The sequence below is a fragment of the Asterias rubens genome, chromosome 22 (assembly GCF_902459465.1).
Source record: "Asterias rubens chromosome 22, eAstRub1.3, whole genome shotgun sequence".
NCBI classification, from domain to species: domain Eukaryota; kingdom Metazoa; phylum Echinodermata; class Asteroidea; order Forcipulatida; family Asteriidae; genus Asterias; species Asterias rubens.
In genome coordinates, this window is record NC_047083.1 from 8,851,579 (window position 1) to 8,991,781 (window position 140,203).

General features: G+C 39.3%; 12 protein-coding genes and 2 long non-coding RNA genes across 20 annotated transcripts in view; 8 read left to right on the forward strand and 6 right to left on the reverse strand.

Annotated features, from left to right (window-relative positions):
• Nucleotides 1-1,027: 1,027 nt before the first annotated feature.
• On the reverse strand, nt 1,028-11,901 carry LOC117305483 (leucine-rich repeat-containing protein 56-like). Of its 2 annotated transcripts, none has more exons than XM_033790366.1 (14): nt 11,819-11,901; nt 10,844-11,031; nt 8,658-8,795; nt 7,882-7,966; nt 7,262-7,419; nt 6,402-6,484; nt 5,503-5,617; nt 5,058-5,250; nt 4,244-4,417; nt 3,833-3,945; nt 3,427-3,575; nt 2,538-2,821; nt 1,956-2,175; nt 1,028-1,496 (listed from the first exon to the last, which is right to left on the reverse strand). In XM_033790366.1, exons 3-14 carry the CDS (start codon nt 8,766-8,768, stop codon nt 1,286-1,288), a joined length of 1,896 nt encoding a protein of 631 aa, XP_033646257.1. In that variant the 5' UTR covers nt 8,769-8,795; nt 10,844-11,031; nt 11,819-11,901; the 3' UTR covers nt 1,028-1,285. The 2 variants fall into 2 exon arrangements, with proteins under 2 accessions (XP_033646257.1, XP_033646256.1); XM_033790365.1 differs by having other exon boundaries at nt 7,882-7,969.
• Nucleotides 11,902-11,995: 94 nt separating this feature from the next.
• On the forward strand, nt 11,996-17,747 carry LOC117305372 (hsp70-binding protein 1-like). Of its 2 annotated transcripts, none has more exons than XM_033790242.1 (7): nt 11,996-12,178; nt 12,905-13,078; nt 13,925-14,105; nt 14,890-15,111; nt 15,583-15,738; nt 16,433-16,641; nt 16,996-17,747. In XM_033790242.1, exons 2-7 carry the CDS (start codon nt 12,914-12,916, stop codon nt 17,074-17,076), a joined length of 1,014 nt encoding a protein of 337 aa, XP_033646133.1. In that variant the 5' UTR covers nt 11,996-12,178; nt 12,905-12,913; the 3' UTR covers nt 17,077-17,747. The 2 variants fall into 2 exon arrangements, with proteins under 2 accessions (XP_033646133.1, XP_033646134.1); XM_033790243.1 differs by having other exon boundaries at nt 12,911-13,078.
• Nucleotides 17,748-41,735: 23,988 nt separating this feature from the next.
• Nucleotides 41,736-52,399, forward strand: LOC117305339 (arylsulfatase B-like). Its single transcript, XM_033790200.1, has 11 exons — nt 41,736-41,904; nt 42,812-42,984; nt 43,261-43,420; nt 44,167-44,279; nt 45,323-45,433; nt 46,618-46,740; nt 47,697-47,823; nt 48,265-48,622; nt 49,834-49,985; nt 50,923-51,126; nt 52,092-52,399. The coding sequence occupies exons 2-11, from the start codon at nt 42,880-42,882 to the stop codon at nt 52,256-52,258; spliced, it is 1,620 nt and encodes a 539-aa protein (XP_033646091.1). The 5' UTR covers nt 41,736-41,904; nt 42,812-42,879; the 3' UTR covers nt 52,259-52,399.
• A 1,986-nt stretch (nt 52,400-54,385) lies between these two features.
• LOC117305318 (thioredoxin domain-containing protein plp1-like) lies at nt 54,386-57,808 on the forward strand. The gene is made up of 6 exons (XM_033790179.1): nt 54,386-54,457; nt 55,400-55,524; nt 55,870-55,984; nt 56,816-56,949; nt 57,334-57,410; nt 57,615-57,808. Exons 1-6 carry the CDS (start codon nt 54,386-54,388, stop codon nt 57,719-57,721), a joined length of 630 nt encoding a protein of 209 aa, XP_033646070.1. The 3' UTR covers nt 57,722-57,808.
• A 3,053-nt stretch (nt 57,809-60,861) lies between these two features.
• On the forward strand, nt 60,862-62,630 carry LOC117304981. The gene is made up of 3 exons (XR_004520638.1): nt 60,862-61,026; nt 61,820-61,973; nt 62,479-62,630. It is a non-coding gene; the product is annotated as an uncharacterized LOC117304981 (long non-coding RNA).
• Nucleotides 62,631-76,522: 13,892 nt separating this feature from the next.
• On the reverse strand, nt 76,523-79,817 carry LOC117305263. Its single transcript, XR_004520659.1, has 3 exons — nt 79,778-79,817; nt 78,140-78,288; nt 76,523-76,599 (listed from the first exon to the last, which is right to left on the reverse strand). It is a non-coding gene; the product is annotated as an uncharacterized LOC117305263 (long non-coding RNA).
• Nucleotides 79,818-81,824: 2,007 nt separating this feature from the next.
• On the reverse strand, nt 81,825-86,819 carry LOC117305353. Its single transcript, XM_033790220.1, has 5 exons — nt 85,496-86,819; nt 84,785-84,965; nt 84,496-84,678; nt 83,715-83,857; nt 81,825-82,503 (listed from the first exon to the last, which is right to left on the reverse strand). The coding sequence occupies exons 1-5, from the start codon at nt 86,812-86,814 to the stop codon at nt 82,422-82,424; spliced, it is 1,908 nt and encodes a 635-aa protein (XP_033646111.1). The 5' UTR covers nt 86,815-86,819; the 3' UTR covers nt 81,825-82,421.
• Nucleotides 86,820-89,816: 2,997 nt separating this feature from the next.
• Nucleotides 89,817-97,491, reverse strand: LOC117305371 (protein ILRUN-like). The gene is made up of 6 exons (XM_033790241.1): nt 97,196-97,491; nt 95,587-95,747; nt 94,527-94,724; nt 93,933-94,010; nt 92,670-92,791; nt 89,817-91,419 (listed from the first exon to the last, which is right to left on the reverse strand). Exons 1-6 carry the CDS (start codon nt 97,348-97,350, stop codon nt 91,219-91,221), a joined length of 915 nt encoding a protein of 304 aa, XP_033646132.1. The 5' UTR covers nt 97,351-97,491; the 3' UTR covers nt 89,817-91,218.
• A 170-nt stretch (nt 97,492-97,661) lies between these two features.
• LOC117305484 (reticulon-4-interacting protein 1, mitochondrial-like) lies at nt 97,662-99,163 on the forward strand. The gene has a single exon (XM_033790367.1). It carries the CDS (start codon nt 97,799-97,801, stop codon nt 99,080-99,082), a length of 1,284 nt encoding a protein of 427 aa, XP_033646258.1. The 5' UTR covers nt 97,662-97,798; the 3' UTR covers nt 99,083-99,163.
• A 2,472-nt stretch (nt 99,164-101,635) lies between these two features.
• LOC117305206 (WD repeat domain phosphoinositide-interacting protein 4-like) lies at nt 101,636-108,886 on the reverse strand. The gene is made up of 10 exons (XM_033790023.1): nt 108,806-108,886; nt 107,415-107,532; nt 106,830-106,904; nt 106,314-106,382; nt 105,572-105,695; nt 104,965-105,059; nt 103,951-104,153; nt 103,194-103,279; nt 102,874-102,975; nt 101,636-101,946 (listed from the first exon to the last, which is right to left on the reverse strand). Exons 2-10 carry the CDS (start codon nt 107,458-107,460, stop codon nt 101,718-101,720), a joined length of 1,029 nt encoding a protein of 342 aa, XP_033645914.1. The 5' UTR covers nt 107,461-107,532; nt 108,806-108,886; the 3' UTR covers nt 101,636-101,717.
• Nucleotides 108,887-109,107: 221 nt separating this feature from the next.
• On the forward strand, nt 109,108-117,064 carry LOC117305350 (phosphatidylserine synthase 2-like). Of its 3 annotated transcripts, none has more exons than XM_033790217.1 (11): nt 109,108-109,229; nt 110,134-110,356; nt 110,970-111,071; nt 111,421-111,571; nt 111,899-112,036; nt 112,486-112,536; nt 112,899-113,012; nt 113,558-113,676; nt 113,990-114,104; nt 114,666-114,811; nt 115,290-117,064. In XM_033790217.1, the coding sequence occupies exons 2-11, from the start codon at nt 110,241-110,243 to the stop codon at nt 115,657-115,659; spliced, it is 1,422 nt and encodes a 473-aa protein (XP_033646108.1). In that variant the 5' UTR covers nt 109,108-109,229; nt 110,134-110,240; the 3' UTR covers nt 115,660-117,064. The 3 variants fall into 3 exon arrangements, with proteins under 3 accessions (XP_033646108.1, XP_033646109.1, XP_033646110.1); XM_033790218.1 differs by having other exon boundaries at nt 109,108-109,225; XM_033790219.1 differs by lacking the exon at nt 109,108-109,229 and having other exon boundaries at nt 110,261-110,337.
• Nucleotides 117,065-118,940: 1,876 nt separating this feature from the next.
• Nucleotides 118,941-125,128, forward strand: LOC117305293 (NEDD8-conjugating enzyme Ubc12-like). Of its 2 annotated transcripts, XR_004520661.1 has the most exons (7): nt 118,941-119,206; nt 120,177-120,271; nt 120,859-120,897; nt 121,143-121,246; nt 122,600-122,663; nt 123,236-123,633; nt 123,708-125,128. XR_004520661.1 is itself a non-coding variant. In XM_033790140.1 (6 exons), the coding sequence occupies exons 1-6, from the start codon at nt 119,095-119,097 to the stop codon at nt 123,377-123,379; spliced, it is 558 nt and encodes a 185-aa protein (XP_033646031.1). In that variant the 5' UTR covers nt 118,941-119,094; the 3' UTR covers nt 123,380-125,128. The 2 variants fall into 2 exon arrangements, 1 of the variants encoding a protein (XP_033646031.1); XM_033790140.1 differs by having other exon boundaries at nt 123,236-125,128.
• Nucleotides 125,129-127,729: 2,601 nt separating this feature from the next.
• Nucleotides 127,730-130,120, reverse strand: LOC117305157 (40S ribosomal protein S16). Its single transcript, XM_033789948.1, has 5 exons — nt 130,074-130,120; nt 129,889-129,946; nt 129,034-129,135; nt 128,440-128,584; nt 127,730-128,131 (listed from the first exon to the last, which is right to left on the reverse strand). The coding sequence occupies exons 2-5, from the start codon at nt 129,940-129,942 to the stop codon at nt 127,986-127,988; spliced, it is 447 nt and encodes a 148-aa protein (XP_033645839.1). The 5' UTR covers nt 129,943-129,946; nt 130,074-130,120; the 3' UTR covers nt 127,730-127,985.
• A 245-nt stretch (nt 130,121-130,365) lies between these two features.
• LOC117305452 (thymidylate synthase-like) overlaps nt 130,366-140,203 on the forward strand; it is a 10,954-nt gene continuing 1,116 nt past the window's right edge. Inside the window, exons 1-5 of one of the 2 annotated variants that reach the window (XM_033790321.1) lie at nt 130,366-130,499; nt 131,631-131,902; nt 138,323-138,502; nt 138,872-139,042; nt 140,029-140,129. In XM_033790321.1, the coding sequence (XP_033646212.1) occupies nt 131,668-131,902; nt 138,323-138,502; nt 138,872-139,042; nt 140,029-140,129 (687 nt within the window). In that variant the 5' untranslated portion in view covers nt 130,366-130,499; nt 131,631-131,667. The remainder of the gene's footprint in view (nt 130,500-131,630; nt 131,903-138,322; nt 138,503-138,871; nt 139,043-140,028; nt 140,130-140,203) is intronic. The other variant, XM_033790320.1, reaches the window with a different exon arrangement.

The window sequence follows — 140,203 nt, forward strand, 5'->3', positions numbered from 1 at the left end:
AAACGATACTAACCATGACCAGGCATCAATTGTATAAGTTGAATGTCACATGTATTCTTGTCTTGAGAATTCTTTCAATATAATATGTAATTAAATTCACTTACACGGCCCTCCATTATAGTAATAAATAGTAATTTTATTACATGACATTTCATTTATTATATACAAATATTTGTTTGTAAACATGGACGGTAAAAAAAGAACAAACAAAAGCAACACCCTTTTGTCCAGTCACACATGTCTTTATATAGTGAACAAATAGTACACCAAAGAATATTGCTTTATTTGATTCGGCACAAGAACGGAAAATGTCATAGAATGTTCTCTGGAAAAATAATTTAAAAAAAATTGTTATTGGAGCTATGTCCTCACAATACAACTTTTCTTTTTTGGACGGATTTCATGGAAGCTAGAAATTTTCCTTATTTTGTAACATGCAATGGACGGTGTGTTTATTTGTTATAGCTGCTAAATAAAGCAAGACCCAATTTCATGGAGCTGCTTAAGCTGCTTAAAGTAGCTAAGCATACAAAAGTATGCTTACAAGAATAAGGTTACCAGCCAAACTACAATGTCACAAGTACAATTTATGACTGGTATCCTGCTCATTTCTGCTTAGCAGAAAATTGTTAACCAATATTTTCTGCTTGGGCCCTGACTATTATTTTGAATGACCATTAATTTCATCAAAAAGTTCATCAAAATAAAAACAGTGAACCCCTTCACAATAATCTAAGCTAAATAGGATGGATGACTTAAGATTTTCAGATGTAATTGATCATAAATATGTAGTACATTATGTCATATGTAGGTTTTCATTCATAACCAGGTTGACCTTACAACCAGGTTTACATTCATAACTAATCTGACCTTAAAACCAGGTTTCCATTTGTAACTCTATTGTCCTTAATAATTTTGCTTTTACCCTTAAACCTATGTGTGTTAGCACTGAATACTCAGTACTTTCCCCAATTCTGTGAAAACAAAAATCACAGGCATATTACTTGGGATTCGAACCCACGACCCTTGCCATTCTAGAGCAGTGTCTTACCAACTAGACCACCAAGATTGCCCGGTAGCTAGAGGCAGTTTTAGTCCTTACAATAAGGTTTTACACTCGTAACCGGGTTGACCTCAAACCAGGTTTACATTCATAACCAGATTGACCTTACAACCAGGTTTACATTCATAACCAGATTGACCTTACAATCAGGTTTTCATTCATAAAAAGATTTACACCAAACCTGCTCTCTACTTTTAAATTAGATTTTGTTTTCTCTTGCACTCATGATGAATAATCGTAAGAATTGAATCTGGGTTCTCTCCGGGGTAACACTAGAGGGCGCTGTACCTGCATGGCAGCTTTCGCAGTGGACGGCCTCGCGAGGCGTGAGAGACGCTGGGCGAGGTTCGGGGGCGTGTTGATTGATGAACGGATGATTGGTTGGTGACGATCGATGATCTTAGGTTCTGGCCTGTCACTTTGTGCACTGAGTCTGTTAGGAGCAAAAGACAAAAAGGTTAAGAATTTGTTTGTATCAAGTGGTTAGACTGGAAGACTTGCAATCACAAGGTTGTGGGTTCGAATGCCGAACTGAAACATTGAGAACAGTTAAGAACTCACTCAGCGGTAGTGAAGTTAATAACGATCCTCTTTATTAGCTACAGTAGTACATGAAGTCCCAGCTGATTTTCTACCTTTTGCCCAGGTAGTAGTTAAAAAGCACGTCAGTTCTGAGAAATCTCAAGAAATCCCAGTATCTTCACCGCGGTAGTAGAATATAAAGCAAGACAGTTTTCTTAAGAACAAAATCTACCTGGCAAGTAGACACACACATGGTGTTACCGCAAACCAAAATATTGATATCTCACCATGCAATGCTTCAAATCCCATACAAATAAGATAATTGTTGGTAATTTCTCTGAAAATTTGCAATAAAAGTTTTTGTACATACTTGAACTTTCTGCTTCCAATGACTGGACCAGAAAATGGTCTGGTGTCCATGGAGAGCACTGGGGGTGGGGAGTATGGCGTGGTAGCTGGACTCGTCTGTCCTGAATCGCTAAAATCCATCATATCATCATCTTGAGATAGACTAAGCTGGTGGAGACGTTGCTCCGTGCCAACCGATTCCTCAAAGGATTGGGCTCGGACTTTCCTCGATCGAAAATCATCTAGAAAGTATAGAGAGAGTTTTTGGGTTGAGCAAACACAAAAATTGACTTGAACCTGCAAGTCCAATTAATTAACATCGTTCTACAGTCACAAAGCGGAATTTGCTAAGATGAGCAGGATACCAGTCACAGATGATACATGTAGAATGGTATTTTGGCTGGTAACCTTATTCTGGTAAGCATAATTTCGTTGTGCTTAGCTACTTTTTTTAACCTAAGCACCTCTATGAAATTGGGCACTGATCTACATTATCTAGCCCTATGTTGGCGGTCTCCCTATTTTGTCAATATGTTTGCTCAGGGAGTGCCAGCCAGAAGTTCATGTTAAAAATCTGCGTAGCAAACTGAAACAAATGACTTACTGGCTGTCCTAGGCCTTGATGCGCCTTTACTTCTGGGCACTTTGGGCATCTTCGGTGACGCTGATCTCGGTGGGGTCGGCTGATGATCGAAACCTCCCGACGCCAAAGACTCTGGATAGTCCGACGTTGGCGAGGGCGTTGTTTCGATGCCGTAGTCTTCATCGTACGGATTGTTGTTGATGAGATAATCTCTGTATCCGCTTGCCTCATCATCTTCTTCAATGTCTTCATGATGAATCTTTAAAACTTGAGGCTCGGCATCTTTCAACCGAGAGCTGATTTTTCTTTAGACAGGGATGAGAAATTTCTGATTTACTTATCTGAAGTTGAGACTTTCCACATCTTGTCCTGCCTCTTGAAAAATTGTAGCTGTTTTTTCCTTCGTAAATTAAAAAAGCCCTGCTCTCTTATTACCAACTTATTTTTGGGTGAGCATACTGTTTTCAAAAGCTCCATGGAATCTTTAACGCCAAGGAATTACTGAAATGTTTTTCATGGACCCATCTCAAGACTTGATGACACACGTATGATGTCACTCTTTCCTCTTTAAACATTACAGTGGTACACAGCTTTTAGAACACCTAGATCAATGCTTGTGCGTGTGCGTACTACACGTCACTAAGCAATCTTTGCTTACACAGCTAGCGCAGAAATTTAGTCTTGCACAATAAGCGGCGAATGTTGATCGTTAGCACAGAATTCGTTGGTAAGCAGCGCGATTAAGTTGGGCACAGAGTTGAGTTTGATGCTCTAAACTATTCGGCAATGACAACTAAACAGCTCTTTAGGTGGATTTAAAAAACAGTATGTATATTAGTCTGGCCCCTTCTCTGTGTTAAACACATCATTACTTGGGATCACTACTTTGTATACAGGGCACAAGACTTACTCTTCATGCTGTTTCTTCCACTCCAAGAGCTCAGCGAAGATGTCCTCTTTACTCATCCCGTCATCGTCATCCTCCGTGGCGTACGTATGCTCAGGCTGATGCTTGAACATTGAGAATAAACTTGGGGCTTGGTTTGGGATAACAACCTCCTACAAAAATCAAAGGATACATTTAAATACACTTTTCAAAAACAAACAGTGGCTTGAATATAACATCCTTTTCATCTGACAACTTACACCTGTTATTTCCATGTAATTCCTTTTCTAGGGGACTTCATTGGATCATGCACAAATCAGAAGGGCTGCTGTCTACCCCAGGCAGATTAACTGCTTTATCGGTCCAAAGGCAATGATTTGGGTCATTCAAATGTTGGTGATGAGGTCATGTAGATTGTTAGGGGTCATACCTTGGTATTTTTCCGTCTGTTTCTCAGAGCTCGGACTGGATTGCCACATATCACTCCTCCGGATCCATGAGTTAAATCACTGGAATCTTCCTGCGTCGGGTGTATATCCGAACCTTAAAAGAAATACATTACAGTATTTATTTTTGCCAATCCCTTGGCTGTCACTTCCCAGTAAAAATTAAAAGTGGCCCCAAAGAAAACAAATTCATAAAAAAAACAAAAAAATAAAATAAAACATAAAAAAATAATCTCCAATATCTGAGTAATTAAGAAGCGAGACAACATAAGTTGATGAGTAATTAAGAAGTGAGACAACATAAGTTGATGAGTAATTAAGAAGTGAGACAACATAAGTTGATGAGTAATTAAGAAGTGAGACAACATAAGTTGACATAACTTGATAAATCTTACCTCCCGTATCAGGTCGCTCGGCCATTGCCGTGCCTGGTCTCCTGCCTGACGAGGTACTGGGCCTGTTCCCCATGCTACTCCCCGGCCGCCCACCTGCCCTAGAGGAGCCGGGGCGAGCAGAGCCTGGACGTCGGCCAGACGCTGACGAGGGTCTCCCTGTGCTTGGCCTAGCATCTATAAAAAAATAAAATAAAAAAATTGCTTATTACAAAATGTCTCCTTTGTTGTACAGCCATAATGACCAATTTATGTCTGAATTCTAAGCTTGCCATCACCATTCCTTGCTTGCAGTGCAAGCGTCAAATTTGAGCGCTAGCTGTGTAAGCGAAGACTGGTTGTTAACATAGAGTACGCATGCGCACAAGCAAAAAACTCCCAGCGCACCGGTACCTGTGAAATACGCGTTATGTAAGAGCGGATATCTCTAGACAATTTTGTTTGTCACAACAATGTAAGCTTGGTGTAATTTTGGCTGGTAAGCTGTTTCTACTCGGCAATACATTGCTGTGCTTACCAGGGCCCAATTTCATAGAGCTGCTAAGCAGTGAAAATTTGCTTAGCATGAAATTTCTTCCTTGATAAAAACAGGTTTACCAACCAAGTTTTCATTTGTTGCATATTGCTTGTTACTGGTATTTAGCTGTTGTTTGCTTTTCCTGAAAATCATGTGGAAATTTGGTTGGTAATCGTGTGTTTATCAAGGCAAAAATTTCATGCTAAGCAAATTTTGGTGCTAAGCAGCTCTATGAAATTGGGCCCTGGCTTTATGAAATTGGACCCAGGTGGGTAACTAACAACATTCATGACCTCTTACCTTCGACCTCTAAACTCTCAGTTGACCCCTGGTCCTTTATAGCCTCATTCACCAGCAGCCATTCCATACTGAGGTTGGGGAAGGCGCCACCGAGGCTGGACGGTACAACAGACAACGGTTCATCATCTAGAATCTTGAGCTGGGGAATCGCTTTTGAAATTGTCGCTCTGTAATCAAACAATCCTTCTTTCTCCTAAAGAAAAGAAATATTCACAAATATTCATGTTTCAAAACAGGTTCATAATAGATGGAAATCTGCATCAGGGATAAAGAATTTTTGTTTGTTATTTTAACCCATATACACCAATGTGTGTTAGCACTGTATACTCAAAACAATTACATAATTACTCGGGTGGGATCGATTGTTCGGGGGTGATTCTATTTTATCTAAAATTTTGAAATCCATCTTATACAATCAAAATTGTGTTATGATAACTAGCCTGACCTTATCGTAGCCAACAGAGGGCGCTAGACACACAGGGTTTCCCTCCAGCGTCAGTGTACTCAGCTTAGGACACAGGCTTAAGAATTCAACTTGTGACATGTCGTCTATGTTGTTTCTGCAGAAGTAAAAACAAAGAGAAAATCATTAGGGAGAGGCTCAAAAGTCAGAACAGTAGCATTTTAGATGGATTGAACCACACTTTTGAGATGCAGTGGACACTATTGGTAATTACTCAAAATAATTATCATCACAAAACCTTTCTTGATTACCAGTAATTGGGGGAGGTTGATAGTATAAAACATTGTGAGAAACGGCTCCCTCTGAAGTGAAGAGTAGTTTCCGAGAACGAAGTAATTTTCCACGAATTTGATTTCGAGACCTCATAGTTTAGAACTTGAGGTCTTGAAATCAACCATCTAAACGCACACAACTTTGTGTGACAAGGATGTTTTTTCTTTCACTATTATCTCGCAAATTCGACAAGCGATTGAGCTAAAATTTTCACAGGTTTGTTATTTTATGCATATGTTGAGATACACCAACTGTGTAGACTAGTCTTTGACAATTACCAATAGTGTCCACTGCCTTTAATCTACAGAAAACCCATTCAGAGAAGATTAGCATAGATTCTTAAAAAAAAGGAGGAAAATTAATAAATTAACAAAAATACACAACTATTCTGATTTAAGGTTTTTCTGTTATTTTTTTAACTTTTGAAACCAACAATTTAACAGGTCAATAAGTTATTTGTGCTACTCAAAACAAAAAGTATACTGTTAGTTTGGATTTCAACAACGGATTTAAATGTTTTCCCACCAAGCCCGAGTTTGTTTGTTGCCTGAGACTGTTGAAAACAACAACAAAATGCCAACCCCTTATAGGTCTAGAAACAGACTCACCCCTCAATGTCCAGTAACTGCAAGTTCTCCAGCATACTGCACGGACTAAGGTCCGAAATGTCGTTATATGCTAGGTACAGCTCCTAAACGTGGGGGATAAAAAACTGTGTTAGAATTCGGTCTGTGTGTAGTGAAAGAGTTAAAGTTTTCACCAATGAGTCAGAGTCCGAGTTTCAAGTCACGAAGGTTGAGTACAAGTCTAATGTTCAGATGGTCGAGTTATCATTAGTGTGACTCAAGTAGGATTGAAGAAGAAAAAAATGAAGGAAAAAAAAAAAAAAAAAAAAAAGGCCTGATACTTCACGGAGGCAACAAAGGCGGTTTCCTCCCTGCCCCCTGGTCATTGCCTTGGTGCCCTTGAAATGCTGACAGTAGAAATGTGCAACTTTCTCAAAGGGAGCCCTTTACAAAGGAGAAAATATCTTTGTACCCCTGCCCTGAAGCATACAGGTATGGGATTTGAAGCTTTGCATGGTGGAAACATAATTAGGTGAGATTTGCAGTAACACCATGTGTAAATCTCTACTGTGTATTGTTGGTTTCTGAAGACAACCACCATTTTATCTGCACCAACACATTTTCACATGGTGTTACCGCAAACCGCACTTTAATTGTATGTGACTCAAGTTAGAGTAAGAGTCACAAGTCAAACTGATCAGTGTCAATGCATGGAATTTGATGGGTAAGACTTGTACTCCTTTATCATGGTGCGACCATCTTGATTTTCTCCCATTCAAATCAATGTAACCAAACCGAGGCTGGAAGGAAAAAATAGTCTGGTTCCTTTTTGTACCATGAATTTTAGCATTCATTAGTGTTATTGGATACAAGGAACAGAACCAAAATGGTGGCAGCTTTACCTGTAAGGAGGACATTGACCCCATGCCATCCAGGTCACACAAACAGCATCTGGACAACCATAGAACTCGTAGGTTCTCTAACGACGTCCCTAGATCACGAACTGTAGCGATTATACTGTTGCTTAGCTTCAGATGCTTCAGGTTGCGCACCATTGTCCCTGTAGGTGTAATGCATAGTTGTTGTGATTGGAAATCGATTATAGGTTGTACATGAGTTGATTGTAAAGACATTAGACAATCCACTATTGATATTTTCCATACGATTCATTGTTGGGCAGGAATGTGTTAATTGTTCCCTTTTGCAATACAGACAGATAGAAACATTCCACAATACTTGCTCTAACAAAACTCATAATGCCTGGTGGGGCCTGGTTGTGGTTAACACCAAAAACCATCTTTCTTGCTCCTCGTTTGTATCGTTTTTTTCTCAAGTTGACTTTTTTTTCAATTTGCTGTGTATTGCTAAAGCCACTTGGATCTTGTGTTATTGTATTTTTGTAACTTTAACTTTTAAAAACCAGGGTGTCCAAATACACACAGACAAACCTCTGGCTAACACTTGTTGGAAAGTTAAAACTAAAAAATCAAACAAACACCAAACAAAGAAACAAACTACTCACCAAAGTTACCCAGACTCGTTTCCGTGGTGTCGACCCTCATTTCTAAGAATTTGACCTCATCGAGTTCATCCACACCAGTCATTTCCTTCTGTAATTCAAGACAAAAAATACAAATAAATTCACTGAGAGGGTATTGATCTGATTTGACAGTAAGGGTAGCCTGAATAATCTGACATCACACTCTGAGGCTTGTAAAAAAAAGCCAGATACCGGCCTTGAGCGCAAACAATTGTTAAGCAATGTTATCTGCTTAAAAGAGCACAACCGGTATTGTAGAGGTCATAGTCGAGTTGTGAAGAGTATCGAATTCAAGTCCTGGTCGTCATTAGTAATCGAAGTGTGTCCTTAAGCAAGATAACTTTTAATTGCTTCTCTTTACCCTGGGGTATAAATGGGTACCTGCGAGGGCATTGTGTATGAAAAAGCATTTGGAGCGCAATGGTAGCCTAGGTTGTATACTGGAGCTGAGGAAGATTAAAGGAATGTTATTTGCCAAATGACCAGCCGTTGATTTCACCAAACTCATCCCAACTTAGGATTAATCTTAGGTCGAGTTAAGTTTACTATCTGAAGGCGTATGACTCATTGAACCCATCCTAAGTTAGGACGGGTTACTCGTCCAAACTCGAGCTGGGATTAATCTTGCGTTTCGTGAAATCGGCCGCAGGGCACTAACACGACTAATGTAAAGCCCATTGAGATGGTTATTGTGAAATGCCCTCTATAAGAACTAGTTATTAGTGCTATGAAATTGGGTTCATGGATCTTCAAGTTACCATTTTTGCTGCTGACAAGTAATCCTCCAGAAGGAACTCTGTATCCTCTACCGGAATGGGCTCTGGGTTGACATCCACGCTGCCGAAATTAGTGATGTGTACAGACGCCATGGTGGACCTCAAGGCTGGCTGAATGTACTAAACAATGTAAAAAAACAAAAAACGAAAAAGTTTTTAAAATTTGGTTACGTCAAGGTGTTTCAAAGTTCAACGTACAAGGTAACCCTTTTTTTAAGATTTGAATTGTAATCAATCAATGTAATTGTTTTTGATGACTTGTATTTTTGGGGTTGGTTGGTTTGGCTAAAAAACTTACTTTATATCAACTTTACAAAAGTACCAAACTTTCTCACTGTCTGAAATGCTGCCACATAAAATACCGAGAACAATTGTTCCCAATACTCAATTTCTGGATGACCCTAAAAAACACCCTTAATTATTGCACAAATCTGTGTGCTTTCAGATGCCTAATAAAAGGCTTGATTGAGAAATTACCTCTTTAAAGAACCGTTTTATTATTATTATTATTCATTTGACCTCACAATAATTTACACATACTATCAACAGCTCTCCATTGCTGGTAACCAAGTAAGGTTTTATGCAAACAATTATTTTGAGTAATTACCAAAAGTGTCCAGTGCTTTTGTCACAGCTAGGCCCATAAAAGTTGATTGAAGTTGTTATTTTGTTTTTGTCTGTGTCCACTAAACTGAAGAAGGGCCATGATTTGCTACTGTAACTAGTAATGCAAGTTTCTACTGCTGGGAGTTGCTACTGTACAATATCTACTGCAAGTGCTACTGTGCAGCAACTGCTTTGTTGTGAATAGTTTTTGCAGTTGACCAAGTGCTACTGTGCAGTAGCTACTTTGTTGTAGTTACTTTGTTGTACATAGTTTGGGCAGGTGTGCAAGTGCTACTGTGCAGCAGCAGTACTTGTAATATAAGTACAAAGGCATTGTTAGGGTCCAGCTTTCTTGTTCTGTGGGGCGTTGTCCCTCAGGAATGTCTTGGGATTGTCACTGGTGTACATGAGTGAACCAAGTGGTAGTTGGGATATGAAGTGGAGAAAGTGAAACTAGGTGCAGACCACCAGTTTTTGAAGTCAGTGGGGTGAGATGTGTGCAGTATAGATATAGGCACATGGCAGCCAGAGTACACCCTTGCATGCTGTGGCACAGACGTATTTGATATGGTGAGGCAAGGCGGAGAGCTGAGCTCAGGCAAATTGTAAGTTCTTGCAATGTTTACGGAGAAACCCTTTGGATTGTTGTAGTGTGCTTCATTACATATAAAGAAATTCAAAGCATTTTTGACAGGATTTGTTGATTCAAAAGCAGAGAAAATAATGCAGTTTGAAAAATTTCCTTGATTTATTGGAAAGCATGCCAATAAGATGTAGCTTAACTTTGAAGCCCTTACTCTTGTACAATTTGGTATTATATTCAATTATTATATATGGCCCTACAATAGAAATGTATTACTTATTGATTAATCAAAGTTAATTGGAATCAGCAAATCACTAAATTGAGATTTGGTTTGACTGATTTTTTAGAGCAGAACTTAGAGAATTTTGAGAGCTGAAATGACTGAATTTTGAGGATTGAATTTATTGAATTTTGAGATGTAAATTCTGTGGTTGGAATGGTGGCCACTAAAAATACCTCATAGTATCAGAGGAATTGTTTTGTAAACAAAATGTAATATAATCTTGATTGGCTTCTGTCCTTATTTATTTTTGCAGCATTTATTTTCTTTCTCTGTTGCAGCCAGAACCCTAAATAGGTTGGTTGCGACAGCATTTAAGACTGATTGCAATTAAGAATAATCTTAGCTCTTTGGTTTGAAATCAAGTTGTGTTATAGAGCTAGCAATCGCGACGATATGTGTGAAATGTCATGAATGCGAATTGTGGGCCGATATGTGTGAATTGCAGGATGGACCGATACGCACGAATTGCGAATCGATGTGCGCAGATCGTGGCAGAAAAAAAGGGCCTGTGCTTCATTTCTGAACGGGCAATGGCAGGGCATTTTCTCCTTGTAAAGGGCACACTATGAAATTATAAAATTCTACTGGGGCATTTCAAGGGCACCAAGGCAACGACCAGGGGGGCCTTCGTTGCCTCCATGAAGTATCAGGCCTGGAAAATAATAAAATTTTGTATAAATTTGGTTGCATCTTTACCTCAGTCTATGTGACAAAATTACTGACAGCCGTCCGTCGGTGGAAATATATTCATACTTCTCCCTTGAGAAAAGACTAGTTCCCAGATCTTCTTGGCTGGTTACTACATGACTCTGGTCTTGTGTCAAGTCTGCATAAATCTGAATTGGATTAAAAGGTTGTCCCGACACTTGGACTTGGATAATGATCTGCAAAGAAAGTTAATAGTAAAATATTAATATTATTGTTTTTAGTGGTAGACTATAATTTCATGTGGCCCGTCGACGATTAAGAGCACCGGACTCAAGCTCTGCTGATTCGCTACATACATGTTAATTTTTATAAAAGCAGACAAATAGTTTTGAGAATTTCAAGTTTACAACAGTCAACACAATTATTATTTTTTGTTAAGATGAAATTCTAAATGAATGGAATTTCAATTACATTTACAAATACTGTACAAATAGGCTATACTTTTTACTACCCTAAAAAGGGCATTTATAATTTATGACTTTTGGTGCATCTTAATAAGCACTTGATATTTTAAACATCGTGAGAAAAATAATTGCTTTGTAAAAATTTAATTAAATCAAGGCAGCCAAGGGGAATGCTTTTTATTTTCATTATTTTTGTTTAAAAATTTCAAAACTAAATTATAAAAAATTGCCTCTCCTCAGCCTTTGGTATGGAATGAACTTTAACTTGAAGGAGTTTTAAAAAGCCATTCTAGAGAACTAACTTAAAGCGATTTCTAAAACAATGCAACACGATTTTAAAAAAACAAATCTTATTCTATCTACATGTACATGTAGATTTTCCGGATGCTCGTTGACACTACACAAAAAAAAGCGTTGCCAAGAACGCTTTCCGATAACTGGACTTCAACTTCTGAAGAAAACACATTCGATGAAAGTCAAATACAAAGTTTAACAGCTATTGCAAGATACAGAAATGATTGTTACATATTCCAGAACATAATTTTTCATTACAACTTACCTTGAAATGTTTTTAGAAGTGATAAATTTGACGTTTTGATAGCTGACTGTTTTCATAAAATCGCCAGTATGTGTGAGTGGCTGGATTTATGATGATTGAGGGCGCTGTTTATTTTTTAAGTGGGGAAAAGACTCGCCCACAGTCCTTTCATTTCTAGGATCTGACGCATAAAAACAGGTTCAAAGTTCAGCAGCCAACACACACATGCGTAAAAAACAAGACATCTTTCTGGAAGATTCTGACTCAGTCCTATTCCATTTAAAGCCCTCGTCATGATTTCTTTTCTCTCTACTGGTAACTGAAGGAAGTGTTACTTATTACTGACAGTTTTTGGATTCGGCAGATATTTAGAATAAGAAGGTGAGTGGTTTTACTTATTTTTAATACTTCTTATTTGTTTTAATAAATATCATTTCATACATAACAATTAATTGATTGTGAAAGAAAAATATTCATGCACTAACCTAAAGTATGGTAAAGTTGTTTGTTGTGATTATTTTACTATCACTATGATAAAACTTTAAATAAGAATTAAAGTAGAGTTTTTATTAGAAATAATGAATTGTTTACCCACTCACGACGTCCAACAGATGAACAGTAAAATGTGGTGTTAATTACGTTACAAACCAGTATTAATTTTTATGTTGAACTTGATTGAACGTGGGCATGCGCATGTGTTAATATAAACTCTGTAGTTGGAAAACTAAGCAGAAGTTATTTCACCCGGTAACTGGGGCCAATCTGTGCATTTAATTTGTATATATAACTAAAAATAAAATTAATTAATGTTTTATTTACAATTATATTAAATTAGCCTAAAAAATCTTGTAAATGTAATAAACAGCTTAATTCTTGATTAATAAACATAAATTAACTATTATTTAGTCATTTATTATTTTAGTTATTTTACTTATTAATTTAAATTAGTTTTGACAGCTTTCATTGTACGTAAAACAACCGAACAAAGATATAATATTTTTAAAAGGAGTAGGGTACACAAACTGCACTGCGCCACCCAAATCTCCTAATTTTATGGTACAAAGCGGAAATTTTGTCTGAACTCTCCACATTTTCTATTCATTCAAGAAACAGGAAATGGCAAGCTCAGGTGAAAACAAGGATGGTAGTTCATCGTCGACTCAACGTAGATACCCAAATTCCATGGAAGGCGTCTTGCAAATGGCCATCGCCAACACGCCCACCGAGGAGGCAGCGAGTGGAGACTCACAAAGAACAGAACCAACCCCTCTTGATCCGGAGGTAACAAATCTTTACGTTCATGGGTGCAGCTGTCGATTTCACCAAACTCTTCCTAACTTAGGATTAATCTTAGGAGTTAAGACGAGTCCCAGCCTTGCACTGTAACATGTAAACCTTAAGATTAACTCTAAAGTTAGGAAAAGTTACTGGTCTTAACTCGAGATAGGATTAATCTTAGCATTTCATAATATTGGCTGCAAGTCATAGGATGTGTCGTGTACTTTGCGTGGGCCACTAGCATGACTAGTGTCGTAGTCGCGACTATTGATTGCTTAGTCGAGTCTCGCCTACTGTTCTTCAACTACTTAGTTAATCGTGTCGCCACGACTACTACAAACATAGTTGTGACTACCAAAAATTGTTGTGACCTCTTGGTGAACAAATTGTGTGAACAAAGTATTCACAACAGCACAATCTACTTCTGAAACATAATCAGACATCCTTCAATCATTTTAGCTTGAATTTTACTATAATATTACGCCTGCGACAAATATTTATTTATTTACTTACTTATTTATTTAGTTATTTATTTATTCCATCTAATGATAAGTATTGTTTGAAGCTTTGCATGGTGTGGAGAAATAAGTAGAAACTAGAAATAAATAGTAAACTTGCGGGTACAACCATGTTTAAATCTCCTAGGGTGAGTGTTGGCTCTAAAAAGAACCGGTTGGGTCTTGATGTTTCGATCAGTATACTCTGCTCGTTATCACTATTTATTTATAGTTTCTTCTTACAGCTCGATTGGATTGCTCTCTCTTCTTTCTTTTTTTTCAAGAAGTTTTTCAATTCCTAGGGTAGCCATTGCTCAAAATTTTTAATTTGTTATTCTTGATTATCTTCCAGAGGAAGGAGTTTCTTGAGAAGGTGTTCGCGGAAATGTACAAAGATGAGGTCAAAGAGATGAAATCGCTTTTGGAGGTGGTGAGACTCAAGATGGACTCGGAACTTGAGGAGGATGAGGAGAACGTAGAAGAGGCTCTGGAGAACCTTAAAGACCTCAGCGATACAATCGATAATGCACAAGGTTAGAGTTTCCATTATTCTCAATTGGAGATTTTCAGACAGTAGGGGGCAGTAGACAATGTTTTTTGGACACTAGGAGCAAGTTTAGTGCGCACATTTGGTTGACTACACATGTTAGCATGAAACAGACAATCAGGGACACACAAGAAAACCATGGTCATGAGGCTGGTTTCAATTGGTCGACCACAGTGGTCAACAAATGGTCAACCAGCCTGGGTTTGAGTCAAAACGGTCAACCTTTAGTTAACCATAGTGCACACTGGAAATTGCTCCAGATGGTAGCATCTGAGTAAATGTGACCCGCTCTGTCGTACTGAGTAAATTTCATTTTTGAGTTTATCATAATAATCCCAACAAGCAAATCTCAACATTTTAAATAAAATAAAAATCAAGATCATACGACCTTCCTGTCTGTAAGACTGCTGGGTCAGGTCGGGTCCTTTTCATGGCTCTGCTTACCATAAGCAAAGAATCGATCTTCAGAAGCAGGGAACTTCATGCTTACGCCAAGCGTAATTCACGGGTTAGCAGGGAATTTTTGCTTTAATACATAGTTACATGTAGTGCAGAATTGTGGCGCTTGCTCACTGAGGGGAGAATGGTGATCATAAGCGCAGAATTCGCGGTAAGCAGAGCCATGAAATCAGGCCCTGATGATTTGGTACTTGTTCTTGCCCCCCTCCCCAAGTGAGAATGAAAACATTTGAACAAAATCTCCCCAAATTATGCTTTTTCCTTCCAAGATGCGTTGTTTCATAACCAGGTCTCTTCTGTCCTTTTCACAGACTTCCACAAAGTCGGTGGCACACAACTCCTCCCCCAGCTAATGGACCATCCCAGGTCAGAGGTCAGATCGAGAACGTTTGACTTGATAGCCAACCTGGTCCAGAATGTTCCACTCAACCAAAAGGTGATGCTGGAAATGGGAGGGATTGAGAAAATGCTGGATGCGGTGGACAAAGACTCCTCTCCTACTGTTAGGGTGAAGGCCCTTTATGCTTTATCATGTAAGAGTTTATAATTACATTGTTTTTGCAAAAAGCTAGTAAGAATTTTGTCTAAGCTTTACCATTAAAGTTGATTTTGTTTCCTCGAGCACTGGACTCAAGCATTGGGCCCAATTTCATAAAGCTGTACCGGTAAGCCAATTTGTTTGCTTACTGTAGCAGAAAAATGTGCATAAACATATTTCACCATGATTTTTAAGTAAGCAGAACATTTCTAGACGCACGTGCACATTCACCATCAATTTTTTACTTTGTTACATCGCCACTCATGCATTTACCATTGCTCACGGTATACAGCTTTATGAAGAAATAGAAATTCTGCTAAGGGACGCTCCGTAAGCACAAAACGCTGCTTACATGTTTTATGAAATTTGGCCCTTGTGGTTTTGATCAGCAAAGTGTTGGTTATAAGTTATTATTATAATATCTTTATTATAAAAAACACTATTATTATTGTTATTTCTTTATTAGGTTTAGCCAGGGATCACGAAGACTGTCAGAGGGTTTTCGTTGAGAAGGACGGCTTCTCCGTTTTAATGCGTGCCATGCAGAGCGACGTGGAGAAACTACAAATCAAGTCGGCATTCATGCTCCAAGCTTTCTTCCAAATGCCGACAGATTTCAAAGGTAGGACACAAAATTATCAGTCTGATTAGAGTTTGAAACAATAGAATCCCCCCCCCGCTCCGCGGCAATGTGTGTTCTCTTAAAATTAAAATCGTTCCGAATTTACGCAAAACATGAAACATGTCGACACCCATGGTGGCTTCAAAACGCAGAGCAAGTTAGCGCTCTAGTCAATATATATAGCTCTATGTGTGTCCCCCACTGTCCCCCTTTCAGTTGTCTACTATTCATCTAATAAATGGCTTAATATAGTATCAAGAGGTGATTCCCTGTAGTCTTTGTTCAAGTCACAAAACAATTACCTTCGTTCATCGACATAGTGATTCCCCTTATTTTTTTTTCAAGTCATTCTTCCAGTGCCTTCGTTATTCAACTCATTGGCTTGAATTAAATTCCCTTGTTTTTTTTTTCAAGTCACAATACTTTTTGCCTCCTTTTGTCAAGTCAATGGTTTCCTCTAGTTTTGTTTCAAGCCACTTACTAATTGCCTTCATTTGTCAGCTCAGTGGCTTCCTCTAGTCTCTTCTCAATTCACTTACTGGTTGCCTTTTTTTTCTTTTTTTTTTTTAGCCAAATGGTTTTGTCTAGCCTTTTGTCAAGTCACCTTACTTAATTGTTTCTTTTGTCAGCTCATTGGTTTCCTCTAGTCTTTTTTTCAAATCACTTATCCCTTTTCTCAATGTTGTTATTGCAGAAACTTTGTTTAAAATGGGAATGGTGCACCAGCTCATTGGTTTGCTCCAGTTGGAGCACACGCCAACTCACGAGTATTTTATGTCAGCCTTGCTCAACCTCATTTTGGACCACCAAGGCTGTATCAACGACTGCAAACAGCCAGACCTCCGCTTCAAGGAATTTCTTACGGCTAGGGAAGAATTACTGAAAGGGAAACCCGAATACGAGGTTAGATTTTGTTATTTTTAAATTAAAAGTTGTGTGCTTTCAGATGCTTGATTTCCAGACCTAATTCTGAGGTCTCAAAATCAACTTGAAATATTTCAGTGAGAAGTTGCTGCTTTCTCAAATACTTGTTACTTTAGAGGGAGCTTTTTCTCACAATGTTTTATACTATCAACAGCTCTCCGTTACTCGTTACCAAGTAAGGTTTTATGCTAACAATTATTTTGAGTGTACTAATAGTGTCCACTGCCTTTAAAGAAAACACGACCTTGCTATGACTTGCATTTACACTTTGATGTTTTTGACAAAGGGCAGGTTGATTTATTTTCCTCTTTTTTTCTTCTTTTTGTTTAACAGGAAGAACACTCATACTGTCAGCAGCTAATGAAAGTGTGTTTCAATGGTAACCATGGCATCCAAACTACTATTGACAGATGACAGTTGACAACTCAAAGAAAAAACACCAGTACTTTGAGTGAAATGTGGGAAATATTAAATGATCCCATATGAAACAACTATGTTTTTTTAATGTTTTTTATTTTTTTATTTTGAGGATCTTTGCTGATCATTGATTATTTTTCAGGAGGAATTTAACCATTCTCTGAAATTTCCTATTGCAACATGTGTGCAAAGTTGTGTTTGCAGGAAAAGATGATGTTAGAAAAACACTGTAAAAGTTACTTATATTAAGTACACAGTCAACCCTCATACTGTGTGACCATTCAATATCACCCACTGTGGTTTTGTATGATAGATGAACCATAACTTGCTCTATGGGTGAACTACGCCAGCCTGGAATAATGATATCGTGTGGTGAATGTAACAACACAGTACACAGTCAATCTTCCTACTTTGTGACCATTTACTATCACCCCCTGTGGTTTATTATGATAGATGAACTATGCTAGCCTGTAAAATGATATCATGTGGGTTAATGCGTCGGCACAGTACACAGTCAATGTGTTAAACTTTTACATCTAGGCTTGATTTTTATTTCGAGAAAATAATTTCTTTTGTAAACTCATTTATTGTTGGACAATAGTTTAAGATTGGAGGGTGTTATTGTTGTACAGTTGAATTTATGAAAATAAAGAAAACTTTTAAAAATACTTCAAAAATTGTGTTTTGTTACTTATTTGAATGCTTATGTTTTTTTGTAAACGAGTTAAATATAGAATTTTCAGCAACGAAAATATCTCAATTTTGGGATGATTTTAATTAGCATAAAATAGCCGTCGCAAACCAGATATTTTTGCATAAAAAATAGTCGTTGAGTGAAGCATGTCTCTCGGCAGTAAATAGCCGTCGATATATACAAGTTGTATGCAGAAAACGGCCATCGAAAATCATGATTTTAACTAGCACAAAATAGCCGTCGCAAACCAGTTACTTTTGCATAAAATAGTCTTTGAGTGAAGCATGTCTCTAAGCAGTAAATAGCCGTCGATATATACAAACTGTATGCAGAAAACGGCCGTCGAAAAATTATGTTACCAAGTTCTACAGTGCCCGTTAAGGATTTAGTTTTTTAAGTGGACTTGTGTGGTGACAACGCTAGTGTTTAGTATCAAGTCTACGAAATATAGGCACCTGCGGTCGATTTCACAAAACTCTTCCTAACTTAAGACTACTATTCGGGACTAAGGACGAGTCCCAAGACCCTAAAATTAATCCTAAGTTAGGACGAGTGACTCGTCCTAACTCGAGATAAGACGAGTCATAACTCTTTGTGAAATCGACCCCAGCCTCCTGAGCCGAGGTGTGTAGACTTGGTTCGAAGTCTGTCGATACACTATTATCAAAGTAGCGCCCTCTTGTGGATTAACCTCTCGTCATAGTGGGGGAGTTTTCCGTGGCTGATAAAATAACAACGATCTCCTCTGACTTGAAATCATGATAATAGCCCTTCTCACACTTGTGAATACTGGTCATCCTTTTCACACTTTGATCGCTTTATCCCTCGATCTGCCACGGCAAAAATGCTGTTGAGAGGCTGTTGAAATCGTTACTGAGTAACCCCGCTTACTTGAGCTTATCGCTATTAGGAAGTGTGCAAGTCGCAATAAACCTTTTAAAATCGGATGCAGGGACATGCCAGGATGACTAAGGTACAAACTGCATCTCTCTAGCATTTTTACTTCCAGAGTTATTCCAGAGCATTGCTGAAAGTTTTTAATTTTCCGGGCCTATTTTTGAGTGACTATTATTTTTGGTTGGAATCCTTACTGCGCCGTGTGTTTGTATACGTTGTATACACGCACAGTGTACGTCAATTTCTAATGGGTGCCTGCTCACTCCGTCGCTTCTAGCCCCGCCTTAAACATCGTTAGAGCATTAAGTTTTGTACGAGAGGAAAGCCCTTGAACATGGCAATCCTGTGGTGGTAAAATTTTGAAGATTGAGCATGATACTGGGATCGAAATTACCCGTTGTGGATTTTGTTTTTCTATCCGACAGCTCTGTGCAGAAAACTCCCACAGTGGAGGTTGTTGAAATCGTTTCTAAGCAACCCAGCTTACTTGAGCTTTTTGCTATCAAGAAGTGTGCCAGTCGCACTAAACCTTTAAAAAATGGACGCAGGAACATGCCAGGATGACTAAGGTAAACTGCATCTCCCTAGCATTTGTTGTTCCAGAGTTATTCCAAAGCGTTGCTGAAAGTTTTTAATTGTCCGGGCCTATTTTTTGAATGACCCCTTTATTGTTGGTTGGAATCCCGACTGCGCCGTGTCTTTGTATACGTTGTATACACGCACAGTGTACGTCAATTTCTAATGGGTGCCTGCTCGCGCCGTCGCATCTGGCCCCGCCTTAAAAATCGTCAGAGCATTAAGTTTTGTACGAGAGGAAAGCCCTTGAACATGGCAATCCTGTGGTGGTAAAATTTTGAAGATTTTGAAGCTTGAGCATGATACTGGGATCGAAATTACCCATTGTACATTGTGTTTTTCTCTCCGACAGCTCTGTGCACAAAACTCCCATAGTGGAGGTTGGTGAATCGTTTCAGAGCAACCCCGCTTACTTGAGCTTTTTTTCTACCAAGAAGTGTGCAAGTCGCCCTAAACCTTTAACAAATGGATGCAGGGACATGCCACGATGACTAAGGTACAAACTGCATCTCTCTGGCTTTTTTAGTTCCAGAGTTATTCCAGAGCATTGCTGAAAGTTTTTAATTGTCCGGGCCTATTTTTTGAATGACTATTAGTTTTGGTTGGGTTCCCTGACTGCGCCGTGTGTTTGTGTACATTGTATACACGCACAGTGTACGTCAATTTCTAATGGGTGCCTGCTCACGCCGTCGCATCTAGCCCCGCCTTAAAAATCGTCAGAGCATTATGTTTTGTACGAGAGGAAAGCCCTTGAACATGGCAATCCTCTGGTGGTAAAATTTTGAAGATTGAGCATGATATGGGATCGAAATTACCCGGTTTACATTTTGTTTTTTTCTCCGACAGCTCTGTGCACAAAACTCCCATAGTGGAGGTTGTTGAAATCGTTTCTGAGCCACCCCGCTTACTTGAGCTTTTTCTATCAAGAAGTGTGCAAGTCGCCCTAAACCTTTAACAAATGGATGCAGGGACATGCCACGATGACTAAGGTACAAACTGCATCTCTCTGGCTTTTTTAGTTCCAGAGTTATTCCAGAGCATTGCTGAAAGTTTTTAATTGTCCGGGCCTATTTTTTGAATGACTATTATTTTTGGTTGGGTTCCCTGACTGCGCCGTGTGTTTGTGTACATTGTATACACGCACAGTGTACGTCAATTTCTAATGGGTGCCTGCTCACGCCGTCGCATCTAGCCCCGCCTTAAAAATCGTCAGAGCATTATGTTTTGTACGAGAGGAAAGCCCTTGAACATGGCAATCCTCTGGTGGTAAAATTTTGAAGATTGAGCATGATATGGGATCGAAATTACCCGGTTTACATTTTGTTTTTTTCTCCGACAGCTCTGTGCACAAAACTCCCATAGTGAAGGTTGTTGAAATCGTTTCTGAGCCACCCCGCTTACTTGAGCTTTTTTCTATCAAGAAGTGTGCAAGTCGCCCTAAACCTTTAACAAATGGATGCAGGGACATGCCACGATGACTAAGGTACAAACTGCATCTCTCTGGCTTTTTTAGTTCCAGAGTTATTCCAGAGCATTGCTGAAAGTTTTTAATTGTCCGGGCCTATTTTTTGAATGACTATTATTTTTGGTTGGGTTCCCTGACTGCGCCGTGTGTTTGTGTACATTGTATACACGCACAGTGTACGTCAATTTCTAATGGGTGCCTGCTCACGCCGTCGCATCTAGCCCCGCCTTAAAAATCGTCAGAGCATTAAGTTTTGTACGAGAGGAAAGCCCTTGAACATGGCAATCCTGTGGTGGTAAAATTTTGAAGATTTTGAAGCTTGAGCATGATACTGGGACCGAAATTACCCATTGTACATTTTGTTTTTCTCTCCGACAGCTCTGTGCACAAAACTCCCATAGTGGAGGTTGTTGAAATCGTTTCTGAGCAACCCCGCTTACTTGAGCTTTTTTCTATCAAGAAGTGTGCAAGTCGCCCTAAACCTTTAACAAATGGATGCAGGGACATGCCACGATGACTAAGGTACAAACTGCATCTCTCTGGCTTTTTTAGTTCCAGAGTTATTCCAGAGCATTGCTGAAAGTTTTTAATTGTCCGGGCCTATTTTTTGAATGACTATTATTTTTGGTTGGGTTCCCTGACTGCGCCGTGTGTTTGTGTACATTGTATACACGCACAGTGTACGTCAATTTCTAATGGGTGCCTGCTCACGCCGTCGCATCTAGCCCCGCCTTAAAAATCGTCAGAGCATTATGTTTTGTACGAGAGGAAAGCCCTTGAACATGGCAATCCTCTGGTGGTAAAATTTTGAAGATTGAGCATGATATGGGATCGAAATTACCCGGTTTACATTTTGTTTTTTTCTCCGACAGCTCTGTGCACAAAACTCCCATAGTGGAGGTTGTTGAAATCGTTTCTGAGCCACCCCGCTTACTTGAGCTTTTTCCTATCAAGAAGTGTGCAAGTCGCCCTAAACCTTTAACAAATGGATGCAGGGACATGCCACGATGACTAAGGTACAAACTGCATCTCTGTGGCATTTTTAGTTCCAGAGTTATTCCAGAGCATTGCTGAAAGTTTTTAATTGTCCGGGCCTATTTTTGAATGACTATTATTTTTGGTTGGGTTCCCTGACTGCGCCGTGTGTTTGTGTACATTGTATACACGCACAGTGTACGTCAATTTCTAATGGGTGCCTGCTCACGCCGTCGCATCTAGCCCCGCCTTAAAAATCGTCAGAGCATTATGTTTTGTACGAGAGGAAAGCCCTTGAACATGGCAATCCTGTGGTGGTAAAATTTTGAAGATTGAGCATGATATGGGATCGAAATTACCCGGTTTACATTTTGTTTTTTCTCCGACAGCTCTGTGCACAAAACTCCCATAGTGGAGGTTGTTGAAATCGTTTCTGAGCAACCCCGCTTACTTGAGCTTTTTCCTATCAAGAAGTGTGCAAGTCGCCCTAAACCTTTAACAAATGGATGCAGGGACATGCCACGATGACTAAGGTACAAACTGCATCTCTCTGGCTTTTTTAGTTCCAGAGTTATTCCAGAGCATTGCTGAAAGTTTTTAATTGTCCGGGCCTATTTTTTGAATGACTATTATTTTTGGTTGGGTTCCCTGACTGCGCCGTGTGTTTGTGTACATTGTATACACGCACAGTGTACGTCAATTTCTAATGGGTGCCTGCTCACGCCGTCGCATCTAGCCCCGCCTTAAAAATCGTCAGAGCATTATGTTTTGTACGAGAGGAAAGCCCTTGAACATGGCAATCCTCTGGTGGTAAAATTTTGAAGATTGAGCATGATATGGGATCGAAATTACCCGGTTTACATTTTGTTTTTTTCTCCGACAGCTCTGTGCACAAAACTCCCATAGTGGAGGTTGTTGAAATCGTTTCTGAGCCACCCCGCTTACTTGAGCTTTTTCCTATCAAGAAGTGTGCAAGTCGCCCTAAACCTTTAACAAATGGATGCAGGGACATGCCACGATGACTAAGGTACAAACTGCATCTCTCTGGCATTTTTAGTTCCAGAGTTATTCCAGAGCATTGCTGAAAGTTTTTAATTGTCCGGGCCTATTTTTTGAATGACTATTAGTTTTGGTTGGGTTCCCTGACTGCGCCGTGTGTTTGTGTACATTGTATACACGCACAGTGTACGTCAATTTCTAATGGGTGCCTGCTCACGCCGTCGCATCTAGCCCCGCCTTAAAAATCGTCAGAGCATTATGTTTTGTACGAGAGGAAAGCCCTTGAACATGGCAATCCTCTGGTGGTAAAATTTTGAAGATTGAGCATGATATGGGATCGAAATTACCCGGTTTACATTTTGTTTTTTTCTCCGACAGCTCTGTGCACAAAACTCCCATAGTGGAGGTTGTTGAAATCGTTTCTGAGCAACCCCGCTTACTTGAGCTTTTTCCTATCAAGAAGTGTGCAAGTCGCCCTAAACCTTTAACAAATGGATGCAGGGACATGCCACGATGACTAAGGTACAAACTGCATCTCTGTGGCTTTTTTAGTTCCAGAGTTATTCCAGAGCATTGCTGAAAGTTTTTAATTGTCCGGGCCTATTTTTGAATGACTATTATTTTTGGTTGGGTTCCCTGACTGCGCCGTGTGTTTGTGTACATTGTATACACGCACAGTGTACGTCAATTTCTAATGGGTGCCTGCTCACGCCGTCGCATCTAGCCCCGCCTTAAAAATCGTCAGAGCATTATGTTTTGTACGAGAGGAAAGCCCTTAAACATGGCAATCCTGTGGTGGTAAAATTTTGAAGATTGAGCATGATATGGGATCGAAATTACCCGGTTTACATTTTGTTTTTTTCTCCGACAGCTCTGTGCACAAAACTCCCATAGTGGAGGTTGTTGAAATCGTTTCTGAGCAACCCCGCTTACTTGAGCTTTTTTCTATCAAGAAGTGTGCAAGTCGCCCTAAACCTTTAACAAATGGATGCAGGGACATGCCACGATGACTAAGGTACAAACTGCATCTCTGCTGGCTTTTTAGTTCCAGAGTTATTCCAGAGCATTGCTGAAAGTTTTTAATTGTCCGGGCCTATTTTTGAATGACTATTATTTTTGGTTGGGTTCCCTGACTGCGCCGTGTGTTTGTGTACATTGTATACACGCACAGTGTACGTCAATTTCTAATGGGTGCCTGCTCACGCCGTCGCATCTAGCCCCGCCTTAAAAATCGTCAGAGCATTAAGTTTTGTACGAGAGGAAAGCCCTTGAACATGGCAATCCTGTGGTGGTAAAATTTTGAAGATTTTGAAGCTTGAGCATGATACTGGGACCGAAATTACCCATTGTACATTTTGTTTTTCTCTCCGACAGCTCTGTGCACAAAACTCCCATAGTGAAGGTTGTTGAAATCGTTTCTGAGCAACCCCGCTTACTTGAGCTTTTTTCTATCAAGAAGTGTGCAAGTCGCCCTAAACCTTTAACAAATGGATGCAGGGACATGCCACGATGACTAAGGTACAAACTGCATCTCTCTGGCTTTTTTAGTTCCAGAGTTATTCCAGAGCATTGCTGAAAGTTTTTAATTGTCCGGGCCTATTTTTGAATGACTATTATTTTTGGTTGGGTTCCCTGACTGCGCCGTGTGTTTGTGTACATTGTATACACGCACAGTGTACGTCAATTTCTAATGGGTGCCTGCTCACGCCGTCGCATCTAGCCCCGCCTTAAAAATCGTCAGAGCATTAAGTTTTGTACGAGAGGAAAGCCCTTAAACATGGCAATCCTCTGGTGGTAAAATTTTGAAGATTGAGCATGATATGGGATCGAAATTACCCGGTTTACATTTTGTTTTTTTCTCCGACAGCTCTGTGCACAAAACTCCCATAGTGGAGGTTGTTGAAATCGTTTCTGAGCAACCCCGCTTACTTGAGCTTTTTTCTATCAAGAAGTGTGCAAGTCGCCCTAAACCTTTAACAAATGGATGCAGGGACATGCCACGATGACTAAGGTACAAACTGCATCTCTCTGGCTTTTTTAGTTCCAGAGTTATTCCAGAGCATTGCTGAAAGTTTTTAATTGTCCGGGCCTATTTTTTGAATGACTATTATTTTTGGTTGGGTTCCCTGACTGCGCCGTGTGTTTGTGTACATTGTATACACGCACAGTGTACGTCAATTTCTAATGGGTGCCTGCTCACGCCGTCGCATCTAGCCCCGCCTTAAAAATCGTCAGAGCATTAAGTTTTGTACGAGAGGAAAGCCCTTGAACATGGCAATCCTGTGGTGGTAAAATTTTGAAGCTTGAGCATGATACTGGGATCGAAATTACCCATTGTACATTTTGTTTTTCTCTCCGACAGCTCTGTGCACAAAACTCCCATAGTGAAGGTTGTTGAAATCGTTTCTGAGCAACCCCGCTTAATTGAGCTTTTTTCTATCAAGAAGTGTGCAAGTCGCCCTAAACCTTTAACAAATGGATGCAGGGACATGCCACGGATGACTAAGGTACAAACTGCATCTCTCTGGCTTTTTTAGTTCCAGAGTTATTCCAGAGCATTGCTGAAAGTTTTTAATTGTCCGGGCCTATTTTTGAATGACTATTATTTTTGGTTGGGTTCCCTGACTGCGCCGTGTGTTTGTGTACATTGTATACACGCACAGTGTACGTCAATTTCTAATGGGTGCCTGCTCACGCCGTCGCATCTAGCCCCGCCTTAAAAATCGTCAGAGCATTAAGTTTTGTACGAGAGGAAAGCCCTTGAACATGGCAATCCTCTGGTGGTAAAATTTTGAAGATTGAGCATGATATGGGATCGAAATTACCCGGTTTACATTTTGTTTTTTTCTCCGACAGCTCTGTGCACAAAACTCCCATAGTGGAGGTTGTTGAAATCGTTTCTGAGCAACCCCGCTTACTTGAGCTTTTTTCTATCAAGAAGTGTGCAAGTCGCCCTAAACCTTTAACAAATGGATGCAGGGACATGCCACGATGACTAAGGTACAAACTGCATCTCTGTGGCATTTTTAGTTCCAGAGTTATTCCAGAGCATTGCTGAAAGTTTTTAATTGTCCGGGCCTATATTTTGAATGACTATTATTTTTGGTTGGGTTCCCTGACTGCGCCGTGTGTTTGTGTACATTGTATACACGCACAGTGTACGTCAATTTCTAATGGGTGCCTGCTCACGCCGTCGCATCTAGCCCCGCCTTAAAAATCGTCAGAGCATTAAGTTTTGTACGAGAGGAAAGCCCTTGAACATGGCAATCCTGTGGTGGTAAAATTTTGAAGCTTGAGCATGATACTGGGACCGAAATTACCCATTGTACATTTTGTTTTTCTCTCCGACAGCTCTGTGCACAAAACTCCCATAGTGGAGGTTGTTGAAATCGTTTCTGAGCAACCCCGCTTACTTGAGCTTTTTTCTATCAAGAAGTGTGCAAGTCGCCCTAAACCTTTAACAAATGGATGCAGGGACATGCCACGATGACTAAGGTACAAACTGCATCTCTCTGGCTTTTTTAGTTCCAGAGTTATTCCAGAGCATTGCTGAAAGTTTTTAATTGTCCGGGCCTATTTTTTGAATGACTATTATTTTTGGTTGGGTTCCCTGACTGCGCCGTGTGTTTGTGTACATTGTATACACGCACAGTGTACGTCAATTTCTAATGGGTGCCTGCTCACGCCGTCGCATCTAGCCCCGCCTTAAAAATCGTCAGAGCATTAAGTTTTGTACGAGAGGAAAGCCCTTGAACATGGCAATCCTCTGGTGGTAAAATTTTGAAGATTGAGCATGATATGGGATCGAAATTACCCGGTTTACATTTTGTTTTTTTCTCCGACAGCTCTGTGCACAAAACTCCCATAGTGGAGGTTGTTGAAATCGTTTCTGAGCAACCCCGCTTACTTGAGCTTTTTTCTATCAAGAAGTGTGCAAGTCGCCCTAAACCTTTAACAAATGGATGCAGGGACATGCCACGATGACTAAGGTACAAACTGCATCTCTCTGGCTTTTTTAGTTCCAGAGTTATTCCAGAGCATTGCTGAAAGTTTTTAATTGTCCGGGCCTATTTTTTGAATGACTATTATTTTTGGTTGGGTTCCCTGACTGCGCCGTGTGTTTGTGTACATTGTATACACGCACAGTGTACGTCAATTTCTAATGGGTGCCTGCTCACGCCGTCGCATCTAGCCCCGCCTTAAAAATCGTCAGAGCATTAAGTTTTGTACGAGAGGAAAGCCCTTGAACATGGCAATCCTCTGGTGGTAAAATTTTGAAGATTGAGCATGATATGGGATCGAAATTACCCGGTTTACATTTTGTTTTTTTCTCCGACAGCTCTGTGCACAAAACTCCCATAGTGGAGGTTGTTGAAATCGTTTCTGAGCAACCCCGCTTACTTGAGCTTTTTTCTATCAAGAAGTGTGCAAGTCGCCCTAAACCTTTAACAAATGGATGCAGGGACATGCCACGATGACTAAGGTACAAACTGCATCTCTGTGGCATTTTTAGTTCCAGAGTTATTCCAGAGCATTGCTGAAAGTTTTTAATTGTCCGGGCCTATATTTTGAATGACTATTATTTTTGGTTGGGTTCCCTGACTGCGCCGTGTGTTTGTGTACATTGTATACACGCACAGTGTACGTCAATTTCTAATGGGTGCCTGCTCACGCCGTCGCATCTAGCCCCGCCTTAAAAATCGTCAGAGCATTAAGTTTTGTACGAGAGGAAAGCCCTTGAACATGGCAATCCTGTGGTGGTAAAATTTTGAAGATTGAGCATGATATGGGATCGAAATTACCCGGTTTACATTTTGTTTTTTTCTCCGACAGCTCTGTGCACAAAACTCCCATAGTGGAGGTTGTTGAAATCGTTTCTGAGCAACCCCGCTTACTTGAGCTTTTTTCTATCAAGAAGTGTGCAAGTCGCCCTAAACCTTTAACAAATGGATGCAGGGACATGCCACGATGACTAAGGTACAAACTGCATCTCTCTGGCTTTTTTAGTTCCAGAGTTATTCCAGAGCATTGCTGAAAGTTTTTAATTGTCCGGGCCTATTTTTTGAATGACTATTATTTTTGGTTGGGTTCCCTGACTGCGCCGTGTGTTTGTGTACATTGTATACACGCACAGTGTACGTCAATTTCTAATGGGTGCCTGCTCACGCCGTCGCATCTAGCCCCGCCTTAAAAATCGTCAGAGCATTAAGTTTTGTACGAGAGGAAAGCCCTTGAACATGGCAATCCTGTGGTGGTAAAATTTTGAAGATTGAGCATGATATGGGATCGAAATTACCCGGTTTACATTTTGTTTTTTTTCTCCGACAGCTCTGTGCACAAAACTCCCATAGTGGAGGTTGTTGAAATCGTTTCTGAGCAACCCCGCTTACTTGAGCTTTTTTCTATCAAGAAGTGTGCAAGTCGCCCTAAACCTTTAACAAATGGATGCAGGGACATGCCACGATGACTAAGGTACAAACTGCATCTCTGTGGCATTTTTAGTTCCAGAGTTATTCCAGAGCATTGCTGAAAGTTTTTAATTGTCCGGGCCTATTTTTTGAATGACTATTATTTTTGGTTGGGTTCCCTGACTGCGCCGTGTGTTTGTGTACATTGTATACACGCACAGTGTACGTCAATTTCTAATGGGTGCCTGCTCACGCCGTCGCATCTAGCCCCGCCTTAAAAATCGTCAGAGCATTAAGTTTTGTACGAGAGGAAAGCCCTTGAACATGGCAATCCTCTGGTGGTAAAATTTTGAAGATTGAGCATGATATGGGATCGAAATTACCCGGTTTACATTTTGTTTTTTCTCCGACAGCTCTGTGCACAAAACTCCCATAGTGGAGGTTGTTGAAATCGTTTCTGAGCAACCCCGCTTACTTGAGCTTTTTCTATCAAGAAGTGTGCAAGTCGCCCTAAACCTTTAACAAATGGATGCAGGGACATGCCACGATGACTAAGGTACAAACTGCATCTCTCTGGCATTTTTAGTTCCAGAGTTATTCCAGAGCATTGCTGAAAGTTTTTAATTGTCCGGGCCTATTTTTTGAATGACTATTATTTTTGGTTGGGTTCCCTGACTGCGCCGTGTGTTTGTGTACATTGTATACACGCACAGTGTACGTCAATTTCTAATGGGTGCCTGCTCACGCCGTCGCATCTAGCCCCGCCTTAAAAATCGTCAGAGCATTAAGTTTTGTACGAGAGGAAAGCCCTTGAACATGGCAATCCTCTGGTGGTAAAATTTTGAAGATTGAGCATGATATGGGATCGAAATTACCCGGTTTACATTTTGTTTTTTTCTCCGACAGCTCTGTGCACAAAACTCCCATAGTGGAGGTTGTTGAAATCGTTTCTGAGCAACCCCGCTTACTTGAGCTTTTTTCTATCAAGAAGTGTGCAAGTCGCCCTAAACCTTTAACAAATGGATGCAGGGACATGCCACGATGACTAAGGTACAAACTGCATCTCTGTGGCATTTTTAGTTCCAGAGTTATTCCAGAGCATTGCTGAAAGTTTTTAATTGTCCGGGCCTATTTTTTGAATGACTATTATTTTTGGTTGGGTTCCCTGACTGCGCCGTGTGTTTGTGTACATTGTATACACGCACAGTGTACGTCAATTTCTAATGGGTGCCTGCTCACGCCGTCGCATCTAGCCCCGCCTTAAAAATCGTCAGAGCATTAAGTTTTGTACGAGAGGAAAGCCCTTAAACATGGCAATCCTCTGGTGGTAAAATTTTGAAGATTGAGCATGATATGGGATCGAAATTACCCGGTTTACATTTTGTTTTTTTCTCCGACAGCTCTGTGCACAAAACTCCCATAGTGGAGGTTGTTGAAATCGTTTCTGAGCAACCCCGCTTACTTGAGCTTTTTTCTATCAAGAAGTGTGCAAGTCGCCCTAAACCTTTAACAAATGGATGCAGGGACATGCCACGATGACTAAGGTACAAACTGCATCTCTCTGGATTTTTTAGTTCCAGAGTTATTCCAGAGCATTGCTGAAAGTTTTTAATTGTCCGGGCCTATTTTTGAATGACTATTATTTTTGGTTGGGTTCCCTGACTGCGCCGTGTGTTTGTGTACATTGTATACACGCACAGTGTACGTCAATTTCTAATGGGTGCCTGCTCACGCCGTCGCATCTAGCCCCGCCTTAAAAATCGTCAGAGCATTAAGTTTTGTACGAGAGGAAAGCCCTTGAACATGGCAATCCTGTGGTGGTAAAATTTTGAAGATTGAGCATGATACTGGGATCGAAATTACCCATTGTACATTTTGTTTTTCTCTCCGACAGCTCTGTGCACAAAACTCCCATAGTGGAGGTTGTTGAAATCGTTTCTGAGCAACCCCGCTTACTTGAGCTTTTTTCTATCAAGAAGTGTGCAAGTCGCCCTAAACCTTTAACAAATGGATGCAGGGACATGCCACGATGACTAAGGTACAAACTGCATCTCTCTGGCTTTTTAGTTCCAGAGTTATTCCAGAGCATTGCTGAAAGTTTTTAATTGTCCGGGCCTATTTTTTGAATGACTATTAGTTTTGGTTGGGTTCCCTGACTGCGCCGTGTGTTTGTGTACATTGTATACACGCACAGTGTACGTCAATTTCTAATGGGTGCCTGCTCACGCCGTCGCATCTAGCCCCGCCTTAAAAATCGTCAGAGCATTAAGTTTTGTACGAGAGGAAAGCCCTTGAACATGGCAATCCTCTGGTGGTAAAATTTTGAAGATTGAGCATGATATGGGATCGAAATTACCCGGTTTACATTTTGTTTTTTTCTCCGACAGCTCTGTGCACAAAACTCCCATAGTGGAGGTTGTTGAAATCGTTTCTGAGCAACCCCGCTTACTTGAGCTTTTTCTATCAAGAAGTGTGCAAGTCGCCCTAAACCTTCAAAAAATGGATGCAGGGACATGCCACGATGACTAAGGTACAAACTGCATCTCTGTGGCATTTTTAGTTCCAGAGTTATTCCAGAGCATTGCTGAAAGTTTTTAATTGTCCGGGCCTATTTTTTGAATGACTATTATTTTTGGTTGGGTTCCCTGACTGCGCCGTGTGTTTGTGTACATTGTATACACGCACAGTGTACGTCAATTTCTAATGGGTGCCTGCTCACGCCGTCGCATCTAGCCCCGCCTTAAAAATCGTCAGAGCATTAAGTTTTGTACGAGAGGAAAGCCCTTGAACATGGCAATCCTCTGGTGGTAAAATTTTGAAGATTGAGCATGATATGGGATCGAAATTACCCGGTTTACATTTTGTTTTTTTTCTCCGACAGCTCTGTGCACAAAACTCCCATAGTGGAGGTTGTTGAAATCGTTTCTGAGCAACCCCGCTTACTTGAGCTTTTTTCTATCAAGAAGTGTGCAAGTCGCCCTAAACCTTTAACAAATGGATGCAGGGACATGCCACGATGACTAAGGTACAAACTGCATCTCTCTGGCTTTTTTAGTTCCAGAGTTATTCCAGAGCATTGCTGAAAGTTTTTAATTGTCCGGGCCTATTTTTTGAATGACTATTATTTTTGGTTGGGTTCCCTGACTGCGCCGTGTGTTTGTGTACATTGTATACACGCACAGTGTACGTCAATTTCTAATGGGTGCCTGCTCACGCCGTCGCATCTAGCCCCGCCTTAAAAATCGTCAGAGCATTAAGTTTTGTACGAGAGGAAAGCCCTTGAACATGGCAATCCTGTGGTGGTAAAATTTTGAAGATTGAGCATGATACTGGGACCGAAATTACCCATTGTACATTTTGTTTTTCTCTCCGACAGCTCTGTGCACAAAACTCCCATAGTGGAGGTTGTTGAAATCGTTTCTGAGCAACCCCGCTTACTTGAGCTTTTTTCTATCAAGAAGTGTGCAAGTCGCCCTAAACCTTTAACAAATGGATGCAGGGACATGCCACGATGACTAAGGTACAAACTGCATCTCTCTGGCTTTTTTAGTTCCAGAGTTATTCCAGAGCATTGCTGAAAGTTTTTAATTGTCCGGGCCTATTTTTTGAATGACTATTATTTTTGGTTGGGTTCCCTGACTGCGCCGTGTGTTTGTGTACATTGTATACACGCACAGTGTACGTCAATTTCTAATGGGTGCCTGCTCACGCCGTCGCATCTAGCCCCGCCTTAAAAATCGTCAGAGCATTAAGTTTTGTACGAGAGGAAAGCCCTTGAACATGGCAATCCTGTGGTGGTAAAATTTTGAAGATTTGAAGCTTGAGCATGATACTGGGATCGAAATTACCCGGTGTACATTTTGTTTTTCTCTCCGACAGCTCTGTGCACAAAACTCCCATAGTGGAGGTTGTTGAAATCGTTTCTGAGCAACCCCGCTTACTTGAGCTTTTTTCTATCAAGAAGTGTGCAAGTCGCCCTAAACCTTTAACAAATGGATGCAGGGACATGCCACAATGACTAAGGTACAAACTGCATCTCTCTGGCTTTTTTAGTTCCAGAGTTATTCCAGAGCATTGCTGAAAGTTTTTAATTGTCCGGGCCTATTTTTTGAATGACTATTAGTTTTGGTTGGGTTCCCTGACTGCGCCGTGTGTTTGTGTACATTGTATACACGCACAGTGTACGTCAATTTCTAATGGGTGCCTGCTCACGCCGTCGCATCTAGCCCCGCCTTAAAAATCGTCAGAGCATTAAGTTTTGTACGAGAGGAAAGCCCTTGAACATGGCAATCCTGTGGTGGTAAAATTTTGAAGATTGAGCATGATACTGGGATCGAAATTACCCAGTTGTACATTTTGTTTTTCCTCTCCGACAGCTCTGTGCACAAAACTCCCATAGTGGAGGTTGTTGAAATCGTTTCTGAGCAACCCCGCTTACTTGAGCTTTTTTCTATCAAGAAGTGTGCAAGTCGCCCTAAACCTTTAACAAATGGATGCAGGGACATGCCACGATGACTAAGGTACAAACTGCATCTCTCTGGCTTTTTTAGTTCCAGAGTTATTCCAGAGCATTGCTGAAAGTTTTTAATTGTCCGGGCCTATTTTTTGAATGACTATTATTTTTGGTTGGGTTCCCTGACTGCGCCGTGTGTTTGTGTACATTGTATACACGCACAGTGTACGTCAATTTCTAATGGGTGCCTGCTCACGCCGTCGCATCTAGCCCCGCCTTAAAAATCGTCAGAGCATTAAGTTTTGTACGAGAGGAAAGCCCTTGAACATGGCAATCCTGTGGTGGTAAAATTTTGAAGATTGAGCATGATACTGGGATCGAAATTACCCGTTGTACATTTTGTTTTTCTCTCCGACAGCTCTGTGCACAAAACTCCCATAGTGGAGGTTGTTGAAATCGTTTCTGAGCAACCCCGCTTACTTGAGCTTTTTTCTATCAAGAAGTGTGCAAGTCGCCCTAAACCTTTAACAAATGGATGCAGGGACATGCCACGATGACTAAGGTACAAACTGCATCTCTCTGGCTTTTTAGTTCCAGAGTTATTCCAGAGCATTGCTGAAAGTTTTTAATTGTCCGGGCCTATTTTTGAATGACTATTATTTTTGGTTGGGTTCCCTGACTGCGCCGTGTGTTTGTGTACATTGTATACACGCACAGTGTACGTCAATTTCTAATGGGTGCCTGCTCACGCCGTCGCATCTAGCCCCGCCTTAAAAATCGTCAGAGCATTAAGTTTTGTACGAGAGGAAAGCCCTTGAACATGGCAATCCTGTGGTGGTAAAATTTTGAAGATTGAAGCTTGAGCATGATACTGGGATCGAAATTACCCGTTGTACATTTTGTTTTTCTCTCCGACAGCTCTGTGCACAAAACTCCCATAGTGGAGGTTGTTGAAATCGTTTCTGAGCAACCCCGCTTACTTGAGCTTTTTTCTATCAAGAAGTGTGCAAGTCGCCCTAAACCTTTAACAAATGGATGCAGGGACATGCCACGATGACTAAGGTACAAACTGCATCTCTCTGGCTTTTTAGTTCCAGAGTTATTCCAGAGCATTGCTGAAAGTTTTTAATTGTCCGGGCCTATTTTTTGAATGACTATTATTTTTGGTTGGGTTCCCTGACTGCGCCGTGTGTTTGTGTACATTGTATACACGCACAGTGTACGTCAATTTCTAATGGGTGCCTGCTCACGCCGTCGCATCTAGCCCCGCCTTAAAAATCGTCAGAGCATTAAGTTTTGTACGAGAGGAAAGCCCTTGAACATGGCAATCCCGTGGTGGTAAAATTTTGAAGATTGAGCATGATACTGGGATCGAAATTACCCGTTGTACATTTTGTTTTTCTCTCCGACAGCTCTGTGCACAAAACTCCCATAGTGGAGGTTGTTGAAATCGTTTCTGAGCAACCCCGCCTACTTGAGCTTTTTTCTATCAAGAAGTGTGCAAGTCGCCCTAAACCTTTAACAAATGGATGCAGGGACATGCCACGATGACTAAGGTACAAACTGCATCTCTCTGGCTTTTTAGTTCCAGAGTTATTCCAGAGCATTGCTGAAAGTTTTTAATTGTCCGGGCCTATTTTTGAATGACTATTATTTTTGGTTGGGTTCCCTGACTGCGCCGTGTGTTTGTGTACATTGTATACACGCACAGTGTACGTCAATTTCTAATGGGTGCCTGCTCACGCCGTCGCATCTAGCCCCGCCTTAAAAATCGTCAGAGCATTAAGTTTTGTACGAGAGGAAAGCCCTTGAACATGGCAATCCTGTGGTGGTAAAATTTTGAAGATTTGAGCTTGAGCATGATACTGGGATCGAAATTACCCATTGTACATTTTGTTTTTCTCTCCGACAGCTCTGTGCACAAAACTCCCATAGTGGAGGTTGTTGAAATCGTTTCTGAGCAACCCCGCTTACTTGAGCTTTTTTCTATCAAGAAGTGTGCAAGTCGCCCTAAACCTTTAACAAATGGATGCAGGGACATGCCACGATGACTAAGGTACAAACTGCATCTCTCTGGCTTTTTAGTTCCAGAGTTATTCCAGAGCATTGCTGAAAGTTTTTAATTGTCCGGGCCTATTTTTTGAATGACTATTATTTTTGGTTGGGTTCCCTGACTGCGCCGTGTGTTTGTGTACATTGTATACACGCACAGTGTACGTCAATTTCTAATGGGTGCCTGCTCACGCCGTTGCATCTAGCCCCGCCTTAAAAATCGTCAGAGCATTAAGTTTTGTACGAGAGGAAAGCCCTTGAACATGGCAATCCTCTGGTGGTAAAATTTTGAAGATTGAGCATGATATGGGATCGAAATTACCCGGTTTACATTTTGTTTTTTTCTCCGACAGCTCTGTGCACAAAACTCCCATAGTGGAGGTTGTTGAAATCGTTTCTGAGCAACCCCGCTTACTTGAGCTTTTTTCTATCAAGAAGTGTGCAAGTCGCCCTAAACCTTTAACAAATGGATGCAGGGACATGCCACGATGACTAAGGTACAAACTGCATCTCTCTGGCTTTTTAGTTCCAGAGTTATTCCAGAGCATTGCTGAAAGTTTTTAATTGTCCGGGCCTATTTTTTGAATGACTATTATTTTTGGTTGGGTTCCCTGACTGCGCCGTGTGTTTGTGTACATTGTATACACGCACAGTGTACGTCAATTTCTAATGGGTGCCTGCTCACGCCGTCGCATCTAGCCCGCCTTAAAAATCGTCAGAGCATTAAGTTTTGTACGAGAGGAAAGCCCTTGAACATGGCAATCCTGTGGTGGTAAAATTTTGAAGATTGAGCATGATACTGGGATCGAAATTACCCAGTTGTACATTTTGTTTTTTCTCCGACAGCTCTGTGCACAAAACTCCCATAGTGGAGGTTGTTGAAATCGTTTCTGAGCAACCCCGCTTACTTGAGCTTTTTTCTATCAAGAAGTGTGCAAGTCGCCCTAAACCTTTAACAAATGGATGCAGGGACATGCCACGATGACTAAGGTACAAACTGCATCTCTCTGGCTTTTTTAGTTCCAGAGTTATTCCAGAGCATTGCTGAAAGTTTTTAATTGTCCGGGCCTATTTTTGAATGACTATTATTTTTGGTTGGGTTCCCTGACTGCGCCGTGTGTTTGTGTACATTGTATACACGCACAGTGTACGTCAATTTCTAATGGGTGCCTGCTCACGCCGTCGCATCTAGCCCCGCCTTAAAAATCGTCAGAGCATTAAGTTTTGTACGAGAGGAAAGCCCTTGAACATGGCAATCCTCTGGTGGTAAAATTTTGAAGATTGAGCATGATACTGGGATCGAAATTACCCGGTTTACATTTTGTTTTTTTTCTCCGACTGCTCTGTGCACAAAACTCCCATAGTGGAGGTTGTTGAAATCGTTTCTGAGCAACCCCGCTTACTTGAGCTTTTTTCTATCAAGAAGTGTGCAAGTCGCCCTAAACCTTTAACAAATGGATGCAGGGACATGCCACGATGACTAAGGTACAAACTGCATCTCTCTGGCTTTTTTAGTTCCAGAGTTATTCCAGAGCATTGCTGAAAGTTTTTAATTGTCCGGGCCTATTTTTGAATGACTATTAGTTTTGGTTGGGTTCCCTGACTGCGCCGTGTGTTTGTGTACATTGTATACACGCACAGTGTACGTCAATTTCTAATGGGTGCCTGCTCACGCCGTCGCATCTAGCCCCGCCTTAAAAATCGTCAGAGCATTAAGTTTTGTACGAGAGGAAAGCCCTTGAACATGGCAATCCTCTGGTGGTAAAATTTTGAAGATTGAGCATGATATGGGATCGAAATTACCCGGTTTACATTTTGTTTTTTTCTCCGACAGCTCTGTGCACAAAACTCCCATAGTGGAGGTTGTTGAAATCGTTTCTGAGCAACCCCGCTTACTTGAGCTTTTTTCTATCAAGAAGTGTGCAAGTCGCCCTAAACCTTTAACAAATGGATGCAGGGACATGCCACGATGACTAAGGTACAAACTGCATCTCTCTGGCTTTTTAGTTCCAGAGTTATTCCAGAGCATTGCTGAAAGTTTTTAATTGTCCGGGCCTATTTTTGAATGACTATTATTTTTGGTTGGGTTCCCTGACTGCGCCGTGTGTTTGTGTACATTGTATACACGCACAGTGTACGTCAATTTCTAATGGGTGCCTGCTCACGCCGTCGCATCTAGCCCCGCCTTAAAAATCGTCAGAGCATTATGTTTTGTACGAGAGGAAAGCCCTTGAACATGGCAATCCTGTGGTGGTAAAATTTTGAAGATTGAGCATGATACTGGGACCGAAATTACCCATTGTACATTTTGTTTTTCTCTCCGACAGCTCTGTGCACAAAACTCCCATAGTGGAGGTTGTTGAAATCGTTTCTGAGCAACCCCGCTTACTTGAGCTTTTTTCTATCAAGAAGTGTGCAAGTCGCCCTAAACCTTTAACAAATGGATGCAGGGACATGCCACGATGACTAAGGTACAAACTGCATCTCTCTGGCTTTTTTAGTTCCAGAGTTATTCCAGAGCATTGCTGAAAGTTTTTAATTGTCCGGGCCTATTTTTTGAATGACTATTATTTTTGGTTGGGTTCCCTGACTGCGCCGTGTGTTTGTGTACATTGTATACACGCACAGTGTACGTCAATTTCTAATGGGTGCCTGCTCACGCCGTCGCATCTAGCCCCGCCTTAAAAATCGTCAGAGCATTAAGTTTTGTACGAGAGGAAAGCCCTTGAACATGGCAATCCTCTGGTGGTAAAATTTTGAAGATTGAGCATGATATGGGATCGAAATTACCCGGTTTACATTTTGTTTTTTTCTCCGACAGCTCTGTGCACAAAACTCCCATAGTGGAGGTTGTTGAAATCGTTTCTGAGCAACCCCGCTTACTTGAGCTTTTTTCTATCAAGAAGTGTGCAAGTCGCCCTAAACCTTTAACAAATGGATGCAGGGACATGCCACGATGACTAAGGTACAAACTGCATCTCTCTGGCTTTTTAGTTCCAGAGTTATTCCAGAGCATTGCTGAAAGTTTTTAATTGTCCGGGCCTATTTTTGAATGACTATTATTTTTGGTTGGGTTCCCTGACTGCGCCGTGTGTTTGTGTACATTGTATACACGCACAGTGTACGTCAATTTCTAATGGGTGCCTGCTCACGCCGTCGCATCTAGCCCCGCCTTAAAAATCGTCAGAGCATTAAGTTTTGTACGAGAGGAAAGCCCTTGAACATGGCAATCCTGTGGTGGTAAAATTTTGAAGATTGAGCATGATACTGGGATCGAAATTACCCAGTTGTACATTTTGTTTTTTCTCTCCGACAGCTCTGTGCACAAAACTCCCATAGTGGAGGTTGTTGAAATCGTTTCTGAGCAACCCCGCTTACTTGAGCTTTTTTCTATCAAGAAGTGTGCAAGTCGCCCTAAACCTTTAACAAATGGATGCAGGGACATGCCACGATGACTAAGGTACAAACTGCATCTCTTTGGCTTTTTTAGTTCCAGAGTTATTCCAGAGCATTGCTGAAAGTTTTTAATTGTCTGGGCCTAATTTTTGAATGACTATTATTTTTGGTTGGGTTCCCTGACTGCGCCGTGTGTTTGTGTACATTGTATACACGCACAGTGTACGTCAATTTCTAATGGGTGCCTGCTCACGCCGTCGCATCTAGCCCCGCCTTAAAAATCGTCAGAGCATTAAGTTTTGTACGAGAGGAAAGCCCTTGAACATGGCAATCCTCTGGTGGTAAAATTTTGAAGATTGAGCATGATACTGGGATCGAAATTACCCATTGTACATTTTGTTTTTCTCTCCGACAGCTCTGTGCACAAAACTCCCATAGTGGAGGTTGTTGAAATCGTTTCTGAGCAACCCCGCTTACTTGAGCTTTTTTCTATCAAGAAGTGTGCAAGTCGCCCTAAACCTTTAACAAATGGATGCAGGGACATGCCACGATGACTAAGGTACAAACTGCATCTCTCTGGCTTTTTTAGTTCCAGAGTTATTCCAGAGCATTGCTGAAAGTTTTTAATTGTCCGGGCCTATTTTTTGAATGACTATTATTTTTGGTTGGGTTCCCTGACTGCGCCGTGTGTTTGTGTACATTGTATACACGCACAGTGTACGTCAATTTCTAATGGGTGCCTGCTCACGCCGTCGCATCTAGCCCCGCCTTAAAAATCGTCAGAGCATTAAGTTTTGTACGAGAGGAAAGCCCTTGAACATGGCAATCCTGTGGTGGTAAAATTTTGAAGATTGAGCATGATACTGGGATCGAAATTACCCGGTTTACATTTTGTTTTTTCTCCGACAGCTCTGTGCACAAAACTCCCATAGTGGAGGTTGTTGAAATCGTTTCTGAGCAACCCCGCTTACTTGAGCTTTTTTCTATCAAGAAGTGTGCAAGTCGCCCTAAACCTTTAACAAATGGATGCAGGGACATGCCACGATGACTAAGGTACAAACTGCATCTCTCTGGCTTTTTTAGTTCCAGAGTTATTCCAGAGCATTGCTGAAAGTTTTTAATTGTCCGGGCCTATTTTTTGAATGACTATTAGTTTTGGTTGGGTTCCCTGACTGCGCCGTGTGTTTGTGTACATTGTATACACGCACAGTGTACGTCAATTTCTAATGGGTGCCTGCTCACGCCGTCGCATCTAGCCCCGCCTTAAAAATCGTCAGAGCATTAAGTTTTGTACGAGAGGAAAGCCCTTGAACATGGCAATCCTCTGGTGGTAAAATTTTGAAGATTGAGCATGATATGGGATCGAAATTACCCGGTTTACATTTTGTTTTTTTCTCCGACAGCTCTGTGCACAAAACTCCCATAGTGAAGGTTGTTAAAATCGTTTCTGAGCAACCCCGCTTACTTGAGCTTTTTCTATCAAGAAGTGTGCAAGTCGCCCTAAACCTTTAACAAATGGATGCAGGGACATGCCACGATGACTAAGGTACAAACTGCATCTCTCTGGCTTTTTTAGTTCCAGAGTTATTCCAGAGCATTGCTGAAAGTTTTTAATTGTCCGGGCCAGTTTTTGAATGACCATTATTTTTGGTACGGTTCCCTGACTGCGCCGTGTGTTTGTGTACATTGTATACACGCACAGTGTACGTCAATTTCTAATGGGTGCCTGCTCACGCCGTCGCATCTAGCCCCGCCTTAAAAATCGTCAGAGCATTAAGTTTTGTACGAGAGGAAAGCCCTTGAACATGGCAATCCTCTGGTGGTAAAATTTTGAAGATTGAGCATGATATGGGATCGAAATTACCCGGTTTACATTTTGTTTTTTCTCTCCGACAGCTCTGTGCACAAAACTCCCATAGTGGAGGTTGTTGAAATCGTTTCTGAGCAACCCCGCTTACTTGAGCTTTTTTCTATCAAGAAGTGTGCAAGTCGCCCTAAACCTTTAACAAATGGATGCAGGGACATGCCACGATGACTAAGGTACAAACTGCATCTCTCTGGCTTTTTTAGTTCCAGAGTTATTCCAGAGCATTGCTGAAAGTTTTTAATTGTCCGGGCCTATTTTTTGAATGACTATTATTTTTGGTTGGGTTCCCTGACTGCGCCGTGTGTTTGTGTACATTGTATACACGCACAGTGTACGTCAATTTCTAATGGGTGCCTGCTCACGCCGTCGCATCTAGCCCCGCCTTAAAAATCGTCAGAGCATTAAGTTTTGTACGAGAGGAAAGCCCTTGAACATGGCAATCCTGTGGTGGTAAAATGTTGAAGATTGAGCATGATACTGGGATCGAAATTACCCGTTGTACATTTTGTTTTTCTCTCCGACAGCTCTGTGCACAAAACTCCCTTAGTGTTGAAATCGTTTCTGAGCAACCCCGCCTACTTGAGCTTTTTTCTATCAAGAAGTGTGCAAGTCGCCCTAAACCTTTAAAAAATGGACGCAGGAACATGCCAGGATGACCAAGGTACAAACTGCATCTCCCTATCATGCACTACATGTCCCAAATTTGTGGGGTGTGTCGGGTCTACTCCCTGGCCTCTAGCGTCGCTCATGGCACTAATTTTTGTACGAGAGGAAAGCCCTTGAACATGTCCATCCAATGGTGCTAAACTTGTTTAGATTGGGCAATGATTTTGGGTGAAATTGACCCGTTGTTCTTTTGATTTTCTCTGTGCACAAAAATCCCGTAGGGAGGCTTGTTGAGTTCGTTTCGGAGCACAGCCGCCTACTTTTAATTTTCGGTATCAAGAAGTCTGGAAGCCGCTCTAAAACTTTGAATTTTGAATTCAGGGACATGCCAGGATGACGCAGGTACAAACTGCGTCTCTCTATCGTTTTAAGTTCCAGAATGATTCAAAAGCATAGCTGAAAGTTTGTATAAGTCCGGGCTTTTTTTTCAACGCATATATTTGTTTTCTCCAATAATCACCACATGCCGTGTGTATCATGCATTAAATTTCCCAAATTTATGGGGTATGTCGGGTCTACTCCCTGGCCTCTAGCGTCGCTTTGAAAATCCCATAGCACTATTTTTTGTACGAGAGGAAAGCCCTTGAAATTGTCCATCCAATGGTGCTAAACTTGTTTAGATTGGGCAATGATTTTGGGTGAAATTGACCCGTTATACTTTTGATTTTCTCTGTGCACAAAAATCCCGTAGGGAGGCTTGTTGAGTTCGTTTCGGAGCACAGCCGCCTACTTTTAATTTTCGGTATCAAGAAGTCTGGAAGCCGCTCTAAAACTTTGAAATTTGAATTTAGGGACATGGCAGGATGACGCAGGTACAAACTGTGTCTCTTTATCGTTTTTAGTTCCAGAATGATTCAAAAGCATAGCTGAAAGTTTTTATAAGGCCGGGCTTTTTTTTCAACGCATATATTTGTTTTCTCCAATAATCACCACATGCCGTATGTATCATGCATTAATTGTCCCAAATGTATGGGGTGTGTCGGGTCTACTCCCATAGTGGAGGTTGTTGAAATCGTTTCTAAGCATTCCCGCTTACTTGAGCTTTTTGCTATCAAAATCCGATCAGGCTATTTGGCGCCTTAGCCTGAACGTCTGACGTCATTCTTCGAGGCTCGTGAATAACGGCAGCAACCTGTCTTTATCCTTGCGGAAGATCACGCGCCCTATCTATAAACTCGCAATCTAAATGACGAAGAAAGATCACAAGAGGGCGCTGTTTGTAGTGGATATCAGAGCCGGCATGATCAAAGACTTGCTGCAACTTGGAACCCGCAGCGACTTTCCCATCCACCACAACCAGGCCCTGGGCCAATAATAATGTGCATGCTAGCTAGCTTCCGTCCGTCTAATTTCTGATGTTCAACTTCAACTTGCAAGGTAAAGCTTCAGATTTGTTTTTTTTTGAGTAAGAACGGAGGTTATAATAGGCAAGATTCGTTGACATGATAATGATGATACCATACCAATACCATGCATGGACTCTTGGATTTTTGGAGCTATAAAAATTTTTTTTTATACATAGCTCCATGATGATACCATCACAAAGTAGTACGTAGTACTTAGTAGAATTAAAAAAACCTTTTTGGGTTAGTGTTTGACTTTTGAGCTTTGTTGGTTCTGTCGTAAACAACAGAAAAATTCCCTTCTATTGGCTGCGAATAGCAAGAATTTGTTTTTATGTCCTCCATCATTTTTAATTACTAAGTTACAACATCATCATGGAGGTAGAAATACACTGCGCTGGTGACGCATGCAAAATAATTATGTCCTCTTTGCAATACTTTCCGGAGGACATTATTGCATTATGCAACAATCATAAAAATATGTCCGCTGGCATGGACGGTATTGCAAACTGCAATCATGTCCGCCCGGACGCTTCTGCATAATGTAGTTGTGTTTGCCGGACACATTTGCATATGCAGTTGTGTCCGCCCCGTGCAAAACCGTCCTTGCAGTAAATTAAACCATGGAGGTAGAAACGCCCTTGGTCGACAGAAGTTCCAGAACACTTTTTACAAGCTAACTATGTCAGTGCATAACTATGTCAGTGCATGAATGACATGGGAATGTTCGGCCGTTGGGTATTCGCTGCAATTATAATACGTGAATATTCATGCTGCATATACGTATGTAGGTTAAGTGCATGCAAGCTCGCTTACGCGCGCACTCACATATACAGTCAGGTAGGCCTACATGTCTATCGGACGTTTTTGCACAGCCCCGGACACGATTGCATAATATTTAATAATCCTCTGTTATCACTGTGAACTCATGATTATTTTAGGTTTAGTCTCAAAGTAGCCTACATGAGTAAGCTGAGTTGCTCCACCATCTGACCATTATTAAATCAAGATGAAGACTCGCCTCATCTGCATCCTGCTCTCCTCCTTCATCCAGCTGGCAATCTCCATCAAACCTCCACATCCGCACATTGTTCTTATTGTTGCTGATGACTTGGTGAGACAAATTTCGTTTTTTGTTTTCTTTTCATTTGTTTAATTTAAAGGGACTACAGAATTGTTTTTTGCTAACAAAACAGTTGCTGGCAGTGCTAGCACTTAATGAATCATGTTATAGTTTGCGAGTGACATCAGAGGTCACATCGTCTATAGATCCAAACTACATACATAAAGACCAGCTGTGACTTTTTATGTGTTCTAAATTTGCATTACATTACTTTTCTCAAAGATTGACGCTTGTTTACATTGTTTATCTCTCACTCTCTTCTCACAGGGCTGGAACGATGTGAGTTTTCATGGATCCACACAGATCCCCACGCCAAATATTGATAAATTAGCAAACGATGGAGTTATTCTGCATAACTATTATGTAATGCCGCTATGTACGCCTACGAGGTCAGCTCTATTGACAGGCAGACATCCCATACATCTTGGTAATTTTGCTGCATAAGTGCAGAAAAACCCATATTTTTATAGACACTGGACAGTATTGGTAATTGTCAAAGACCAGTCTTCTCACTTGGTGTATCTCAACATATGCACAAAATAACAAACCTGTGAAAATTTGAGCTCAATTGTTTGTCGAAGTTGCGAGATAATAATGAAAGAAAAACACCCTTGTCACACGAGGTTGTGTGCTTTCAGATGATTGATTTTGAGACCTCAAAATCTAATTCTGAGCTCTCGGAAGTCAAGTTTGTGGAAAATTACTTCTTTCTTGAAAACTACGTTACTTCAGAGGGAGCCGCTTCTCACAATGTTTTATACTACCAACTGCTCCCCATTACTCATTACCAAGTAAGGTTTTATGCAAATAATTATTTTTAGTAATTACCAATAGTGTCCACTGCCTTTAATTGGTGTTTGAAGCTTTCATGGTGTGAAAAAAAAAGAATTCTACAAAATAGTTAACTTGCGGGTACACTTTAACCATGTATTTATTCTCTTTTCTGAAAAGAGACCGGTTTTCACGGGACTTTCTTGACTAAATACTGCAGGCTTTGCCTAGACGTGATTTTCCTCTTGTTTTTTTTATTGCATGCCCATTGTTGTTTTTTCCAGTCATTCTTTGAGCGCTTTGCAACCTTAATAAAATGCGCGTTATAGATGGTGTTATAATTTTTATTTATTATTTATTAAAGATATAACAATAACACTTTCTTGAACCCTTTTCTTGAAGGATTGCAACACCGTACCATAGCTGGGGCTCAGCCTTACGGTCTCGGCCTTAATGAGACATTGATATCTCAACTACTTAAACAACAGGACTACCAGACACACATTGTCGGAAAGGTAACATACAAATATCTAAAGACTTTAACCAAGCCAATCCTAAACCCTTCAAAATCCAACTGCATGGTTTGTTTGATTCTGTTGGACTGACTGTAAACTGTAAGAGCAATTGGGCTTAAAGGCAGTGGACACTCTTGGTAATTGTCAAAGACTAGCCTTCACAGTTGGTGTATCTCAACATACACATAAAAAAACAAAGCTGTGAAAATTTGAGCTCAATTGTTCATCGAACTTGTGAGATAATAATGAAAGAAGAAAACACCCTTGTCACACGAAGTTGTGTGCTTTTAGATGGTTGATTTCGAGACCTCAAGTTCTGAATCTGAGGTCTTGACATCAAATTCATGGAAAATTACTGCTTTCTCGAAAATTTAGGCACATCAGAGGGAGCCGTTTCTCACAATGCTTTATACCATCAACCTCTCCACATTACTCGTCACCAAGAAAGGTTTTATGCTAATAATTATTTTGGGTAATTACCAATAGTGTCCACTGCCTTTAATCACAGTTCAACTTTTGAGTTGTGAGACTGTAGTAAACTGTTTATGCTTTATGGGATAAGCAGCCAATTTCAAAACTCTAGGATTAATCCTATCTCGAGTTAGGACAAGTAACTTGTGCTAATGTGTCCTTACGTCTATGGTTACGTAATTGAACTCATCCTAAGTCCCAAGATCAATCTTAAAGTAAGGAAGAGTTTGGTGAAATCGACAGCTGGCATGCCACCATGATGGGTGCTTTCTATTAGTTTTCCTGGGTCGACCCAGGTCTTACCCCAGTGTACTCGAATAGCTTTGACGTCGTTCGCAGGGCTCACCCGGGTCCAGCCCCCAAGTGCCCCTGCTTGTGGAGTGGGTCACTTGGGGCTGATCAAGAAGGCATGATGACACAACAGAAACATTTCTCAACACTCAATGGCCACCATTTTAATCGAAAAGCGACGCACTTTCAGGAACTTTGACAAACATTTTAACCCTTCAAAACAGCAATTTTGTTACGTTCGTCTAAGAAAATGTCTTTTCTCTGTTTTGTTTTTTCCCCAGTGGCATCTAGGGTTCTTCGCTGATGAGTACCTGCCATTAAATCGAGGGTTCGACAGTCACCTTGGCTACCTGCTTGGTCATGAGGACTATTGGAATCATATAGCGGCAGATGTAAGTAAAAATGTTCCACTCAATCTATATAATCTGCCCAGCTATAGTTGGGAGCAGCCAAGCTATAGTTGGGAGCAGCCAACTATAGTTGGGTCAGCCCAGCTATAGTTGGGAGCAGCCCAGCTATAGTTGGGAGCAGCCTAACTACAGTTGGGAGCAGCCCAGCTATAGTTGGGAGCAGCCCAGCTACAGGTGGGTCAGCCCAGCTATAGTTGGGTCAGCCCAGCTATAGTTGGGAGCAGCCCAGCTATAGTTGGGAGCAGCCTTACTACAGTTGGGAGCAGCCCAGCTTTAGTTGGGAGCAGCCCAGCTATAGTTGGATCAGCCAAACTATAGTTGGGTCAGCCCAGCTTTAGTTGGGAGCAGACCAGCTAGAGTTTGGAGCAGCCCAACTACAGTTAGGAGCAGCCCAGCTATAGTTGGGAGCAGCCCAACTACAGTTGGGAGCAGCCCAGCTATAGTTTGGAGGAGCCCAGCTATAGTTGGGTCAGCCTAGCTATAGTTTGGAGCAGCCCAACTACAGTTGGGAGCAGCCCAACTATAGTTGGCAGCAGCCTATCTATAGTTGGGAGCAGCCCAACTATAGTTAGGAGCAGCCCAGTTAAAGTTGGGTCAGCCCAGCTATAGTTTGGAGCAGCCCAACTACAGTTTGGGTCAGGGCTAGCTACAGTTGGGAGCAGCCCAGCTATAGTTGGGAGAAGCCACCACAGTTGGGCAATAGACAGGTACCAGTCAACTTGGGACCGAGTTGACTTGGGACAGAGTTGACTTGGGACCGAGTTGACTTGGGACCGAGTTGACTTGGGACCGAGTTGACTGGGACCGAGTTGACTCTTAAGGCCCGGTCCCACTGCAGCGATAACGAGAACGATAATGATCACGACGCAAAGAGAACGTGTTCTATTGGTTGAATTGTTTTACGCAGAATACGCACACGCTTATTCAACCAATAGAATGCATTCTCTTGGCGTCGTTATCGTTATTGTTCTCGTTATCGCTGCAGTGGGATCGGGCCTTTACGCCCTCAAACAAAGATATTGACAAAACAGGGAGACCACTATTACACAGGGCTAGATAGATAATTAGTTGGTAGAGCGCCGGCATGTAATCCGGAGGTCATAGATTTATGAGTAAAACTTAAATGAAATAATAAAAGTAATAATAATAAATCTCTCAATACGTAGGAATATGAAGGCTTTGATTTCCAGCGAGACAGTCACATCTACACGCCGGTCTTTGGTCAGTACTCCACAGAAATCTTTACCAGAGAAGTTCAGAGCATTATCACCAATCATGATCCATCCCAGGTAAGTCTTCAATTTGTTCTATATCTCCTGACAGTTAGGGGGCGAGACATGTGTTCCTCCCATTATCCCCCCCCCCTTCCAAGGTGCCCCGAAAGAAGGAAATGCAGTCAACTCAGGGAGACCCATTCCCACTACCCTAGTCCTGTATCTGAGGTGATGTTGAGAGTCTGTAAAACCTCTGAATTTTAAAAAACCAGGGGTTTTATGTTTTTACTGCCTTGACCAACTCCTTGTTGCTTATTAATTTTGGTTTACCCTTATACTGATGTGTGATAGCACTGTATACTCGGTGCTTACCGGAGTAAACAAAATCACGGGCATATAAGCGGGTGGCATTCAAACCCACGACCTTTGCAATTCTACAGCAATTTCTTACCAACTGGTAGACCACCGAGATTGCCCGGTAGCTAGAAGCAGTGCCTGTGATTTTATTCCCAGAATTCAGGAAAGCACCGAGTATACACATGGAGGAAAAATGTCCCTTCACGGTACACAGTGCTAAAACACAAATTGGTGAAAGGGTAAACACCAAAATTATTATTGTTTATGGTTTGTTAAAGACACTTGACACTATTGGTAATTGTCAAAGACCAGTCTTCTCACTTGGTGTATCTCAACACATGCATAAAATAACAAACCTGTGAAAATTTGAGCTCAATCGGTCGTTGCAAGATAATAATTAAAGGAAAAAAAAACCTTGTCTCACGAAGTTGTGTGCTTACAGATGCTTGATTTCGAGACCTCAAATTCTGAATCTGAGGTCTCGAAATCAAATTCGTGGAAAATAACTTCTTTCTGGAAAACTACATTACTTCAGAGGGAGCCGTTTCCAGTCTCAGACTGTTTTATACCATCAACCTCTCCTCATAACTCATTACCAGGAAAGATTTTGTGCTAAAAATTATTTTGAGTTATTACCAATAGTGTCCACTGCCTTTAAACTTTTGTCAATATAGTCTTTGTTCCTGTACTTGGCACATCAAGCAGTGCATGCCGGCAATAGGAACAACTCCATGGAGGCCCCAGACTACTATGTGAAACGCTTCCCAAATATCCAGGACAAGAAGAGACAGATATTCGCTGGTGAGTAGTCTGGGTACAAGACCTTCCCGAGCCAAATTTCATAGAGCTGCTTTAAGCAGAAAGTCTTGCTCAACAATTGTCTGCTAAGCAAAAACGAGCTGGATACCAGTCACAAACTGTACATGTGCCATGTTACTTTGGCTGGTAGCCTTATTCAGGTGAGCATGATTTAGTTGTGCTTAGTTAATCTTCGTGCTTAAAGACACTGGACACCTTTGGTAATTGACAAAGACCAGTCTTTCCACTTGGTGTATCTCAACATATGCATAAAACAAAACACCTGTGAAAATTTGAACTTCATTGGTCTTCAAAGTTGCGGGAGAATAATGGAAGAAAAAACACCCTTGTCGCATCAGATGCTTAAAATGCTGAGTGATTACCAAGCGATAACCTTCCCTTTTATGGTGTTTTGGGTTGGTTTTTTTTCGTGGTTTTTTTCAGGTATGGTTTCAGCTTTAGACGACTCCATTGGAAACATCACGAAACATCTTGTCCAATCCGGACTCTACGAAAACACTGTCATTATCTTTACTACGGACAATGGGGGCGCCGGTGAGGGTTACGACCAAAGCGTCGGTTGCAACTGGCCACTGAGGGGCATGAAGTCCACCCCGTGGGAGGGCGGAGTCAGGGGGGTGGGCTTCGTTAATAGCCCACTGCTGGAGAAGCCGAGGCGTATCTCACGTGATTTGATGCACGTCTCTGATTGGTTCCCAACCATGTATAGAATTGCTGGTGGAAACGTCAGCGCTTTGGCGACCAAAATCTACGGCATGGATATGTGGGACACTGTTTCGAGGTAAATTTATTTTATAGAAAATTTTAAGGGGAAAAATAAAAATTAGTATTTGGTTTGCGGTAACACCATGTGTGTATCTACTTGCCAGGTAAATTATGTTCTTTTGAGAACCACTAGGCCACAGAGCTAGCATGAAATTTCTTCCTTCATAAAAACAGGATTATCGACTAAATTTTCATTTGTTGCATATTGCTTATTACTGGCATTCAGAGCTGTTGTTCGCTTATCCTGAAAACCACGTGGAAATTTGGCTGTTTACCCTGTTTTTATCGAGGAAGAAATTTCATGCTTAGCAAACTTTTGTGCTAAGCAGCTCTAAGAAATTGGGCCCTGGGTGGCTAGAGGCAGGGCGAATCCCATGTGGTAGTAGTGGGTAACAGTTTACAGCTATCTCAACAGCTATCACAAACAAACTGCCTCCAAATTATTCTGGGAATAAAACGTCTCGACAGGGTTACCAACACCACTTTGTACAACATCAGGTGTATTAACTCAGACCATCCAAAAACAACAACTCAGATGGGTCGGACACATCCTACGGAAACCCACCAACGAGCCACTCAACATCTACGCTCTGTACTCCCCATTGCATGGCCAATGGAAACAAGGTCGTCGGCGCCTGCTGTAGCCTACCCTGAGTACATTGGAAGATTAGTCTCCCCGGATTTTCTGCTCTCCCCGCATGAGATTCGGAAAATAGCATAAGACAGGAAAGAATCGGAAAAAGCTTGTGTCCGCCTGCTGTGCAGCCGACTGATGATGATGATGATTAACAGTTTACACAGGATTCGGAACTGCCTCTAGCCACCAGGGGCCAATTTCATAGCGCTGCTAAGCACAAAAATTTGCTTAGCATGAAATTTTTGCCTCGATAAAAACGGAATTACCAACCAAATTTCCACATGGTTTTGAGGATAAACAAACAACAGTTGAATACAAGTAACAAGCAATATGCAAAAAATTGAAATATGGTTGGTAATCCTGTTTTTATCGAGGAAGAAATTTCATGCTAAGCAAATTTGTGCGCTTAGCAGCGCTATGAAATTGGGCCCAGTCTAGCTCTGTGGTCTAGTGGTGTGCCTGTGGTTATCACAGAACTCAGGAAAATAGCGAGTAATAATACACATTTATGTAAGGGTAAAAACAATTTATTTCAGGTAATTTTTTTTTTTTTTTTTCAATTTGTTGTTCATTTATTCTAAAATCCACAGAGGAGAGACGTGTCCAAGAAACGAGATACTTCATAACATTGATCCCATTGAGAAATACGCAGCGTTGCGTGTCGGAGACTACAAGCTCGTCATCGGTGACAGCGACGGTGGAGTTTGGGACGGTTGGTTCCCACCAGTCGGAACATCAGCAGGTAAGGCCTTCTCCATAGTACCAGCTACAGCTATGGCTAACATTAGATTTCTGTGTTGTTATGCGTTGAAGTGTAAGACTTCCTTAGCAACAAGCAACAATGAAGCCGTAGCTGTAGCTGTAGCCGCTTGGGACGGTTGGTTCCCACCAGTCGGAACATAAGCAGGTAAGGCCTTGTCCAAAGTACCGACCACAGCTACGGCTATGGCTAGATTTCTTGGTGTAGTGCGTTGAAGTGTAGGACTTCCTTAGCAACATCCTCAGCAACATACGTAGCCATAACTGTTTCCGTAACTGTAGCCATAGCTGTAGCCCTTTGGGACGGTTGGTTCCCACCAGTAGGAACATCAGCAGGTAAGGTCTTGCCCAAAGTACCGACTGCAGCTACGGCTATAGCTAGATTTCTTGGTGTAGTGCGTTGAAGTATAGGACTTCCTTAGCAACATCCTTACCAACATATGTAGCCGTGGCTGTAGCCGTCAATTCAGATACTGTGATTTAGAGTGACATAATCGTGATATTTGATGATGTCACTCTTAATCAAATATTACGAAAATGCTACTCTAAGTTACAGTATTTGAATTGGTGTTTAAGTCATCGGAGTAGGGGTTTGATTCCTGGTCATGACACTTGTGTCCATGGGCAAGATGCTTCACTGTCAGAGCTTCTCTTTACCCAGGGGTATAAATGGGTACCTGTGAGGGCAAAGATGGTATTTGTGATTGGTTGTTTACTGCGCTACATACTTGGCAGCACAGGCTGTATACTCCCGAAGGAGCTCGCTGAGGTGGTTTAAATAAAATGGCCCAGGTGACCAGGCCCAAGGGGTTAGAATCTTAAAGCACCGCGAGTGCCACTGACTGACAGACCTGAGCGCTTTATAAGAAGCCATTGAACCTACTTTATTTATAATGTTTTGTTTCTTTGTTTTTTGACAGGCAAACTCAGTGCTTCACAGTATGAGAAGACTTTATCCGAGAAGGCGCCTCACCCTACGCCTCACGCCAGAGATTCTTCAGTCGTTACTTGCCCACCAATCCCGTTGAATGCTTCTACAAGCTGCCAGCCATTTAAAGATCCTTGTCTTTTTAACATCAATCAAGACCCCTGTGAGTTCTACAATATCGCTGATCAAAACCCTGGTAAGTAGAGCGCCCCCTTAAACGATTTGGGGACTTTCGGTAAACAGTATTGTCCAAGGCCCACACTTCGTGTATCACAACTTCTATATAAAATAACAAACCTGTGAAAGTTTAGGCTAAATCGGTCATCGGAGTCGGGAGAAAATAATGGGAAAACCCACCCTTGTTTCCGCACGTTTCGCCATGTCATGACATGTGTTTAAAATAAATCCGTAATTCTCGATATCGAGAATTGATATTGTTTGAATGTTTTTTCAAAAAGTAAAGCATTTCATGGAATAATATTTCAAGAGAAGTCTTTCACCATTACCTTCTGTAAACCCTGTAAGTTATTTGTAAATCTGTGAACTTTTAATTTTTTTTTCTGTACCGAAAGTGTCCAATGGACACTATTGGTAATTGTCAAAGACCAGTATTCTCACTTGGTATTCCAACATATGCACAAAATAACAAATCTGGATAAATTTCGGCTCAACTGGTCATCGAAGTTGCGAGATAATAATGGAAGAAAAAAACCTCCTTGTTCCACAACTTTGTGTGCTTTCAGATGGCTAAGAAAGGCCTCAAGCTTAAAGCCTTTCTCAGTGAGAAATAACCTCTTTCTCAAAAGCTTTGTTACTTCAGAGGGAGTTCTTTCTCACAATGTTTTATACTATCAAACAGCTCTCCCTTGCTTGTTATCAAATGAGTTTTTAGGCTAATATTTTGAGTAATTACCAAACGTGTCCACTGGAACACTTAGCCCACCGTACATTTGCAAAAGAACCTGGACTCTCTGCTTGTAAATGGATTATCTTTGAGACTGCCTGGAGGTGGTTGCCTGTGAATTGCCTAGTGTGACATGGTCCTTTAGAAGTATATCACACAAACATAGCAATTTGAGATGGCAACTTTAAAAAACTTTTGAACACGTAAAAATTCTCTTGAAAAATTCTTGAATTCCTTTGTTTTCTTCTTCTTTCCAGATATTTTGGGTGAGCTTCTTAAGCGATTACAACAGTTAAATGCAACCGCCGTTCCACCGTTAAACAAAGACTTGATGCCAGACCCTAGAGGGGACCCAAGATTACACAATGGCAACTGGGTACCGTGGGTAACGCTAACAGATAAGGGTCAAGTCAAGAGAGTATGACGTTATAGATCTAGTTTTAGATGAGGCTCACCACCGTGACTCGTCGCTCGGTCCAGCAAGATCCAGGAGTATTATTTTTGGTTTTACCCTTAAATACTCAGTACTTTTCCAAGTTTTGTGAACAAAATCACAGACATATTATTCGTGTGAAATTCGAACCCACGACTTGTGAAATTCTAGAGCAGTGTCTTACCTGCTCGGTAGCTGGAGGCAGTTTGAATCCTATGTTTTAGCAGTGGTTACTGTAGAGTTGTTATACCGCCCTCTATTGATTATAGTTGCTTAGTTTCTATTCCAATCCAAGAATGTCTGACCAAGACAATAAACAAATCATGAAGCGTAGAAATCAGTCTGTCTAGTACCACAGTTACAATGGTTACTGAAGGATTAAATAGATAATATTAATTTTGGCTTTTGCCATATACACCAATGTGTGTTAGTACTTTAGGCCGAAACTCAGTACTTTACAGAGTTCTATGACAGGCATATTATATTGAATTAATCAGGTGGAATTCGAACCCACGATTTGTGCAGCAGTCATCCATTTAATAGATATTAATTTTGGCTTTACCAATATACACCGATGTGTGTTAGCACTGTATAGTCACTACTTCCCCGGGCTCTGTGAAATATCACAGGCATGTTACTCGGGTGAGATTCAAACCCACGACCCTTGCAATTCTAGAGCAGTGTCTTACCAACTAGACTACCGAGGGTGCCCGGTAGCTATAGGCAGTTCCAATCCTATGTTTTAGCAACGGTTACCACAATTTCATAGATAATATTAATTTTGGCTTTACCCATATACGTACACCGAGATGTAATAGCACTGGCGGCTGATACTCAGTACTTCCAGAGTTCTGTGAAAAAAATCACAGGCATACTGAGGTGGAATTCGAACCCACGACTTGTGCAATTCTAGAGCAGTGTCTTACCAACTAGACCACTGAGATTGCCCGGTAGCTAGAGGCAGTTTGAATCCTATATTTAATAGATGTTAAATTTGCAAAATATATTTTGATTGCTAATTTGCAACAGTGGTCTAGTCTTATTTGTTGTTATGGAGAGGTTGGATTTTGTTTTTATTTTCTTTGGGCAAGTGTAAATAATTATTTGTTAAACTGTTTATGAGTGGATGTTGGCTTCGGGATGTCAAATTAGAATTGGTGTTAAAGTTATGGCTGTCTCAGAAAGGGCTGATGGCTTTGGCTGTGTTAAGGATGTTGCTAAGGGTCGTGATATATAGCCAGAGCCGCAACTGCTAATTTGGATGAAGCCTAAATATATTTTTATACAGTTTTCTATCTTCATATAAAATCTTAATTTTTTTTAATATATTTTTGTGATCTTTATATAATTGAAAGTGGGTTGAGTCTTTTGAAATAAATATAACTGTTATCCCTTAAATTAAATTCATTGTACTTGTGTTTATTTTTTTATATTGTTCTTTCCTTGTGCTTTTCTGCTGTTTGATTGGTCGATACTGATTATATATTTTGGAAGTTTTAACATGCCTTACATTTTCACTTAAAGGCACTGGGCACTATTGGTAATTACTCAAAACTTACTTGCGTGACAAGCAATTGAGAGCTGTTGATGGTATAAAACATTGTGAGAAACGGCTCCCTCTGAAGTAACTATTTTTGTTGAGAAATGTGGTCACTTTCTCATTCAAATACTAAAAGACTTTAGCTCAACAATTTTGTTTACAGTGGTGTTATATGTTAGTTGTCACGCTTTGATAAAACTTTTGTGTCAATATATCTGACATTTTTCTCAACACAAAGAGACCTGAGTGTGGCAGTGTATTTCAGAATAGAGCTTTCGATCATTTTGGACCTCATTCCTTCTTGAAGTATACAGGAATAACAAAATGTTAAGTCGAATTACAGTTGTGTAAAGTTTCAGGCAGTACTTTTAAAGTTCTTGCAGAAGAATAGGTGAGGGGCTATGGGGTTGATTTGCCAAATTTTCAACAGATAAAATTAAGAAAGGACATTAATATCTAATTTGGGATGGCGTTTGCCCCCCCCCCCCACCTCGCCCGATCGCCCCGCCCCCAACATGAGCCGCCGCTATTTCTGACAGCGCCCTCTGTTGACGGGTTTCTTAATTAATTGAAACAAAATGGCGTACGTAGAAACGTCTTCAACGCAACAAGCAGCGGAGATTTTGGAAGATGAAACGTTAGCAGAAGAGGTAAGTGTGTCTACATACCGAATGAGGGAGAGAAGAGATGTGATTGATAATAGAGGAGTTGAAGGTTGACCTTAAAACGGCCTTATTTACTGAGCAGAATGATGGTAATATTCGGCATACGTAGAATTAATAATGGGCGCAAACTTCAATCAATCCTCGCGCAAACTTCAAACTCTGCTGAGCGCGCAAACTCGATGAACCGGTTTAAGTTTAAGCCTGCGCACTGAATATTCAACTCAAGTTCCAATCTTTGCGCAAATTTGTTGCTGTCAAAAAGGTTTTTTTTCTTCCGGCTTTTGCAGGGAAAAGTTTCCGTATGGCTGGCGCCACCACTTTTTCATTCGATATGAAATAATATAGCATCTAATTTACCTCAATGACAATGAGATATCCCTTTTTGTTTGTAAAAAAAGGTGAAAAAGTGGTGGCGCCATACGGAAAGTTATCCATCGTTTCCACACAAAAAATGGAGACCGCTATCAATCATATCCACGAATGTGGAGGTGAAAGCAGGACGAACCTCGTAGTTCTAGAAGAAGTTGGGTTTAATCCTGAATTTGTCCTTTTTGTTGAACCCGCGTGCCTGAATAAACCGCGCGCGCCACATTTGTTTGATACATTTTTTCTAGTAAAACGAGAAAAACAAATTTGACAATTCGTTTGAAATACAAAATCCATCCCCATTCCCATGTTTGTTTCTAGTCTAGTGGTGAAAATTTACCGTACCAACAATGTTATTGTTAGTATCTCAAACTGTATATTTTGGTGTCAAATTCATTTAACGACCCCAGTACACCCTTTTCGTGAAGAGAAGGGGTTCTGCCGTTGTGTCTGGCAGTCCAACCATCTTCAATCATGAAGGCTGCACTAGAAAGGAAGACGAAGAGAGAGTAAAACTAAACATTCCTTATAGTAATACAGCATTTTTGTTTTTGCCATCAGGAACTATTGGACGAGCTTGAAAATGAAGAAATCCCCGCCCACATCAGAGAGGCAAGGATGGGTGAGCTGAAAAGCGAACTCCAACGGATGAACGAACATCAGCGTAAAGGATACGGTGCTTACAGGTACACATTTTTAACACTATGTGTCTCCACCAACTTTGTTGGGCTGAGGAGAGTAGTTTTTGAGGAAGGAGTAGGAACATAATTTTTTGTTTCAGGGGAAGAAAATAATATTAGCATGCACAACGTATTTACGCGACTCTCCTGAAAACATTGCTCTGTGATTTTTCACTTAATTCTCAAACACTTTCAATTATTGAAGCTGAAACTTCTATAGGTAAATTATATTACATACATCTTCATTCACAGTGAGTATGGATTCATGTCATGGGCATAAACTTGATGTACAAAAGGTATCAAAACCCTTTCAACATATCTATATTTATTTTACTATCTTTTTTTTCACAGTGAGCTGAAAAAAGAGAAGGAGTTACTAGATTTGACGACACAAGAGAACAAAGTCATCATTCACTTCTTCCATTCAGATTTCAAACTTTGTGCGGTCATTGATAAACATCTAAAGGTGAGATTCCAACTATGTTGAGAAATAACTTTAAAATGTAAATTTCTTTTCATTCTTCGTAGCCTTGGTGTCATGGCCAAGCGGTTAAAGGAACACGTTGCCTTGGATGGTCGAGTTGGTCTTTGAAAAGCGTTTGTAACCGTCTGTTGTAAAATGCATGTGGGTAGAAAGATGTTGTAAAAGTAGAATACGATGATTCACACAAACATGCCTCGAAATTGCACGGTTTTCCTTTTATCTCGTCGACTAACACGGTCGGCCATTTATGGCAGTCAAACTTTTGACCCCCATAAATGGCCGACTGTGTTAGGTCGCACAGTAAAAGGAAAACCACGCAAACTTGTGTGGATCATTGTATTCTACTTTTAAAACATCTTTCCAACCATATCCTTTTTTTTTTTTAACAGTTACAAACGCTTTTTATGGACCAACTCGTCCGATCCAATGCAACGTGTTCCTTTAAGAGCATCGAATTCAAGTTCTGGCGTTTAATTCATCAGAGTGTGGGTTCAAATCCTTTTTGTGACACATGTGTCCTTGAGCAAGATGCTTTACTATAATTGCTTCTATCCACCCAAGGGTATAAATGGGTACCTGCGAGGGTAGAGGTTGATATTGTGAATGAAAAAGCCTTTGGAGCGCCACGGCAGCTCGGGTTGTGTACTCCCCAGTGAGCTGAGAAAGATTAAAGGAATGTTATTAGCCCAATGACCAGGGCAACAGTAAAGTGCATTGAGACGGTTATTGTGAAATGCGCTTTGTAAGAACTAGCTATTATCATTAATTATGAAATATTAATTCATTGACTGTCTTCTTGTTATTTCCGGTCAGGTTTTAGCCGAGAAACATTTTGGAACTAAATTTGCCCGTATCAGTGTCACTGTTGCTCAGTTCTGTGTCCAGAAGTTGCACATCAAAGTTCTACCTGCCGTTTTAATCTTCATAGACGCAAAGGAGAAAGACAGGTACGGCCATTTCGTTTTTCATTTTTCCTAAGGGCACAAAGGGTTCACCCGCTAAACAAACTCCCATAGCATACAGTACAAAATGCTTAATATTAAAAATACACGAAAAATACTTGGAAGTCTTACAACTTTTTACAGTAAAGGGAAATTGTTCATGGACTAAAATCTTATGCTGATGTCTCAAAATCAAATTCAAATATTTTACTGAGAAATTATTTATTTCTCAAAAACTACGCTACTTCAGAGGGAGCCGTTTCTCACAATGTTTTATACTACCAACCTCTCCCCATTACCAAGTAAGGTTTGATGCTTATAACTATTTTGAGTAATTACCAATAGTGTCCACTGCCTTTAACGAATGATGTTTGTTTTTTATCCCTTCAGGATTGTTGGCTTTGAGGACTTGGGAAATCAAAACGACTTCAGGACAGAAGTGCTTGAGAAGAGACTAGCCAAGAGTGGTCAGTAGTTTATAAATACCGCTTTTTAATTTTTCCAGTGAGAAATACATTCACAACATCTTAGACCCTTTTAAAACCATGGCTTTGGCTCCAGATTTGGAATTTGTCATTGTCACCTGAAATTGTCATTGTCACTTGAACATGTCATTGTCATTTATCTCCGATACAATTTTGAAATCATTGTCATTTTGTCTGCTTGTACAGGTGTTATACAACTTTTCAATGCACCAATTGAGCCATTTGAGAAGAAGACATTGCTAGGCTACGAGAGACGGAAGCCGGACGAAGAAAGCGATGACGATGATTACTGAGGACTTAAAGGCATAGCAGCCGATTTCATGAAATGCTAGGATTAATCCTATCTCGAGTTAAGGCCTGGGGTGGATTTCACAAAGATAGTCCTAACTTAGGACTTGTCCTAGGCAATGCTAAGAGATAGGACTGGTCCTAAATTACGATGAGTTACTGGTCCTAACTTAGGACCAGTCCTATCTCTTAGCATTGCCTAGGACAAGTCCTAAGTTAGGACTACCTATGTGAAATCCACCCCAGGGCCCAATTTCATAAAGCCTGTACGCACACAATTTTGCTTAGCATGAATTTTATTCCTTGTTAAAAACAGGATTACCAACCAAATTTCCATTTGTTACATATTGCTTGTTACTGGTACCGTATTTAATGTTGCTTGCTTATCCTGAAAATCACGTGGAAATTGGTTGGTAATCCTGTTTTTATCAAGAAAGAAATTTCATGCTAAGCACATTTTGGTGCTTACAGGTTTTATGAAACTGGGCCCAGGTCATACAGGCCCCGATAAAGTGAACGAAAATGCACGCCCTCGATTGGTTTAAATGATCCACACAGAATCAACCACGCTCATTCAACCAATCGAGGGCGTGCATTTTTAATGCTCTCGTTTTTGCTCTCGTTATCGGGGCATGTGTGACCGGGCCTTGAGGACGAGTAAACCATCCTAACTTAGGATGGGTTCAATGCCTCCTCTCGTCTATGGTTAGCAACTAAACTTGACCTTAGTCCTAAGATTAATACTAAGGTAGGAAGAGTTTGGTGAAATTAACTGCTGGACACCTTTGGTAATTGTCAGTTGGTGTATCCCAACCATAAAAAAAACAAATCTTTGACTCAATTGGTCATCAAAGTTGCAAGAAAACAATGAAAGAAAAAACACCCTTGTTGCACAAATTTGAATGCTATCTGATGCCCAATAAAAGCCTTCAGGCCTGAAGTATTTTATTGTCTGAGTGAGAAATAACCCCTTTCTCTGTAATCTAAAGTAACTGGCAAGGCAGCCATAGAAGAAAAACAAACTAAGGACAAGGGAACAAAACAATATGTACGCTTTTTTGACAATTATCAGCCAATGGCAGGGCTAGGCTTTTTTGACCCCAGTGTGAGGTCATTTGTGGGGTCACATGCAACAGGTTCTTTTGTTTACCCCTGGTTAGCCAAAAATATGTCATACATGTACCTGTAGAGTCAGACAAGATGGCAAATAAATGTTAATGTAAAATTTGAAGTTCTAAACAATTTTACTGTAAAATCAAGCCCTTACACTGAAAGATAAAGTTTGTGTATACTCCTTTTGTTTTTTCGTTGTTTAAATTGGTTTGTATATATATTTAAGTTAAATATTGCAGTGACTTTTCCTTTTTTTTTTTTTTTTTTTTTTATTATTATTAAGAAAACCAAAAATGAAACTTTCACTTGAAAAGTTAATGGAGTGCTTAACACACTGGACACCTTTTGTAATTTTAGTGTTTTCTCACTTGGGGTATCTCAACAAATGCATGGAATAAACCTGTGAATATTTGGTCATCAAAGTTTCAAGAGAAGACTGAAAGGAAAATATCTTTGCTCACTTAACGATACAAACGGAAATTAGTTTTATTTATTTCTCATCAATATGATATTTCATACAGAAATATTTCATAAGAAAGTTTCATGTAAATCTGCGATCTTAGACAATTTTACAAATTCTGTTATGTACACAGAAACAATTCAACAGGCGCGGATTTACACGCTGGACACTAAGGCCATAACCCCTGGTATTGGCCTAGGTGTCCATTCAAAAGTTTCCAATTGACATTTCCTAAATTTTCCAATGAATTGGAAGTGCCCTTTGCAAAATAAAAATGGCCTTGCCCGTCCTTTTAAAGATGAAAAATCATGTCTGATACAAAGTGGAGGTTATCAATAAGTCGACAGTTTCGCTCACTAAGATTATATTATTTTTTGTACAAGGTGAATCAAAAAGAAGTTGACCGAGATTTATTTTTTAAAAACAAAACAACTGACACTCAAAACCCCAGTGAGTCAAAAAGAAGTTGACTGCGATTTATGATTTAAAAACAAACAACTGACACTAAAACCCCGAGTGATGCATATATTAAACAGGCATGTTGTCCTGCTTATCTGGAAAAAGGGGGAAAATTGATAATTCCTAAGAGAACTTGTGCATGCCTGATTCATCGAAAGCCCTCATGTTGCTTGACTGAATCTAATCATCTGAGAGTGTAGCAACAAATTCATTCATTTGTTTTGTCAAGTATTCCGTGGACGCTTGCAAAAGTAAGTAGCTTAATTAAAATATACTTAACTGCTCTTAAGATAGATAAATTTCTTTCATTTGTTTTCTTCTCATAAGCAGGAGAGGATGCTTGCGTGTCAATTTTTTGAAAAAAATATAACCAACCCCGATCAACTTCTTTTTGACTCGCCCTGTTGTATGAATTTTCTTTAATAATTTTTATATTCATGTTGATTATAACTTGTTTTTTTAGAATTACAATTTTTTGTTGACATTAACTACTTTTGCATAATAAAAGAAAAAAGGATTCATGAATGAAGAATACAAAAGGAATTTCTGTTATTTAAATAAACTACTCCATTCTGGATCTTTAAAAACTTGTAGCAATTTGATTGTTTTATGATTGTTTTTATTGCAGTTTGGTTGACAATATTATCGGCTCAAAAATTAAATAAAAACATCATTATGAGCGCTCTATCAGCACCTTTTTAATAAAAAAAATTACACTTCCAAAATTGAAAATAATAACATTATTTTCGGTAATAGGGGTTGTAGTTCTATGGCCCTTTTCCAAGCCACGGCTTCGACTTTTGATTCGGCTTGAGGCTTCTCTCTCTCGTCTGAAGCCCTGAGCGTGTATACGCAAAACACGCGCAATATTATTGTCAAATCAACCGGCGGGGCCAAGCTAGCCTGACCCGAATCCAAAGCCGAAGCCGTCGTTTCGAAAAGAGCCTACGATAAAATGTAAATAGCGCCCTCGTTTGAGAAGTTACATAATAGTAGTATGGCCCCTAAGCTATTTTTAATACGTAGGTATTGGTATGAAGAACCACGCACGAAATAGCAAACGAATAGGAACTAGACTGCTGGTTGGGAAATTTGACTTCTGCAACAAAAAATGCGTTTGTTGTGTTTTACTGATTGGGAAGATTTTTTAGATCAATATTCTGTCAGCTGTCAGTCTTCTGCGAATGCAATTGTCACCATCGGAATTAACATCAAATCACAGTGAACAGCCAGCCGGAGTATTACTGCCAATATCAGGCAGACCACTCGGCATTTTGAGTAAGTTTTGTATGATTGAATGAGCCGCCAAAAGGCGCAATACAACCCTGTCTGTTTACATACTGTGAGAGTGTCACTCATTGTCAGTCTGTCTGTCGATTGCGTAATTGAAATGATTGAATATGAATGATTGATGTTGATGTTCTTTCTCTAAGTTCTTGTGCTTAAATTTCCGCATACATCATGCTAATGTAATACAGAGTCATGACTGTCGATTGTTGCCACTGTCACTGCAGCAGTGCAGGACTGACGAGTGACGGCACCCAGAAGATCGTGCCCCCCCCCCCCCCTAAAAAAAAAAAAATAATAATAATAATAATAATAATAATAATAAAATAAAACACACACACACAGCGAAATGTGTGAAAATTTCGCCTGGCTATCAGTAGGCATATCAGTAGTTTTTAGGCCTATTTTGTTTGCTTTAAATATTTCAAATATTTTTGTTGTTGTTGGTATACCGTACCTGGCTACATTGAAATTTCCTCTTTGTTTAAAGTCATTTAATTAAAGTTTATTTAAAGCTATTGATCTTTGTATTTTTGAACAATTTCACTGTGTGAATATATTTCTCGTACAATGATAACCGTTTTCTTATCTTATTTCTTGCTTGTAATCATGCATTTTTAAATAATTTGATTTTGTGAATATTTGTTGGTATATAATAACTTGTCTTCTTTCTTCATTCATGCTTGATGTTGTGTTTTTGAATAATTTCACTGTGTGAATATTTTTGTTGTATACTAATAACTGCTTTTCTTCCCTTATTTCTTGTTTCAATTGTTCCCCTAAGCATGGGAGGAGGAAACCTGGTAGACCAGCAATAACTTACACTGACATTCTCAAAATAGACACATGACTTGAATCAGAAGATTTCAAGTCAGCAATGGGGGACAGAAAGGCTTGGGGAACCATCGTGATTCGAGGACACCACTCGACTTAAGCAAGTAAGTAAGTTTATACAATCATGTATTTGTTAAATAATTTTATTTTGTAAAGATTGTTCTCGATAATAATAACTTTCTTCTTCCCATAATTTCTTGCTAATGTTGTGTTTTTGAGTAATTTCACTGTGTGAATATTTTTCTTGTTTAATAATAACAACCGTTTTTCTTTTCTTATTTCTTGCTTATATCATCTTGCATTTTTAAATAATTTGATTTTGTGAATATTATTTTGTATAATATACAATCTTGTGTTTTTAAATAATTTCACTGTGTGAATATTTTTTGGTATAATAACAACTGTTTTCTTCCCTTATTTATTGCTTATAAAATCATGTATTATAAATAATTTGATTTTGTGAATATTTTTTTGTATTTAATAACTTGTCTTCTTTCCTCATTCATGTTTGATCTTGTGTTTTTGAATAATTTCACTGTGTGAATATTTTTGTTGTATACTAATAACTGCTTTTCTTTCCTTATTTCTTGTTTCAATTGTTCCCCTAAGTATGGGAGGAGGAAACCTGGTAGACCAGCAATAACTTACTGACATTCTCAAAATAGACACGGGACTTGAATCAGAAGATTTCAAGTCAGCAATGGGGGACAGAAAGGCTTGGGGAACCATCGTGATTCGAGGACATCACTCGACTTAAGCAAGTAAGTAAGTTTATACAATCATATATTTGTTAAATAATTTTATTTTGTAAAGATTGTTCTCGATAATAATAACTTTCTTCTTCCCATAATTTCTTGCTAATGTTGTGTTTTTGAGTAATTTCATTGTGTGAATATTTTTCTTGTTTAATAATAACAACCGTTTTTTTTTCTTATTTCTTGCTTATATCATCTTGCATTTTTAAATAATTTGATTTTGTGAATATTATTTTGTATAATATACAATCTTGTGTTTTTAAATAATTTCACTGTGTGAATATTTTTTTTGTATAATAACAACTGTTTTCTTCCCTTATTTATTGCTTATAAAATCATGTATTTTTAAATAATTTGATTTTGTGAATATTTTTTTGTATTTAATAACTTGTCTTCTTTCCTCATTCATGTTTGATCTTGTGTTTTTGAATAATTTCACTGTGTGAATATTTTTGTTGTATAATAATAATAACTATTTTTCTTCCCTTATTTATTGTTTCAATATTGTTCTGTGGTCCCCTAAGCATGGGAGGAGGAAACCTGGTAGACCGGCAATTACTTATACTGACATTCTCAAAATCGACACAGGACTTGAATCAGCAGATTTCACGTCAGCAATGGGGGACAGAAAGGCTTGGTGAACCATCGTGATTTGAGGACATCACTCGACTTTTAAAGCAAGTAAGCATTTCTTGTTTATATAATCACGTATTATTTTGTTAAATAATTCAATTTTGTAAAGTTTTTTTTTGTATAATATTAAATAATAACTTTCTTCTTCCCATAATTTCTTGCTAATCTTGTAATTTTGAATAATTTCACTGTGTGAATAATTTTCTTGTATAATAATAACAACCGTTTTCTTCCATTATTTCGTGCATGTGTTTTAAATAATTTAATTGTGTGATTATTTATTTCATGTATAAATAATTATAACTTTCTTCTTCCCATATTTCTTGCTAATCTTTGTATTTTTGAACAATTTCACTGTGTGAATATTTTTCTTGTATAATAATAACCGTTTTTCTTTTCTTATTTCTTGCTTATATCATCTTGCATTTTGAAAGAATGTGATTTTGTGAATATTTTTTTGTATAATATACAATCTTGTGTTTTTGAATAATTTCACTGTATGAATATTTTTGTTGTATAATAACAACTGTTTTCTTCCCTTATTTATTGCTTATAAAATCATGTATTTTTAAATAATTTGATTTTGTGAATAATTTTTTGTATTTATAAGAACTTGCCTTCTTCCCTCATTCATGCTTGATGTTGTGTTTCTGAATAATTTCACTGTGTGAATATTTTTGTTGTATACTAATAACTGCTTTTCTTCCCTTATTTTTTGTTTCAATATTGTTCTGTGGACCCCTAAGCATGGGAGGAGGAAACCTGGTAGACCGGCACTAACTTACACTGACATTCTCAAAAAGGACACGGGACTTGAATCAGCAGATTTCAAGTCAGCAATGGGGGACAGAAAGGCTTGGGGAACCATCGTGATTCGAGGACATTACTCAACTTGAGCAAGTAAGTAAGCATTTCTTGTTCATACAATCACGTACTTGTTAAATAATTTCATTTTGTAAAGATTTTTCTTTTACAATAATAACTTTCTTCTTCCAATAATTTCTTGCTAATCTTTGTATTTTTGAACAATTTCACTTTTTGAATATTTTTCTTGTACTATAATAACCGTTTTCTTCCCTTATTTCTTGCTCATAAAATTATGTATTTTTGAATAATTTTATTTTGTGAATATTTTTGTTGCATAATAATAACCTGCCTTATTCCCTTATTTCTTGCTTAACTTGTATTTATAAATAATATCTGTGAATGTTTTTGTTGTATATTAACAACTGTTTTTCCCTTATTTCCTGCTTTTAAAATCATGTATTTTCAAATAATTTGATTTTGTGAATATTTTTGTTAGAGGTGTACCCAAATAAATTGTATATCTTTAAAATTCTTCTTTAAAAATCCTTCCTACTATCTTTTTATCATTTGCACTTGGTGGATAATAATTGCAAAACAAAAAAGGCCTTGCCCTCTCAAAGTTGAAAATCAAAACCTGAGTTAATACCAAACTATTTTATTTCTCTGCAAATGTCAATCGCAACAACAGCTAAGATCATAGAGATGGCCGCTGTAATAAAACAAGCGATTTTCCTGGAGGAAAAAACCTCCTTCGATGTGGAGCAGAAACTTACCAGACTCCAGGTAGGAATTATAACTCTACACTAACTTTTGATACTCACACAAATTGTTGTTTTGCAGTATTTTTGTGTTGAATAATATCAACTGAAAACCTTGTACACATTCGGTCAAAAAACAATAAGTTTAAAATATTGAAATCGCAGGTTTGATACATAAATCGCGATGCCTTTCTTGCATTAACAACAAACAATTTCCAAATCTAGAAAGTCACTGTCCCAACTGCAAGATTCCCACGAAAAATCAAAGCCTTTAGCGTAGACCTACAGGTGGTTCACACAAACACGAGAATGTAACACAATTTTGGCACGCTCATCCCCACAATATTTAGTCAACATTTAAGAGTGTGATCATCAGGTACCACTGGGAACAAGGTAGTCAACCTCATGTGCATTATGAATGCTTACTGACAGCCTAACTAGAATGAAATGGGCGGGATTTAAAAAATAATTATGCACACATTATAGAAAAGTCTGTCATGTGCAGTAGACACTTCAAAACGGTGTTACAAGTAATAGGCTCATATTTGTACCCCACCATAGGTAGAATGTATACAGTCAAAGCTTGGGTATACGTAATTGCTTATGTAGCTAATTGCCTAAGCAACTTATACATCTTGCTCTGCGAGATGATAAAATTTGATGACTTTTAAAAATAATCTTGGTTTTATTGGAGAGGTCGAGGGTTAGAATCCTGCCTGAATCTTTGTTTCATAGAATTTGGGAAAGTACAGGGTATATTGTGCATGTGGGTAAAACACCCAAATTAAATCATTGAATAACACAGATAAAATAGATAAAAAAGATGCACAAGTTTACTACTATTTACTTTATTCATTGACCAAACCGAGCCGCCAATTACCGTAAAGGGTGATACACAATTAAACATATTCACGGGCTTATATAATCATATGTTATGTACACAGTTAACAATACACATAGAATCGTCTTTGGAAAGAAAATGAAAGCAAACATAAAAAATAATAAAATAAAAATTTGGGAAAGAAAGAAATCAGCATGAACGACTGTAAAATATTTTTATGAAGCATATACCTACAATAAATTATAAAATAAAATAAACAATAAAAACCAAAGAAAATAAACTAAAAATCGAATAAAAATTGTTAGTCTTTGTATACCAAGACTATAGGAAAAAGTAACAAAGGAAACAATTAACCAAAAAATTATTAACAATAAAAAAAAAAGTTTGATGTAAAAAAACACAATTTTTTTTAAAGCAACAAAACTTACAAGGGAAATAATACCTTTAAAAACATTACAAATACACATTAGTAGTTACTGGTACATAAAACCTTACCTGAGGGAAGGGGGGGGGGGGGGGTGGTGGAAAACGTCTGACCCCTAAAAAGAAATTGTTAAAATGAAAAAAGGCTGCCCTCATACAAATTCCAAAACAAAAATATATATCCTGCCCCCCAAAAACAAAATAAAACCGGCCCCTAATAAAAAAAACAAGCCCAACCCCCCCCCCCCACCCCCCAAAAAGTAGAGCTAAAAACTCACATTCGCCCCCCCCCCCTCCCCCAAAAAATAAAATATACCAATAAGAATAATAATTCTTGGTTACGGGTCTGAGAAGGTCGGGGTAACGAAAAGGTCCGCCCCAAAAATAAAAAAATAAACAAAATTAAAAAATCCCCCCAACCCCTCCTCAAAGAAAAAAACCCAAAACTGCCCTTTTTTTACTGGAAAAAAGGCTCCACCCCACACAAAAAACCCACAGAAAATTTTAAATAACAATTAGCTCATCAAAAAAATAAAAAATAAATAGGGTAGGTCGGGTAAATGAAAAAGTCTGCCCTAAAAAACAAAACCCCCCAAAAATATCCACTCCCCCCCTCCCCCCCCCCAAAAAAAAAAATGAATTATATATATATTCCTAGTTACAGGCCAGTGTAGAACATTAAACAAACAAGTTTGCCCTATGAAACACAAATAAAAAAATATAAAAAAAAACAAATTTAATATCCGCTCCTCCCCCCATATAAAAAATAATCCACCAAAAGTGGCCAATTGTTTTGTTTTTTTAAAGAAGGCCCCTCAAACAAAACCCACCAGAAAATTAACAAATACAATCTGCCCCCTTCCCAAAAAAAAAAAAAAAAAAAACACCCCCCCCCCCCAAAAAAAAAATCCAAATCCTGTTAAACTGGGTAGGTCTGGACCTAAATAAAATAAAAAAGCATAAAAACAAAAACGAATCTGCACCCCCCCCCCCCCTCAAAGAAAATTTCCCCGAAAAACCACCACAACCGTCCAATTTTTTTTCTTAAATGAAATAAAGGCTACCCCCCTCAAGCAAAACCCGCATAAATTTTTACAAAAATAATCTGCCCCTTCAAAAAAAAACGGCCCCCAGAAAAGAAATGCCCACCCCCAAAAAATTCACTATGCCCCCCCCACCCATCTGCTCCCCCCCCCCCCCGAAGAAAAAGTCACCCCAAAACTACGGGTTTTTTTTGTTGCAAAAAAGACTGCCACCTTCAAACAAAACCCACAACAAATTTCAAAAACAGTATGCCCCCCTAAAAAAAAACTTTAAAAAAAACGCCCTCCCCCCTTAAAAAAAACATCCCCCCCCCCACAATAATTTTTCAAAATTCCGCTCCCCCGGGTAAACCAAACAGAACATTTGTTTTGTTTTTCCTTGTGTAATTATAGGAAAAGTGGCTACCTCTTTGTTTGGCCTAACAATCGAAATCCAGCTACCTACCTTTTTTTTGGTGCTTTTGGAAACATGAACTTATCTTATTATTTGGCAACACTTTAAGAAAAAAGAAAAAAAAAAATTTGTTTGCCCAATTATTAAAACAAATCCGTTTTTCAACTTTAACTATTCTGAATGACCCCATAGTAGCTTTTTCCCCTTTAGATTTAACTGAACATTATTAATGTCAAAGTTTGTATCTTGCCATTACAGGGTTTACTGCTGGATAGAGAATTTCTCCATTAGGAAAGTTCTGCCAAGCAATCTGTGACACAGGAACCTCTGTTTTGGCCTGGCCAACAGCCGACGTGGTATAGATCCTAAGCTTGATCGGAGCTGCACCTCCTGTGAATCTTGTCAAAGTAAAGGTAAGTTCAATGGAAGTATAAAGCATCCTGCAAAATTATTCAAAGTCAATAAATGTATGTCGTAAAGATTGAAACTCAAAAAGATTAAAGCAACTTTTTCTGGAATGTGGATTTTTTATTGGGGGGGGGGGGGGGTTGGTGCATTTTTTTATTTATTTTTTTATTTTTTATTATAAAAAACAAAAAACAATTGGACGGTTTCGGGGGTTTTGGGGGCACTTTTTCTTTGAAGGGTGGGCGGATGTTTTTTAAATATATTTTTTTATGTTTGGGGCAGACTTTCTTTTTCCTTTTTTGGGGAGTTATCATTGTTTTTTTTAGGGCGGGCAGACTTTTTCCCCCTTTTTTCTTAGGGGGGTGGTCTGCCCCCACCCCCCTGGTTTGAGCACCCCTAGTTGCTCTGAGAAGAGCTGTTTTGTACTTTTTGGGTCAACTTCTGGAGTGTTAATGATCTTCTCCTCGTCTTGCATTTTAGGAAACCGAGAGGGGAGACAGACACTTTGCGTGAGTGGATTCATCAGAATGGACTTCCATAAACCCCCTAACCCCTGGGAGCTCTTTGGATCCTCGGTGACATCTTCATTGGTAAATACTACTCCAAGTTTGATTGAGTGGACAACCATCAAGGCTTCGCTGATGCTGCCAATGGTGTGGAAATCAAGGCTGAGTAATAGAAACCTACTTTGTAAATTGTAAGGCATATTAGTTTGGGTGTCAGGAAAACTGTATAGATGGGCCAAAAAAAAATATTATCATGTTTCCTACTACACTGAATAAGGGTATTAGGTTTGTGGCACTGCAGCCTGCAGGCTTAAACCATTCAAACAGTGCTGGTGGCAAATTAAAATAATTGTGCAAAAACTAAATACAATCAGATTGACCATCAGTCAAACTTGACATATTTTGTGAACCAAATTATGGCAAATAGAAACAGAAATTTGCTCGTCTATCCATCCTAATTTTTTCAGTAATAGGAGACGATTCAAATTGCTGTACTCACCTTGTTTTCACGACACAGTCTTTTTGTTTGGCAAAATTGTTAACATAAAAAAAAGATGTTGCCCATCTGTTTTCATTGTAATGCGAAATAGGGTCTAAGTTTTTATTTTGGTTTGGCCCCTATTGGCCCCATCCACCTACCACCGTCCCATTATGCCCAAACTTTAAAATAATTTTTCGTGAGTACTAAACATGTCATGCATGTTGCCCACCTGGAATCTTAACAATTTTTTGGTATTTGCCAAAACTTGAAAAAAAAGGACAACAAAAAAGATCTTGCCAACCTGTGTACTAAATCTATATTCTGTTGCCCACCTATTACCTAAAGTCAGTGTAAAAGGAAACAATATTTTGTTTGGCCCAACTGTGAACACACTGCTCTGTTTCGGTGTAAAAACACCTTGCCCACCTTTCAAGTCATTTTTGTTACAGTTTTAAGGGAAACCTGACTTTTTTTACTCAACTCTAAAATAGTAAAACAGTTTGCCTACCCACTTATTTCAATGTACAAGTAACAGGAAACGTGACTATCATTTTGTTTGGCCGAGTGTAACCAATATTTGTTGAAATTTCCGTTTTGTTAAAGGCAGTGGACACTATTGGTAATTACTATTGGTAATTACTCAAAACTTAATTTGAACAAGCAATGGAGAGCTGTTGATAGTATTAAACATTGTGAGAAACGGCTCCCTCTGAAGTGACATAGTTTTCAAGAAATAAGTACATTTCCACTGAAATATTATTTGAATTTGATTTAAAGACCTCAGAATTAGATTTTGAGGTACCCAAAATCAAGGATCTGAAAGCACACAACTTTTTTCTTCCATTATTATCTCGCAACTTCGACAACCAATTGAGTACAAACTTTCACAGGTTTGTTATTGTATGCATATGTTGAGATACACCAAGTTAGAGAAGACTAGTCTATTGACAATTACCAATAGTGTCCAGTGCCTTTAAAGGCTTTATTTATCTTTCAATAAACTTGAAGTCAAAGGTGTCATACAGGATTGGGCATGACACAAAAGATCATCTTTAAATTTAGTTTGAAAGCGTAGGCCTACTTATTTTGATAAAAATTTTCCATAAAGAAGTCTGCATCTAGCTGATTTCGGTTGTTACAACTAACATTAAGGATTTCATATTTAAAGGCAGTGGACACTATTGGTATTACTCAAAATTATTATAAGCATAAAACCTTGCTTGGTAATGAGTAATGGGGAGAGGTTGGTAGTATAAAACATTGTGAGAAACGGCTCCCCCTGAAGTGGAGTACTTTCGAGAAAGATTTTCCATGAATTTGATTTCAAGACCTCAGATTTAGAACTTGAGGTCTCGAAATCAAGCATCTGAAAGCACACAACTTCGTGTGACAAGGGTGTTTTTTCTTTCATTATTATCTCGCAACTTCGATGACCGATTGAGCTAAATTTTTTACAGTTTTATTATTTTATGCATATGTTGAGATACAGCAAGTGAGAAGACTGGTCTTTGACAATTTACCAATAGTGTCCACTGTCTTCAAATTATGCTTGTCTTAGAACCTACCTTTTTTCCTGACTTGCACAGCATATTTAGCCAAAATTGTCTACTGATCCTTTACTATAATAGAGGGGTTTTGCAAGCGTGTGGATACAGATACAAATACAAGTTTAAATCTGAGAAGAGTTACTGACAGTAACGTTTCTCAAATTGTGTATTCTATTTGGGGATTATAGAGGGGTTTTGCAAGCGTGTGGATACAGATACAAATACAAGCTTGAATCTGAGAAGAGTTACTGACAGTAACGTTTCTCAAATTGTGTATTCTATTTGGGGATTATAGAGGGGTTTTGCAAGCGTGTGGATACAGATACAAATACAAGATTGAATCTGAGAAGAGTTACTGACAGTAACGTTTCTCAAATTGTGTATTCTATTTGGGGATAATAGAGAGGTTTCGCATGCATGCGGATACAGATACAAATACAAGTTCTAATCTGAGAAGAGTTACTGGCAGTAATGTTTCTCAACTTGTGTACTCTATTTGCGGATTATTCTTCCTGCGTGGACAAAACCGCTCAGGATTTTCGGCATAAATAGAGGGGTTTCGCAAGCGTGCGGATACAGATACAAATACAAGTTTTAATCTGAGAAGAGTTACTGGCAGTAACGTTTCTCAAATTGTATATTCCATTTGCAAATTATTCTTCCTGCATGGACATAACCGCTCCGATACAGATACAGATATGGATAATTTATATGATTACCGTATCCGTTCCTGTCAGCCGCGTGTTGGATTTTGTTTCGCAAATTATACGTATGTGATACTTGAGGGCACTCTCATTCATCAAGAGTGTTTTTCCGACAAGCATGATCGATAGAGACTTCGTGTTTATACACTGCATTTTCTAATCGTTTTGCTTGCAACTGACTAAAAATTTTCTATCTATATCAAGCACGATACCAGTGAAAGCAATTATGTGGGAAAAATTTGATAGTCCTGGATATGTGTCAAAGTTGCAGTATCTGTAAGTGTATCTGCAGACTTGCGAAATTTCTCTTATACCTTAAATACAGTAAATAAGATCTTGTAATTCGAAGACATGCCACTCTACCGAGAGGAAAGGATATAAATAATCTTAATTCAATTTAAAAGTTAAAGAAATAAAAGAATTTGCGGTCTTCTATTTCTTTTACTTTTATTGTGATTTTTTTATCGCCAGTGTAGGAAAAAAACTCTCTGTCTATCTGTATTTCTTTATTTGTGAGTTTTATCCCTTAATTAATTTGTGTTAAAATTGTTGTCGCATATTTTGACCAATAACTTAGATTAGAATTTGCCTATTATTATGAAAAGTGATATAATGATTTATGTTCCAATAAAAATGTGAGAAAACAAATAAATTGTGTCATGTGTCATTGTCTTTGTTTTTAAATTTTAAAATGGTCTGTTACAATATTTGGGCTTAATTATAGGGGCTATAAAAGGGTACACTTTATGATGCAAAATCGAACTCCTCAAATAACTTACAAACACTTTTTTTATCTCATTAAAAAACAAGTTGTTTTATTACACATTTTTTATCTCTTAAAAACGACAAACATAATTTTATAATGGCCACCTGGACTTTGTTGACCAACAGAGGGGGCTATTTAATTATTTATTCCCGTAAATATACTACGCAATACTGGTTGTGTAACATTCATCACTCCAAAAAATGTATGATCTGTACAGTCATCGTTGTGGCCTAGTGGTTAAGGTTACAGTTTCGCGAGGACAAGATGAGAGGTTCGATCCCCGGCACGGACCATGAGGTAAGCGAAATAAAGAAATAACCCACGTTTCTCCCACAGGAACATGTACAGGTCTTGACGCACGGATAGGAGACGCAGCAGCAGGAGACAACACGGCGGCGGAACCACGAGGAGGGGACGACACCGGGACCAGAGAGAGAGGGGGAGGCGGCACCGGGGAGAGAGGGGGAGGGGGAGGCAAGAATTTTTTTATATTTTTCGAATTTTTGGTAAAAAAAAAAAAAAAAAAGACCGTTAATTTTTTTTTTAACGGTCTATGAAAAAATTAAAATCGCCTGAAACGCACGCTCGTTAATTTTGGTGAAAAAAGTTGTTAGAAAAGTTTTTTTTACCAAAAACTTGCATTTTTTACGCATTTTTGGAAAATCATTTTCTTAAAATCGCTTGAAACGTACGCTCGTTAATTTTGGTGCAAATCGGTGAAAAAAAAAAAAATTCTAAGTGCAAAAGTCATGAAACTCGAAAAAGAATTACGATTTACATCACTAAAACGTTCCCAAAATACTTCTAAACACCTTCACACTGCTTACACCGTTGTATTACATCAATCCAAACATTTCGTCTTCAAAATTCATCGAACATGTACAACTTCACTCAAAAAACGGCCTTTAAATGCAACTTAATTAGGTTTACCAATGTATAGGCCGACGGTTCAACATACAATAACAATACATACACGTAGCATTTTCGTACATCATTTCCAATTCTTGTAACTTTTTTACCAATTCTAAGACAATTCAATCATATTTCATACATTGTCTCTTCCAAAACAACTAATTTACAACGAAAAAACTCTAAAAACAAACATTTATTCGCGTAAATTTTCCCAATAAATATTAAAGGAAAAAATAGTCAGACACCCATCACTACCTGTATTACCACTTCAAGGAGACTGGGAACTAGACATTGACAGTTGCCATATAAACAACATGTCCTAAGCATTGAGATACAATAAGTACACGATCTTTGAGCATCTAAAACTCTACCAAAGGACTTCTATCTGTGAGTAATTTACAAGATTCATAACAATATTGAGTAGCCAAGTTGTTTACAACGCTTGTGGAGTAACCAGAGATTGGGGAGGGAGGGGGAAGGGTGGCAAGTGTGGGCAATACATCATTTTACAGTTACACCATCTTGGGGCAAAGACATCATTTTACACGATCTTTGAGCATCTAAAACTCTACCAAAGGACTTCTATCTGTGAGTAATTTACAAGATTCATAACAATATTGAGTAGCCAAGTTGTTTACAACGCTTGTGGAGTAACCAGAGATTGGGGAGGGAGGGGGAAGGGGTGGCAAGTGGGGGAAAATACATCATTTTACAGTTACACCATCTTGGGGCAAAGACATCATTTTACACGATCTTTGAGCATCTAAAACTCTACCAAAGGATTTCTATCTGTGAGTAATTTACAAGATTCATCACAATATTAAGTAGCCAAGTTGTTTACAACGTTTGTGGTGTAATCAGGGATTGGGGAGGGAGGGGGGAGGAGTGGCAAAACGGGGGCATAGACATCATTTCGGAGAATATTTCAATTCAACTTGTCATTAAAAAGCAGTAGTGATGAGAGCAGAAGTCTCTCGCAAAGCAGATTGCAAGATGGTTACGCGAGAGCTGTTTCACTATTACCGCAACCGACATTTCAACGACTTGTCCCTAAGTTTGTCTCATGTTGGGGGAAGTTAGGGGGCCCCCCTCTGGTTACGCCACTAATTTGTAGCTATGCGAAAATATTTGCAACTTTTCATCTACATGTAGGCAAACACACACAAATAAAAGGGCACTCTAAGTTTTTTGTATGGTAATAATTAATAATAGTAGTGGCTACTTATACAGCGCTCATATCTATCAACTCAGTGCCGCTCAGGGCGCGTCAACATTCAGTATTTTCCGGCTATCTATTTGGCTACGTATCAATAATGGTTTTGTGTCTTGCTTTAAGACACAAGTGTCTTGACCGGGACTTGAACCCACACTCTGCTGAATAGAAACAGCGACAGAGCTTGAGTCTGGTGTTCTTATCCATTTGGCTACGTATCAATGATGGTTAAGTGTCTTGCTTTAGCGGTTAGGACACAAGTGTCTTGACCGGGACTCGAACCCACACTCTGCTGAATAGAAACAGCGACAGAGTTTAAGTCCGGTGTTCTTATCCATTCAACTACGTATCAATAAAGTGTCTTGTTTTAGGACACAAGTGTCTTGACCGGGACTCAAACCCACACTCTGCTGAATAGAAACAGCGACAGAGCTTGAGTCCGGTGTTCTTATCCATTTGGCTACGTATCAATAATGCTTAAGTGTCTTGCTTTAGGACACAAGTGTCTTGATGGGGACTCGAACCCACACTCTGCTGAATAGAAACAGCGACAGAGCTTGAGTCCGGTGTTCTTATCCATTCGACTACGTATTAATAATGGTTAAGTGTCTTGTTTTAGGACACTAGTGTCTTGACCGGGACTCGAACCCACACTCTGCTAAATAGAAACAGCGACAGAGCTCGAGTTTGGTGTTCTTATCCATTTGGCTCTGTATTAAATGGTTAAGTGTCTTGCTTTAGAACACAAGTGTCTTGACCGGGACTCGAACCAACACTCTGCTGAATAGAAACAGCGACAGAGCTTGAGTCCGGTGTTCTTACCCATTCAACTAAGTATCAATAATGGTTAAGTGTCTTGCTTTAGAACACAAGTGTCTTGACCGGGACTCGAACCCACACTCTGCTGAACAGAAACAGCGACAGAGCTTGAGTCCGGTGTTCTTACCCATTCAACTACGTATCAATAATGGTTAAGTGTCTTGCTTTAGAACACAAGTGTCTTGATCGGGACTCGAACCCACACTCTGCTGAATAGAAACAGCGACAGAGCTTGAGTCCGGTGTTCTTATCCACTCGGCTATGATCAACATCAACAACAAAAAATGATGCGATTAATTCTAAAAGTTCACAGAGTATTGTTTCAGATAGTAATTCTCCCAGAAAATTTGTTGCTTGTGTGTTGATTGCCGCAATCAATATAACCCTGATATGAGAGTGTTTTTAGGTCAGTCAAATTCATCCACAAATTCATTCATCCATATTTTGACGTCATTCTCAAAGTTTGTTGTTTGGTGTGTTTACCGAACCAGGAGGATGTAAATGAGTTCACTGATTTCACAAAACAGTGAAGTTGTTATCGTCAAGAGTAAAAATAAAAAACTAGTTTGGTCTAAAAAGAACCATTGTTGTTACAAACTTGACATTGTGATCAACCAGTTAAAGTTGTTATCGTCAAGAGTAAAAAAAAAAAACTAGTTTGGTCTAAAAAGAACCATTGTTGTTACAAACTTGACATTGTGATCAACCAGTTAAAGTTTTATGCAATTACTAAATAAACCATTCGCAATCTCTGCTTATAAAATGTTACAGGAAAGGCAATGTGATTTTGTTGACATTTTAACGGTTGAGCGGGTTGGTGTGTAAATCTATACTAGACAAACTTGATGTGATCTTTGACAAAGCTATGTCACACACCCATACCTGTGAGATTCACGATGTACATGTTTACTACATTATTCTATTATAGATGTGTGCTGGCAGATGGAATTCAGGAGACGTACTACCGACAGAAACTCCTCGGATATTAACTTTAATTGGCACCGCTATGAAAAAGCTGAGCTGGAGAATTTGATAAACCCAATTATTTATTGGTCAAATTTGTAGGAAAGTTCACTCTCCAAGAGAATGAATTAAGACACATTAACCCTGAGTTAGAGTAATTTCAGCAACACATGTTTATATTTCAGCTTAGCATTAGTATAAGAAATGTGGACATTTCCAATTATTAAGAGCTTTCTGATGATGAGTTGATTTGTTATACTAAGCAAAGTGGCATATAACTTTAAATATTCTTCCGCCAGCACCAATATGTACCTTACATTAACTGTCACAATAAATGGACTGATTATTAATAAAGGTCTGTTTACAAAATGTAAGACTTCACCAAATGTACCTCATCGCTTTTTTATCCCCAATAGTGAGACCATGTTTGAAAAATTACTTTGATGTCAAAGTGTTTTGTTTGTGTGTACGCAGCAATTGACTCAAAGTTGCAGACGAATTGACTGGTGTGACAAAGCCCTAAACATCATGATGATGAAGTCAAAGTGTTTGTAAACAGGCCTTTTTACAATTCATTTATAAACAAAACAACAAACCTACCTTAATATCCTAGTATTGAATAATTTACTGAGTTGAGGTACGAGAAGCTTGTAGTAGGGAGATGATGACGTGTTTGAAGTCATGATGAAGCTGCAATCTACACAGCCCTTGTGCATCTCTTGTGAGGAAACTGCTGCTCCTCATCATCTTAATGAACCTGTACACAGGAATAAAATAGTAAAGAATTGTATGAATTATAAGAGCCAATGATCAAATTTGACAGTCTGTATCTAAATTTAACCTTGTTCCAAACAAACAGTGTACTGGCTTATTTATTAAACTATTTTTTAATCTATTAAACAATATCATAAACAATTTCATATCCCATCAATAGTGATGAACATTACAAATTAAACCAGTAGGCCCTAGTCTCTGAAGTAGAATTGTTTAAAAGTTTTATCAATGTTTATTTAGTTACTTCAATAAACATTGATTCAACTTTTAAACAATTCTACTTCTGAGACTAGGGCCTATTGGTTTAAAAGCTGCCCACAAATGAGATAGGAAGTTGTCTATTATAAAGTTTGTGTTAAAGAAGTTTGCTCTTGTGACGTGACAGTTTTTGTGACAGCACTTTTGATTATTGAAGTAACAAATAAAACTAAATGGAATTGAGCGGAAAACCTATGAGTTGTTTATTTGTTTCACAACATTATTTAATAAGTGGGACTAAGACACTATGTAGGCTGGTAATAGAATGGGGTACATCTTGGGGCGGTTCAAGATGGAAAGAAAAGTGGGAGGTTGGGATGAAAGTAAAAGGCTAATAGTAGAAGAGGGTATATCTTGGGGGCAGTTCAAGAATGACAGAAAAGGGGGAGGTTGGGAACAAAGTACAGGGCTAAATAGTAAAGGAGGGTTTATTTTGGGGGTGGTCCAAGAATGAGAGAAAAGGGAGAGGTTGGAATTGAAGTACAAGGCTAATAATAGAAGGGCTATCTTGGGGCGGTTCAAGATGGCAGAAAAGTGGTAGGTTGCGATGGAAGTACCAGGCTATCAGTAGAAGGGGTACATCTTGTGGGCGGGTTCAAGAATGACAGAAAAGGGGAGGTTGGGATGGAAGTAGAAGAGGGTTTATTTTGGGGGCGGTTCAAGAATGATAGAAAAGGGGGAGGTTGGAATTGAAGTACAAGGCTAATAATAGAAGGGCTATCTTGGGGCGGTTCAAGATGGCAGAAAAGTGGTAGGATGCGATGGAAGTACCAGGCTATCAGTAGAAGGGGTACATCTTGTGGGCGGGTTCAAGAATGACAGAAAAGGGGAGGTTGGGATGGAAATACAAGGCTAATAGTAGAAGGGGAATATCTTGGGGAGGTTCAAGACGAAAAGAAAAGGGAGAGGTTTGGATCGATTGTACTAGGCTATTAGTAAAAGGGGTATATTTTTGGGGCGGTTCAAGATAATAGAAGGGGTATATCTTTGGGGCGGTTCAAAGTGGAATGAAAAGGGGAGGTTGGGATGGAAGTACAAGGCTAATAATAGAAGGGGTATCTTGGGGGCGGTTCAAGATGGAAAGAAAAGGGGGAGGTTTGGGATAATGAATTGTACTAGGCCATATAGTAAAAAGGGTATATCTTGGGGGCGGTTCAAGTTGGAATGAAAAGGGGGATAGAAGGAGTTCATCTTTGGGGGTGGTTCAATGGATAACTATATAGCAATAAAATAAAAAAAAATAAAAAAATTAAGTCGTAACTCACCAGTATTTGCAGTAATTTCAAAAGGTGGAGCGTATAGTTAAAACTGTCATCTGCTGAGGGCTCCTTGAGATGTGCTGATAATTGTTGATGACTAAAACCATGTCTGTTGAAATGATGTACGATACACAGCGAGGTTTCTTCAAGGATTCCTACAGAGGGGAAAACATGCAACAACAATTTGAGTGAAAAAGAGTTTCGGGATCTTCCATTTTATTATTTTTTATTGATTTCTCAAAGGCATTAAAGTTTGCTCTGAAAGAGGGCCCAACAATTTTCCTCTAGAAAGGGTCACTTCTTACTAGGAGTAAATGTAAATTCATTTTGAAACTTTGCAAATGCAAAGTACTGCATGACAGCACAGGGCACCACCGCAAGTGAGTTAAATTCAAGGCCTGAAGTTAAGTACCTTTAATTTTGAAATAATTAGAAAGGACATAAGCATAAAAAATGCTGTAAAGTGATTTTTTTTTTAAATCTTATCTTACATTGAGCATTAAATAAAATTAGACTTGACTTCTTCAACTTATCCGCCGTTCATGTTTGAACTTAGGTTGACAGTAAGTCGAAGGAACATGTAGGGCCGGGGGCTGCTAAAGTATATTGCCAATAATTTTCACTTTTTAATATACTGTATTCAGATTCAAGTATACTCTGTTAATTTTTTTATCGTTAGTTTGATTAGAGGGGCCTCCCATGAAAATCCCACAGAATTTAGAATTATAACTTGCGCAAATCAAGAAATTGTGATTCAGTAACTAGACGACAAAATTTAAACTCTGGTCCTTTGCGATTAAGCTTGGTAGGTAAGATTCAAACCCACAACCTTGTGATTGCAAGTCATGCAGCCTTCTGACTGACATTCGGGTGTTGTACGGCAAAGGGGTCTTACACATAGGAAAGTGTGATGAGAGTCAACAAATGCTACCACTCAGTCAACGGCAACAATATTATTATCAAAAATTGCCATCACCGTTTTTTTAACAGAAAATCAGCTACGAGCTTCATCACGAATTCACGCTAAGAAGTTTGTTTGTTTGTTTGTTTGAATGATCTTCCAATCAAGGGAACTCGGCAAACTCCCACAAGGGATATAAACACCAAGCTGGCAACAGCCAATCTCTCTCACAAACATATTGGTTTAATGTCTATGATTATGAATTACACAAATCAAGAAACTGTGATTCATTAACTTGTTCTAGTCATTGTGAAATCAGCGGTTAGCTGGGGATTTGAACCCACAACCTTGAAGTTGTGATTGCAAGTCCTGCAGTCTACTCTAACCACTTGACCAGTGAAGTTGCTGTGACTGGTGAGTGAGTGTGATCTCATCTCATTCAATCATGGTAGGGGTTAAACTGAGTAAGTACCAATGACTTTACAACACAATTGTGACTGCCCAGTCAATCATATCCATGGAGTAACTTAACTAACTTAATTATGTACACAGTGTACACAAAAACCAATGCCATCCAACAGCACCAACAACGTATCCAAAAACTGATTCTCAACGAAACAAGTTTTATAAGATTAATCCCACTAAAACAGGGTGCCCCACGGCATCTAAGATACACACCAATAATCTACCATCTATTGCCATACGAACTAATCAACACACTAAACAAACAAATTGTTACTTACCGGTGTTTTGTGATGAAAACATTTTTAACTTTAAAACCACTGGGAGCAGACGACATGTTTATGAAGATTTCGCGATGCACATGCGCGGTTTCCAGGAACACAGCGCCCTCTCTCAGTTGAATAAAAATAATTACATGAAAATTAAGACAGCGCCCTCAGGGTCGGCAAATTATTGAACAAAATTGAAGACAGCGCCCCCAGCGGTGGACAAGTATTGACCATAAATTGAGGACAGCGCCCTCAGCGTTGGAAAACTGTTGACCAAACTTGTAGACAGCGCCCCCAGCGGTGGACAAATATTGACCATAAATTGAAGACAGCGCCCTCAGCGTTATAACAATATTGACATAAATTGAAGCCAGCGCCCCCAGCGGTGGAAAAATATTGACCATAAAATAAATACAGCGCCCTCTGCGTTGAACAAATAATTGAGGTTTGGGATGGGGGAGATAATTAAAAAATAAGTGGTACGCCCTCAAGTTGTGAACTTTTAGGGGTATTTGTATGACTCAAATTTTGTTTAATAACAACTACATATATTTCAAAGGCTTATGTCTCCAATTTTGTATAACTTAAGTTGAATTATGACCATCCACTCCCCCCACCATCCCCTCCCCCTAAAATAGGGTTTACCCAAATTCTGTTTTAATTATTTAAAAGGTGGGGCAGGGCCTAATGATTTAGAAGGGGAGAGGTCACGACCTCTTTCACGACCCTGACCGGCAAACCTTGAACATTGTAGGTCCTTTCTGGCAGGCAAGACACTGCACTGGTCAGATGGGATGTGTTAGGCAACATTTTCACACTTCAAGAGTTTCATAATTACAGCTAGATTAAACTTTTAAGATTATTCATCATTATTTTAAAACAACTAATATAAATTCCAGTACCCGTTGCATTTTTCTTCATATACAAACTTTTAATGATAAATGAAAACAGTTGCAGATAGACCACTAATGGGGCATCATACTAACTGAACACAAAAACCACACCAAATATACACTACAGTTGGATGTATTCTGTGGCAGAATTTATTACTTTTAATCATTATTTTTTGGAAATATTTAAACTAAACTAAACCTCCATTGAAATTGCTAACAATACCTTTGTGTTTTTTGTCTCTTGCTGTTACAAGCCCGATTCTAAATCCACAATAGCAATAAAAGTAGGAAAAATAAGTTACTATTATAAACTATAAGTCATCAGGTTTACTTGAACAATACATCCACAACAAATGTATTTCACAATCATTATTTTATTAATGAAAACTCACAATTAAAGTGAAAGAAATAAAACACATTTTAGTTTTATTGTGGATATTTTTCCTCTTGTACCCTAGTGTCATGCCTTACAAGAAGTTATCAACTACAAGAAGTTATCAAATACTCAGATTTCTAATTCCAACAATACAGAAGTTTGTAGAGCTAACAAAAAAGTAAAAACTTGTGGAAATTTGTACCAGAGCAACCTGACAACATTATCTATTACACTTCCCATGTTTAAACTAAATATTTAGAAATAACAATGTGATCCAATTATATACATAGAAACCATATTTTCAAACCATTTTTTTAATAACTGTACCTCCCCTCCAGCACTCTACGGGTGACCCACTTGAACTTCTATTGTTGCCAAGGTGCGAACCAAGTGGGGGAGATACTTCTCAAGTTTGGTAGGGACAATAAATAAAGAGTTCAAAACCAACTCTCTTGTAAGTAGTTCACAACCAACTTGCAGCAACCTTAAAGGAACACGTTGCCTTGGATCGGACGAGTTGGTCTTTGAAAAGCGTTTGTAACCGTTTGTTATAAAATGCATAATAGGTAGAAAGATATTTTAAAAGTAGAATACAATGATCCACACACATTTGCCTCGAATTTGCATGGTTTTCCTTTTACTTTGCGAACTAAAATTTGACTCCCATAAATGGCCGACTGTGTTTGTCGACGAGAAAAAGGAAAACCACACAATTTCGAGTGATACTTGTGTGGATCATTATATTATACTTTTAAAATATTCTTTCTAATCATATGCATTTTATAACAAACGGTTACAAACGCTTTTCAAAGACCAACTCGACCGATCCAAGGCAACGTGTTCCTTTAAAGATTCTAGCATTATCAGTTAGATGCTAAGTATTAAAACTTCCAGTTTTCACTGGTAACATTTTTTGTTTAGGGTTGAGGAACAGGATATGTCAACAGTTCACAACCAACTTGCAGCGAGCAGAAAGACTCTAATCTTATGGGTGGGACACTCGACCTAACAAACTGATATCTGTCACAGGGTTCACAACCCGTTTTCAGGGGATAAATTTTTGTGGTGAGTTTAAGAACAAAGATGTCTCTTGTATACTTCACAACCAACTTGCAGCGAGCACAAAGACTTGAATCTTATGGGTAGGACACCTGAACATAAAAACTGATGTTTGCCCAGAGGGTTCGCATCCAACTTGCCGGACCTCTCTTAGACAAGAGATTTCTTGTGTGTCGTTCACAATAAACTTGCATCGAGTACAAAGGCTCTAGTCTTATGGGTGGGCGTGGGATATTTGAACACCAAAACTGATACCTGTGAAGGGTTCACATCCTGTTTTCAGTGGGTTTGTGGTTGAGCGATACATGTATCTCTCTTTAGTAGTTCATCATAAGAGATGTCTATAGAGTGGGTTCACATCCAGCTTGCAGTGGGCGCATGGAAATTCCTTGGTCAAAAAGGGCTCATACCTAAAAGAACAACAGTAATTTTGATTATTTGAATTAGTTGAAATCAAGTAAAGGTCAGAGCACTCTCCCAGTGGCCAAATGCCAGGTAAAATGCCAGGGCCAACTTTCAAAAAGCCTGTAAGCATACAAAATTGCTAGTCCTAGCAAAATGACAAGATGAGAAATCAAGAAATACGCAGGCAACTTAACATGAACACAACAATAATGGATGTAGTGACCAGACGCCGCCTGAACTGGTTTGGCCATGTTATCAGAATGCCAGCCTACAGGCAAACCAACCTGGTCTACTACAGTGACTTCAACACTCCACGCCATCGCGGACGCCCACCATTGCGCTGGAAGGTGCAAATTCAGGATGATGCCAACGATCCACTTCATGAGGCAGAGCATTTAGCTAGAAATAGACCTGAATGGGGACGGTTTTCCAAGGAGGCCAAGGGACACCAGTCCTAAGCAGCTAAGTAAGTAAGTAAGTCCTATCTAGCTAGCTGTAGCTCAGGTTGTACCCTAGCCACCTCTCTGTGACTAGCCACCAGGACCAATCTTCATAAAGCCTGTAAGCACAAAAAAACATGCTAAGCAAGAACCATCTCTGCCCACACAGGTACCCATTTACCACTGGGTGGAGAGAAGCACTTAGAGTGAAGCATCTTGCTCAATGACTCAAGTGTCAAACCAGGATTCGAACCCACACTCTGATGAATTAAAGGCAGTGGACACTATTGGTAATTAGTCAAAATAATTATTAGCATAAAACCTTACTTGGTAACGAGTAATGGTGAGAGGTTGATAGTATAACAGGGTGTTAGAATTGGCTCCCTCTGAAATGACGTAGTTTTCGAGAAAGAAATAATTTTCCACGAATTTGATTTTGAGATTTAGAATTTGAGGTCACGAAATCAAGCATCTGAATGCACACAACCTTGTGTGACATGGGTGTTTTTTCTTTTATTATTATCTCGCAACTTCGACGAACAATTGAGCTCAAACTTTCACAGGTTTGTTATTTTATGCATATGTTGAGATACACCAAGTGAGGAGACTGGTCTTTGACAATTACCAATAGTGTCCATTGTCTTTAACCACCAGAACTTGAACTCGATGCTCTAGCCCACACTGCTATTAGATCCTATGATGACAAGGCTATCAAGCTGTAGCTGAAGCTGCTTCACAAGAAAAAGCTCTAGGGTTTTTTATTTTAAAATTCTTACCAGAAATTGACGGCCAGATTTCGTCTTTCAGTCTCGTTGGGATAAGACTGCACTTCGTGCCACCAGAAAGCCGGCATGAACAAAACGTCTCCTTCATTGATGGTACAGTTTAGAGGATGTGTCTTTGCAAATGCAGGAAATCTCTGCAGGAGAAAAGAAACACAAAACAAGAGATGATTATCAATTTCGCACATGTATGTCTTTTGTTATAGGTCTGAATTCAGCAATGATTGTTTGACTAGATTTCTTCAGATTTTCTTAAAAGAAAAAGAAAAAACAGAGATAAAAAATTTGGCCCTTGTTAAGATCAAACCTTCAAATATCTACTTGAAATTCAAGAAAAGTCTGTAAACAATTCCAAAATACATCCAGGGAGCTTCATTAATGCACCAAGAGGGAACTGTTATCAAGGAGGATTTGTTATTCTCGTACTATCTCACCCCTGACTTTTAAACCCAAATAGAAATAATCCCTGATCCCGACACTCAATCAATCAATCAATCGACCGCAGAGCCAGCAAGGGTCTGTCGCGCCAATCTCCTGTGTCCATGTCCTACAGCCTCACGCCACATGTGGTCGATTTCGCTAGGCCGGCCAAGTTGTTGGGCCCAGGATGATCGAGGGCGGCCTCTGGGTCTCTTCCAGCCAGGAGCCAGTGCTAGGCCTCCCCTGGAGTTGATGGCGATACTTAGAGTTTTTTTAGCTGGGATGTTGTCAGCTAAGGGAGCAACATGACCGAAGAAGGCAGAGTGGGACACTGTTCACCTCAAAAACCATTTACCTCAAAATCTGGGTTCAGGATGTCAGCAGGGGCCATGACCATTGCTGTACTCTCCAAGAGTTTCTTGCGTCGGAATGTACCACTATGTCGGTCGTATCCTAAAATTGCCTCGGGGATGTGGCCCTCGTACATCTTGGTGTTGTCATGTGGCTCAAAGAGAATCAGCTGTTTTCTTCCTCGGATCTGAAGAAAAGAAAAGAAGTAAACGATTTTAGGTTGAACAAAGAACAATCGACTCAGGCCAGACTTGAACCTGCAACCAACTGAGGCCATTTTCAATCAATCATACCTGACACAGAAAATTATCAAACGGGTCAAAGTGTAGCTTTCCTAAAGTGTTGCCGTCACTCAGCCAAATGTTTAGATGTCTCCGCTTCAAAAGACCCTGGACAAAAGGAAACTCTTCCACATTCTGTTCAAGCTCCGGGAGATAATTTGGGATCGAGGAATACTCCAGATAGGCAGATGCTCTATAAGTTAAGATAAAACAGAAACAAAATAGAATCACCTGAAACATTTGCATCATTTAGAGCAAAGTTTACCAACTTTTTTAACACACCAGGAAAAGATAAGACTAGTTGTAATAAGAATCAACATGTACTAGAGAAATAATCTCTCAATGAATTGCAGTAGGTCTAAAAAGTATTCTGAAACTGGGCCCTCGTCTCGGACTAGAAAAAGTTTTGGTCTCAGAGGACTTGTTCTTGAAAGTCCTCCTAGTAAAGGGGTCTTGGATGTCACTGCCTCAATTTGTTTTTCTTTTCTCTTTTACTACGACACAGGTAAATTGTAATAGCAAAATTAAACAATGTTGGGAAGATGCACCAAGAGCAAGACCAGCTCTATGGTTTACTTTCTACTTTCTAGTCTACATGTAGGAAATTAGGTAGCGTAATATTTACAGGGTTTAATTTTACCCACGGTAAAAATAGCCCTTTTTCAGTATTCTGTAAAGTCTCAAACGTCTCCTGTTTGAAATTTTTCAGAGTCTTTTTTATACCTCGGCTTTTGCTTCTCTGAAGTAGAAGTGTTGCTATGGTTTCCAATCATGTCCAGGAATTCAGAAAACTTCACGTTTATCGACGCGGGTCGCACAACGACGAGGTCAGGAAACGGTAATTTCTCAAAAATGTTCTTCGGAATCTCAAGAGTTCCGTGTTCTTCCCAGTTAGTGACATCATCAACCCCTTCGAAGAGTCCATCCGGGGCTAGCTTGATGTGAACCTCATTATTGCCGTAACGCTCACGAAGGAAATCCATCGTCCATTTGTGAAGCGCATCCCAGTGGGCTGTAGCGCCCTCTATGATAACAGGTTTGGAGGCTTTCAGGTATTTGTTAAAGAACTCGCCTCTGGTGGGAACAGTAGTGAGTCTTTCACATTGTGTGATCTTCTTTTCATCAATATAAAACTGATGAGTGTCCTGTTTATTATTGTACACGGATTCTGTACAACAAGTGTTGTCTTTTACATCACAAGATTTCACACTCACAGTTTTGTCGTTAACAAAAAGATCGGCATTTGGACAATCACTCTGCGCAATGTCACAATAACATCCCTCCATACTTTGATGGCATTGATCACTAAATATTATGGACTCACACTTGGGTCGTCTACAAAATTGTTCTCCAGTATTCTCTGAGATATTGTTAATAATTTCAAGGCTTGGAGATGAAACAAGATTCCGACGGTGGCGATCAAAATGCAACATGGTGAAATTTGAAATTTTTGATACATGGAAAAGATTCTTGTGAATGGATTCTCTGTGCAAACCTCCATACGTCAGTCCTCCATTCAGGTTTATGAATGTATTGCACTTATCGTTCACCCACTCTAAAACTGTTTTTATGTTGAGAAAGCCTGTGAACAACACCGCTTTGGGGTTTTCGCTCATCGACGCCACACTCAGGCAAGTTCTGTCTTTTTTATACTTTGGAAAGAGAGTCAAAACTCCATTTTTATCAGTGGATGCAAAGGACATTTTTGACTCTTTATCAACCCAATGTACTGACTGACCATTCGGCCATGTTAAATCATCAACATCACCATTAACAATGCCTGCCTTCACTTCTTTCTCATGATTTCCTTTTTGAAAAATGTCATGCAAGTTTGAAATTATTTCGGAGTTCTTATCAGATGAATTTTGAGAGAAAAATACTACCAGACATGTTTTCTGTACTTGCGTGAGGATCTTTGATGGATTTAACTCGTCTGGCTGACAGCAGCTTCCGTAAAACGTGAGAATATAGGTTGAAATCAAGACAAATTCTGCAATCTTTAGCAGACAGCTTTTTCTTTTCCTCACCCTGGAGGCCGCCATTTTGATAAAACGCGCCCTCTGTTGTCGAACAACGCGAAATTTCTAAGTGATTACGTGTACAATTATTTTTATAAATGAAAATAAATAAATTAATTTAAGGACTTGTATTCAACTGAAATCCAGTCCAAATGATGTACATTGCTTCCAATGCTACACCTCTTCAAATTGAATTTCTGTTTAAGCCCAAAGAAAATTGAAATGCATTTTAAAAGTCAGTTACTTGAGGCATGATTTGAAGGAAATAAATATTTCTTAATTTTGGTTATTCCCCAAGTTTTGTCCTATGAAATACACTTTAATGTCCAAGGAACCAGCGATTAAATATTGATGTTTGATCCCCAAAATCATCACCAGCAAAATAAGTCATACAAGTATCACTATAAATAAGTTATTTAAACATCACAATAAACGAAACTGGGAAACCACACAATAATAATATCAACTTTAATTATGATAATTTATTCAAATTATGTTTGTTTTACATTAAACCAAACTGGTTGCCTAACCATTATGAAGCCATCAAATGATATGCAGGTATTTCACACATAAAGATGCATTTAATTTAAATATCTTCAAAAAGTCCATGGATCAATTTGGGTGACAAAAGTGTCCTTTGAAAGAAAAAAAAGGATAACGAAGGAACTAACTGTAACCTGAAATTCCTCACAATTGACCCTTTTTTATTTTAAGTATGGACATTTGTAATCTCCCTTATGCAAGTTGTCAGATCCATTCCTTTTCCCCAAAAAATTAATTCAACTTAAAGGTATTTATACAGGATTGGTCAAGGACACAATTTGAGTTAAATTAATTTAATTTCAATCTGCAATGTTTTTAATTAGGGGAGTGGCTTAACTATTCCACCTTGTTTATTACCAATTTGCCTCCTATTTAATTTCAATTTTTAAATTGATGTAAAATCGTTGTTATTCAGCCTTTGTGCTGCGAGGACAGTTTTTTAATAAACCATTTTATCTTTATATGTCATAAAACCACAATTGTTTCTGAAAAATTATTCTGAAGGCTGTGTTGATTATAATAAATGAAGTTTATTCGATTTCCCTTGAAATGAAGCAATAATTTGAAAAACTATTCTGAAAAATTAAAATAAAATGCTTGACAGAAGAGTCAGTTGCTGCCAACAAAATTATGGAACAATGTCTATAAATTGTTTTCCACTAATTTCTCCTAAATGTGGCCCAAATTTGCACAAGTTTGTTAAAATTTCATGTATGGTCCGGTTGATCACATAAACATGAAAACTGCCTTTGAACTATTTTGTCAGCTGTACCAATCCTGTATAGTTAAAAACCTTCAAAAGATAAATCAAAATAAAATAAATTAAACCATCTCAGGCAACTGGTCGTTTATCTTGCTAAAATCTACTGGTTAATTATAATATAGCATGTTATAAACAATTCCACTGTTTTACACCCCTCCTTCTTTATGTATAATATACAAATAAAATCCTCACCCAAAGTTCTTGAATTATAAGTATGTTTTCTTTTCTTCATCAAGAAAGTGAAATATACAAAGATTGATTCTTTAAAAGTTTTGAGAAACAACAAATTATAGAGATTTGTGTTCTACTCGTTTTGGGGATAAAACCACTAGACCAATGGGTTTTGAACCTCAGCACTTCCATTGGAAAAACAATAATTTTCAAAACGGAAAACTTCCCCTTATTTTGCTGTTTTTTTCCCCCACATTCTTAAAGGCAGTGGACACTATAGGTAATTGTCGAAGACTAGCCTTCACAGTTGGTGTATCTCAACATATGCATAAAATAACAAACCTGTGAAAATTTGAGCTCAATCGGTCATCAAACTTGCAAGATAATAATGAAAAAAAAACCACACCCTTGTCACACGAAGTTGTGTGCATTTAGATGGTTGATTTCGAGACCTCAAGTTCTAAATCTGAGGTCTCGAAATCAAATTCGTGGAAAATTACTTCTTTCTCAAAAACTATGGCACTTCAGAGGGAGCCGTTTCTCACAATGTTTTATACCATCAACCTCTCCCCATTAACCATTACCAAGTAAGGTTTTATGCTAATAATTATTTTGAGTAATTACCAATAGTGTCCACTGCCTTTAAGACTGAAATACACTGAGGCTCTATCAATTTCTGAAAAGATTAATCACTCAAAAATGATTAACAACCATTCATTTTTACTTCTATCCCCAGACCATTATTAACAAGTGTTAGAATCTTCTTAAATAATAATTTACAATAAAATATTTAGCCATTATTTATTACTATTTCTAAAAGACGAACAAGCACTTTGATATAAAAATCACATGCCCAAATTTAGTTTATTTCAAGATTACGTATTGTGTTATTTCAAAAGTATAATAAACAATTCACATGAAATTAATTTTCAAGGCAACTCAAGTCCTGTGTTTCGTTAATTGAGTTTCTAAGTCCCCAAGTTGATAACTATAATCAAACAACAAAATAGGCAGAACTCTATTTTCACAAAGACGATGAGGTAAAAAGGGAACACAATCAACTCCGCATTTGGCAAAAGGAAAAACAAATCATGAACAAAACTTTATAGCTATTGCTTTGGTTTCAGTAACTATTGTACAAAGCCTTTTGTCCAAAACACAACTTTTGATTGTTCCAACTAGTTGGGGTTACTGTCACACTTGGGTCTTGCAAAGTCAAAGTCGTTAGCATGGTCAAATTCTCCTAAGTTTAGATCCAAACATACTCTCTACTTAAGAGAAGCAGGCCTGGTACTTAACAGAGCCAACAAAGGCAATTGCCTCCATGCCCCCAGTGGTCATTGCCTTGGTGCCCTTAAAATGCTCCAGTAGAAACAGATACTTCATGGAGGCAACGATGACCATTGCCTCATTCCCTCTGGTCATTGCCTTGGTGTCCTTGAAATGCTCCAGTAGAAACTGATACTTCATGGAGGCAACGATGACCATTGCCTCCATGACCTCTGGTCATTGCCTTGGTGCCCTTGAAATGCCCCAGTAGAAATTTACAGTTTTATCATAGGGTGCCTACCAAGGAGAAAATGCCTTGGTGCCCTTTCCCTTTCGAAAAACGAAGCACACAGGCTTGGAGAAGTGATTCAAAACTGTCCAGAAAAGATCGCGGCTAGCAGCTGCAGGGATTATGTATATATCTGGAACATTCCTACACAATTCTGAATACTCAACTGATGTCGTAAACATTGTGTTCGATTGTAAATAAGTTCCGCTGTAAATTAAATAGATTTTTAGGGTTGAACAAAGAATTGACTAGAGTGGAATTCGAACCAATGACCTCCGGATTAACGTGCCGGCGCTCTACCAACTGAGCTATCTAGCCCTATGTTGGCGGTGTCCCTATTTTGTCACTATCTTTGTTAAATAAGTTACAGCAACAGATACCCATTAAAAATAAATTTTAAAATACAAATTTACATATAGTTCTAAAAATACTCTTTAAGATTCCTACAGAATTTTTGTTGAGGGCGGAAAAAGAGATATTTCCTAGTGAAAGAGATATTCTCTAAGAGTGGTGGATAGAATTTTTGAAGCTATAGATTCCCTTACTTGAGTTAAGATTCTAACAAACAACAAAATAATACAAATATTTGGACTTTCATTTTCTGGGAGCAGGCCGCATTATTTTGAGTTACTGCGTCCCTACTTATCTCATAACTTAATTTTTCACACAGAATCTCGGACATGATTTTGTTTGAAGAAGACTTGCCGATTTGTTTGCATTTTGAGAATTAGCTTCAAATAATAAATCCTACACATGCAAATTTAATACAAAAAACCACTATATGGTTTTCGTTTTAAAGAGCACTTTAAAAAAAGGCTCTGTAAATAATGGGTGTATTTGAGTAGCTTCAGTGTTAACCCTCCCACAGTCTGACCCTTTAATGTAAACCAAGTTTTAAAGGATCGAAGAACTATGCAAGCATGCAATGTGACATCAGGTGGTGAATGCATCTACACACAGTCAACCCTCCTACTCTCTGACGCTTCAAGTTTTTGAGCGCTTTTGTCATAAGGCCGAATGTTAAAACTGCACAGATATGCAGACATATTATGGGTGCATGATTCACTGGATTGAATTAAGTATCATCATTAACAGGTCTTTTAAAAGGTTTTTGATTGTACTGAAATTTGTCACAACATCATGGGAGTTGGCTTATTATTTCGAGACATTGTGCGACTTGTGACTCGACTTGACTTTAGCAAAAATTACTTGTAACTTGACTTGACTTGAGAACAAATTTGGTTACAGCACTGCGTCTTTGCCCCCAGTTCCTTGAAGAATTATGCAGTTGACAGTTGAAATTGGGCCAGAGGATCACCTTAAAGAAACTACTCAAACACACCATCCCATAAAATTACAACTGTCTAAAATTAAACTCTGTCTAAACATAATGCTATAATAAACCTGGCCGACCCAGCCCATTCGGTTGTTGCTGCTGTTGCGAACTTTCTTCTGATTGGCTATTTGTTGAGTGGTTACTAAGAGACATTTCCTGGTAGGCGGAGCTTAGTGGTAGCTGTTGTATATATTGCTGAGAGGGGTGTGGCTGGTGCGGTGATGTGGTGAATATTGCTTGAGGCTCTTGTGTGTTCACCTGAAAACAATCAACCATAAAATTTTGTTTTTAGGAAATAAATCCTAGAGAGAAAAATATTCAGTCTCCTGATGATGACTAGAGCAAGCTAGTCAAAACGATGAGACCAATTTAAGAACTGACTCCGCGGTAGTACAGTTAATCAGATCCTATAAGCTAAAGTAGTAGTCCCCGTTTATTTTCTATACCATCTGCCCGGGTAATAGTTTAAAAAAGCAGGACAGTTCTTTTCAGAACTGAGAAGTCTCCCAAACCCTGAACATCTACTCCGCGGTAGTAGAATAAAGCAAGACAGTTCTCTAGTAGATACACACATGGTGTTACCGCAGACCAAATATATATTGGGTGCGTTCGTTTAGCTTCCCTGGGTCGACCCTGGTCTGCCCCGGTACGTTCGAATAGCTTTGATGGGGCTCACCCGGGTCAGCCCCCAGTGCCCTGCTTGTGGAACGGGTCACTTGGGGGTGACCTGAGGTGCATGGCGTCACCACAAGAGGGCGAGTGTGATCATTCGATTAGCTTTTGTCAGGGGCTCACCCCAGTGAGCACCGCGGGGTCGACCCACGGAAGCTTATCGAACGCACCTAGTGATACCTCACCATGCAATGCCTGAAATCCTATACAGAGAAAAATATAACAAATATTTCTGGTAATGAAATCAAGGATGCCTCATAAGTGAATTTTGGGACTGTAGCTCGAAAGCCTGAGGATATCTGCAGGCATTAAACTTTACTCTTGAAGGCGCATGGCATTATCCGTCTGGTACGGGGCACTTCTCCGAGGAAAATGTCAACTTGTATTGGAACTTTGCAAAGGGCACCAATGCAAAAGCGAAGGGCACCAAGGTAATTGCTGTGTATGCTGTAGGGTTCGTATCAAGGTAAGAACCTGTAAACAAGGGTGCTTTCGATACAAACCAGCCGTCGATTTCACCAAACTCTTCCTAACTTAAGATTAATCTTAGGACTTAGGATGAGTCCCAACCCTGCACTGTAGCATGCAGACCTTAAGATTGATCCTAAGTTAGGACGAGTTACTTGTCATAACTCGAGATAGGATTAATCCTAGCGTTTTGTGAAATTGGCTGGAGGAACACTGGGGTTAAAGGGTCTATGTACTTTTTGTAGGACAAATAAACACAACGTCCACAGATTTACATCAAACTTACACAGGTTGAAGATAACGATAGTAGAAAGCTTTCCTGAAAAAATTTCTTGCTGAGGTGCTGTTACAGGGGAAAGAATACTCACCTGAAAAAGAGGAGGTCGTATGGGAAGGGCGGCATTTATTTCCTGATCATGTGGCCTGCCTGGTGACCCGGGATGCCCCCCGAAAGGCAGAGGTGTTGAGTTGATGGGAGTTGCTATTTGAGCTAAAAACAAAAACAATTAGAACTTCAATATTTATCAAATTAATAAGGTGATCCCTCTGCTGCTGCTTCCTAGGTTGTATCGTAAAACTTTGGTGTGATCCCTAGCTATACAGTTGTATGGCTTCTGACTGGTACCCCAAAACAAAGTTATTTGTGGCGTGTCATGGCCGAGCGGTTAAGTAGTGCTAGGCGAATAGTGAAAGTTTGTTATTCGGATACCGCTGGCCAACTATCCAGAATTAACCGGATATTTGAATAGTTTTTTCGCCGCTAGAGGGCGCAATTTAAAAAAAAAAATTGATATTAGTTTTAGACAGTGTCACTCGGTTCATTTAAAAAATGACCAGATCTAATTTAAAGATGGCGATTTGCTTTTTCTTTTGATCGTAATTGACTCTACGTGAAGGAAAACTTTTGTAATCTTTGAACAAAATACGTCGGAAATGTCATTGTTTTAACTCTTCACGGAGGTGAGCATAGTTAAATACTTAATTTATGCTGTTTTATGCTGTCTTAATAGAAGTTTCATAATGATTCAGACAAAACATTCATATCAGTTGTCGCCCGACGTCCGCGGATATTCGGATATTAAAGAATATCCGGTTACTTGGTTGTAATTACAGAACTATCCGGTTTATAAATATGTATTCGCGCCCTATGTGGATATCCGGTTAAGAAAAAAAAGGCATTCGCGGTTACGGATAGGAAAACCTATTCGCCATTAACCGGATATTCAAATAATTCGCCCAGGCCTACAGTTAAGAGCACCGGATTCAAGCTCTGGTGTTTGATCAGCAGAGTGTGGGTTTGAATCCCGGTCGTGAACACTTGCTAGGTAAAACTGGGGAGGTAGTGCTTTTGCTCTACCTGCCAGGCTTCGGATTGATAATACCCAAGTCTACATTGTACATCTGTATGAACTGTAAAAGGGTTAACCCTGTTTCAGCCCTAGGAGTAGGTGGCAATGGCCTCTGGAAAACGACAACGATCATGACGCACACAGAATGCATTCTATTGAATGAATTGCTCCACACATAATATGCCCACGCTCATTCAACCAATCAAGGGTGTGCATTGTTAACATTCTCGTTTTCAATCTCACTATCGAGGCCTGTGTGACCGTATGAGTTGACTGACTTACCAGTTGCTAGTGAAGACATCTGTTGAGTGAGACCCAGCATTCCATCTGCTCTTACGTCTAGAATCACCCATATTGTGTCTGTAAGGTCAAAGGTCAAAGGTCAAAAACTTTGCTTTTACTGCAGTCTCCTAGTGACACCTCATAGAACTTAACCCAGACAGATATTGAAAAATCAATCCACTCCTAGGAATGGGATGTTTACTGATAAACCATTTTTAAAACCGTTAACAAATGAACTCGAAAACCTGGGTGGAAAAAATCCATAGACACCAAAATAATCTAGTGACCACCATGGGCCAGTGGTTATTTCAACTTTGAGATTATTTTGCAAAGGGCACTTCCATTGGAAAATATTACAGTCAATGGGAAGTTTTGAAGGGGCACCAAGGCCAAGACCAGGGGCACTGAAGGCCATTGTTACACAAAAAATGGGACCAACGGCTTTACATCCCATCCGAAGGACGAAGCATCATGGTTTATAGTGTCTTACGACTGACAATCGAACCCACACTCTGCCCGAAACATCAGAGTTTGAATCCGGTGCTCTTTACCGGTAGGACAAGACACGCCATAAACTTGATCAGTTTCACCTACCCCCAAAGAAGAACCCTGTTGTTGTACACATCCTCCATTGTCCCTGGTAGAGACCACAGGTTGAGGGGCTCTGCATCCTAATGCTGATGTCTAATGTCTGTTGGGGTTCGACACTTTCTAGAAAGATACGGTCTAGGGGGCCAAGTTGATGGCCACTGGTGAAACGTAAACAAATACCTGGCGGCCAGGGGTCATCACCTGCATAAAAGAATGTTACATTTTACAGAAATAAGAAACTTTTTATGACAATTTTAGTGGAAAATATGTTTATATACTTTCTGCAAAGTGGCAAAGCCACCACATCAACGAACAGGGCTCAATTTCATGCTCTGCGGAAGAAGGGAATTCTAGGCTGCATCAAGCAGATTTTACTGATTAGCGGGGAATTTTGGCTGGTGCGTGTGCGAACTCCGCGTTACTAGGCATTCTACGCTTACACAACTAGCGCATAAATTTGGCGCTTGATCATCAGCACAGAGTGGTAAGCAGAGCCATGACATTAGGACCTGCTTCTGCTTTATCACTATATAGTCAGTATTTAAAATTTAACAGGGATGTTTTCCCAAGGCTGAACCAGCCAGCAAGATCGCTTGAATTTTGACTGGTCCGTTTTACTTTAAATTGGCATTTGGCCAGCAGACCACTGGTAAGAGGGACACAGCAATTTTGCTCTGATAAGGGGCATTTCTATGAGGAAAATGTAAATTCGTTTCAGAACTTTGTAAAGGGTACTACAGCAAAAGCACATGGCACAACAACAATTGCTATGTGTGCTGTGGGTTGTTTCAAATTGGGCCCTGTGTCATGTATGTTGTAGCTAGAACAATTTAAGTGGTTGGCTCTAAATCCAATTTAGTCCACCAAGTACGAGCGATTCAACAAAATGACTCATTTTTAGATAAGAGGCCATCATTGCTGAAGTGTAACCTGGAGGAAATCTGTGCTGTACAGTGCACAGTGTATTTTGAGAGTGCTGGGCAAAATTCTGGGCAGCTATCTCTGGGCAGGCTCCCCTCCCCCAGCACCGCCCAACGTGGCTACAACACTGCTGACGACATACCGTTGTTTTTGACACGCCATGTTTTGATAAACTCCGTGTTTGGAGGGATGGATTCTCCCTCGCCGATGGTGACATCATTAATTAACATCATCCTTGGAAGCTTTGTTTGAGGAGCTGAGTTTTCAATGTCGTAGTAAGAGCCGATTGCTGCCTGTAAATTCCTGCAGTCATAAAAAAACACAGAGGTGAATAACTAACTTTATGCAATACATTTGCTGTTAAATCCAGACTTTCTATATAACAGAATCTTTGTGAAAAATTGTAAAGTTTCAGAGTCTGTAGGTTTTGTATTAAACAACAAAAGTGAACGGGCCAAGCTATATTACTGCTGGATTTGTAGAACTTAATCTAAAAAATATTAGTAACTTAAAGCAGTCATTGAAAGAAATTATTGGTGCCAGATGAGGCAAAAATAAATGAAAATTGTAGTCTTTCTCGCGAAAAAAAGAAAAGAAACTAAATAAAAAGATGACGCTTGAAAAAAAGATGCGTGTGCAGATAATCCCTTTTTTTTTATGTGGCCTAGTATTTCTTGTACTGTCTGACCATTCAATTTGATACCCTGTGATTTTGAATGATGCTCTACATCAACAGCCTGCAATTGCCACAATACAAAACCGTACACAGCTGAATGGTTTCTTGCACATCTACTCACTGGAAATAAGCAACCAAGAGTTGGAACTTAAATTTAAAAGGGTCAATAATTGTTAATTTTTTGACACAGTTTCTGGTTCAAGTTCAAAGGTATCACAATCCATACTTGTCCAATTTTAAGAATAAACATTTAGTGGTGCACGCCACGCCCACTCCATCAGGAAATTCTAAAACTTTTATTTAGAACTCAGTCAGTTGGTTTTAAAGTCTAGGGATGAAGGATGTAGACTAACATTTTCATCACAGCTAAATAAGTGTCCTGATTGAAGGTAAAATCTGTTGCTTTCATGAAAAATGCATCCATTGAAATGAAAGAAGGATGCGAGTGGACAATTTGTTTCAACAACAAAACAAGTAAACACATTTTGACAGTTATTAATGTGTACAAAGATTAGGTCCAGCACACAAGAATTTTTTCAAACAAAACTCAAACTAAATTGACACTCATGACTGAAACTAGTTCATCTAAAAGGTTGAAATGAAGACAGTTTCAATCTTTAGTGTTACTGTTTAGCAAGAAGTATTTACATTTATTTTTGGAGATGAGTTGAAATCTACTTTGAGAAAGAATCAAGAATGTATTTTTAAGAACCACAAATTGATTGTTATTTCAATATTTTTTTTAGACTTGAACCCTTAATTGTATTAAATTAACTCAATCCATGAATTAGAATTTAACAACTTTCGTTAATGAATGAATGAAACCTTTTGAATTAATTAACACTAACCCAACACCCTTTTTTAGTTTTTGAAACAAACACAAACATTGATTGAGTTGGAACAATTTTAATTATAGTACTACTACCACAATTTTAACAACACTGTCTACGACCTATACAACGACTTACAAATACATTATATAACGGGGGTTTATGTGTGGTGCTGTTAATTAACCATAATAACGAAAAGCATAAACAAGAAGTAAATAAGTAAACAAACAAACAAAACAACAAACCAATTGTTCATGTCCAAGAAGAAAGCGCAGGCTGTCGGGTTCAGATTGTTACCGGCCAGTTTCTGAAATTCACCGACCAAAACATCCCGGTCCGTCGTACCTAAACTGCTGAATTTCGTCATGAATTCAGAGTCCAAATCCATATCCACGTCCATCTTAATATCCTTCAATTTTCTATTCACATTAAAGAAGACTTACAGCGACATTGTTAATGGAAAGTCTCTGTTTATTTTCGATGTAAATAGACACATTTACGGAAAATTAACATTGCAATGAAATGTAACTGCTACGCTGTTTGTGTGTACTGTGTGCATACGATGTGTGTGTTGCGTGTATTTATCGTTGGTACCCGATCACAAGACGTGTTATTTATGTACGACGTGTACGGTAACCAATGTAAATGAACACTTGACCCTGACGTCATTTAAAGGTAGAGATATTTAAATAAGGGTCAAACCAAGTTACATGTGCTAGGATAGGAAGTGCAGAACAACATGCTCAAAATAGCTCCTCACCAAAATAGCAAAAAGTCTGATTTAAAACTGCGAAGCTATCACTGTTAACTGTTTTAATGATTGTTGGTATACTTAGCACAGCATCACTATGCAGAAAACTGCTTGTACCATAAGAGTTTTGTGGAAAAGCCCCGTAATCCCAGCCATGTTGACTTTGTGCAGCAGAGCAACTAACTCACTGTCGAGAACTGCTTTTAACAATCTGAGACGACAAGCCTTGACAAACAATGCCTTTCGATCCATGTCAAGTTTGACAAACTCTGCGACGACAATGTTAGCATGGCAGATTGAAAGCTATGGTGGGAACGACAAGTTAAAACTCGTTGAGAAACCAATTCCGTCGATTACCAAGCCTGATCAAGTCCTGATAAAAGTGTATGCAAGTAGCGTTAACCCCCTAGATATAAAGCTGAGGAGCGGCTACGGAGCGAGACTTCTGAACAAGGCAAGGAGAGTCAGTCCAGGGGGAGAGTTTCCCCTGACCCTTGGACGCGACTGCTCGGGGGTCATCGTCGACATGGGAAAGGACGTCAAGAAATTTGAGATTGGTGACGAAATCTGGGCAACTATCAATCAGGTCAACCAGGGAGCGCATGCTGAGTACGTTGTCACAACAACAGGCGAGATGAGCCACAAACCCAAGATCTTGTCCCACATTGAGGCTGCATCGATCCCCTATGTTGCAATCACGTCGTGGAGCGCGACATACGCCATCTCGAGGTTCCGCCCGGAGAATGCGGTGGGGAAGATGGTTTTGGTGCACGGAGGATCCGGAGGTGTAGGATCCTTTGCTGTACAGCTCCTGGCAGCATGGGGCGCACGTGTCATCAGCACCTGCTCTACTGATTCCGTTGACTTTGTCTACAGCCTTGGTGCCCATCACGTCGTCGACTACAAAACCACCGATCCCGAAAAAGAACTCCGAAAACTTGGCCAGTTTGACCTGATAGTAGACACGGTTGGCGGTAGCGTGGAAGAATACTCGTTGAGACTCCTAAATGGAGCCAAAGGGGCTAACTATGTCACCTTGGTGACACCCTTCCTGGATATGATCGAGGAGAAGGGCCCTGTCCTAGGAAGCCTTGCTGCTAGCTTCTCGCTGATCAAGAAGGCTCTGTCGACGATCAAGACCGGGAGCAAGTACCGCTGGGCTTTTGCGACACCTAACACTAAGGCACTGGAAGATGTTGCAGCGTTGGTTCAGAACCAGAAGATTCGACCTGTTGTGAATCAGGTGTTTCCGTTCAACGAGGTTCCTGACGCTTATCAGAAAGTTGAGAAGGGTCCCGCAAGAGGGAAAGTTGTCATCGCTGTTGTGAACGAGGAAAAAACTGTGTCCCCAAAACGTGTGAATATCTTTGAAAATGCTTAAAAACAGACCTGGAATTACATGCAGGCCTTCGTCTCCGTTGCCCCTGGTCTTGGCCTTTGTGCCCCTTCAAAAGTTTCCTAATGAGATTTTCCAATGGAAGTGTCCTTTGCAAAATAAAAATGGCCTTGCCCTTTCAAAGATGAAATTCCAGGCCTGGCATAAGCCATTAAAACTTAGTTATGTTTCTCATAAACAAAGTGAAGGTCTTAGCTTTCTTTTCGTTAATAAGCCTTCTTAACTTAGAGAGGCTGTGTCATTTTGATCAAGGTACATTGTAGGCTGGCTGTACGTGGAATTTTGCACTCCAACCCAGTTTACAGCATCTAACAGAGCACACCCTCTGCTGCATGCTGCAACACCTTTTTTGCAAATACCCACTGCCCAAGAACCGTTGAGTGAGGTGCATGCTGGTCTAGCTAGTGATCAAACTTGGACGCTAGCTAGACCAGCATGCACTTCATTCCACCCCAAACTTGGAGTGCGTTGTGGCGACCCCAACCAAGCCAAGTCAACACTCAACAACTCGGTTCCATTTGGTCTGAACGGCCTTGTCACCGGGGTTTAACCGAACACGCGAAAATGCTCAACCGATGACCAAAGCTCAATCACGTTTCACACACTCTGGCGCATACCGGGTATTTGCGGTAAGGTCTATGGTGAGAATTTATCATTCTTTAGGCCTATACTGAGGCCTACCTTGATCATGACAACACAGCCCCTTTAAACCCTTTTGGCCATGAAATAAAAGTTCACAATTAATAAAAACTTTGTGGGAAATTCAAAATCCATTTGGAATTACCAATTCTTGATTTTGTAAAACACGTAAAAATGGTTGTCTGGGGAGATATTTTTTCAAAAGAAACATTGTTAGACTTTTAACTACATGTAAGTTGATCAAAATTGTTTATTGGTTATTACTCCTTGCAGATTTGCAGATCTTGGTTATCAAACTCACTTTGTTATAATATCAATTTAACTTTTCATTAGTTAATAAATTATAATTTTGTACAAATATATTTACATATTGTGCAAATTAATGCAGTTCTACTTTACATTTACGGCTCCCTCATAAGTAACATACTTTTCAAAAAAATAAGTAATTTTCCCATGAATTTGATTGCAAGACCTCATGATTAGATTTTGAGGTCTCAAAATCAAAGCATCTGAAAGCACACATAATCGTGTGACAAGGGTGTTTTTTTCTTTTGTTATTATCTTGCAACTTTGACAACCAATTGAGCTAAAATTTTCACAGGTTTTTTTATTTTATGCATATTTGTTGAGATACACGAAGTGAGAAGACTGGTCTTTGAAAATGTCTTGTAGTGTCCAGTGTCTTTAAGCCATTGAAAGACATACTGTTCATGTAGATTGAACTTTGTGTTTGGTACAGGCATGATCTTTTTGCAATAAATACAAGGGATACCAGTCACTGAAATTGTATACTATGGTACTTTGAGTTGGTAATACATTTCTGCTAAGCATGGTTTTTCTATGCTAAGCAAGGTTTTCCTATGCAAAGCAAGTTTTGTGCTTACAGGCTTTACAAAATTGCACAGTTTTGTAGTTTGATAATAAAAGAACAATTTTGAAATAGCCATAAGTCAATTTGAGTTAAGTGGGTTGCTGTTAAACATGTTAAATATTTTGTAGAAATATACAATCAAATCAATTATCATTAATTAAAGGGAAGGTATATTATGTACATTTGGTAATCACTCTTAAAGTAATTTGCAATAAAAACTTTTGGTTAGACAGTATTTAAAGCATTTTGAGAAATTTATTTTGATGGTTATAATGCTAAAATTTAACAGTTTTTATGCCCCAAAACATTTCTTAGATTGTGTAGTTCTAAGGATAATTCTTCCTGCATTGACCTTGGTTCTGGATTTTCAAAAACGAGACCATTTGAAATTTAAAGTGTGAATCTGGTCATTGAGTTTGCAAACAGACCTCAACAGTGGGAGGTATGTCCCCCTCCCCCCTCCTCCTTGAGTTGAGTCGACTAGGCTTGCAGAAATTCTTTCAGAATATCTCCAACCTCAAGACAAAAATACGGCGGGAAAATGAAAACACAGACTGTGTCTATTTCAGAATTAAGGCCAGGTCCAAAGCTAGGACTTCGTCTACAGCTAAATCAGTGCATCTGCCAGTGTTGAAGAAAAGGCAGAAGAGCGATCTACTTGTAGCTGTAGCTGTAGCCGAAGTCGCAGTTTCGGAAACAGCCTCAGTCTCGTTTTCATTTCATTGGGCAAGTGTTTATTAGACTTAAAGGCACTATTCACTATTGGTAATTCTCAAAATAATTATTAGCATAAAACCTTTCTTGTTAACGAGTAATGGGGAGAGGTTGATGGTATAAAACATTGTGAGAAACGGCTCCCTCTGAAGTGACATAGTTTTCAAGAAAGAAGTAATTTTCCACGATTTTGACCTCAGAATTAGATTTTGAGGTCTCAAAATCAAGCATCTGAAAGCACACAACTTCGTGTGACAAAGGTGTTTTTTCTTTCATAGTTATAATCTTGCCACTTTTCACAGGTTTGGTATTTTCTGCATATGTTGAGATACACCAAGTGAGAAGATTAGTCTTTGACAATTACCAATAGTGTCCAGTGTCTTTGAAGAAGTCCTCTTAAAACTCATCATCATCTCCAATTTCAAGGTACTCATCGTACGACTCCCGATTGCAGTTACCCTCCGGCGAGAAGACATATTTGTGGAACGTTCCGTCTACGCAGACGGCAATAACAGACGTCTGTGGTCCAAAGGCGCATGCACAAGCACACTCCGCTGGAACAGTGAAATTAGCTAAACCCCACTGGGATTCAACATACTGGCCAAGAAAACCCATCTTGGAGAACCTTTAAAGAAAAGCAAGAGTAATATTAAACTAGAAACAGTGTCAGTGAAATTAGCAAAAATCGTGGGATTTATGACACAGTGAAATTAGCTAAACCCCACTGGGATTCAACATACTGGCCAAGAAATCCCTGGCTTGGAGAACCTTTAAAGAAAAGCAAGAGTAATAACTAGAAACAGTGAAATTAGCAAAAATCTTTGGATTTAACAAACTGGCCAAGAAAACCTATATTGGAGAACAGAAAGAGTATGACACAGTGAAATTAGCTACACCCCACTGGGATTCAACATACTGGCCATCTTTGAGAAACTTTTAAAGAAAGGCATGAGTAATAACTAGATACAGTGAAATTAATAGCTAAACCCCACAGGGATTTGACATATTATTGGCCTAGGGGTCGATTTCACAAAGAACTTCTGCAAGATAGTAAAACTTTAGGCTAGTCCTATATCATATGTAAGTTAAGACTCAAGAGTATCTTGTCCAAACATGAGAAGAGAGTAGTCCTAGTTCTTTGTGAAACCCAACACAGGAGTCCCATCTTGGAGAACCTTTAAAGAAAAGCAAGAGTAATAACTAGAAATGTGTGTGTTTGGAAGTGTTTTTTTTATCCTTACCAAATCCTGTAAAATTCCTTTAAATATAGGGTGCATTCGATTAGCTTTCCCGGGTCGACCCCGGTCTGCCACTGGTATGTTTGAATAGCTTTGACGTCATTCCAGGGGCTCACCCGGGTCAGCCCCAAGTGCCCTGCTTGTGGAATGGGTCAATTGCGGCTGGCCCGAGGTGCATGACGTCACCACAAGAGGGAGAGTGATCATTCGATTAGCTCTTGTCAGGGGCTCACCAGAATGAGCAGTGCGGGTCAACACATTGAAGCAAATCAAACGCACCTAATGATTCTAGAAAGGAATAGAAGGATACGTACGTTGATCGTCGGTTTAATGAAGTTTCTTTCAAGGCAAATATGTGGACTGTTCCTTTGTCGCTCGAGGCACACAGGTACGCGGAGTCATTACTGAAGTTAATACTGTAGGAGCAGAAATAATACAAAAATAAAAAATAAGCCTGAATGAATCCAAGGGCCGTTCTTACACCAATAGCTTGGGCCCTGTCTCTGGCTTTGAGGTTGCTGTACTCTTTGAAAAACACTAGACTGCAAGACTTGTTTGGCTTTGAGGTTTTCTGGCACCTTGCTACAATTACTTGACTCTGTGGTCAAGTGGTCCAGTGAAATGATTATCTTACCAGTACAATGTTGCTGGATCGGCACCTCTCCTGAGCTCGATTAGCAACTTCCGGCTGAGAGTGTCAAACACACGAATCAGAGTTCCCTAGGAAAATACAGAGGTTCATTGGTGAGATTTATTACTATAAAAAGGTCTAAAACGGTGATTGAATTTTAGGAGTATGTCAAAACATAGTTGCAATGAAGCATTCCCGCCTTTTGTAGATTTCAAGGCCGAGCTTGGGGTGTGAGTTTGAATCCTGGTCATGACATTTCTGTCCTTGAGCAAGCCGGTTCACTATACCAGTATTTGCTTCTCTTCACCCAGGGGTATAAACTTGTACCTGCGAGAGTAGAGGTTGATAATGGTTTGAAAAAGCCTTTGGAGCGCCACGGCAGCCCAGGGCTATGTACTCCCTTGGGAGCTGAGAAAGATTCAATACAGGTATGCTACATGTATTCTGATACAACCTGAGAAGAGGCAGGCAAGGGATCACCTTTGTGGAAGGAACTACCCAGTCAGTTTTCCTTGTGGGATGTTATCTGGTTTTGAGAAAGAGGTAATTTCTCACCCAAATAATAAAATACTTCAGTCCTGAAGCTTTTATTATGCATCCGAAAGCACATAAATTTGTGTTTTTCTTTAATTATATTCTCTTGCAACTTCGATGAGTAACTGAGTCAAAAATTTTCACAGATATGTTATTTTATGCATAGGATACACCAAGTGAGAATACTGGTCTTTGACAATTACTGGTCCGGTGACTTTATAATTACCTTGATTGAGGCTGTAGCAACCAGTGTTCCTTCCTGGTTGACTGCAAGGCAAGCAATGTCTGTCTGATGTGCGTTGATGGTTACCGGTGAACTGGAAGTGGCTGGTTCCGTATTGGTTAGATCAGCGAGCTGTATGCTGCCTTGTTTGTGACCGGGAAAGATCAGGAGTTGATTGTCGTTGCCTGGACTTACCTCACAGAGGCCTAGAGGGGGAAAATATATATATATTTAAAGGCACATAGACACAATTGGTAATTTACTCAAAATAATTGTTAGCATCAGCATTAAAGGGAAGGTACACGTTTGCTAATTACTCAAAATATTATTACTTTAAAAACTGACTTGGTAACGAGCATTGGAGAGCTGTTGATATTTCTCACTAAAATAAAAAAAGAGTTCTAGCTAGAAGTCTGTTATTCTTATCTGAAATTACACAAATTCGTCCAACAAGGGTGTTTTTTCTTTCATCATTTTCTCACAACTTTGATGACCGATTAAGCCCAAATTTTCACAGGCTTGTTATTTTATGGTTATGATGGGATACACCAAGTGAGAAGACTGGTCTTTGACATTTACTAAACGTGTACCTTCCCTTTAAACTTACTTGGTATCAAGCAGCCCGGTACTGCATCCTCCAAACTCAGGCTAGGTTTGTGAACAAGTTGTTAATGGTCTGTCGTGGTGGGATAGTCGAGTCGTGGTGGTGTCATAATGATTCAGGTTTCCTCGATCAAAACCACTGCTCTCGCAAGATCACTGCTCTTGCGCGAAGCTGCTGGCTGCAGACTACTACTTCCCCATAGACTGCACAGTGCAAGAGCAATAGTCTCGCGGGGGCCAGCAGTCTCGCGAGAATATCACCAGTGTCGCAGAAATCATGGAGAGAGTCGGCACACTATCACTGTGACAGAAATTCAACGACTTGTCCACAAGTCTAAGGGATGAGCTTTTGGAAGAGTTGGGTGCTTGGTGTCTCATGATATTTTATAGGAATTAGAAATAAATGAAACTTACATCTTAGGTTCGGTCTGGTGTCAAACGTTAACAGCTTTTGAGGGTTCTGTGGGAAGCTATAGACAAATATTCTGGTTCTGAGGACAACGACAATTCTGCAAAAAACAAAATTAGAAACTCTAATACAAATATTCTAAAATAATGTTTTTCAAGCATTATAACAACACAGAAAACAGAAACCATATTATTATAGTTATTGTGTACACTTTAAATCATTGGTTTAACCCCAACACCAACGTGTGTAAGCACTGTATACTCTGGTCACTGTTCGTAAATTTTTTCCCGTGTGGGATTCAAACCCAGGACCATTGCCATCTAAATCTTACCGCTGAGTTCAGCACATACGATCACCATTCTGCAAGCACCACATGTTTGCCTTAGCTGTGTAAGCGAAGAATGCCCAATAACAAAGAGTTTGCAAACGTACAAGCCATATATCTCTGCTAAACGTGAAACACGCTTGGCATAAGCGCAGAATTCCCTGCTTTCGCAAGAGCCGATTCTTTGCTTATGGTAAGGAGAGCCACGAAATTGGGCCCTGATGTCTTACCAACCAGACCAACGACACTGCCTGGTAGCTAGAGCCAGTTCGAATTGAAACACTTACTTGTCCCTTCGTAGTCGGACTGCCAGTACGACCGACGGAAATGTTAACTCCAGAACAAATTTCTTCTTAGTGTCGTCCCAAATAAGGACAGTGTTTTCGGCAAACTTTGGCATGCTACCGCCACCTTCAAAGAAAACAATTAAGTACAATATGAAAATGAGAAATAAAATGACTCGTATTTCTGAGCTAAAAATTTAAGAATTAAAGAAGCAAGGAATGAACAATGAAAAAGGATACGAAGGGGAGGGGGTAGAGTGAAGGGGGATGGTTTACCCACAAGAGGTTTGAAACACAAAAGACAAAAGCAAAGGTGGGAGGGCGAGAAAAGGTTTTTAGTGAATGAGAGAGGCTAAAGGAACGTTACAGAATTGGTAAGAAAAAACAATCATGAAAATCACAGATTTACATAAAACTTACACAGTCTAATGATGATGATAGGAGAAAACATTCCTTGAAATATTTCTGTCTGAAATTTCATATTTGATGAGAAATAAATAATCTAATTTCGCGTTTGGAGCTTATCGCTCAGTGAGCGTTTAATTCATTTTGGTTTGGCATCGATGCAATGCAAAATTTGTAATCGTTTTTTTTCACTTTTCTCTCACGACCCAGCTGGCCAATTAGTCTCAAAATTCTACAGGTTTGAAGTGCTTACACTGCCAGCAACTTTTTTGCTAGCAAAACCAATTCGTTAATGTTCCTTTAAGTGGGGACCTAGAAGAAATAGAGGAATTATTTTTACCTACAATGGCGATGAGATTTGTTCTGTACAGCATCTCTACCTGAGACACGCTTCCAATTTCATCTTTATCTGAAAAAAAAAATTTTTTTAGGTGAATGAAGACAATAGGAGACTTTCTGTGACGATAGGTGGCAGCAGACTTACCGGTTAAATCCATTGTTCTCAGAATTATGCGCAGACTCAGAACTACGTAAACAATGGAAATTTACCCGGTAAGTCTGCTGCCACCTAACGTTGGAAAGTCTCCCATTTAACAGAAGTGGGATTTGAACCAGCAACCTCTGCATATATATGCCTGTGGTCTACCAACAGAGCTATCTAGCCATATAGCGGTGGGTTCTTTGTTTTGGTTAAAAGTCCATGAACAGGGAATCAAACGTTTCACTGGACCCCCAGTTAAAACAGCATCGGGCCAGTAAACTCTTGATTGGACAACTCCAGCTGTCATAGGTTTGTTCAAGCTGACTTTCAGTATGATAAATCTCTTCAAATTCTGTTGAGAGTGTTGGTACTTACCTAATCTGAATTTCTCAGCTAAAGGTTCGGTGTTATAAATCCGTAGTCCTCCCTCCATTCCACATGAAAAACAACCTATGAAAAACAAGAAGTTTTAAAAAGAAGTTGACCAGGATTGGCGATGTTTTTCAAAACAAACAAATGACACAAATGTCAGAAAGAAGGGCATTGTTGAATTTCCAGTATTAAGGCCCGGTCCCATTGCAGCGATAACGACGCAAAGAGAATGCATTCCATTGGTTGAATGAGCGTGTGCGTATTCTGCGTGGAGCAAGTGCACCAATGGAATGCGTTCTCTTTGCGTCGTTATCGTTCTCGTTATCGCTGCAGTGGGACCAGGCCTTTAACCAGTCCCTCTTGATCCATTTGATTGAAGTGATCTGTACGAAACCCTGGCTTAATATCACAACCGGTGACTTTAGAGTTCATCTCTGAGGAGATGAGAAAATGTCTAACTAGACTGCTTCACAGAATCAGGCTGCTTCCAAGTGTAACTAGCAGTAGTAGGATTCTGAATACTCCAAGGGTCAGTAAGATCATGCTCGCCTTAAAAAAAAAAGACTGAGAACTCTTTTCCTAGCTTACCATGATCTTGGTTGAAGTGAAGGCTCAGGATTCTATGAGTTGCCATTTTATGCTGACTGATATGACCATTGGGAGGTTACATTAGGACGAAACAAAAGTGATGATCCGACAAATTTTCCTGAAGATAGAAAACATATGAACTATTAATTTTATTAACATCAAATTCCGGTCCTACTACTTGCCGTCAACTCGCCGACTTGCCGTCAACTCGCCGTCAACTCATTTTCGTGCCGTCAACTCATTAAATTTACATGAAAAATTTATAAATGGGACACGGAAGTGTTAAGTCTGGGCTAAACTACATATTTCTCATGGTTTTCGGTAAAAATTCATTCACAAAAACGACTTTGTGTTGATAAAAAAAAGTACCAATCATTGACATCTTGGGCCAAGACTAATCAATGTGAAAAAGCAAGATGGCGGCCGACGGTTTTGCTGTTTCGAGATAATTTTTTTCACGAGAAAAAAACTCAATTTTTATTGCGAAATATGACCTAAAACTTTCGCGAATTCTCTTTGAGCTGATACTTTACAGTTCTATGTTTCTTTTGTGGATTTTAAATGTATATTGGAGGAGTTGACGGCGAGTTGACGGCGCAAGTGAGTTGACGGCGAGTTGACGGCAAGTAGTAGGACCCTCAAATTCTGATAGATAAAGATAGCCACACATAAATACAATAAATACTGTCACAATAGACCGATCCAGTAGGCTCCGCCCACGACGCATGTGCGAGCAAGAACATGTGGCAGTGTTGGGGCTCTCCAATGCTTTTCTGCACAACTCTGCCGTGCGCGCCAAGATATGTGTGCATGTTGGACCTTATTTGTCGGACCTTCGTCGCGTTGTGATTGGTCAATACGCAATGGGGCGGAGCTTAGTGGATCGGTCTATTGTCGGGCATTGAAGTTACATCTTGCCCTTGAAGGGACACTTCTATGAGGAAAATGTGATGCAAAGGGCACCACAGCACTTTCCTATAATATATAGTTCCAGGAGTAGGTGCCTACCCGTAACCCCCCCAAAGTTAATTTTCTCTCAACGACACAAAAAGTGGATTCCAAAAAGTGAAAATTATTGAACCATTGGCATTGTTTTATTATAAATAAAAGGATAACTTTCCGTATGGCGCCACCACTTTTTCACTCATTTTTACAAAAAGGGATATCTCATTGAGGTAAATTAGATACTATATATTATTTCATATCGAATGAAAAAGTGGTGGCGCCATACGGAAACTTTTCCGTTTTATTTTTAATTTAAAATCCCAAACCCAACCCCAAAATAACATGCCAATTCTTGTCCCCCAAAACACAAGTTTCAAGAAGACATTCATCCTCACTGACTGAACAGCTATCTAGATAATTATCTGTAATAAATTTACTTATTTTACCTTCAAACAACTTGCATACTTGATGTTTTTGTCAGCAGAAATAGCGCAGTTGAAAAGTGTCAATAAATAAACACATCGTGTGAGGTCAAAGGTTGCCTGTACTTTTTATTGTTTTGACGGGTCGTATCTGGGATCTTTGACTTTTTCCAAGAGGGGTTCTTAATTTTAGTTAAACTTTACCAGTCCTCTGTGGTAAATTTTATACGAGATATTGTATACTAATCAAGGCGCGCGTGTGTCTTTATGAAGAAAGACTTAATTAAGTTTACTTTTGAGTTGCACACGCTGGAACTGTAGGGCGCCCCCATGTCACATTTTGTGCAGCAGAAATTTTGAGATTGGCCGCTATTTTTGATGAAGAACATCTCTTACAATCTTAGATTTGAACTTTTAAGAAGTAAATGCTCAAACGAACAGTGGGTAGGTAGGTTCATTTGCTGTCCTCCCAATTTGCAGCATTTTATTCATTGTCTCTGTTGCGTAGGCATTGCTTGCCGAAAATTTGAATTGAGGTTGTTGTTGGATCTCTCATCATCATGATCATGGATGGAGGCAAAATCAGACCCGCCCCCCAAAAAAACAATGTCATAATATTATGAACATCTTCATTCTTTATTTAATAAATAATAGTATAATATATTGTACGATATACAATGTTGTTACTTCTGAATCTGAACACTCATCGTCCACTCACAAAAACTCAAATCAAACTTCAAAGTCAAGAAAGACGCAAGATTTCATTTGAATTTTGAATTTGATTTAAAGGAACACGTTGCCTTGGATCGGATGAGTTGGTCTATACAAAGCGTTTGCAACCATTCGTTATGAAATGCATATGATTAGAAAGATATTTTAAAAGTAGAATATAATTTATAATGATCGACACAAGTATCACTCAATATTGCATGGTTTTCCTTTTATTTTTTTACGTCGCGAACTAACACGGTCAGCCATTACTCCCATAAATGGCCAACCGTGTTAATCGACGAGGTAAAAAGAAAACCACGCAATTTCGAGGCATATTTGTGTAGTTCATTGTATTCTACTTTTACAACATCTTTCTAACCATGTATGCATTTTATAACAAACGGTTACAGAACGTTTTTCAAAGACCAACTCGACCGATCCAAGGCAACGTGTTCCTTTAACAGGACCAACAAGAACGGTGACTGATACTAGATAGATAATTTCGGTAAATGTTGAAACCTTTTGGTGTGTGGCCAAACTATCATTCAGAAACTAGTGTAATCATTCTTATTTCATATTGGCCTAAAAATACTAAAGCGCAAATAGAAACTTTTGTTCACACACAGTTATTGTAATTTCAGCTCTTTACAAACCGTCAACGAAAAAAGCATTTCCATGGTAACAAGTTTGCATGACAACCAAGAACTGACTGAAGTTGTGTACACTGGTCTCGTTTGTGGAGAACAAGATGACGACTAGGACTTCCAGGAGCCAGAGTACCAGTGAAAGGAACCAACCATTACAGACAGGGTTTGCGTCTTTCCTGACGAATGTGGAAGATGACGGTACTGTAACGTATTTTTGGTGAGATCATCCAAATAGACTTTTATCCTGTCCGCTATTTTTTGAGTCAGATTTTTATTGCGCAGAAGAAGGAATTTACTCCCAAAATGGTAGAAATGCAGGCGTGGAACTGCAAGTAAGCCATGGTCTTCGTTGCCTCCGGTCTTGGCCTTGGTGCTCTTCAAAGTTCCTCATAGACTACGATTTTCCAATGATGCCTTTCAGTGCAAAATTTCCTTGCCCTTTCAAAATGTTCAAAGATGAAATTTCTGGCCAGATGCACCCCTAGGATGTGTGTTCGCATTGTGCAAAGGGTCAAATCTATTTTCTATGAATGAGATTTTATCAAGGATGGGGATCTAGACAGCCTGGGATTGATTTCACAAAGAACGTCGTAATTTAGGACTAATCCTAGGAGTTATTAAAAACATGAGGCTAGTGCTAAGTTAGGACAAGTAAACTGTACTATCTCAAGATAAAACTAGTCTTTATAACCCCTTTGTGAAATCCACCTCTGAGTGATAGGAGGGAGCTGGACCCAATTTCATAAAGCTGTTAAGCAGACAAAACTGCTTAGCAAATTCTTTTTACTGAGCCAAATTTTTACACCTGTTATTTTTGTTTCCGATTGAAGGCGTGCCCACTCCATCACAGCTCTAATCTGCCTTATTGCATCCCTCCTGTATGTTTCCATTGTTGAAGATCAAACGAAGGATGTGGAATGGAATGTTAAAAGGTAAGAATTATACTTGAAGGCAGTTCCTTACTACAAGGAACCTTTAGGCCTGCATACTTCACAGAGGCAGCAAATGCGATTGCCTCCATGCCCTGGCCTTGGTGCCCTTGAAAAGCTCCAGTAGAAGTTTACATTTTCCTATAGGGTGCCCTTAACAATAGAGAAAATGCCTTGTTTTCAAAAACAAAGCAGGCCTATGTGTTTATATTAGTCATTTAACCTCAATCTTTTATTTAGACTTCACCCAGTCCTTCCTAAACCTTACTTCAAAGTCACCAATGGTTGATCCTATAATATTTCAAGTGAGATTAAGTTAAAATGTTCGGACTGTACCACTTCTTGATTACAGGGGTATTGTTGCGTGCATCTTGGTATTCTGCGTCTTTGGTATGACTCAGGTACGAGATGGCCCCTTCCGGCGCCCTCATCCAGCTCTCTGGAGACTTGTCGTTTGTATGAGTGTTGTCTACGAACTGTGTCTGGTCTTCTTGCTCTTCCAGGTACGGTTGTAGTCAGTTTTGTAGCCTCTATGGGCAGTGCTGGGCGAGCCTGCCCGGACTCACACTTTTTTGCCCAGCACTCTGAGCAAAATACATTGTGCCGCCCAGCACAGATTTAAAAAAAGATTTGCCCAATGTGTATTGATCAGAGACACAGCTAATGATAAGAAGGCACAGAGAAAGAACACAGTCAAAAGGCCATTCAACTATTGCATGGCCCTATACACAAACAGTCTAGAAACCTGGGCCCACATTTTTAAATTACAGTTCTGCAATTGCCTAACTTTTGTTTGTATTATCCCCCCCCCCCCTCCACCTTCACTTTAGACGGCTGATGATGCTCGTAAACTCATTGGTTACCTGGACCCAGCATTGGGGAAACCCCTACCTGAGCAGTCCTACGCAGAGAACTGCAAGATTTATGATCCCGAAGGCCACCCAGATAACCCATGGGTTAACTTATTGGTAAGTTATCCACCTTTGTCATGTACCCTGTGTGTTGAATACAGTTGATTAGTTATTCTCGCGGTACAGAAAGGGACCAGACTATTGTACACTCCCAGCCTCAGTTTGGGTACCTTGATTTGAATGGGAGATAAACAAAACTGGCCACCTCGGTACCCTGCACATTTGTGGTTTTCAAAACCAAAGCTTTGATACAAATTTCTACTGCAAATTTCAAAGGGCGACAAGGTAAAATCCAGGGGCATGGAGGCAATTGCCCTTTTTGCCCCTTTTGCTGTATGATGGAAACATAGAATTCTACTGGAATAATTAAAAGGGCTCCAAGGCAATGACCTGGTGCATTGAGGCAATTGAACTGAACTTTTTTAATTGCAAATTAGTTTGATGCCTCGCCTTCCATTTTCCCTTATTTCAATGACAAGATACTTTCTGATATCATTTCATACCAGGACAAAATTGATGTTTTTGTCATCGGGCACCTTCTAGGATGGTACTTCAAGGTAAGTTTTGTCAACCAACTTTTGGGGTCTAAGTTTGAGCATTTGGTCGTGGAGGTTCCCTTTTACTCTGGCTCCGCTTACTTTGAGCTTATATGAATATTCATGATTACCATATCAGATGTTAATGATACGACATTGTAAATTGTCCAAATCATCGGTGTTAAGCGTGACTAAATGGAGGTTCCCTTTTGTTCTGGCCCTACCTACTTTGAGTTTATGAATATTCACGTTTATTCATCAGATGTTAATGATAAGAAATTGTAAGTTCCAATCATCGGTGTTAAGCATGACTAAATGGAGGTTCCCTTTTTGTTCTGGCCCTACCTACTTTGAGTTTATGAACATTCATGATTATTCATCAGATGCTAATGATAAGAGATTACTGGGTGTGCTGGGTCATCAGTATTATGTTTGAGGTGCTGGAGTACTCTCTGGAGCATCAACTGCCGAACTTTGCTGAATGCTGGTGGGATCATGTGAGTAAGAATTGAAAGTTTACCTTGCCTGATACCTATCCTCTTCTTGCCACCTGGCACAAGCCTCCACGCTCTTTTTCCATTTCCCTAATACCCCAGTAACACACAGACGCCGCTACTATATGATGGAAAAGTGGCCGAAAGCGTGGCCAATCCAATTGTTGTGGGCCAAACATGGGAGGATTTCAATGAGCAGGGTTTGGTCGGGAGGGGATCTCCTAGGTCGGGAAGCTGCGTTCTCTCCCCTGGCTTGTTATGAACGTGCTCAAAATAAGTGTAGTAGGGCCGTGGCCAAAACTATGTGGGTTGAGATTTCCGTGGTCGTTAAACAAAGCGTAGCACTGTTGCTTGCTATTTTGAAGTAGAAACAACCGCTCTGTTGGCATTGGTCTAGGGTGTACTAGGTTTTTACTTGCACACTTGTTTACAAAAAGGTAGAGTTAGCCTGGCATTTGCATTACCATGGAGATTTATATAGCATTCAACGGTCCCAAAAACCAGCGTTGTACATTTTGCCTTTAACCCCTATATTGTTATCTTCACAGTGGGTTCTGGATGTCATTATCTGCAATGGTGCCGGTATATGGCTAGGAATGAAAACTCTCAATTACCTGAACATGAAGAAGTACAAATGGAGTGGTCTGTGGAAAATACCCTCTTATTCGTAAGTAGTTGTCGCCACCTTGGTCTAGTACCCAGTCTACACAAAAAGTGTTGAAACCTAATTCTCATTACACCCAAAAGGAGACCTGACTTCTTTTTGTGTGGACAAGACCGACTAGACTAACCAGAAACCATAGAGCACAGGGAGATTGACTATATGAACCATGCACTGGAGCATGGTCAACTATGGCCAATTCGACAGCTACATCACAGTCTCTGGTCAAGTGGCTCACCCAAACTTGCTCATAGTTATTAGCTATACGTTGATCAATAATATTAATAACAAAAACAATAATTTTCTTGATTTTTCACAGGGGAAAGTTAAAGAGAATTGTTCTTCAGTTCACTCCTTATAGTTGGACCCGATTTGACTGGCAACCCACTGCTAATATTACGCGTTGGCTCGCTGTTCTTGGAATTATATCTATGGTAAGGGAAACTCTTTAGAGACCATTATGGAAGTTTTTGAACGCCGTAACCAGAAAGCTCCATTAAAGGATTTGGTACCATGGTGGTTGGAGCGCTTGGCACCATTCCGAAAGCACTTGGGAAACATTACGAAAAAGAGACAAACGTGAGGATCCTGAGAAAAACCCTTGAGATCTAAGGCTTAGGAGACGTTGCCTGTCTCGAAAAGTTACCTGCTCAAAGGAAAATGTTATATTTCTTTTGCTTACTGTGATTAGATGAAATAGTATTCTGATTTAATAGATGGAAATTTGCATCGGTATAAAGATAAGATCATTTCGCGTTTACCCATGTACACCGATGTGTGTAGCACCAGTACTTTTCCTGAGCTTTATGAAAGAAATCACTGCATGCTACTCGGCTGGGATTCAAACCCACGACCTTTGGATTTCTAGAGCAGTGTCTTACCAAATAGACCACCGTTCTGAGATTACCCAATAGCTTGACGCAGTTTGAATCCTATATTTAGCAGCGGGTACCGCAATTATCTGACTTCTTAATTTTCTTACCTGATCTTCACAGTATCTCTTAGCGGAGTTGAACACATTCTATCTCAAGTTCATCCTATGGATTCCGCCTCCTCACATGCTGAACTGGCTCCGACTGGTCCTCTACGTCCTTGTAGGGTCCTGTGCGCTCCGAGAAACCTTCCAATACATGAGTGATCCGTAAGTCAAGATTTTAACCAGCCATGCTACCATTAGGCTGGTCCCCTGTCCTTATCTGCAAGGATAACCTGACTTTATCCGCAAAGATAAAGACAGGTACTGGTTTTACACAACCAGTGATTTCATTGAATACAATGATTTCATTGGATAATCTTGCAGTGACTTTTGCTGTCCATAATGCCTAATTCTTCAGATGGGACATAAAATTGTTGGTCCAGTGTGTTGTGAACACACGTGAAAGAACCCACTGCACTTATTGAAAACAGAAGGAGTTCCTGGTTTGATTGGCTGCTTATTGCGCTAGGCACCTTGTAAACATGATTCTATGTAAAAGGAGTGGGTCTCAAAGATCAATGTTGCCCCACATAATAGCTTGCAGGTAAATACTGACGGTGAAGTTCCTTAAGCGTCACTGAGTGACGGATAAGCGCACTTTTTATGAAGCCATCAATATTATTATTATTCTCTTCATGAACAGTGACTGCAAGCAATTTGGCCAGCAGTCTTGGGTCACGAGCGCCATTGTCTTCACTGAGCTTCTAATTGCCATCAAGTTCGACCTCCCTCTCCTCCTGAAGCCGTTTCCCCGGTACATCGCCATTGGCTGGCTCCTTGGCCTCATCGCAATCATCACCTGGACCGTCTGGAACTTCTGTATCCACCGGGTATCCTTTCGTTTCTGGCGATGGACGATAGCGAAACCAAAGACTACCATGGATGAGGATCCGAGGCTCGCTGCAGAAACAGATGATGAAGAGGTTGACTCAAATGGTGATGGGCAGTCCGCTGAAACGGACTCGTCTGGTCCTATGACGAGGTATCGATCACAACGCCGCGACGTATCATAGGGTTTACAAAACATGACTCCATGCCCCAATTTCATACACATGCTTAGCACAAAACACTACTTAATACAGGCTTTATGAAATTGGGCCAAGTCCTTGTGCTAACTTTTTTGTTATGAACCTAGTCCTATGTAAACCTAGTCCTATGGGCTTGGCAGCTGTGCATTTGACTAGCCGGTATAGCAAAAAGCACTACTTACCAGAGCCCAAATTCATAAAGCTGTATAGCAGAAAATTCTGCTTAGCAAATTTCTTGGCTAAGCAAGAAATGTCCGGAGTACCAGTCACAGCAATGGTAACTGTATATTGTTCTGGTGTATGGTTATAACCAAATTTTTGCTACGCCAATTTTTTTGTGCGCTCACTGCAGATACGAATGATGATGGTAAAGAGATTGAAATTAACAATGCTAAAAACGACTCGTCTATGTTGAGGTATCGATCACAACGCCCTGATTTAACCTAGGGTCTACTTTTTTTTATTGCGTCTTCATGAATGAAGTCTTTCTAAGATTCAGCTAACAAATGGAAGAATATGTTATTGTATGTTGATGTCAAAAGTGTGTTTAAATTTGCTTTTCAATTATCCGAAACAGGTGCAATTCATTCGACTCCCGAGATTCATTGGAAAAAATGAACAACGAAATATGAGTACTAAACTTTTTATCAAACCAAAAATGTGTTTATGTAGCAGTGTTTACATATAATCATGTAAAAAAAATGTTTTTATGTTTTTTTTTGTCTGTTTCCAATTCATTGCCAATTATCATGACACTGACCGTGCAGTAGTGCACTTTAAATTTGAGAAAATCACTGTTTTTAAAAATATTCTGTCTTTTTTAAAAATCGGGACTAAGGCAAAGACCAGGTAGTCTTGGTCCACAAAGACCAGGGTAGTCTTGGCTCAAGACGTTACTATCTCATAGTCGGAGTGAGCTTTTCATTATGAATTCTTTGCGGCTGAAGCTAGAAATCAAACCAATGATAGTGACGCTCTCTGTTGTTTGAATTTATCCATGCCAAGGTCTTGGTCTTTGAACCATTACTAAGACCAGGGCCTACCACTACCTCAGTAGACTTGATGACAAGTCGTTAGGCGCTGCCTATTTGTCCGCCGTTCATGCAACAGTCACAGTGCGATTATACACATGCAACGGTCGTAGGTAGCGCGTGGCGACCGACTCGCACACACATACTGAGATTGAGGGTGAGTGTACCGTACCCGTAGCTACACCGCGCTGCGCTTAACAATTACCGTCTTGACTTCAAGACTACTACCTCAGGGAAATTCCAGGGTTTGTTTGAAGCAGCCACTGGACCCACTGGCTAGATTAGTGATATATAAGATGTTAAATTTGCATCAGGGATAAAGGATAATAATTTTAGTTTTTTACCCATACACTGATGTGTGTTAGCACTGTATACTCAGTACTTTCCCCCTTGTACCCGCTGCTAAAACATAGGATTCGAACTGCCTCTAGCTACCGGGCTACCTCGGTAGTCTAGTTGGTAAGACACTGCCCGAGAACTGCAAGGGTCGTGGGTTTGAATCCCACCCGAGTAATATGCGTGTGATGTTTATTTTCACAGGGCTCGGGGAAGTACCAAGTATACAGTGCGAACACTGGGTAAAAACCTGGTGTATAGGTAAAAACCAAAATTAATATTCTATGTTAGGGATGTTTGAAGCTTTACATGTTGTGAATAATAAGAATAAACTATAAAAACTTATGGGAACAACCATGTAACAGTTCTGTTGTGAAGGAGTGTTGGCTCAGAAAAAAACCAGTTTGGTCTCCACATTTCGAATAGTACATTCTCTGCTGGTATTCTTTTCTTCTGAAGACCAGAAGAGTATACTGATCGAAACATCGAGACCAAACTGGCTCTTTTCAGTGAGCCTGCACTCCTTCAAAAGATATTGATTACATGGCTGTACCCACAAGTTTACTATTATTTATAGTTTGTTCTTAAGGCCAGAGTCAACTAACTAATAGCATTATAGCATTATATTGATATAAAAAAAAATCAATTATGAAAACTTTAACAGTTTTGAGGTTTGTTTCTTATACTTTTGTAACGTGTATTTATCTCTGCATTGCATTCTATTAAATATAACAGTGAAAATTACATCCGTCCATAAGAAACAAAAGTATTGAAAGAAAAACCATGAATTTCTTCGCTTAGCAGTATTGAAGTACAGCCTGTAACTGTTAGCGTTGGAAATCGCATCAGATTAGTTTTTGCGTGAACTGTGAACCTAACAGAAACAAATAGTATCCATAAGGCATTTTGTTTTAATTCTGATATAAGGTTTGTTAAAATCTCTTTTTCTTGTTTTGGAAATCTCTCTTTTTAGTGTGGGAAAAGGTCACAAATGTTGAATTGTATTCAATGAAAGAAAAAAATGGCCTTTGAAAGGATTTGTGTTTGTTTGTTTGACTGGATCTAATCATTTGTGAACTTCTGTTGTTAAGTTATTGCCATATACATGTACATCTGGTACATCTTGTTTCTAAGTGGGGTAATTCAGCTTTTCCCAAGAATATGCTAATTACAGATATGCATGCTTATGGATGGCATGGGTTTTAGTGTTGTAGAATAGGCAAGCCTACAAACGCTAGTAAATTGACAAAATGTCTAGTGAGAAGTTTATTCAAACTAGCATCAGAAACATAATAAATATACTGAGCTAATTCACATTGGGGATTTATGTATTGTATGATTTGATGAGTTATTGGTAATAAAAAATGTTTACTTTCAGTCAATTGCTTTTTTAAAATTATTTCTTTGTTTTGTGTCCTTTACATGTTGCTTATGGAAAATGGAGATACTAAAATGCCATAAACAAGTATCCATTAAGAAATACTATTGTGAATTCATGCAATTTTTGTAAGTTTTCAATTCAGGAAAAACATGCAAATTTATTCGGGACTATTCCACTTTAGGACTGGGGGAGACGCCACCAATCTGAGGTTCTTTTTTTCTTTAATTAGCGAACATTCCTTTTCCCCTCCCTTCATATAGTTTTTGATAAAAGTTTTGAATAATGGAATAATCTCATGTTCCCTTTGAAAATATTTTGGTGGCAATTTCACTTTCTTTATTATTATTTTACAATAACAACGATTTGTTAATCTAAGATCATTAACAGAAATAAACCATGCACACAATGTAGGCCTACATCTTAAATAAATTCAATTTTCGCGCTTGACCCTCTTTTTATAATTAATGTCTCCGTCCACAAAAATGGACTCGCCCGTCTCATAACGAGGCTATGACATAGAGGTCGCCATGATTAGAGAAAAAACGCAGACTGTCGAAATTCCTCACAGATCCGTAACAGAACATCGGTTAAAATTATCATTTTCTCTAAACTGAATGGGCAATTTTTAGTTCTACTGATAGAGGGAGGATCCCAGATCAACACAAATGCACAATGCTTAAGTTATTTTCCTTAAAACAGGAGAAAAGGGACGGCGAGGCGGCCGGAAAAAAATCAGGAGTTAACCAGAAAAGAGCCTCCGCAGCACAGTTACGATGCATGAAAGGTGAATTAACGTAAACGTAGTGTACAAATTAGTGTTTGACATAAAACGAGAAATGTTGACATTTTGTGTTTATTTATGACGTGAAACTATGACTAATGTGCAAAGTATTGGGATTTGTTTTAGGCGTTGTGGGTTGTTAACATCTAAACCTAAAGACGAACAAACCTAGAAAATAAATATTCATAAAATCCTTCTGCAGGAACTTGGATTGGAAGTTGGATTGGAATGGGAAGAACATTTCATGAACTTTTATTTTCTTTTTAAAATTGTAAATAAAGTGTTGCATTCCATTTGTTGTTGTCTTTTCCTATATGATCTGCATGGATGTGTTGGATTCAGTTAACTTTTTAAATTGTTTTTGTGTTTTTATTGGCACTTACTCTTCTTTGATTCGTATCATTTGATTATAATTTGAATAATTTTTTATATCGCTAGCTTATATAGGCCTAATTTTAGTATTTTGTTATTGATGATTAAATAATAATTTCTTTGATTTATAATATTCAATTTATTTAACGATAACATTCTGAATCTGAAATCCATCAAGCATCAATACATGCATTCTGATTTTCATTGATGTTGGTGTTTAGTGTCTCCTGCCACTTTTTTTAACCTGATCCATTTTGAAGTTACTGAAAATACTAAATACAATACAATTTTCGTTCTTTGTTTTGGTTTTTCTATATTTATTGTTTGTAAGTGTGCATTACATTTTTTCAGTCATGTCGTCAGTACTAAAATCAAACAGTCAATCATGAGTCACCCTGACAGATAATCCAGAAAGATTTACCGTATCCTGCCACCACTTCTACCAAAAGGAACAACTCATTTGAGTAAATTAGATACAAATTTCATATTTAATGAAAAAACTGGTGGCAGGATACGGATATTTTTCTGATTATAATCCAGTCTGATTTGTCTTACTTGCTTTCTTCTAATCAGGACTTTTGATGTTGACCTTTTTTTCCAGATATAAGTGAACTAAACCTACCGAAAACCTGCCAGATAGAATACCCCGATCCTGACGACATACTCAACTTTAAACTTGTTATCACACCAGACGAGGTAAAGTTGTTGGGTAACTCCTCACTAATCAACCCAAACCCTGGTTAAAGTCCAATATTTGGCTGTTGAGTTATTGAATTGTATGGTGCTGGACCTATGTGTAGGACTGACTCTAGTAAATTGACTCTATGCTTTACATAAGATCAGGGACTAATTTCATAGAGCTGCTAAGCACAAACATTTGCTTAGCATGAAATTTTTGCCTTGATAAGAACAGGATTTCCAACCAAATTTCAACGTGATTTTCAGGATTTAAGCGAACAACGGCTGAGTACCAGTAACAACCAATGCAACATATGGAAATTTGGTTGGTAATCCTGTTTTCATCAGGGAAGAAATTTTATGCTAAGCAAATTATCATGCTTAGCAGGGCTATGAAATTGGACCCTGGTATACCACCATTACCAGAGTTCAACAGCTTATGTGTTAAATTAAATGGTGTTGTGAGTTTGTTAGAGTGAGCATGTTTTTTTTTTCGTTTATTAGAAACTACTCAAGTGAGTTAAGGTTAAATGGTTGTTTGAATTCTCTTCTTTTGCCTCCTTTTCATTTCCTCACAACTTGTTTTGAATGTTTCCCAATTTCAGGGTTTCTACAAAAATGGGAGGTTCTATTTCAGTTTTAAGGTAAGTTCAACTTGTAATGCACTCTGATGGAGGGGTTCCCCTTGTGTCAAAGTTACTATAAACTACCTCTTTCTCAAAAGCTATGTTACTTCAGAGGGAGGTAGTTTCTCACAATGTTTTATACTATCAACAGCTCTCTGTTGCTCATTACCAAGTAAGTTTTTATGCAGGTATGTCTTTTTAGTAATTACCAAGATTTTCATGAAATGAGTTTAAGTTTTCCTTATAATTCTTTCCCATCGCAGATTGGCCAGGGTTACCCTCACGACGCACCAAAGGTCAAATGTGAAACAATGGTCTACCATCCCAACATTGACCTCGAAGGAAATGTCTGTTTAAATATATTAAGGTAAGAAATAGACTTGTATCATGCTTCTGCCAGATTTTATCTAGGAGAGCTGAATGCACGAAGCCAATCAGTGACTTCAAGGCCGTGTCCCAAACAGCGACTATGGCTTAGCGCGTGTCTGCCTGTTCTTTAACACTGGCAAACGCGCTGATCTAGCCGTAGCTGTAGCCGAAGTCGCCCATTTCGGACATGGCCTAAAATTAAAGTGTTTTACGGTCATCAGTTATTGCATATTCTGCATTATACAAGTTTATGATTGTATTGCCCTCTTTGTTGGGTTCCCTGCTCACATATTGACAGTTCTTCTCATTCTAATTTAAGGGATCAGAATACATTTTTCCTTTCAGCCATGAAATTTTTCCCTGTTGAATTGTGTTCAATGTGCATGAAGTTTCATGTTGTATTAATGTGTTATTGATATTGCCATCTTTGTAATTGTGTAAATCTGTCACCTTTTTACATTTTGCATCCATGTATATTTTCCTGTGTAATTTGACCTTTGTTCGCCCCTTTGGAATTTTTTCATCCTGGTGTTCCTGGTTGTTGAAGCGCCTTGAGCATCACTATATGAGCACTGTATAAGAATAAACAGTTATTATTATTGTTTGTTTGTTATGGAATAAACCATTAATGACTTTTGGCTGTACTGTAGGAGCCATGTAAGCTTCTAATTGTGACACAATGCAACAAAGTGCGGTATTTGAGTTGATTGCTCAATGAAATAAATGACAACCTCTACTAACTGTTGCATTGGTATTTTGTTGTGTGTATAACTTGGCAGGCTTAGCGAGGAAATACTTATGCTTAAAATACATGTTTGTTTTTATATGGGTGTTGTTATTAAAAGATATTTTTACTTTTGCTAATGATGTTCATAATTCTCATGTTATTTTGAGGTACTTTTTATATAATTAATAAGGGGTCCCAAAATGGTGGGCTACCCTCATAAGGGTTTTAGATTATAATATTACCTAATGATTTTACCCAGTTTCTTTCCCTTTCCCCCATTTCCTCACAACCTCTAGCAACTGGTGAATTGTGTTGTATTTGGCAGGCCTAGATATGTTTATATAATGCTATAGTATAATTAGCGTGTTTGCTATGATACAATTTGTACAATGCATTCTTAGTTTTGTTGTCATTATTTCTAGTGAATTATCGTGTTGTTATGATTCAATGTGTACAATGCATTCTTAGTTTTGTTGTCATTATTTCTAATGATATTTATAGTTCTGTTGTAATTTTGAGGTACTTTTATACACGTTTATGATCAGTGCCAAGTTTCATGGCACTGCGCATCGCAAAATGAGTTTGACCTAATATTCCACTTCTTGTTTCTCCTTTTCCCGACAGAGAAGACTGGAAACCTGTTCTGACGATAAACTCAATCATATATGGCTTGCAATTTCTCTTTTTGGTAAGCATGGAAGAAGAATCTGAACATCACAAACAATGAATATAATTTGGTTTTTACCCGTACATCAATGTGCATTGAGCACTGTATACTCAGTACAAGGGAAAGCACTGAATATACAGTGCTCAATACAAATCAGTCTAGCGGTTAAGAGCACCAGATTCAAGTTATGGTGTTTCTGATCAGCAGAGTGTGGGTTCAAATCACCAGCTGTGACACTTGTGTCATTAAAAGCAAGACACTTATCCATGATCCTTCAGATGGGACGTTAAGTCAGTGGTCCCATGTAGCACCTTGTAAACCTTAGCATGGTGCTATGTAAAAGGAGTAGGTCTCATAGTTCAAACAAAGTCCCACATATCTTGCAGTAAAATACTGAATGTTGTAGCGCCTTGAGCATCACTGAGTATCGTAGCAGATATTAGCACTTTATAGCAAGCCACTATTATCACTATTAGTATTATTAAACAGATGAATAAGTAGGAGGTATAACTTTATAGTAGGTCCTCAATCTATTGTTTCTAATCGATACCAAAAGATGCTTTTGAAACATTTTCATATTTGTTGTATTTTAGGAACCCAACCCCGATGATCCCCTTAACAAAGAAGCTGCAGAGGTCCTCCAGAACAACAGACGACTCTTCGAACAGAACGTCTTCAAGTCGATGCGAGGAGGGTACGTCGGTAGCCAATATTTTGAAAGGTGTCTCAAAGTATGATGACATCGCCCCGTGTTTCCTTATTTGTATTTGTGTGTGTCCCCCTTCCGGTTTCCCCTATCCAATCTCCCTTCCCCTTGAGTTTTAAGTGGCAAGCCACCTCTGCTTTAAGATAATCCAAAAAAAGAGTATTAGGGTGAAGGTTACAGCAGGGCGAAGATGGGGTTAAAGCAGGACTCGAAATTGGGGGAAAATCCACAAGACCAATGGGCTTGTTGCTCGACATGTTTAGTGGCCCAGAAATGTCAAAAAAGGTTTCATTTATTGGAGTGGTGTCCAGCTGATGTGTTTTCTCTGAGCATTATTTTCTGCTGAATTGTCAAAAAAGGTTTCATTTATTGGAGTGGTGTCCAGCTGATGTGTTTTCTCTGAGCATTATTTTCTGCTGAATTGCTTTTTTGAAATTCAACCGAGACCTACATATTAGCCAAAATGTCATGACTGTTCCATTTTTAAAATGTTCTCAAGCCTAATCAAATTGTTTTAAAACAGCATTACAGAATAAGGCCCGATTTTAAGAATCCCTTGCGTTGGCGGCCATTGCTGGTCAAACAATGTACACGTGCATGCGTGTATGTGCAACTGTCGCTGAGGGCGCTGTTGTTGGCTTTTGGCAAGAGGTCTAATGCAAGGGTCTATGTCGAGGGCCAAATTTCATAAAGCTGCTAAGCAGAAAAAAACCTGCTTAAACAATTTATTTGCTCAGCAAAAAATTTAGTTGGCCACCAGTCTTAACTTGATGCTAATTTGATTGGTAACCTTTCTCTGTTATTGTAGGCAACACTTTTCTGTGCTAAGCAAGTTTTTGTGCTTATATGAGTTTTATAAATTTTGGCCCTGGACGGTTTACTGTCATGGGACATTTCCTGGCTTAATGTCTTGTGTATTGTTTGCATAGCCTGACGTTTTCTTATGTCAAAATGGCACTTATTTATTTCATGAAACAGATCTTTGGGTTGTTTTAAACTCTCTGATATCATGGCATGGCTATCTTCGTCTGGTTCCAAGATCTTTTCCGGTAATTACCAAGTTTTTCGTTTGAAGTTCAAATTCTCGGCTATTTGAGATAAACCATCTTTTTACATGCACCAATTTATTAAACAGTTTGGTGCACGTCAAAGTGGCAATCGGGGAGTGGCAGTCAAAATGTCATACATTGTCATATAATTTAACATTATTGGTACATTATTGTTTTTTTCCCGTGAAAAACTGTCTAATTATTAAAACAAATTTCAGATTTTTTTTAACAGAATTTTTTCTGAAAGGTTTTGTCCTTAATTTAAGAGTTGGTTGGCTGATTTTGTACGCATGTACATCTATTTAAATGAATAAATAATTTCATGTATTTTTATTGGACAGATGATAATAATGATTTTGCGGATTAGAGATACCTGGAATTTTACCAGTACCTTGATTGCTCCCAATTTAATTGTTCCTAAAAATGCTTTAGTTTAATGGCCAGGCCCCTGGCCTTAAGGGGGTTAACATGGCCAGGGCTCAATTTCTTAAAGCTGTTTAGCAGAAAATAATGCTTAGTGGGATAACAGACAATGCTATTTTTGTTAAGCATGAGTTTTCTGTGGTAAGCAAGTGCTTACAGGCTTTTTATGAAATTGGGCCCAGTGGCTTTTTGCCAAACCTCTGCTGAGGCTTTTGTCTCTGGCTTAAGACTTTGTTTGATGTTTTAAACACTGTACACACCTCGGACTCAAGTTCTGGTGGTTAAGTCATCGACACTTGTGTCCTTGAGCAAGACACTTGACCTTAAGCTTCTCTCCACCCAGGGGTAAAATGGGTACCTGTGAGGGCAGAGATGGTTTTTGTGAATGATTAGCTTGGAGCGCAGTAACTGTATACTCCCCAGGGAGCTGAGATGGTTTCAGGAATGAAACATATAGCCCAGTGAACAGGGGTTATAATGCTGGAAGCACTTTCAAACACTCTTCAGGCTGTGATAAAGCGCTTTATTAAACTGATTATTATTATTAATACAGAATATACATTGCTCCAAAGGTATAACAGAGCCCAAAGCTGAGGTTTGAAAAACGCCACAAGAAAAGTGTCTATGGGGGCATATCAATAAAAAGGGGTGCAGTCACTTTGTCAGATATTTGTCCGATTATAAATGTGCAGTTGGGACAGAACACACCATTTTCAAAAGCTGTATGTACGTTCGCGTCATTTTGTGAGACCCGTTGTTTTTTTGGAGTATCCATAAATGACTATGCTGCATATACGAGTCCTTTTAAATGTTTTGTCGTCTGCTCTGAAAATAATTTTGTTTACTTATTATGATCATCACATTTTGTAAACAAGTATTATTTATTAAACATTATGAACACTTACCAGAAACTAACTGTTTTGCAACATCTTTGATTGAGGTCCGGTTTCGTTTAAAGCCTTAAGCCTAAGCTCATAAGCACAACAACAAAACTAAGCTTGCCAAAATAAGGTTACCAGCCAAAATGTCATGTCGCATGATGATGTATATCTCTGACTGGTTTCCTGCATACTTTTGCTAAGCAGAAAAAAAAATGTTCAGCAAAACTTTTTGATCTTATAAAATTTTCTGGAGCTTAAGCACAAAAAGTACTAAAGCACAAAAAAATATGCTTACCAGATTAAGGTTACCAGCCAAACTACCTTGCCACATGTACAAATTGTGACTGGTGTCCTGCTCATTTCTGCTTTCTACTTATAGCATCTCTATGAAATTGGGTCCAGGTTTCAGCAGTTGACAAATTGCTTCTTGTGAAAACTAGCATATATTTTGGGTTCCATTTTGGGGTAGTTTTATATCACAATATTGGAGTAATCTCCAGATATGGACCAGTGATGATTTCACAATAATTGAAAAGGGATGGATTGGGGTATAAGGAATTCCAATCGGGGTAGTTTCAAGGGGTTATGTTCACCCAAGGAGGGTACTGAGTAATGATACATATTTGTCAATGTGGGACACTAGGTGGCAGCAGACTTTCCAGGTAACTCCATTGTTCCTGGCAATGTGCACATACTCAGAACTACAACTTTACGAATTAAACTGGGCTGGATTATACAAAGGGTTAAGACTAATAACTCCTAAAGAGTCCTAGGTTCAGTCCTAAAGTTACAACTATCTTTGTGAAATACCCCCCCCCCCCCCAACCCCAACTTGGCCCACTTCCGAAGGGCACAAAATATGGCTGAACTGTTTACTGCTTGGCAAAAATAAGCATGATACCAGTCAAAAAGGTGTAAATTTAGCACATTTTGTATAATGGTAACCTTAACCCGGTAAGCAAAATGTTGCTTTGCTAAGCTGCTTTTTGTGCTTCAGCAGTTCTATGAAATTTTGCCATAGAATTCCCCACTAACAGTCTGATTAAAATGTAAATTCAGCAAATTGCTGTGTTTTTGTTGACTAAGTGTAAAAATTATTAACTAATTTTATTAAAAGAAAATAAATGTTGAATAACAAAAAAAACTAACTCGGTTGGAAAATAAAGGGATCAGTTTGATCAGTTCTGAGAACAGTAAATGCCTTACAAAATGTTTCCCTGCTGGTCTTCACAAATTTCTCATAATTTTTAGAAAATGTTTGGTTATGATTTAGGCCTATGTCCTTTTATTTATTAAATTCTTGATGCATGTTCTTAGCTCCAAATGACTCTGTATTTAAACCAGTTTTTAGTGAGATTTTTTTCATTTTTTAATTTCTAATATAAATGGTCGAGTATGCTTATGAATATGCGCAGATGTGTTGAACATTAATTCACGACTATAAATACTTAACTCGTTGTGTGAATATTTATTTTCATGAAATAAAACTATTTGCATTTGCTAATCTTGTGGATTTTTTTTAATGTACACTTGGCCACAATGTTTAACTTGGATGATACAAAGAATATATAATGTAGAAGTCTGTCACTTTGTAAGAAAATTCTTGTTTAGTTTCTGTTTGTTCTTTGTCCATTTGATGCATTTTGGCCTTGGGGTCCGTGTGCACTCGACTCGGGGGCTGTTGGAGTTTGGGTTCGCGTCTCGGTCATGAAACTAATTTTGACTCGGAGCAAGGAATTTGCCCATAATTGTTAAGCCATGCTTTTTGTTAGGCATTGGCGCCTTATTCATCGGATGGGACTTGAAGTTATGGGGCCAATTTGTTGCAGGTAAAACAAAACAAGTATCGTTAAGGGCACTGTCAATGTTGATGACAAATTGAGCCAAAATGTTCACAGGTTTGTTGTATGCGTAACGTTGGGATACACAGCTTTGAAATCGCACCGATCAATGTTAAAAAAGATGAATTGGACATGAATATAATGATAATACAGTACTCCAACAAAAAGACACAAACAGACCATGAACTTTCTTTCCCGCTTACTTTATTGTTATTTACTTAAACTTGCTTTACACACGACATCATCAGGCCCCATGTCACAACAGTGTAGAGAACGCTGCAAATCATTTTGCAAAAGGGGCCGGTCAAATCAGAGATGGTGATGAAGAACAGAAATCTTAGGATAAGGTTCAAGACTTTGAAAGAACATCTTTGTAACTGATGAGGAGTCCCAAAAGTATTCCAAGTCTTGGAGCTGATCCGCCGAGACAATTTGGAGTTGACTTAACGGTATGATTTCTGGTAACGGGCCCGGGGTCCGGGACCTCCGAACTTCTTGGGCTCGCAGCGTCTGGGATCGGCGACGAGGAGTGACCTGTCGTATTGGATTAGGATGTCCTTGATTTCCTTCTTGGAGGCTTCGTCGACGTCTAGAAAATAAAACAATAAAATACAATGTCACTTTTGAATGTGGTTTTTCCATTTCTGTTCAAGCACCACAGTAATAGCTAGCTAGTTGTGTAAGCGAAGAGAGTGCATAGAAAGAGGGAGTTCGCACACGCCCAAGCAAAAACTCCCTGCTAACCCTTGAAACATGCTGGACAACCACGCGGAATCCCTTGCTTCCATAAGCGCAGATTCATTGCTTACGGCCCGACAAACCTCGGCTCAGTGCGGCGGCGCATAGAGTATCATGCATAACAATGGACCATGATCATTGTCCTAAATTTTGACTTACATTTCTGGTAGTATGAGACCAACGACTTTGAGACGGCCTGCCTTATAGCATAGATCTGTGCGATACGTCCACCTCCCTTGACTCGGACTCTGATGTCAACTCCCTGGAATCGCTCCTTACCCAAAAGCAGGACAGGCTCCATCAGCTGTAAGAGAGAAATGAGAATGCGTAATTATTATTATTTTATTTCTCTCCAAAGGTCCAATAAAATAACAGACAAAAGCAGGCATGCACCCTTTGTTTTTAAAAGGGCAAGGGCATCAAGGCATTTTCTCCTTGGTAAAGGGCTCTCAATTAGGAAATTGAAAATGTTCAGTGCATTTGTTGCCTAGGTGATGTCAATGACGTTTTGAGTGTAATGGATGGATTCATTAGACATTGATGATCAAATCGGAGTTCTTAGAAATGATTTTTGAAAGTGGTAACAAATTTGCCAAATCTGGTGACTAGTCTTTCAACATTGGACAAAATGGCACTCATGGTCAAATCTTGTGCATGATGTCTCGTAACCCTCCGGTCTCCGACGGTCCGGAGGATGGAGGGTTACGATCATCGCAACAAGCTACTCTTCTCGGTGAAGCTGCATTTTCTCACCTTGTACTTCAGTACTTTAGGCTCAAGCATCTCCAAGGGCTTGCCGTTCACTCGGAGGACGCCATTTCCACGCTTGCAATGGGCCACCGCCGTAGCGGTTTTCTGCAAAAATAAAAGAACAAATTTATAAAATTGTTGTTATTTTTACAACTTGAAATTTTGGAAAAGTTTCCGTATGGCGCCACCACTTTTTCATTCGAAATAAAATAATATAGTATCTAATTTACCTGATTGATATATCCCTTTTTGTAAAAATGAGTGAAAAAGTGGTGGCGCCATACGGAAAGTTATCCGAAATTTTTCCTGTTTCATTCAACAACAGTTGAATTACGATCACCATTCACAGATTACCTGCAAGCGCCGAATTTCTGCACAAGTCTTAGAATGCCTAGTAACAAGGAGACCGGACCGGACGCGGACCGGACGCGCATAAGCCAAAACTCCCCGCCAACTCGGGAAATACGCTTGACATAAGCACAGAATTCCCGGGACCCTGCTTCAGTTAATTTTTTAATTAAATAAGTAAGACTCTGATCATTTGTTGCTTTATTAATGTAAGCAGAGCCATGAACTTTGGCCCTGCTGGTGACTGGGTCAAAATCATTTGCCAAATTGATAAATATTTAAATATAATTAGGCCCCCCATTTCGAAATTGAATTATCCAGACCAAAGATAGATGTGAACAGAAAAATATTGTAAACTTGTATTTCAAAATGATCGTTTAATAAGCAAAATCTGGGATGTTCCTATGCCCCCCCCCTTCCATTTCCATTTGCCAATGCATGCACAGTATTATTACGCACAGTACACCAAGAGAGGGCGCTATGACACGTTAACTTCAGCATTGAAATTACCTTTCGTCCGAAGACTTGCACCGATTCACGGGGTGTTTTCGCACTCTGAGACATGGTTCTGTAAGAAAAATATATCACACAAGGTAGAAATGTTAGCAGGTTTTTTCCGATTCAATAACTTGTACACAAAATTTATCAGAAGTCATATTTAAGGCAATTTTTAGATTCGGTAGTCGTAGCTTTACCTGTCTCTGTGTGTGTTAATTTAGAAGAGGTCAGGAAACGGGTTTCCCATTCTTGGGTCATTTTCTGAAAAATTCGTTCATTTAAAGAAAGTAAGTAAATTATATTTGATAATATTTTAGGTTTTTAATTGCACAAATAGTATACACATATTTGTAGATGGAATATTTATATATTTTAATTAATAGTTATAGAAAGAAACAGTTTTATTTCGAGCAATTAACTAAAGTATATATTTGCAGTAGTGATTAAGCCTTTGTGTCAAAGGTTGCACTTCAGTGGTGTGGACGGGACCAATCAATGGCGTCAGCGGGAAAAATGGATCCAGATCGCGGGAAAGATCGCGCCACCTGAATCAAAACAAACCATTATTTGGTCCGAGTGCGTCGACTGCTAGCATCTGCCGTCTTCAAGTTTATAGAAAGTAAGTAAGTGAATATGATTTTCATTGTTTTTCATTTAGAATAATGATATATGAATATTGCAAACTTCGTCTCGTCCTCGCGGGCTCGGGCGTTTGGCATGTCCTGTATGTACGTAGGCGCTTGTTTTGTGTGTTTTGTGTGTACTGTACTGGGAATGGGATTATCAATTCAATTCAGGAAAAACTGGACTTCACTCACCTGCTCACTCAGCTCAGCAATTATTGTCAGCTTAGTTAATTTCATGTCAAGATGATTGTTTATGTTTCAATGTTAGTTAGGACTAGTACGTACGTAGTCGTAGGGTACGCTGATTTAGCCAGTTAATATGAAAGTGATGTAGGCCTAAAAACAACAATTACAATGTAAATTGTAATTGTAATTCATTGTTTGTAAAACAAATTTGTTTTGTTTATAAATGAATGTATTGACTTTTGTAATTGTATGTAGTGTCTCAGCAACTCAGTTGACCAGTTGAAATGGTTGGTGTTCGGGGCGTGTGACAAATGTAGCTCGCTATATATATTTACATATGATAGCAAACTTTGATCTTGACATGCAGGTTTTAAAAATTTAATGCAGAGATTTTGAGGGAGATTACGGATTACTTTTCGTATTTACGGTATGGTGTCACAACTTTTTCACAAGTTTTTTACAAAAAGAAATATCTTATTCATTGTCATTGAGCATGTTGAGGTAAATTAGATAGCCTACTTATTATTTCATATCGAATAAAAAAGTGGTGGCGCCATACGGAAACTTTTCCCTTTTCGTATTTACGGTATGGTGCCACAACTTTTTCACAAGTTTTTTACAAAAAGGGATATCTCATTCTCATTCATTGAGCATGTTGAGGAATAGCCTACTTATTATTTCATATCGAATGAAAAAGTGGTGGCCCCATACGGAAACTTTTCGTTTTTCGAGATAACAATCAACTTGTCTTCCCCCCTTTCACTGTTGAACTTTTAATTTTTAGTTTGGCCAGTTGTTTGTATGCATGAACCAGGCTCAATCTTGTGATTCTTCACTTTATTTTATAAATATAATTTATATGGATTATAAATGACAAACGTTCCTATTTTAATGCAATAAAGTCTGACCTGCTGACTATCAAATCTTTTCCCACCCTTTCAGTTCAGTTTCATCTTCAGTTTCCTGACAAAACTAAAAAATGGCTGATATAGTCCTTATGGAAACCGGCAAAGAGAATCTCGCAGAAACAAACAACAAAAGAACTTGCGACAGTCCACCTAGCGTCAAGAAAGTCCACTTGGAACCGCCCCATGATGAGGAACAATACTTACAACTCTGTCGTCGCATCATGGAGGAAGGACAGTTCAAGGGGGATCGCACTGGGACGGGAACGAGATCCATCTTCGGCGTCCAGAGCCGATATAATCTCAGAGGTAGATCATCATTCTCATTTTCCTCCCCCGGTTTCCCCTCCCTTTAGTTACGAAGCAATGAACTAGCCAGTGGGACCAGTGGAAGACTTTGGGACAGTAGGTGGTATAGCAGACGGTAAACCTATGTTCCAAACTTCCGACACCCCCAGACCCAGTGTCACACTAGTGTAATATTCTTGGTTGGGTTTGGGTCCTTCTTCCTCACGTACGTGCGGAGTAGTAGTAGTAAGTTAATCGGGAGGGCTTGAACTTGAAGTTGACATTGAATAATTAAAGTTCGCCACAGAACAAACAAATGACACAAGTTGAACTTGACAGTAAGTTGATGTCACAATAAACGATTTTATTAAGAGTTCTCTGCTCGAACCCTCCTGTTCTCCAGTCTAGCTCAAACTAAACTCTTCTTCTTACATTCCTTTTCTTTCTTCCAAACCTTGTTATTCATTATCTTCTAAATCACAATATTCTTAATTCCAAACCAACCGCGCGCACGCTCGCGCTTAGTAATTAGCTCACGCTTTGCAGTTGGTTTAGTGTATATCACTACACTAGAAAATGATAACATCTCCCTTCATTTCCTATGTTCTCCCCTTGTGTCCAAATCTCCCTCATCTCTTGTCTGTAGTTGTGGCTACTTTGTTAGTTTAATATTGTATCCAACATAATACATGCATTTTTAATGTAATTTTATTGTAAAAAAATTTCCTCTGCGGACAATAAAGAAAATATTCTGGCTTATAGTGCTAATGAATATTTATAAGGTTATGTAAATTATATGTAAATTTGTTACTAATCTCTCTACAGGGCAATTTCCTCTGCTGACAACAAAGAGAGTGTTCTGGCTTACAGTGCTAATGAATATTTATAAGCTGTGTACGAATACTATGTAATATTATGTAAATTATAATGAATAGGGTAGATGGCCTTAGCTTTCGATCCAATCCGGACCTTCTTCAGAGGCATAAGACAAGTACAAACAAATACATATCCATTTATAGAAAAAGAGAGGGGAAAAGGGATTAAGGAAAGGATCCAGAAAGAAGCGGGAAAATAACAGCCAATCAAAGTTCCTATTTCAGAAACAATATTGGGGGCTATGAACCAATAGGAGTGAAGTGGCGAGGACAAAGGATGTTTAGAATGAAAGGAAGGGTTACTGGACCATAAAAGTGGTAAATGTATTGTTCGACAACAATGGAGGGAGACATGAAAGGGTAGGATTAGAGAGCAAGTTGCATCATGATGCAACTAACAATGGTCAATTAATAAGAATAGCAAGATCAAAGGTATGATGATTTTAAAAATAGGTATGAGGGACCTGTGGAAAAAAAGGGGGGGGGTTACTTACATCAGATAGTTACAGTGATGAATTTATAAAAACAACTTTAAACTAGGTTAATTTATACTTTATGTACAGAATATATACAACATATGAGTTCTTAGGCAGAAGTGAAGTGGAGGGTAATGAGAAGTTATTTAACACCAGTGTTTATGTTAAGTCCAAAGGGTTTTACTGTCTTGAGTTGGTGAATCCAGTGTGATTCTCTATTCTTGCGGTGTGTGTCATCACCATTGCAAGCTTCAATCACCAGAAGTTCAACATCAATGACACTATGATTGGGGCTGTTGAAGTGGATAGAGACTGGGTACGGTTTCTTAGTCTTTATGGAAGAGACATGATTCGCAAAGCGAAGACTAAGTTTGGTCTTAGTCTCTCCCACATATTGTAGCCCACATCTCTTACATGATATGACATAGACTACATTAGACGTGCTGCATTCAGAGTCGGTCTTGATGTTGTATGAAGAGCCAGTGGTATGACTCTTCACCTTAAGTGAGGGCTTAATGTGCAGACACGTTTTGCATTTGGAACGGGTACATTTGTGACAGCCCAGTATATCTGTCGGGGGTTGTGTTTGGACTGTACCTGGGGGAAGTTTGGCCCTGACTAGTATGTCACCAAGGTTCTTAGGGCGGCGGAATGCAACCATGGGAACCTCAGTGATTGCTGAGTGTAACCTGCTGGAGGAGTGAAGTATAGGCATGTTATTATTGAGAATTGAGGGAAGTTTGGGTAGTTTGGGGTGGAAGGTGGTGACCAAAGCAACTCTATTGGTAGGAGGTTTTTTAGCTCCCGTGTTAGTCAACAGAGTATGACGAGGTACGTTGAGAGCCCTGTTGATAGCAAGTTGGACCCTACGTTCGCTGTGTCCCCTAGATACAAGGTGTTTCCTTAGCTCTGATGAGCGCCTCTTGTACAGGGTATCTGTGGAACAGATACGCCTGATACGTAAGGCCTGACTGTAAGCAATTGCCTTCTTACAGTGACTAGGGTGACAGCTATTGGAGAGAAGGTACTGGTGGGTGTCGGTGGGTTTACTGTAAACATCTGTGACAAGGCCATTAGGAGACTTGGTTATTGTCACATCTAGAAAGTTCACACTGGTGAGAGATTGTTCGGTAGTGAACTTTATGGTGGGGTGAAATGAGTTGATATGGGCAATAAACTCATCCAAGCTGTCTTGGTCACCACACCAGATGGAGAAAATATCATCAATAAATCTCCACCAAACTAGTGGTCGGTTGGGGGCGGAGGACAGGAGTCTGTCCTCCAACTGAGACATGAATAGGTTAGCATATGAGGGTGCCATTTTGGTACCCATGGCAGTACCCTGTACCTGTAGAAAATGCCTGTCAGAAAATGTGAAATTATTCTTCATTAGAATGTGGCTCATGAGTTCCTTAATATGACTCACTGAGGGGCGGGACTGATTACTAGCATTGAGGGCAGAGACACATGCACTCATGCCTTCATGATGGGGTATGTTAGTATACAGTGATGAAACATCAAAAGTAACCAAAATAGCAGAGTCAGGTATTTGGTGCTTGACCTCATCTAGTTTGTGGAGAAAGTCTTTGGTATCCTTGATGAAGGAAGGAATACGGCAGACTAAGGGTTTGAGGAAGCTATCAACAAACTCAGAAATGCGCTCTGTGGGGCTACCATTCCCAGATACAATAGGTCTCCCCGGGTTATTGGGCTTGTGTATCTTAGGTAGAAGGTAGAACCTTGCTGTACGGGGGTCATGTGGGAGGAGATAGTTAAATGTATCTTTCTCAATATCATTGGCATTATAAATCTTAACCAGGGTGTCACTGATATCTTGGGAGAAAGATTCAGTGGGATCAGAAGCACATTCAATGTAATGATCAGTGTTACTGAGCTGTCTAAGGCCCTCAGCAATGTAGTCATGTGTGTTCATGACTACAACTGCGGACCCCTTGTCAGCCCGTTTAATCACTATGTCTGGTGATTGGCGGAGTTGTGTAAGGGCGTGACGCTCATCTTGGGGGAGGTTGTTGGGAGTAGGGGTACTGGGGGCCTTAAGAACCTCGGAGTTAACCGAATTGATGTATGTCTCTAGAGACACATCTCGGTTCTTAGGAGGTACCCAAGTACTCTTTTCCCTGAAGCGGTTGCGGGGAATAGGTTGGGTCTCCACAGATGACTCGTCATCCATGGAGGGCTCTACATGAAAGTATTCACGTAGGCGTAACCTACGATTGAATTGGGCCATGTCCTGTTGGAAAAGAAGTTGGTTAGGTTCTCTGGGTGTGGGGCAAAACTTAAGACCCCTTGAGAGGAGTTTAACCTGTGGGTCAGTAAGGACCATGTCAGACAGGTTAACTACAGTATTGGTCTCTGGCAACCTAACAGTAGGAGGAGCAATGGTGGCTCTCTTACTGTGGAAACGTCTATGGGTGTGTTTCTTATGGTTACATTCATACGTTTCTTGTTCTGTTTGTCCATTAGGGTGGACCTTAAGTGTTTGACGTTACATAGTATGGTATCTTGTAACTGTTCAAACTCTTCAATAGAGCATGACTCCTGGAGTTGAGACTCAGTGTTTGTTATCTCAAGTAACTGATTATCAATGAATTGTTGGCATTGATTTTCCAGCAACTTGATCAAACGGAAAGACGTATTAGTGAGTGTCTTGTTCCATTTCTTCAAAAAGGATGGGTCAAGGTCCCCAAAGGAAGGGGTACACTTGATCTGTAGGCCTTTGGGAATGATACGGGACAAACGATAAAAACGGTAGTTATCAAGATGTGACATGTAACGGGTGTTCTTTTCCTTAAGCTTACGAAGCTTGCGGAAAATGCACTTGGTGTCGGGAGCAAGTGCCATAATAGATGGGGGAATACAGTCAAGGGGAAATATCTTAAATCATTCCTGTGGAGAGAACGGGTTATAAATCCTGTACAAAATTGATTATTAATTAACAGACGTGAAAGATAAAAGTAAAATTACCTGCGAATAAATGGGGTTAACAAGACCCTGTAAAAGAACGGGTTAAACCTGCAAGAAATAAATTATGTACAAACCTGAAAAGAAAAAATGGGTTAACACAAACTTGTTGAAAAAGCAAAGTAAGTACAAAATCTGAAAAGGAAAAGTTATGTACAAACCTGAAAGGGAAAACGTTAATATAAACCTGTGAAAAAAATAGCGGTAAATATAGTCCTGGAAAAGAAAGGGTTATAAAACCTGCAGAAAAATAATATATACGTTATGTACAAATCTGAAAAGAAAAGTTATGTACAAACCTGAAAGGGAAAACGTTAATATAAACCTGTGAAAAAAATAGCGGTAAATATAGTCCTGTAAAAGAAAGGGTTATAAAACCTGCAGAAAAATATGTACGTTATGTACAAATCTGAAAAGAAAAAATGGGTTAACACAAACTTGTTGAAAAATCAAGTTATGTGCAAAATCTGAAAAGGAAAAGTTATGTACAAACCTGAAAGGGAAAATGTTAATATAAACCTGTGAAAAAATAGCGGTAAATATAGTCCTGTCAAAGAAAGGGTTATAAAACCTGCAGAAAAATATACGTTATGTACAAATCTGGAAAGGAAAAGGTTAACAAAAAATCTGAAAAGGAAAACGTTAACGCAAGCCTGTGAAAAAAAGCGGGTTAAACACAATCCTATAAAACAAATAGGTTAAAAACCTGCCAACAAAATTATTTAGTTGTATTTACAAACCTATAGGGCGAAAAATAATGATTTATTAATAATCTGTAGAGGAAGGAAAAATGTTAAAAGTGTTCTGAGAAGAACAGGTGGGAAGTGGGAAAAGATGAAAAGGATATGGTTATGACAATTAAAAACAAAATACAAGCAATTCAAGGGGATCACCCCGAAGGGATACAACAACAGAGAAATAAAAGTTTCTTACTACGACTTGTGGAGGGTCTGTTGAAACCGTTGAGTTGCAGACAGGAAAATCCTGGTGACCGGGAATATATATAATGAATAGGGTAGATGGCCTTAGCTTTCGATCCAATCCGGACCTTCTTCAGAGGCATAAGACAAGTACAAACAAATACATATCCATTTATAGAAAAAGAGAGGGGAAAAGGGATTAAGGAAAGGATCCAGAAAGAAGCGGGAAAATAACAGCCAATCAAAGTTCCTATTTCAGAAACAATATTGGGGGCTATGAACCAATAGGAGTGAAGTGGCGAGGACAAAGGATGTTTAGAATGAAAGGAAGGGTTACTGGACCATAAAAGTGGTAAATGTATTGTTCGACAACAATGGAGGGAGACATGAAAGGGTAGGATTAGAGAGCAAGTTGCATCATGATGCAACTAACAATGGTCAATTAATAAGAATAGCAAGATCAAAGGTATGATGATTTTAAAAATAGGTATGAGGGACCTGTGGAAAAAAAGGGGGGGGGGTTACTTACATCAGATAGTTACAGTGATGAATTTATAAAAACAACTTTAAACTAGGTTAATTTATACTTTATGTACAGAATATATACAACATATGAGTTCTTAGGCAGAAGTGAAGTGGAGGGTAATGAGAAGTTATTTAACACCAGTGTTTATGTTAAGTCCAAAGGGTTTTACTGTCTTGAGTTGGTGAATCCAGTGTGATTCTCTATTCTTGCGGTGTGTGTCATCACCATTGCAAGCTTCAATCACCAGAAGTTCAACATCAATGACACTATGATTGGGGCTGTTGAAGTGGATAGAGACTGGGTACGGTTTCTTAGTCTTTATGGAAGAGACATGATTCGCAAAGCGAAGACTAAGTTTGGTCTTAGTCTCTCCCACATATTGTAGCCCACATCTCTTACATGATATGACATAGACTACATTAGACGTGCTGCATTCAGAGTCGGTCTTGATGTTGTATGAAGAGCCAGTGGTATGACTCTTCACCTTAAGTGAGGGCTTAATGTGCAGACACGTTTTGCATTTGGAACGGGTACATTTGTGACAGCCCAGTATATCTGTCGGGGGTTGTGTTTGGACTGTACCTGGGGGAAGTTTGGCCCTGACTAGTATGTCACCAAGGTTCTTAGGGCGGCGGAATGCAACCATGTTAATCTCTCTACAGGGCAATTTCCTCTGCTGACAACAAAGAGAGTGTTCTGGCGAGGTCTTGCTGAGGAGCTTCTTTGGTTTGTCAGGGGGTGCACCAGCGGGAAAGATCTGGCTGATAAGAATGTTCATATCTGGGATGCTAATGGCTCCAGAGCTTTTCTGGACCAGCGAGGTCTCCAGGACTATGAAGAAGGTAAAACATAAGACCAAAACATGTTTTGTGGATCAATTTATAAGTCTCTACTTAAAGACACTGGACACTATTGGTAATTCTCAGTTGTAAACTCAAAACTCGTTTGTAAACTTATTTGCGTTCTGAAAATGTCATTGATGTATATTGAACAGAGGAACAATTTGTCATTGTTTCAACAGCCAAGTTGGGCAAGTTGTTAACACCTGATTTCATTATTATTGAAAAGGCAAGGGCACCTAGGCATTTTCTCCTTGGTAGAAGGCATCTCTGTGAGGAAATTTGAAATTTATATTGGAGCATATTAAAGGGCACCAGGGTTCTAATATAACATTTTTTCCTTGAATGATGTTTATTTGTCTTCCTCATCAGGAGATCTGGGACCAGTTTACGGTTTCCAGTGGCGTCACTTTGGGGCAAAGTACACCAACATGCACGCTGACTACACGGGACAGGGCGTGGATCAACTGGCTTACGTAATAAACCAGATTAAGACTAATCCCAACGACAGAAGGATTATCATGAGTGCTTGGAATCCATGTGGTAAGTAGACAAACTGAATTCCAGAATCCCCTGAATAACAGGCATGTGAAACTTCCCCTTTTTCAGCTGACCTCCTCTTTTTTTCTTCACTTTTTGAAGAATTATTATCTTTTCTTCTTGCCCGGTTTTCTTTTTTCCTCTTTTTTTTTCATGGATAGTACTCACACGCCTGCAATTATTTCAATATTTACCGATACATGTACTATGTACTTAATGGATTTTTAATCTTTAATTCTTGTGCATTGTTTATTGTGAAATATTTGTATTTGCCTTTTGAAACTTTTGTCCTTTTTAAACTTGTGTAATTTTTTCTTTTTGGAAATTAAAGTTGTCTTATGTAACAGGCCTGGAATTTCAAAGAGGCCATGGCCTCCACCCCTCCATTGCCCCTGGTCTTGGCCTTGGTGCCCCTACAAAGGTCTTTCCCATTGTCTAACGGAAGTGCCCTTTTCAAAATGAAAAAAGCCTTGCCCTTTTAACATGTTAAAAATGGAAATTCTAGGCTTGAAACCCCAAAAATATTGTCCTGATATTTGCTTTGTGCATCTTAACTTCACATCAATGTTCTTTAATTTTCTTTATATAGTTTATTTTCCTATCTTTTATTCTACATAAACTGTGATATATTATATTTATTACTCATTGAATTGAAGTGAATTGAACTGCATTTAAGTTATTGTATTGTAGTACAACCAGATGTGGGGAGGCAGGTGTACGGACCACAGTTATTACTTTGTTTTTCTTTCTCCTAGCCCATCTGGAAGTATTTTTGTATTATTTTGTATTATTTTGTATCATTGAATTGACTGACTAAATAATAATAATACATGTACTGTAATTTATCTTGAATTTAGAAAAACTATTAAATAGTAATAGGCCTAATATATTTGGTTCTTATACATGATATAGCACACATGTAGCTAGATCGAAGCACTTTTAACACAAATAAATCATCCAAAAATTATTATAATTATTTTTTTTCCCAGATCTTGACAAGATGGCACTGCCTCCTTGCCACGCCTTTGTTCAGTTTTATGTATGCAACGGTGAACTTTCCTGCCAACTCTACCAGCGATCCGGCGACATGGTAAGAAATTTTAGGGTTTCCTTGGGAAAACTCGGAAGTTCAAGGAATTACAATGTTAAACTGCACATATTATT

Excerpts from the sequence above, each read along its gene's own strand:
- LOC117305350 (XM_033790217.1), top strand. The coding sequence starts at position 110,241 with ATGACGACTAGGACTTCCAGGAGCCAGAGTACCAGTGAAAGGAACCAA. Across the intron at positions 112,037-112,485 it reads ACCCATGGGTTAACTTATTG|GACAAAATTGATGTTTTTGT; the intron begins GTAAGTTATCCA and ends ATTTCATACCAG. Across the intron at positions 112,537-112,898 it reads TTCTAGGATGGTACTTCAAG|ATGCTAATGATAAGAGATTA; the intron begins GTAAGTTTTGTC and ends ATTATTCATCAG.
- LOC117305293 (XM_033790140.1), top strand. The coding sequence starts at position 119,095 with ATGCTTAAGTTATTTTCCTTAAAACAGGAGAAAAGGGACGGCGAGGCG. Across the intron at positions 120,898-121,142 it reads GGTTCTATTTCAGTTTTAAG|ATTGGCCAGGGTTACCCTCA; the intron begins GTAAGTTCAACT and ends TTCCCATCGCAG. Across the intron at positions 121,247-122,599 it reads GTCTGTTTAAATATATTAAG|AGAAGACTGGAAACCTGTTC; the intron begins GTAAGAAATAGA and ends TTTTCCCGACAG.
- LOC117305372 (XM_033790242.1), top strand. The coding sequence starts at position 12,914 with ATGGCAAGCTCAGGTGAAAACAAGGATGGTAGTTCATCGTCGACTCAA. Across the intron at positions 15,739-16,432 it reads AATGCCGACAGATTTCAAAG|AAACTTTGTTTAAAATGGGA; the intron begins GTAGGACACAAA and ends TTGTTATTGCAG. Across the intron at positions 16,642-16,995 it reads AAGGGAAACCCGAATACGAG|GAAGAACACTCATACTGTCA; the intron begins GTTAGATTTTGT and ends TTTGTTTAACAG.
- LOC117305157 (XM_033789948.1), bottom strand. The coding sequence starts at position 129,942 with ATGTCTCAGAGTGCGAAAACACCCCGTGAATCGGTGCAAGTCTTCGGA. Across the intron at positions 129,136-129,888 it reads TGCAAGTCTTCGGACGAAAG|AAAACCGCTACGGCGGTGGC; the intron begins GTAATTTCAATG and ends TTATTTTTGCAG. Across the intron at positions 128,132-128,439 it reads GGTCTCATACTACCAGAAAT|ACGTCGACGAAGCCTCCAAG; the intron begins GTAAGTCAAAAT and ends TTTATTTTCTAG.
- LOC117305483 (XM_033790365.1), bottom strand. The coding sequence starts at position 8,768 with ATGGCGTCTGTACACATCACTAATTTCGGCAGCGTGGATGTCAACCCA. Across the intron at positions 5,251-5,502 it reads CCTCTGTTGGCTACGATAAG|GAGAAAGAAGGATTGTTTGA; the intron begins GTCAGGCTAGTT and ends TCTTTTCTTTAG. Across the intron at positions 2,176-2,537 it reads ATCAAGGCCTAGGACAGCCA|ATGATTTTCGATCGAGGAAA; the intron begins GTAAGTCATTTG and ends TATACTTTCTAG.
- LOC117305206 (XM_033790023.1), bottom strand. The coding sequence starts at position 107,460 with ATGGCAACTCATAGAATCCTGAGCCTTCACTTCAACCAAGATCATG. Across the intron at positions 105,060-105,571 it reads GTCCGACTACGAAGGGACAA|AATTGTCGTTGTCCTCAGAA; the intron begins GTAAGTGTTTCA and ends TGTTTTTTGCAG. Across the intron at positions 101,947-102,873 it reads TCATTAAACCGACGATCAAC|GTTCTCCAAGATGGGTTTTC; the intron begins GTACGTATCCTT and ends TTTTCTTTAAAG.
- LOC117305371 (XM_033790241.1), bottom strand. The coding sequence starts at position 97,350 with ATGGACGTGGATATGGATTTGGACTCTGAATTCATGACGAAATTCAGC. Across the intron at positions 95,748-97,195 it reads TTCTTGGACATGAACAATTG|GAATTTACAGGCAGCAATCG; the intron begins GTTTGTTGTTTT and ends TTATGACTGCAG. Across the intron at positions 91,420-92,669 it reads TACGACCTCCTCTTTTTCAG|GTGAACACACAAGAGCCTCA; the intron begins GTGAGTATTCTT and ends GATTGTTTTCAG.
- LOC117305353 (XM_033790220.1), bottom strand. The coding sequence starts at position 86,814 with ATGGCGGCCTCCAGGGTGAGGAAAAGAAAAAGCTGTCTGCTAAAGATT. Across the intron at positions 84,966-85,495 it reads TCAGAGAAGCAAAAGCCGAG|AGCATCTGCCTATCTGGAGT; the intron begins GTATAAAAAAGA and ends CTTAACTTATAG. Across the intron at positions 84,679-84,784 it reads TTGATAATTTTCTGTGTCAG|ATCCGAGGAAGAAAACAGCT; the intron begins GTATGATTGATT and ends TCTTTTCTTCAG.
- LOC117305339 (XM_033790200.1), top strand. The coding sequence starts at position 42,880 with ATGAAGACTCGCCTCATCTGCATCCTGCTCTCCTCCTTCATCCAGCTG. Across the intron at positions 42,985-43,260 it reads TTATTGTTGCTGATGACTTG|GGCTGGAACGATGTGAGTTT; the intron begins GTGAGACAAATT and ends CTCTTCTCACAG. Across the intron at positions 46,741-47,696 it reads CCAATCATGATCCATCCCAG|TCTTTGTTCCTGTACTTGGC; the intron begins GTAAGTCTTCAA and ends TTGTCAATATAG.
- LOC117305484 (XM_033790367.1), top strand. The coding sequence starts at position 97,799 with ATGCAGAAAACTGCTTGTACCATAAGAGTTTTGTGGAAAAGCCCCGTA.
- LOC117305318 (XM_033790179.1), top strand. The coding sequence starts at position 54,386 with ATGGCGTACGTAGAAACGTCTTCAACGCAACAAGCAGCGGAGATTTTG. Across the intron at positions 54,458-55,399 it reads ATGAAACGTTAGCAGAAGAG|GAACTATTGGACGAGCTTGA; the intron begins GTAAGTGTGTCT and ends TTTTGCCATCAG. Across the intron at positions 56,950-57,333 it reads GACGCAAAGGAGAAAGACAG|GATTGTTGGCTTTGAGGACT; the intron begins GTACGGCCATTT and ends TTATCCCTTCAG.